Source organism: Asterias rubens, chromosome 6 (assembly GCF_902459465.1).
Source record: "Asterias rubens chromosome 6, eAstRub1.3, whole genome shotgun sequence".
Lineage (NCBI taxonomy): Eukaryota > Metazoa > Echinodermata > Asteroidea > Forcipulatida > Asteriidae > Asterias > Asterias rubens.
The window spans coordinates 17804060-17933305 of NC_047067.1; the positions used below are offsets into that span (position 1 = coordinate 17804060).

Below are 129246 nucleotides of genomic sequence, written 5' to 3' on the forward strand. Positions count from 1 at the left end.
TAAAACTTGATATTCTCACTTTACCATGATTATTTTAAAGATTTGTGAGTAATTGTTTGCCAATAATCACATTATACATGGAATGTTAAAGATCAATGGTTTATGGCAGTAAGTTGCTATTTCTTTTGAATTTTGTTTAAGATTGTTTTTTAAGTGAATTGTGAACATTCGGAGTGAATTTTTTGCAACAGTAAAGCTGTGTGTGATATTCTATTTTTTAGTTTGTGCCGCAATTTGTTAAAGACACTGGACTTGGTGTGTCTCAACATATGCATAAAATAACACATATGTGGAAATTGGAGCTCGATTGGTTATCAAAGTTTCGAGATAACTATGAAAGAAGTTGTCACACGAACTTCAGAGTGAGCCGTTTCTCACAATGTTTTGTACTATCAACCTCTCCCCATTACTCATTACCAAGTAAGGTTTTATGTTAATAATTATTTTGAGTAATTACCAATAGTGTCCACTGCCTTTAAGATACCAATTTTTTCTTTGATTAAAATATAATTATGTGCATTGAATTGAATTGATTTGATTTGAATCGAATTTAACTGTATAACACAATGGTTTAACAAAGCACGATTTTTTTGGTCAGGTACACTGGAATTAAATTTGAAATAATTTATTTAAAATATAAATTTTGGTGAATTCAGTGTTTATTTACTCTTTTGATTTATTGAACATGTTGAATGCAAATCATATTGATAAAGCACATGTTTTTGTCCTGTATTGCATGTATATGCATAGTGAATTTCCTCCATGGTAGGACCAATAAAGTGGAATTGAATTGAATTTAATTGCTTTTGAATGTATTCATTGTGATTTGTTGTTGCCTTTTTAACCTCATGAGTAGTTTGTACAAAAGGGGGAGAATGGTTTGGGAACTTTTTGGGGGATCCCTCTTCCACATTAGACGCGCCCATCTTCATTGAGCTGGTTTAAGCACAGCATATGAAAAGCCAAGGGTTTATGAAGTGGAGGGGATACATGGAGTAGGCTTATTAATAATATAATGGGTAAATCGCCCCTACACGCCACACAAACCGGGACCTTTTGAGCACTGGTGAGTATCTCGAGGTTTGCAGTTGCTTTTTTAGGTTACCAATAATAATAATGATAAGAATAAGAATTGTAATGCGCACGTATCCACCCTGCTGGGTGTTCAAGGCGCAGATAGATACATACTTTTCGATAGTATATTTATTTTTATTTTATTTTAATGGCAGCATTAATACTGGCTCATGTGTTGCTGAATCGATTGTTCTCCTTTCTTTGGATGAGCGATCGCGATCAAGCCGCCGAGTACACTGATATTATTTTGACGCAAGAGGTCGCCCTTCTAAAGTTACGTGCGTGTTTTTAGAGATGCAGACCTCGTCGTCCATCGGCGTCCGTCCCGTCTGTCAAAAAATTAGATAGGGCATTATTATCAATCATTTAGAAGACAATGACTGAGTAATGGTGGCTGCCGTGGAACTGCAGTAGTGTACAGGTTCGTAATTGTAATCCTCGTTTAACGCCATACTTAATTTCAGTTTATGTTATGTTAGGATGGCATGGCCAGGGCTTTTATAGAATAAAAAGGTAGGGGGGTTGTTTCGCACACGGTAGACTTTGCATGCATGGCGGCGATGGACGTGTCGTGTTGTTGACAATCTTTAATGGATACAAAATGTAAATGAAGTATCATTTGCAGGTAAGGGGTAAGTTACCATAGAATAAGTGAAATGACAAGAGCTAAAATACTTAACAAACCATGAATCAAAGGCTAGACCAGAGTTTCATAAAGCTGTTTTTAAAACTAAAAGTAGAAAATATTCCTTTAATTTAAAGCGATCTCCCACAAACTGTGAGTTAGCAGGATACCAGTCACAAATAAAATGGAGCATGTGCTGGCATAATAATATTTTGGCTGGGACCTTTTTCTGGTAATTTTTTGTGCTTAAAGTGTCTGGGTACTCTTTGTAGGACACACAACACAAAGTTCACAGCTTTACATTGAACGGTTTGAAGATAATGATGAGAGAAAGCTTAAATTACTTACTGCAAGATGCTGTAGTTTTTGAGAAACAAGTCACACAGCAATCTCGATGAGGTAAAAATTATTTTAGGATGACATGTTAAATGTATTTTCGATACATTGTTTTACTCATTTCTCAAAAACTAGGCCTACAGCTCCTAAGCAAGGAATATTTTAAGAGAAGCCATCTAATAACTTAACTTCAAACTGTGTAAGTTTAATGTAAATCTGTGGACATTGTGTTTTGTGTTTCAAAAAGTACCCAAATCCTATAAACACGGATCTATAAATTGGGCCGAGGGCATTATTCGTTTGGTTAATCACCTTGAAGCTGTCATGGAAACATCTCGATCAGAATGCAAAGAAATTGCTTTTAAATAGTCTAATAAAACTCGTGAAATTCTCATTCCATTTTGTGTAGGCCTACAGCTCTATCTCTCGCCCGCTTCTAAAATGACATTGTCTTGTTTTGTCTTATCTTTTTCCCAGCTTGTTTCCTGATACTTGTTGAACGGCATTGATGACGCAATGAAGTCTAAAGATGGAGTCTACACTGATGTATAGAGAATAACTAGTAGGTACATGTTATTGTAATTAACAAACAGTCTATAGGATTTAACCATTGCTTTCATTTGTTGGATTTTTTTCAAAACTGCTTTCTTTTTAAAGGCAGTGGACACTATTGGTATTTACTAAAAATAATTAATACCATAAAACCTTACTTGGTAACAAGTAATGAGGAGAGGTTGGTAGTATAAAACATTGCGAGAAACAGCTCTGTCTGAAGTGACGTAGTTTTCGAGAAAGAAGTAATTTTCCACGAATTTGATTTTGAGACCTCAGATTTAGAATTTGAGGTCTCGAAATCACGCGTCTGAAAGCACACAACTTTGTGTGACCATGGTGCGACAAGTTTTTTTTTTCTTTCATCAATATCTCGCAACTTCGACGACTGACTGAGCCTAAATTTTCACAGGTTTGTTATTTTATGCACATGTTGAGATACACCTACTCGAGTCTTTGACAATTACCAATAGTGTCCAGTGTTTTTAAACATAAATGGGCAAGTAAGAAATGAATAAATCTTCTTGAAACTTTAAGATTCTTGTACATAATGAGTTTTATAAGATTTTTGCATTTATAAAGAAATTACACAATGAGGTAGCTTATTGAAAAAAAAACACAAATTGAGCACTGGGCTTGGTAGGTCATGAGTTTATGGGTCCAACATAAAATCATTGACCTTGTTGGGTCTGTGGTCGGGTGTTGGAGCTCTGATCTTAATAAAGTATTTTGTCTGAACTGCCATCATTGTTTAGAAGTAAAACATTTCCATGTTGTCCCTTTAAATGCTGCCCTCAATTCTGCCATCAATGCGGTTGATACCTGGATGGATTTGATCTTCTTGATGAAGATACTGTTCAAGTCCCCCCCCCCCACCATTATTTTCCATAAGTAAACACTGTGTTTTCTACTAATATTAGGCTAGTATGGTATCTTTCTTGAAAATTTTATTTTGATAAATTAGCATTATTGTTGACTAAAATTTAGGGCCCACCTGATGTTAAGGTGAGTTAAAGGTATTGTGTATTTAATAATAATATTTGTTTTTTATAAAGCGCTTTATACACCATGTCTCAAGGCGCTTCCAACAGTACCCTGATCACTGGGCCATTTCATTCCTTAAACCATCTCAGCTCCCTGGGGAGTAAACAGCCTGTGCCGCCGAAAATGTAGCGCACTAAGCTAAACCAACCACAAGAACCATCTCTGCCCTCACAGAGGTACCCATTTACCCCGGAGAGAAGCAATTAAAGTAAAGTGTCTTGCTCCAGGACACGAAGTGTCATAACCGGGATTCGGACCCACACTTTGCTGAACAGAAACACCAGAGCTTTGAGTTCAGTGCTCTTATCTGCTCAGCCATGACACCCAACGATTTGATAGTTCACATTTGGATGTTTTCAGACCTGGAGCTTCTCAGTTTGAGAAGGGGGCCACCCATTTGCACCTTCAGCTAAAAAAGGTCTCTTCAACTTATGACGATCATCGCGATATATCGCAATATCGATTAAGTAACGCAATATCGCGATGTATTTCCTAGCTGAGACATCTTGCACCCCATAGGTTTTGAGTAAAACCAGAAGAATAGGTCATTAGAACACCTCTCTTATGCTATGACTGTCTCTTCTACAACTTTCACTGGGAGTTTGAAGACTGATGATGTCAAACTTAATTAATCGCGATTATATCGATATAAATAAATCGATATCGCCCAAGCCTAGACAGCATTTAGGCCTATGAGTCTTAATTTCTGTGCCTGATTTAAGTTTGATACCAACTAATGAAGCTGTCCCCATACTCTGGAACGCTCTTCCGGAAAACTGAAACTCTCTGAAGTTACTGTAGGGCCCGTCTTGGGTTGTTGTGGAAACGTTAATCCTCCGTCTGGCACAGTGGAGGCTCACCACTTTCCTGTTTTGGGGGATCAAGTGATCTAGAGGACGACACTAGTCATTCCTTGTTGGTAACGATGTGGAAGGAATGGAGAGATTTAGTTGGACGCTACGGGTCACTGCCTTCAGTCAATGACCTGCAGCCCAAATGAGAAGTAAACCCAATGTTTGGAATTTTTCGAAGGAAGGAAGATTTTTGTTCTTAACCCTGTGATGCCCCCCCCCCCCACCCCTCATCAGATGTATATACTACATGTGTGTTAATGTACACGTACACGAGTGCCTAGGCGTACTGCAGCGTGCAGTTCATTTGGGGAAAAATACCTAATTGCATTGTTGATTTCATATTTTTTTAATACTTTCATACTTTTACTTATTTTTTGTTCATACTTTTTTTTCCAGGCGTTGTAGTGATAATTTGGAAAAAATGAAGTTCCCCCAAAATCATGTTTTTAAAGGCACAGTACACGTTTGGTCATTACTCAAAATTATTGTTAGCATAAAAACTTATGTTCACAAGCAATGGAGAGCTCTTATTGATGGTATGAAACATTGTGAGGAACAGCTCCCTCTGAAGTAACACAGTCTTTTAGAAAGCAGTAATTTCTCACTAAAACATTTGAATTTGATTTGAAGAGGTCTCAAAATCGAGCATCTCCCAACTTCGACAACCAAATGAGTTAAAATTTTCACAGGTTTGTTATTTTGTGCAAATGTTAAGATACACCATGTACACCAAGCAAGAAAAACTGGTCTTTGACAATTACCAATAGTGTCCAGCACCTTTCATATCACTGTTGTTTTTCAAGCTGGCAGGTGTGGGCCACGAGTAGCCTGTTAATGAGAAGGTGTTTAATATCGACTTGGTAAAACGATCCAAGTGGAAAGTGCAGTTTGTGTATCTTTAGAGAGTTGTCATACAGTGTGACCATGGTTTTCTTTTCTCCATGGGGGATTAACGTATAGTGTGACTAGAAAACTTCATACTGTACAAACATTGAGAGCTGCAAGATACCATACCATACATTGTACAGTATGTGTTAGACATAGAAAACGTTAATCCGAGGTCGCACGTCCAAGTCCAGCTTTTTTCATTGTTCCACCCCAAATTACAGATTTACCCAGCCAGTTTCCCATGTTGTTTATAGGCCTCGAGGTGTATAGAAAACTTAAGGAAAGTTTGAAGAAAGTTGTACAAACATGACAAACTTAGAGTTGGTTTTTTTCGGGGGGGGGGGGGGGATCCACAAGGCCACAGGGCTTGGATAGCCAAAAATGTTTACTAGACCAAATATGATGACTAGAGCAAGCTAGTCGAAACGTTGAGACCAATTCAGAACTGACTCTGCGGCAGTACATACAGTTAATTACGATCCCATAAGCTAAAGTAGTAGTCCAGTCTATTTTCTATACCATCCGCCCTGGTAATAGTTAAAAAGCAGGACTGTTCTTTTCAGAACTGAGAAGTCTCCCGAACCTCCGATTATCTACTCCGCGGCAGTAGAATAAAGCAAGACAGTTCTCTAAGAACAAACTCTACCTGGCAAGTAGATACACACATGGTGTTACCGCAAACCAAATATACATTGATACCTCACCATGCAATGCCTCAAATCCTATAGACCAGACTTGTTTAAAATTACAAGACCAGAGTTGAAATGAGAAAATACCATAGAGTTATATGTAAGAACTAGAGGGTGCACTGGCCTATATACGCGCTCCGGCATGCGCAGGCGGCCATTTTCTAAGTTGACAAAACTGGCATCTCACAGCGTGTGTTTGTGTGGCCATTTTGTAAGTTGAGCAAACAGCATCGGGTGAGCATTCAATAAAAAAAAACTCAAACGTGTATGGACGTGTATTTCATATTCAACGCGCATGCAGAATGACGCTCTTGTCATCTTGCGGTCCCGTGGCGTTTGTGCACGAAGCATCACTCGTGCGCCCTCTAGTTCTTATATATAACTCAATGGAAAATACCTACATGTACATGTACATGTACATGTACACTACATGCATTTGAACTGTTTAAATGTGAACTATTTACATTATCTCTCGGAGAAGCAGACTTATCTCATAGTTATGATAAGTAACAATGTACTTTGAACAAACCTCAACCAATGTCAGAAAAATTGAAAAAGATTTATCACTACATCAACATTTGAGCAAAAAACACTGCCCTTAAGTTTACTTGCCTAAAATCACTGGCCTCGGGCATCCTGTCCAGTGTAAATTTTAATCCCTGAAACATTTCTTTCCCATTATGATGTGAGGCATTGCATGGTGAGGTATCATTTGCGGTAACACCATGTGTGTGTCTACTTGCCAGATAGAGTTTGTTCTTTGGAGAACTGTCTTGCCATACATTTTACTACCGCTGAGTAGAATGTTCACGTTTTTCGGGAGACTTCTCAGTTCTGAAAAGAACTGTCCTGCTTATTAACTACTACCTGGGCGGAAGGTAGAAAATCGGCTGGGACTACTTCACTTTAGCTGCACTATTGCAGAGTGAGTTCTTAAAATTTCGTTTTGACTAGCTTGCTTTAGTCATCGTCACTTGCCAAGAATTTTTGAAGGAGAAACTTTGTAAAAACTATTAATATCTCAGCTTCTAAGAATCTTTCATTGAGGCTGAATACGAAATAATTTTCTTAGTTTGTAGCGTGGTTTTACTGCCCATAAACTGACTGTGCAACACAAACAACTTGTCCTGATGAATCACCCTAGTCTTGTCTCCAGTAATGTCAATGGTGCCGACTGTCTACGTTAAAATTGAATTTATATGGGCCATGTAAGCACCAAACAAGCGACAGGGTTCTTAGCGAAAGGGGGAAGGTGGGGGGTGGAAATGTGACTGAATGAGAGATCAACTTGCACAGCTGTTACGTACGCCAATGTTGGCCTGCCGTGCCCAATTAGGATTCCGAGCTAAAAAGAATATCCATTCCTATGGTTTGTGGATGTTATAATTAGTACTGTCTTCCTAATTACATTTGATCTGCATCCATCTTAGGAATTAATTGGTTAGTGCACTGTATGATGTAAATGATTGTTACACCTGTCATCATCAGATGTCATCAATAGCTGGAGAAGATAACATTTTGATGCGTGCTGCAAGCGAACAAAAATTAAAATGTTTTCAGAAGCAGACTGTTATGCGCTAAATTGTCTATCACAGACAAGAGGGATGCATGCATACATTACTCATAATATATGTGTAGAGAGATCAACAACATCTTAGGCAACACATAAAGAACGACATGCCTGGTAATCTGGCTGATCCTCAGAATACTTTTTCTGAGCCACCTCTCATCGCGAAAGCCTTAACAAATTTTCTATCGTCGGCTCTTCTCTAGCCAGCCAAATTCCACTTCTAATACTTGTTTTTCTGACTATTAACACAACATTGAAAATCCTTCTTTCTACTTGCAGCCAACCAACGTCTTCACTGTGTACCTTATTATCTAAAAGTTGCTGAGGTAGTTGTTGTTTGTAAAAAGCGGTGAACACTTCAACGTTCACAACTAAAGGACTATCACTATTCTCCCTTGTTGCTCCAATACTTAAACGTCTTGTTCGCCAAACATCTGTCTAACTTCATCTCTAAATTTAATCTTCTCTTTGAGCGCCAGTTCGGACTTTGCAGTGAATATTCTACTGACATGACTGTTATCCAACTTATTGACAAAATTACCACTTCTGTCTTATAGAGGTTATACCGTGGGTATCTTCTTGGATACTATTGACCACTCTATTCTTATTTGTAAACTTGAATTTTATGGTATCAGAGGTGTCTGACGCCTTTTCAGTGCTTCACTTACTACATACAACATGCAAATAACAGGTTCCAGTACACAAACAGTAAAAAACTGGGACTCAAGTTGGAGAAGAATTAACTGTGGTGTTCTCCAAGGTTCCATCCTGGGACCATTCATTTTCTTTTATTTATCAATAACTTGCACCTTTCTTTTTCTTTACTCTTTTTTTGTTCTTATTGTCACTAAGACAATAATCAGGGCCCGAATTCATGGCTCTGCTTACCGTAAGCACAGAATCGGCGCTTACAGAAGCAGGGAATTCTGTGCTTACAGCAAGCGTATTTCACGGGATAGCGGCGAATTTTGGCTTCTGCGTGTGCGTACTCTACGTTACTAGGCATTCTACGCTTACAAGGCTAGCGCAGAAATTTGGCGCTTGCACGTAAGCGGGGAATCGTGATCGTAAGCGCAGAATTCGGTGGTAAGCAGAGCCATGAAACTGGGCCCTGGAGTCGGGGCATGCAATTTCTGCCATTTCTTGCATGAAGTTCAAGGCTTTGTAATACGTACTCTTGCGGATTGTAGACAATGCGTCACAGGATTGCTCTTAATGCAAACTCTCTGTTCTCTGGTGTGTCTCGGTTGATGAAGTACAAGGAAACCGTTGCAATCTGTCACTCCTTTTACAAAGTGACTTGGTCTCTATCACAGCCCTTAATTACACAAACCAACTTTCAATTTCTGGAAGCCATTCAAGGGATTAGAGAAACTTTGATTTGGAGATTTCCTGTCTTAACTCGCTTTAGAATTAAATTAGCTTTAATCCCAGACAGAGTTGTTCCTTGTTCATGCATCAAATGATTCATTTGTACTTTGGAGAAAGAAAAAAAAAATACTTTCACCTCTCTGTGTTGTTTCAGCCGTTCATCTTTAAGTCCCAGGACAAACCCTGTGTTTGTGACTCACCGCTTTTCTTGAAAAAACAATTCTGAAGGCAAAAGAGAGGTTTTCGCCTTAAATTGGTGTCGACAGACATCGGTGATGAGAGAATTACAATGTATTAATAGTGATTAATGGCTAGTGTACCATGATTCATTGGTGTTACTTGAATGAAATATATCGTCCTGGGAGATCACCCATTTGGATTTTCAGGAAGCTGAAGCGAGTGTTCGAAGCTGGTTCATCACCTCTCATGGGGGCGGACCATGGACGGATTATGTTTCAGTGGACGCAAGTCACTCACAGTTGATGGATGAAGCCATTCTGTGATCATTGTAGAGAAGACAACAATCTGTAGGATTTTGAACTTAAATATTGTCGGAAAAAACAATCTGTTGGGAGATTTGGTACAGATGTTGGGACAGTTAGTTTAGTATGATGTCCTTTGAAACAAATAATGACATACATGTGTAATACACTTCACATACATTATTGTCACTGCTTTCACACAGCAAATTAATTCAAATATTGTCAGATTGTACGGGGAAAAACAATCTGTTGGGTGGACTGGGAGATTTGGTACAGATGTTGTTACAGTTAGTTTAGTACATGTATGATGTCCTTTGAAACAAATAGTGACAGAATATGTGTAGGGATGCATTTTATACATGTATTATCAGTGCTTTCACATGTGTTTTTACAGTTAACGTCTTTCAAACCCACTCTCTTTTGTTAAAAAGCGTAATAATGTAGGAACATCTGCAAACATTTATAAATTATTAATTCATGCCATGCCCTTTGTCATAATCCACACATCAGTCACTATACTGGTGGTGCATTTAACTTTTATTTTATAAAAGCAATATATAAAAAGGTTTAAAAGTAAGTTAATTTTGGTTATTTACCCATACACCGATGTGTGTAAGCACTGTATACTCAAACAATTTCACAGGCATATTACTTGGGTGGGATTTGAACCTACGACCCTTGCATTTCTAGAGCAGTGTCTTACCAACTAGACTACCGAGGTTGCCCAGTAGCTAGAGGCAGTTCGAATCCTATTTTGGCAGCGGGTACCGCAACGATATAAGAGATGTTAAACACTAAATCAGTGGTTATATGCCTGCGAAATGTTTTCACAAGACTCTGGAAAGTACTGAGTATACAGTGCTAACACACATTGGTGTTGTTGGGTGTATGGGTAAAAACAAAAATTAGTTTTCTTTATCCCTGATGCAAATTTTAACCCTGTTAAAAAATACTTCTTCATCTGAGGTCAAAAGCGTCTGGTTGGACTCAAAAGAGATCATTATTGAAGTTAAGAAGAAATTTAATGTTAGTCTCCCTTGGGGAATCATTTGATCAAATTAAGATGTGTCGAGAACGTGGATTGACCCTTTGGGTTTACCCCCAGGGAATTTGGGGTTGAACTTCTGACAGTGTGAACCCAGGGGTAAAGCGGATGCCAGGTTTGGAGTTGGCAGGGTTGTGTGTAGGAAATTGGTTGAATTCAACAAGCGGGATTAGTCATAATAAGTTCTGTTCTCACTGTCGAATGCTAAATAGTTTGCAAACATAGATTACGATTGACCTTTGATTTAATTATTGACCTCGGCCACAACTGCAACGTGTGACAACGTTTATGTCAGGTAGAAAATTAATTTTTGACGGTGGTTGTATACATTGTGTACATTTGTGTCAAGTACAGTTCAGCCCTTGGGCCAATTTCATAGAGTTGCTAAGCAGAAAACATTGCTCATGATTTGGCAAAATTTGTAAAAAAAAAACACACCTTAAGTACAAACTACCGTTTATTATTCTATCATGTGGATAGATGTTGAGACCAACAAATTCAACCTGTTGTTTGTGATGAGTGCAAAATTGACTCTCAGTATGACTTCCTAAGACGAGGCACAAGTGAGTTGTTTTGTGAAACATTTACAGAAAACTTTCCTCAGTACTTTGAATGGGACGTAAAGCTGTTGGTCCCGTGTGTTCGCCCGATGTGCCTGGTTTGATTTGCTGCATATTGCACCACAGCACCTAGATCTCATAATTCAAACGTACATGTAGTCCCACTTGCAGGAAATAGTGTAAGAGCCTTGAACATTACTGAGTAATGAATATGTGCGCTATATAAGAAGCCACTATTATTATTATATTATTATTATTACAACTTACAGATCTACCATGTATTATTATTTTATCCAGAAGTGAGGCCAGAGTTGATCCCAAAAAAATCAATTGGTTGTTTGTGAGTGCAACTTATTTTGAGTCCCTGCTAACTAGCCATACATGTAACTCAGTGAGTGAGTCATACTTCTAAACTTGCCCTTCAAGTTGTTCGAAATATAAATGTTGTCCCGAGTTCTGTACAATGTCTGCCCTGCCTCTTTCATCATTCTGTCAAGAAGTTTTAAGGAAATTGCTGGGCAGCTTAGGAGTTCAACCAAACCCCTTCTAATATGTCTCCTGGGTGTATTCAACATTATGTCAATGTGCATTTGTTAGATAAGGGCATACTTGAGCCGTACACCTTGATGCATAAAGTCACCTCTGTGATCAAATTCTACCTGAGCACAATACCTTAGAGATGCTTATTAGCAGCGAAATGAGCTAAGCACAAAACAATTTTGCTTTAGCAGAAAAGAGGGCCTGAATTCATAAAGCATGTAAGCATAAAACATTCTAAGCATAATAACATCTTTTCTAGCAGAAGCAGGTAACCAGCTCAAATTATATGATGATACGACTTGACTTGTGCTCCGCACATTTTTTTTGCTCAGCACTTTATGAAATGTCCCCAAGACATGTTCCCCTGCCATGCTATTTTCTTTTCTTGGTTTTCCTGAGCACTGTCACAAATTAATATACCCCTGATTAGCCTGACCATCTGACGTCACACTGTGAGGCTCATACGCCAGATATCTGCCGTTGAGCTCTCCTCCATAATCACCTTTGACCTTGTGTCATTTGACATGGCGTTCATGGTTCTGGAGATTCGCAGTTAAATCTGATGTACATGTGTGTACATGAACCAAAACCTGTCCTTGAGTCCTTTACAGATAAGGACAGGAGACCAGTCTATCTCCCTACCTGAGCCCAATTTCATAGAGCTACACAAAAAGTAGCTGGGCACAACAAAATTATGCTTACCAGAATAAGGTTACCAGCTAAATAACCATGTCGTATAAATACTGACTGGTACCCTGCTCATTTCTGCTTAACAGACAATTGTTAAGCAATATTTTACTGCTTAAAGCAGCTCTATGATATTGGGCCCAGTCATTGTTTCTGGAAGAGTCAAAGGCTTTTACATCCTCTAATTTTCAAGACACATATTTTCAAGCAATATTTGAAAATGTCATCAATTTTTGGGAAGACTTGTATCAGTTTATGTTTTCCTGAATTTTTTGGAAGTTCATATTGGGATCGTTCATATTTGGCTTGTTTCGATTTCGGCAATAAAATTTTCAATTTTCAATTGGTGCAATGGATCCTTTACTAAGGATGTGATGTTTTTTTATACTCGCAAACTAAAGTGATTTCCACTGTATATGTATAGATATGTGTGACAATAAAACAGAATGAATGAATGAATGTACTTGCATGTTAAAGATGCTATGTCAGATTTTTGGCCCATTTGACCAAAACATTTTGATTTAAAATTCAATAGGTATTTTGATGGGGGTCGAGAAAGTTACAAGCTTTCATTTTAGCCATTGCTCGTAAAAGTCTGCCAATTATTAGTAGCAGTGATATAAAGTGCTCAAAATTAGTTTTTGTTGGGATCCCGACAATATATCACGTGACCAATTCTTATGTGTTTTATAAGAAACGTTTTAAATTTTTGTCATGGTTCCTGACCATTAAAAGTAAAAGTTGAACTTTTTTTCGTTAGAGCGGTTGATACTCTTTGAAATACTAATCACTCAAAAACATTTTTTTTTTTTATCTTTGGGGCCAAAAATCTGACATAGCATCTTTAATCTCTACCATCCTACCTGTAACTTGTAGCTTGCTGTGCTTCTTGAACATGATGGATTTAGGTGTACAAGTACTGTAAGTAAAAATGCCCAGGGATTGGCCACAGTATCCTGTACATTATGTAGCTTGCTGTGCTTCTGGAATATGATGGATTTAGGTGCACTGTGCCCGGGGCCTTTCTCAAACCACGGCTTGGGCTCCGGCTAAGGCTTAGGCTCCGCGCGCTGTGTACGCAGCTCGGCCTTTAACCTGCATTTTCAGCGCGTAATTGCGCAGACATCAGCACGCGGAGCCTGAGCCGGAGCCTAAGCCAAGGTTTGAGAAAAGCCCCAGGGGTTGGCCACAGTATCCTGTACATAGTGGAGCTGCTGGGCCTGAGGATGTTCATTAGCTCAGGACTAAGAATTAATGGGCTGGGTATGAACGTATACAGTGTCATTGATACAAGGGAAGGTGACAGTCGTTGAAAATCAAAGTAGTTAAAACTCATTGTACATATTTGTTAATTTTGTGTATATAAATTTGAAATTTCATAAAAGCCCCAAGATCAAGTTTTTGCACAATTTTACAAGTGAATGGCAAGGTATCGAAAGAGCACACTTATCATTATAGTTCTTAAACCACTGGAAGAGAGTGCACATTTGTAGCACAAGAAATGTTTTTTTTGTCCAGTTGTACAAACTTATTCAAACTTATTATTGAAATAGGCGGCAGCTTTTTGACATGGCTATAGTAGCACACTTTGATTTGTAGTTGTTGGTTTCTTGTAAACCACCGAAAGAATAGTGGCTTTTTAGAAACTTACTATTCTATTTTTTTTTTACACTTACACTCTTGTAAGATACACAACTACATGAACAAAGTTGGGTTAATTAGATTGTGTCTTTGAGATGTTAGGGGTGTGTTGAGAGCAGTTAGTGTACCAATGAGCGTCTTGTTGCGCTAAACCATTAAGGAAAGGACACGCATCCATCATGATATTGTGCTCCCCAATGAATCTTCATCACCATGATCTGTTTTGTCACCGTCCTCCCGACACCAATGGTCCGCTTCACAGCTGTAATAAAGAGAGAGGTGGGGGGGGGGTGGGGAGAGAGACGTACGTCGAGACTAAACCAGCGAGGCCCCACTGTACCCAAGGGAGCATTCCCTACGACGCCTTCCCCACTGATCTTTATCTCCTCATCCCATGCATCATTGCTGACTGACTTTTATGATTGGCGGGGATTAAGACTAATTCGTTTCTCAGTGTTGTTTCAGGAAACAACCTTAATGGCAATGAGGGGGAAATGACTTGAGGTATATAACATGACCTCCTGAGTGAACCTCCCCGACGACGTCGTTGAAGTTGGTCATTTAGAAAGAGAAAAGAAACGAGAGACCCTGGAACCCTCGGCAGGTTGGGACTGGAATCGGTGTGTGTATATATAAAATACTTTATGTATTCGTGATTTCATTTGAGGGTTAAGGAGCGTAGTGCATCCACACTCCTGCTGTTGGATATGTATGGTGACTGCTGAAGACAGATTGTTCAGTCGAGGTGTTTTTCTCTTGGTTTCAGCCCAACTTATTATTTACTCAACCGGAGGAATTCTTCCCTTCTCTCAGGCTACGAGTAGCTGTTGATATTTCTTCTTATCCATCTATGGATTTTGTTCCAGCTGGACTAAGATTGTGTCTTTCTCTCAAGTTATCTCTACAAGTTGTTCTCGGAGTGTTTCAGCATTAAGGACTTGCTATTTTGGGATTAAGGATTCTGACCTTTTTTTTGTAAGTACTTGAAGGGTGGACCTTTGTTTTCATTTTTCTAATCCTTAAGTTGATTGGTAACTTTAAGTTTTTTATTTGGTTATTTTTTTTTGTTTTAATGATTTGCTGAATGGATGGGTGTGTTTTTTTTCTGCTGATTTTTTAAATATTTATATTCTGGTATAAATTGACGCAGGCAATGATTGCATTTATCATGTTGAACTTATTTCTGATGGTACTGCATAAAAAAAAACCAGAACAAACAAAGTTTAGATTTATATTTAGCTGTCTTCCGTGGAGTAACCTAGTTCTGTTTGGTCATGTACAAAAGTAAATAATGTGACGGTTTTAAATCATACATTGATAGCAGAAAAAAAAGGTTTTCAGGAGATAAGACCGAAAAATAAACGTTCCTGAGTTTTGACTTGACAGTTTACAAATGTACTAAATGAAGTTGCCTCTCTGTTGATATTTTTCTTGAGAATTTTTTCCAACAAGCATGTGTTGGAAAAAAAGGTGTGTGCCTGACATTGGTTCATGCAGAATTTCAAAGTGTTTTGTATCATCCATCAGCACTATACAAAGTTATACTCTAGGAATGTCTTTTGTTAAAAACAACCATCTTGTTTTTTCAAATAACAAAGTTTGCTGAATGGCTCTCACAATTTAACATTTTTTTGGTCAAGTGTGTGGACAAAACTGTTCAAGATTGTGTACTGTGTAGTGCTGCACGTAATTCAGCTTTGGGAAAACAACAGCTCAGTTCTTTGACCAATTCTGTTGTTTCATTTATTTATTTGTTCTGTGCCAGGGAAAGCTGACAAACCCTGGTCAACTCTATAAAGTTTTGTGGGCTAGGTAGTTTCTTCTTTTTCTAAAATGTTTTTGAAGTGACAAGGTTGCATTCTTTTCAGGTGGGTCCACACTTGCATTGAGAATCGTGACCGCACTCCGTTGTCAAATTATGTATGAAGGGTAGGTGGTGGTAAGGCCATGTAATAAGTCATTTTATTTATTAGAAGTGGTGTCTAGGAGATGAGCTGGTTTGTACTGGACATTTTATTTTTGTTTGCGATCTTCTTGAGATTGCTAATTTCTGTCTGTGTGTGAGACTTTGTACTTGTAATCTACATCTATGAAAATTCTCGTCAAAGCCTTTTCAGCATCTACACAAGGTGAGAAGACAATGAAGACATTTCAGTTTTAAAATTGGGAGGAAAACCCTAGGAATTGTTCTACGGAAAACCCACAAAGTCGAGTAGGGTCTGAAAAACCCAATCCACATAGTGCCCCCATGTAGGATTCGAACCGGGGTCCCAGCGGTGGTAGGTGAGGCAAGACACCATTGCGCCATCCTGACTTCCCTGCAGGAGAAAAGTGTCCCTATACTACAAGTGTGCAGGGACCATGGTTGAATGTTTAGGCAAAATGTGACCCGCTACGTTTTTTTCTTCTTCACTTTTTAAGATCTATATTTGCATGGTTAACCTTAAGAACACTTACTTTTAGGCAATAAAGCTATGATTAAACAATTTTGTGATCATACTTTTGTCTAATTTGTATCCTTTTGTGCGAAATGGTAGTTTAAAACATCACTTTACTTGTAATTCGTTTTTCAGAAAAAATGATGTATTGGCTAATTTCAAACCGAAGTAACTCAGCAACGCGATACACCCCAAAGCTTAGACATATACCAAATTACTGCTGTTGGTGTGTTCTTTCCAGCCATGCATAAAACTCAATCCTTGAAATTGTCAACATCTGACAACATTTCACGTAGCGGGTCACAAATATTATTGTCCTTGTTATTTGATCTTTCTTTTTGTTGGCAAATGTTTATGATTTGTTTCTTTGTCTCTGCTTTAATCTGTCCAGCCTGTTGAGTTACCAGCGGTCTGATGAGAAACGACAACATGCCTGTACCAGCAGACAACATGAACGCAAATGAACCAGGTAAAAGTCATTCCTCAACTTTAGTTTAATTTTTAGGTTTTGTTTTGATTTTTCATCGCTAATGTTCCAGACAGTTTGTTTAGTGGTAGAGCTATGTATAAAACAACTGCCAAGCGCCATTGACTGTGGTCAGTTATTGGGTGGGAGACCATTTCATAGTCTTGGTTGATGGCTAGTCTGAAAATACGATAGGGCGCCTTAACATAATTTTTTAAAGATCTTCTTTAATTGTTGACTTTGAGCGTGGTAAATATCATTCAATCATGTTTGGATCAAAGTATGTATTACTCAAAAAAGAGCTGAAATCGTGCTAAAATCAAAAACTACAGCACCTCATCAGCAAGTAATATTTTAAGGGAAGCTTTCTACTATCATTATCGTCAAACTGTGTAAGTTTAGTGTAAATATGTGGACATTGTATTTGTGTTCTACAAAAAGTACCCAGACCCTTAAAATCAGCCCTTGGTCACCAAGGGAAATTTGTTTTCAAAGAATTAAACCATTAATTCTGGAAGTGTCGTGACCGAGCGGTTAAGAGCACCACCTTTTCGGTGCTTCTGATCAGCAGAGTGTGGGTTCGTATCCCCAGCCGTGATGCTTGTGTCCTTTTAAAGCAAGACACTTAACCATTGCTTGATCCCTTGGATGGGACGTAAAGCCGCTGGTCCCATGTTTTGTGTAGCGCATGTAAAAGAACCCAGTTCTCTTATCAAAAAGGGTAGGGTTCGCCCCAGTGTTCCTGTTTTGATTGGCAGCAGCATATTACGCCACATCACCTTGTAAACCATTACATGGTGCTTAGGATTACAAAATATAGGTTGCATATTTCAAACTTTGTCCTGCTCACTTTGCAGTAAATACTTGGCGCTTTGTATCCTTTGGAAAATGGCGCGTTATAAATACAGTTAATATTATTAATTATTATTAAATTCTCTTCAATTTCTCATCCTAGGTCTACTGAGATTACTGGGTTCCTTAACGGAGCTCGGAGATGGATTCCACGGAAGGCAAGATGACTTTATGTTCTTACAGAACGTCCTGGCAAGTCCGGAGTTCCACGCTCTGTTTAATGTAAGTCTAGTCTCTCATACTTCATCATGACAGTCACAACACATAATTTAGTGTGCTTTTCACAAGGAAATTACATGTAACCTATATAGGATTTGAGGCATTGCATGGTGAGGTATCAATATATATTTGGTTTGCGGTAACACCATGTGTGTATCTACATGCCAGGTAGAGTTGTTCTTAGAGAACTGTCTTGCTTAATTCTACTAGAGTAGATTGTTCGGGGTGTTCGGGAGACTTCTCAGTTCTGAAAAGAACTGTCTTGCTTATTAACTAATACCTGGGCGGATGGTATAGAAATAGGCTGGGACTACTTCTTAAGCTTATAGGATCGTAATTACTGTACTACCGCGGAGTCAGTTCTGAATTGGTCTCAACGTTTCGACTAGCTTGCTCTAGTCATCGTCAGGAGACATGTAACCTGTTCCTTATAATACTGGGTCAAAGCAAGGGTAGACTGTAGAGAGTGTGGGCAAAAAAAATCTTGATTGTTCATCCTTGTTAGTGCAACATTTTTAAAGACACTGGGCACCTTTGGTAATTGTCAAAGACCAGTCTTCTCACTTGGTGTATCTCAACATATGCATAAAATAACAATGTGAAAATTTGAGCTGGATCGGTCATCGAAGTTGCGAGAGAATAATGGACGAAAAACACCCTTGTCGCACCAGTTGTGTGCTTTCAGATGCCTTGAATTTGAGACCTCAGCTGGGGTCTCATCTCAATTTCAATTCAAATAATTTAGTGAGAAATTCTACATTATCTCAAAGGAAGCCGTTTCTCACAATGTTTTATACTATCAACAGCTCTCTATTGCTTGTAAAGTAATTACCAATAGTGTCCAGTGCCTTTAAAGGCAGTGGACACTATTGAAGTAATTACCAATAGTGTCCAGTGCCTTTAAAGGCAGTGGACACTATTGAAGTAATTACCAATAGTGTCCAGTGCCTTTAAAGGCAGTGGACACTATTGGTAATTACTCAAAATATTTATTAGCATAAAAACTTACTTGGTAACGAGTAATGGGGAGAGGTTGGTAGTATGAAATATTGTGAGAAATGGCTCCCCTCTGGAAGTGGAGTAGTTTTCGAGAAAGAAGTAATTTTCCACGAATTTGATTTCAAGACCTCAGATTTAGAACTTGAGGTCTCGAAATGAAGCATCTGATGCACACAACTTCGTGTGACAAGGGTGTTTTTTTTTCTTTCATTATTATCTCGCAACTTTGACGACCGATTGAGCTCAAATTTTCACAGGTTTGTTATTTTATTCATACGTTGAGATACATCAAGTGTGAAGACTGGTCTTTGACAATTACCAATAGTGTCCGCTGCCTTTAAGGTTGTGTTTATTACAATGAGGACTTTTGATAAAAGATTTGTCATATGACTCAAACAAGTCGGTCATTGACAAATCTTAAAATAAGGGAAGTTTTGTAACAACTCTTATTACAGGTATATGTGACTATTTGCTAATCTACTGATTCCTCATGTTTTTGTTGTTTTTATTTCTTTTGTTTTTTATTGAAAATTAAAGAAAATATTTTATTTACACATTTGCTTGCCCAAACACTACTAAATTAGCTGAAATTTATTAAGCTGTACGTGTTTTCACAGACAATTATGAGCTTAGTATGACTGGCTGAGTTTTTGCCTTTGACCGAAGAGTTTTACATATTATGAGAAGATGCTGACACATTTGAGGCTAACTTGGACAGTGTGCATGGTGTGTTTTGAGTTTTTAAAAATACCATTATTCCCATGATAGAAAGTTTGTAAAATCCAATCAAAGTGTTAAATCACCCAATATGGAATTAATCTTCTTGATCGATGTTTTCCCCATTTTCAAATTTTGCTGTCATGTTTGTAAGGAAATAAGTTATCTATCATAATTTACTTCTTGTCATATTTTGTCTTGCTCTTGAAAACAAAAAGACAAAGTTGGACGTCTCCCGGATATTAATGTCTTTGTTTTAAGTGGGGATGTGTTCGCCAGAAGCGCATTAGGCCATTGCGTAGGAAGTGGTAGTCTAGGGATTGGGGTGAACTTTATATTGACTGATAAAAGGATGAGGGATAATTTTTTGTCTTATATGAAAGGAATAATTTGTTACGTACAGTATGTAAAAAGCTGCATCCTCCCAGGGTTGTTTCCAGACTTCAATTTCCAAGGTTTGTTGCATCATTGCTTGAGGCGTTGCCATGGGGGTTAATCGCATGAGGAGCAGATGTTTTCTGGACTCCGTCCAGGGACTTAAAAGCAGTGTATACCATGACTGATATGTGCCAGAGGGTGTCTCCCCCCCCCCCCCTCCCCATCCCCCCCCCCAACCAAAAAAATAAAAAAGCCTAACTAATGTTACCAGCCAAAATACCTCATCATACGTACCCTCTCGAGCCGGTTTCCGGCTTATTTTTTGTCCATTAGAAAAAAAAGTAAGACAGTTCTCTAAGAAAAAAATCTACCTGGCAAGTAGATACACACAAGGTGTTACCGCAAACCAAATATATATTGATACCTCACCATGCAATGCCCAAAAAATGTTCAGCAAAAAATGTGTGCGAAAGCGCAGCTCTATGAACTTGGCCCCAGGTATTGATCTCATAAACATGATGAGAAGGTGCTTATCACTTTTACAAGCACTTTACAAGCACACGTACTCAAAACATGGTTGAAGGAACACGTTGCCCTGGATCGGTCGAGTTGGTCTCGTTTGTTATGAAATGCATACATGTTTGGATAGAAAGATGTTTTAATAGGAGAATACAATGATCCACACAAATTTGCCTCGAAATTGCGTGGTTTTCCTTTTACTTTGTGAACTAACACGGTCGGCCATTTATGGAAGTTAAAAATTTGACTCATAAATGGCCGACCGTGTTAGTCGACGAGGTAAAAGGAAAACCGTGCAAATTCGAGGCATGTTTGTGTGGATCATTGTATTCTACTTTTACAACATCTTTCTAACCATGCATTTTACAACAGACAGTTACAAACGCTTTTCAAAGACCAACTCGACCGATCCAAGGCAACGACGTGTTCCTTTAAGAAAGATGTAATGAAGTTACAGCCAGTCTTTTGTGAAATATACAATGAGAACAGGAAGTAGAGGGGTAACGGGGAGGGGGGGGGGGCTAAGTGGTAGATGGGGGTAGACAAGGGTGGTTATTTACCAGGCTGCGGAAAGTGCTAGGTCATAATTTACCTTGACGATCCTCAGCTAATTTCCCTGCTAATCCCCAGTGGATGCCGAGATGTGTTAATAGATGGTCTGCAGGCCCCCCTCTACCCTCCTGCCACCCTCTCCAGGTAAACCTTAAAGGAACACGGTCCCTTGGATCGTGTGAGTTGGTCTATGAAAAGTGTTTGAAACTGTTTGTTATAAAATGCATATGGTTAAAAAAGATGTTTTAAAAGAGGGAAAAATGTTTTTAAAGTAGAATATAAAGGTCCACACAGCATGCCATTCAGTTGAGTCAAATATTTTACTCCATAAAATGGCTGACAGTGTTGGTTTGCAAAGTAAAAGAAAAACCGTGCAATTTGGAGGCAAATTTGTGTGGATCTTCATATTCTACTTTTAAAACATCTTTCTAACCGTGCATTTGATACAAACGGTTTCAAACACTTTTTGAGGCAACATGTCCCTTTAACTACAACATCAGTGTATACACAGCTGAGATGTACCAAAAACACTGACTCACGGGATCATTGTATTGTGCAGTCGTGTCAAATGAAACTCTAAGCTTACGCCAATAATTTTACAGTTTACATCAGCGCCATTAAGATGACATTGCAATTATACTTAATTGCTCTTTACAATTTAATCTTAATTCATAATTCAGAATTTTTTGGTTAACCTTCAATAATGTTTATTATGCCATGTTACCACCTTTGTCTAGTTTCCGTCACAGAACAGCCAGAATGAACACAAATTGCTATTTTACCTAAGGGCCAGACCGTTTTCCCCATTGGCCTTTGTCAGTTTGTTGGGCTTCATTTGTCACTTTGCACAACTCTGCACTTTTGTGAAAAAAGAAAAGAAAAGAAAAAGTTTGCAAATGTTTGTGACTTCATGTTTGTCATACCAATTAGTTGTTTTGGGAAACTATGTTTTAACTGATTCCACCACAGTGATAGGATCCCAGACTACAAGGGGATACCATCAAGTGTTTATCTTGATCTGTTATCGTTGCCTCTAGTCTGATTAATGTGACCTTTGGAAAAGCCCCCATGAAAAATGGCTCTAAATATATCACAGATACTCTCTGTACATGCTGTATATGTTGTTGTTGTTGTGTGGTTTTTTTTTGTGTTTTTTGAGAAGAATTGTTGTTTTTTCCATCAAAACATTTCCCCTGTAGGCCTGTAGAAATTATTGGTTAGTAACTAGGGCCAAATTTCTTGACGGTGCTTACCAAAGAACTCTGCGTTTTTGCTTTAAAGCGCTTGATTCTTTGTGCCCTTGCAGGTCGTAAGCACAGAACTGCACGATAAGCAGTATACCATGAAACTGGTCCCAGGCACAATACTTTAAATGGCAGTGACAGAAGCAATTGCCCCTGAAATGCCCCTGATCTTTGCCTTGCCTTGCCTTGCCTTGAAAAGTCTTTCTTTAAAGGCAGTGGACACTATTGGTAATTACTCAAAGTAATTCTAAGCATAAAACCTTACTTAGTAACGAGTAATGGAGAGCTGTTGATAACATAGTGAGAAACGGCTCCCTCTTAAGTAACATATTTTTCGAGAAAGGGAGAGGTTGGTAGTATGAAATATTGTGAGAAATGGCTCCCCTCTGGAAGTGGAGTAGTTTTCGAGAAAGAAGTAATTTTCCACGAATTTGATTTCAAGACCTCAGATTTAGAACTTGAGGTCTCGAAATCAAGCATCTGATGCACACAACTTCGTGTGACAAGGGTGTTTTTTCTTCCATTATTATCTCGCAACTTCGATGACTAATTGAGCTCAAACTTCCACAGGTTTGTTATTTTATGCATGTTGAGATACACCAAGTGAAAAGACTGGTCTTTGACAATTACCAAAAGTGTCCAGTGTCTTTAATCACTTTAGTGTCAAATTCTCAGCTTTGCCTCTTTGCGCTGACACTTTTTTGTGGTGGACTTTTCTCCACCCACTCTGCTTTCTTCAGTTATCTAAACTTCTTCAACTCTCCTTTTAAACATCATTGGGTTTTGAAAGACCAAGTCCACATATTGCAATGCTCTAGTTTTCAACAGCACACCACAAAACCATGATCAAACTGGTGCAAACACTGTTCAAAAAATTATTATGGATTATATAATACTTTTTAACATACATTTTTTATTTTGATTTTTGACTATCAAAACAAGCAACAATAAATTGTGGCGTTCATAAATGTGATTTCCTCCTTGACTTTGACAGTGTTTCAGATCAAATGTTTCCTCTGTAGAATTGGCGCTGCTATGAACTTCAACTTCACAGTCAGTCAGCAAAATTGTATTTGTAAAATATATCTGCTTCTATGCATACATACAGGCTTGAATTCTTGAGCAGGTTTTGTGTGGAGGAAATGTGTGCATCCCGATCATCGTTTCACGATTGACGTAAATGACACAGTATCTTAGTTCAACAGGTTCACCCCACAGGAACAACCTATGGGTACGTGTGCTTCTTGTTTCAATCAATGGTTTTATTTTAATTTTATTGCAGGCACACAATGCGGTGAAAGCATATGGACAGAATCAGTGGGACCCGGTAACTCTGGACTCCTCTACTATGATGACTGATGTAAGTATACAGTCTGTCTGCTAACAATTGTCATGATCATGATGGCGGCTCGGGTAGTAACTTTATAAAAGTGGTTGTGGGGTTTAGGATTTAGAGCTTTGCTTTGGAGGTATATACATGTAAGAAGTATAGGTTGCTGCTGACAACCATGTGAAATTAGTTTCTTCTGGGAAAAAATGACTGCCTTGTTCACTCGTTGCCGGCTTTTCTGAAATTATTCTTGTTTCAATTTTGAGTGAAATGTTTTCTGCAGGTAGTAGGTATTTAAAGGCAGTGGACACTATTTGTAATCACTGTTAGCATAAAAACTTACTTGTTAATGAGCAATGGAGAGCTGTTGATAGTGGGTGCGTTCGTTTAGCTTCCCTGGGTCAACCCCGGTGTGTGGCGTTTTTTTTTCCCAGGCTGCACGTGGGTAACTATCTGCACACGTTTGTCCTGGAAAAAAAACACGCCACACACGGGGGTCGACCCAGGGGAGCTAAACTAACGCACCCAGTATAAAACGTTGTGAGAAATGACTCCCTCTGAAGTACCGTAGTTTTCGAGAAAGAAGTAATTTTCCACTAAAATATTTGAATTTGATTTCGAGACCTCAGATTTTGAGGTCTCAAAATCAAGCATCTGAAAATTAGCTCACATCTCATGTGAAAAGGGTGTTTTTCTTTCCATTATTATCTCACAACTTCGACGACCAAATGAGTTCAAATTTTCACAGATTTTGTTATTTTGTGCATATTATGTTGAGATACACTAAGTGCGAAGACTGGTCTTTGACAATTATCAAAGGTGTCCATTTTTTAACTATGGAACTGTTATTTTCACTATGTGAATTTTTAAATACTTTGATTGTACATTCTCATGTGGGTTTGAACACCATGTTGACTGGAATTGGTGCATTATAAATAAGTTCTTCATCACTATAATTATTAATATTGTATTAAAACATCTTATGTATTTCAAACTAATTTTATGTGCAACTTTGCATGACCTTTCAAAGCAAGAAAACAACCTGAGGTGTTGTTGTTTTTCTACGACATGTACATTTTAGACGTACATGTAATATCAATCTTCCAAGGGTTCTGTTTTGTGGGATCATTACCAACTTGACTCATGTTCTTTTCCTCATGTTCAGCTTTGTAATGACATGCTGAACTTTGCCATGATCCCCGAGGTCCGCGAGCTGTGCTACTTGCTGACTCGTCCCCACATGAGGGCGCTGTTTGACTCGCATGACCAGCTAGCCAACGGGGAGTACATTCCACAACTTCCGGACGTTACACTGGGCACCAATGCTGATGACGATGACACTGTGAAGATTGTACGATTGGTAAAAGGGAATGAACCTCTGGTAAGTGACATACTAGTTTGAATGCTGGGGTGGAAGGGGTGGGGATGGACCCCAGGTGACTGAAAGATGGAATCACAGAAGACTATAACAAATTTGGGCCCAATCTCATTGCTCTGCTTACCGTAAGCAAAGAATCGACGCTTACGGAAGCAGGGAATTCTGTGCTTATCTTTTTTTTATGCAAGTCGCCAGACACCAAATGCCTGTAGACCACTTCAAGGTGTGGGCCAAACTATTTTTCAAGGGAATTGCCACATTCTCATGGGGCTGAAACAGGGTTACCCCCTTTATGGTTCATTTGGATGTAGGCCTGATGAGTGTTTTTCCCTTGCGCTCACTCTCCATAAACAGTTCATAAAGTTGATTTGCTTGTAAGTACTGCAAAAAGGACTCACAGAAGATCGTAGTCGCCTCCAGGGTTGGGCTTTGTGTTTTCCCCATCGGTTGGATAAGAGTCACACAGTACTTACATGTGTTATTTTAAAGAAGTGGTCCTCCTGTGATCTAGGTCTTTACACAAGATTAGAAGTTGTCATCATTAAACACAGCATCATATTTTTCTTTAATTCAGTTAGCGTAGATAGACCGTATGAAACATCTCGGGGGGGGGGGGGGGGGGGCATTTCCTGACGGTGTTTGGAGAGAGTGACCCATGCCCCATTTCTGTCAAGCCTCTCAATTATCAGTTCATCGTAGGATGTTGATGGGGAGAAGTGGGGGGGGTTGTGGAGAGAGAATCTGTCGAGGTTGAAACATGGTGACTGACAGTGTGCTTTGTGGATTGTGTGGTCCGTAAGATTTAGTTCACACTTCAGGTGACAGTGAGATGCGTTCAGATGTCATGGACAATTCTCATTCTGTTATCCATCCTGACAGAAAGATTGGACCTGGAGTTGCCATCAATGTTTGTACTTAACCAAAGATGTTGACCACCTTACACAAGGTGCTCGCTGAAGCATTTTTCAGAATAGTGTCTGGAAGTTGTTACAACACAAACCTACACTCATACATTTACAATGTATCTGAATGGGTAAAGTTGCAACTTTTTTAAAATTCTGCTTACAAATATTGAAAGCCACATTATAGGTGATATTGGAATTTGGACTCAATTATGGCTGTGTGAAGAACATTGCCCGCAGTGTGCTAAAACAGCCCCCAAAACATGTTCCTCGTAACACTCTGCTATTAGAGAAGTTGTTCAATGGAGTTGAGTTATATGTGAAATGTGATGAAGAGCTGGTTTATGGTGGGATGAGGTGACACTGGCATGGGTTGATAATGGAAGGGGGTTGGCCTGGTGTCCATGTACATCATTGCAGTTATGCAACACTGTGTGACCCCCCCCCCCCCCCCCCCCCACATTGCTAGAAGATAACCATTCTTTCATAATTTCAAACTTTTCTATGCAATTTGCAAATTTACTTATTTTCCATATTCCATCTGCAAAGTTGTTAATCTATAAATTTGTTGCTCCAATGGTTGGCAAATCTGTTTCTCTCTTTGAAGCTTGAAGTTCCCCTAAATGTTTGTTTAGTCATGTTCGTTACAGGCCTGTGATTTGTCAGGATCTTTCCTGGATTTAGGATTTTCTTCAAAGAGTTTCCACTTTTTCTTGAAGTTGTAAACTCTTGTGTTCAAAGCTCTAGTTGTGAGTAGAGTCTCCATTACTGTAACAACTGCAAAGTTGAGGCGAATTATCTCTTAACCCAAAAAGGGGACTACTACTCCGTTGATATTTGATATTTGTCTACAATAACATCCGTGACGCTACCCAACCAGCGGCAAACTTTCTCCCCTCTTTCTCCCCTCTTTTCTGTCATAATTTTTGGAAGTTTTGTCCAAGCCTTTGAGGCTATTTAAAACATGGCTAACATGCCTCCTGGTTGTTCCTGTCAGTTAGTGATTATAAAGCTTGGTTCATACTTCCTGCGAATGCGAATGCGATGCGAATTTGACGTGGATTTGACGTCACAACTCTGTCTTCGGAGCGATATTCCGAAGAGAGTTGAGCACAACTCAACCCCTGTGAAATATTCTTTGCGAATATGTGACGTCAACATTTGTATCGCTTTCGCATTTGCAGGAAGTATGAACCAGGCTTAATTTGTCTATTTTGGTTCTTGCTTCAGGACATCCACATCAACATGCATAACTACATGTTGAAGCCTCATTGGAGTTTTGCCGCGCAGGAATATTTGGTAGGCTAATCAACGAGGGTCTCTCGTTAAATAGAGGATATTTGTATTTCTTTTACCAATTTGCAAGGCCCTGTTCAATATCAAATTGTAACAAGTTTAGGATTACGGGAGCCATTGTGGGAAATTTCAATTATGTCGTGTGCGGTATGTTGGTTTAAGGCCATTAAGAAAAGACCCCGGGAACTAAAACCAAAGTAAATTACTTCCAATATAAGTGAATTATGAAATGAAACCAAAGTAAATTACATAGAATAAGTTAATTATGAAAACATTTAACTTTTTTTTATAAGAGTTAACTCATTCGAAACAACCGATCCTTCATGTAAACTTATTAAAACAAAGTGTGTTTAAATGGTTCTGACAAGGTTCCAAACACTTTATTGATTGTTTCTGACAAGTTGTAATTTTGAACAAAGCATGTGGAAAGAAAAAATCTTACATTGATACAGTATGTTCGGCAGCCATATTCCCCCAGTCTGCAGTTGTCATATTCAAGTTGTCGTTTTGGTTTTGTGTACGTGTATGAATTCATTTTCATGTTTCCGATCATGCTGCGGTTGAACAAGTAGCTTAAAAAAGCCCTGTTTCTTCGTACATTGTGTAATCTTAGACCTCATTATCTTTTGGCTTTCGGGGCACGCGACTACAACTTTCTTCCAACTACAACGATCTTGGGCAAGTGTTGAGATTTGGCTTGGTGGCAGCATGCCATCATCATCTCCAAGCAGGCTTTGAACATTAGTCTCAGACCTAATAGATGTTAAATTTGCATCGGGGATAAAGAATATTCTGAGTAATTTGAATTTATTTTCTGTCTCTGATCATGCTGAAATTGAACCAGTAACTCGAGACATCCATGTTTCTTATTAATCTCAGAGCTTTCTGAGGTGTTTGAACATTTTTTGAAGAAGTGCTTTAGATTAGATGCCATCGTGGTGGTGTTAAGCAGACTTGCAACAATGTTTGAGAACTCTCGTAAACATGGTGAAATCCTGTCAATGTTTAGGTTTAGTGATCACTTAGTGTTTCTGTGCTTGTGTGATGTTTTCCCCACTGCTCTACTCGGACTTGTTTACAAACCACAAACGATTCTAAATATGGCTCAAATCAGAGTCTTGGACTTGTGCCATCAACGTGGTTGAAACCGTGGTCTATTTTTAACGATGTCACTGTTTTGTTTTTTTTCCTGTTTTTTTTTCTGTTTTTTTTTTTATGGGGGGGGGGGGGGGTTAACAGTTTGAAGAACACCAATAGTAAGGCCGTATCCAAATTGGCAGCTACAGTTACGGCTACGACTGTTGCTAAGGGTGTTGCTAAGGATGTCCTATACCTCAATGCTTGACAACGGCTGAGTTTTATGCATTATGGAGTTAAGCCATGTCTGAATTACGGCTATGGCTTGATCGTCATGTTAAAGCATATAGGATGCCCATAGCGACACTCTTACAAATGAAGTAAGCTGTAGCCACAGCCTTATATCAAGGTACAGCCATCTTGTTTTTCTCCCGTTCTTATCAATGTAACCAAACTGAGGCTGGGAGGTAAAAATAGTCTGGCCCTATTTTAGTGTCTTGAGAATCAGTATTCATTATTGTTACTACACACGGGGAACAAATTTAGACAGTTGGAAGAATACTAAAGGTCTATGAGCTGTGTCAATCTGTTACCACTCATCTGTAGTGAAGACACCACTCTTGACAAGCGGAGATGAATGGGAGGGGGAAATAGGTAACTCGTTTCAGTTTCTTTGATGGGCAGTAATTGCATAAGGAAAACACCTAATGACCACAAGCTGGCCATTCCATAGCCCCCATGGAAACAGGATCCGCAGGCTTATGTTTCACTGCCTGTACTTGATACACAAACAGACAAATGTGAGACGGACTGATGGACAAGAGGATGTTTCTCGGGGGAGGGTTTGGGGCTGGGGGGGGGGTTGCTGTTCAATAAGGAAGTACCGATGGGGCAGGTAGAGGTCTGGTTGTCGTACCAGGAGGGGATTAATCAAACTTGAAACTTACACTGGACAAAAAACGTTGGAACAACAACTTGGAAGCTGCATATCTGGGATAGGGGGTTAGATGGGTGGAGGCTAATTTTATAAGCTTCGTTGGTGATATTTTGTCTTCTTTACTAACATGTACATAGACACTGGCAGCTTCCATAGAAGAGTGTACTTTGCTGGAGTTATAGACTGTAACACACAATAAGGGTTGGTTGAATAGAGAATTCGGTTTTTCCAACACTATTTACTTTTAGTTGAAGTAATTGTTTTGTTGAATGTTGATTCTATTTCAACAGATACAATTGATCCTTTGCGATAGTGGAATTACCTTTTCTCAAAACTTTGTTATCAGAGGGAGTCGTTTCTCACTGCTTTATACTATTAACAGCTGATGTAAGTTTATATGCTAATGTATATTTTGAGTAATTACCAACTGTGTCCAATGCCTTTAATGGTGTAGCTGGCTAGTGAAGGAAACCAAAGCAACGGAGACAAAGACAGCACACTTGCGTTGATGGACTCTGTGATAGACAGATAATGACATTGTTGAAGTCCATGTTGAATGTACAGCCATGTTCACGAGTGGCCCCCAATGGCGAAAACAAAGGAAGCGTTGAATTACTCTATTTAATGTAATCCATGCAATCAGTCACCTTGACCCCATCTGATTGTCTCTGGGAATTTATTCGGCTGCTTCAAGAGAAAATTGACGACTTGATTGTCGGGATGATGTCTGCTTGTAGGAGATATGATCAATTCAGGTATAAATTACAATTACTGTCTTATCGCTAGAGTGCATTGTGCCAATCGGCAGCTGGTTTGTGCATTAGATTCTCTGGCTTTCTCCAGAAGACGATCCCCTTTCCTCCATGATCAGAGCATACTGATCGAAAACGTTGAGTGGAAACCAACCCCAGTTATCTCGCAACTTCAAGACCAATTGAGCCCCTATTTAAACAGGTTTGTTATTTTATGCATTTGTGAGGTACACAAAGTGAGAAGACTGGTCTTTGACAATTACCAATAGTGTCCAGTGTCATTAATAACCCAGTCATTGGTTATTTTGATATCTGAAAAACTTAATAGGTTTGTACACAAATCTCCAATGTCTGTCCTATATAAGTGTTGTTTCAAGCCTGTATGCTTCGTCTTAAAAGGGCAAGGGCACCAAGGCATTATCTCCTTGGTAAAGGGAACCCTATGAGGAAATGCTAAATTTCTACTGTAGCTATTCAAGGGCACCACGGCAATGACCACGGGGCACGGAGGCAATTGCCTTCGTCGCCTCCATGTCAGGCCTGCTGTATAATCTGTCCTCTGTGTTCACCATGTGTTGGTTTCTATATTTTTGTCTGTTCCCCTGTTAAGTACTCCGTTGACATTTAGCAGCTTTACACCGTCAGTTTGGAGTCTTGAACCGATTGCAAACATCTGCAAGAGTGAACGCAGGTGCCTCTCCAACGTTAGAAGTAATCAAGAAAACCAGTCGCTTACTGTGTCTCCGACTCGTGGAATCCGTTGAACATTTAGGAGGGATTATCACGTAGAATGAGGAGCTGGAAGTGGAGTGTTGAAGGGGGAAATAAAGATCAGATGTGTGTTCGGTTTACAGACAGTCACTACAGATGGTCCGTGTTAGTTTATCCCATAAAGTGCAAACTCGGTGCATTTGCACAGTATTTATAGATTGTCGTAGGATCATGGCTGCCATCCTGCATCGAATCTGGATCCTCCCACCAACCCAACCCTCCTGTCCGACTTTCATGCTCAATTTGTTTTCTGACAACTTTAGGAGGCTGTCGTTGATTTCACCAAACTCTTCCTAACTTGGGATTAATCGTATGACTTCAGATGAGTTCAATTCCGTATCCATAGACAGTAGGATGCATTAAACCCATCTTTAGTTAGGACGAGTTACTCGTCAGTTAGCATGAGTTACTCGTCCTAACACAAGATAGGATATCCTAGCGTTTTGTGAAATCAGCTGCTGGTTACCAAGAGAAATGAGTCTGAAGGCAATGTCTCACAAGGCAATATACAGGCAATCCAGTTTCAGGCAATCTCAAAGAAGATAATGTCTTCATAACCAGGCTTGCATGCTTCATTTCTGAAAGGTACGGGGCACCAAGGCAGTTTCCCCTTGGTAAAGGGCACCCTATGAGGAAATTGTTACTCAGCATTTCACTGAGCACCAAGTAAATGACCAGGGGGCATGGAGGCAGTCGTCGTCGTTGCCTCTTTGAAGTATCAGGCCTGCACAACTGAATGTTTGCATATTTTTCTTTGGAATGGTACTTAGACATTGTCTGAAAAAAAATGCATCAGCTACCAAAGTGGTCTTGCATGCACTGCAGTTAGTTGTCTCCAAGTTGCCTGTAAAAATTGCCCCGTGTGACAAGGGCCTAAGAGTCCAGAGACAAAAATAAAAGGTTTTGTCAAGACTTGTTTTCCGATTCTCAGCATAACAGACAGCTGGATCAAAGGAACACAGATTTGAAGAATTGTAAACTCAGACAAATTATCTCTCAATTTTTAGAGAGAACAACGTATGATGCAGCATGATTTAGTTAAGAAATACAAGTTAGTTTAACAGTTGTTTCCAATGCATATTTCAGGAAAGTCGAGCTTAGCAATTACAGAAAGGAAAGGCACACCCACGGCAACACACTTTTTATACAAAAACTACCCTTTTTAGCACTCTTTTTAAAATTGATTTATGATGTGAAATTAGCGGTGAGATATATTTGTCACAATGTGCTTGTGAAGTACAGGAATTACGGTCATCAGGAAACTGCTTAATTACCTTTAAGCTGCAAGCTCATTAATTATAAAGTTAATACATGTGTACCACAACTACGTGTTGTCCTCCAGAGAAATATTTCCATCTGATTTTCTGTACAAATCGAGGGGCATAACATTTAAAGGCAGTGGACACTATTGGTAATTACTCAAAATAATTATAAGCATAAAACCTTTCTTGGTGACGAGTAAGGGGGAGAGGTTGATGGTATAAAACATTGTGAGAAACGGCTACCTCTGAAGTGCCATAGTTTTTGAGAAAGAAGTAATTTTCCACGAATTTGATTTCAAGACCTCAGATTTAGAACTTGAGGTCTCGAAATCAACCATCTAAACGCACACAACTTTTTGTGACAGGGGTGGTTTATTCTTTCATTTTTATCTCGCAAGTTCGATGACCGATTAAGCTCAAATTTTCACAGGTTTGTTATTTTATGCATATGTTGAGATACACCAACTGTGAAGGCTAGTCTTTGACAATTACCAATAGTGTCCACTGCCTTTAAGGACCCCAAACTTATTTTGATTGCAGCAATCGTAATGCCCGGTGTGAATGTACCCCAAATCCCCCAAAGAGTATGCCTCTAAAAAAATAATTTGTCAGAGAAGTGGCCTCTTTGCCATTAGGTCTCACCCATAGGTTTTGTATCGCACTAGGCTTGTTATCGCCCCCCAGTCCTAACTGCTAAAAAAACCTTGTGGGACCATGGTCCTCAGGCTCAGTTTGTGTCATAGTAGGGAACATTTTAATTCAAACAATGAAAACAGACACAGACATCTTTCCTCCCCTTAGCGTCTCCATATTTTTCTTGTAGCCCTCAGTTTGAAATGCACTGGCCTCTTGTTGCATGATTTTCTAGAGTATGTAATTTAAATTACTAAATCCAAAAGGGGTGTTACATCATTTGAAATCAGTACACATGTAATAACATTTTGTTACAAACACGATGACCTCTCTGACCCCGCCATTTTGCCAGAGTCATTTTTAGTATGCCTAATCATCAAGTCCTTCCTTTCTCTCAGTTTATAAGAGCGTAGCTATCAAAAGGTTTCTCTGAAGATGGCTCTGAAGATCATCAAAGTCTAAACAAACACGAGGAGAAACCTTCAATTTACTGGGTTGGTGTGTGGTTGTGTTTGTTCATGTAGAGAGCTTTAAAGGCAGTGGACACTATTGGTAATCTCCCAAAATAATTATTAGCATGAGACCTTACTTGGTAACGAGTAATGGGGAGAGGTTGATACATGTAGTATAAAACGGCTCTTTCTAGAGTGACAGAGTTTTTGAGAAAGAAGTAATTTTCTGCGAATTTGATATCGAGACCTCAGATTTAAAATTTGAGGTCTTGAAATCAAGCATCTGAAAGCACACAACTTAGTGTGACGAGGGTGTTTTTTCTTTCATTATTATCTAGCAACTTGAACGACCGATTGAGCGGAAATTTTCACAGGTTTGTTAGGGCCTATTGTATGCATGTTGAGATACTCCCAAGTGAGAAGACTGGTCTTTGACATTACCAAAAGTGTTCAGGGTCTAATTTAATCACTTTAGTGTCAAATTCTCAGCTTTGCCTCTTTGCGCTGACACTTGTTCGTGGTGGAGTTTTCTCCACCCACTCTGCTTTCTTCAGTTATCTAAACTTCTTCAACTCTGCCTTTTTGTACAGGCTAGGGGGTCTATCTTTTTCAGATCTTTGTCCCGAGGAAGGCTGTCCCAACCATCTGTTCACGTCCTTTTTAGTAATTCTGATACTCTGTCAAAAATCTGAAAGTAGAATAAAGAAAGTCTTGCAAAATGATTTTACCACAGGATAAGAACCGATGCGGTCGTGTCTGCGTGTGATAACGGAGTTTGCTCTTTAGCTACGTACGTTATCACCCCGATGCGTAGCCATGAACCCGCACTTTTAAGGAGTGCGTCAAAACTTGTGCTCTGCTGTCTTCGATTGGGTTTGATTTAAATTAGACGCGACTAGTTGGTTACTCTTTAGCTCATGATAAAAAGTGTGAAATACATATCTTTAATACTTGAGACTACAGTCACATCTGCTGTTCGTTTTGAGGTTCATGTATACATTGTACATGTAGTACATAATGTAAACAGAGCTTCTCGTTTTGAGGTACATTTTCGTGCAGTACATACATGTAAATGCAGGATTTCAGAGCACTCAAAAAAGTACGACAAAGTTCATCTAGGAATTTTTTCAATTTTGTGTACATTTTCATTTGATTCTACTTGGCTGCCCCTTCCCCCGATGTGCACTCGTCAGATTATCTCCGTCCCTTTTTAAGTTTGTAACTTGTTTGTAACTTAACAAATTTATGTTCAGAAGCTTGGTGAGAAATTTTACATGTTGAGGAAACAGTTTAGTTGTTTTTTTGTACTTGACCATAGACGCTGTAGAATGTATTTTGGGTAATAAACGTTGATTTTTATTAACTTTGACGGTGACTGGAGAATCAGATAATTAACAATGATTAATCATGCAGTCTTGACTTTCGTCAGTTTCCTCTCCCCCTTCAAACTTATAAAAACCCACTTCTGGTTCACACTTAAACCACAGTCGGGGGATGGTGGTGGTAGTGAGGTAAGGAATGGCGGGAGATTTCAGGAATTTGTCATTAGTGTTTGAGAGAACCCAGGGGTGAAATTGTCAGAGGCAGTCAGTGTCAGGCAGAGAGTGTTGCCCAACAAGTCTATTTGTTGAAAGAAAATTGAAGCGGTCACAAGCAATAAACATCACTGTTCAATGGTAACCTGTCTCCACAGAGTAAACTTGTCATCAATGGGTGCGTTCGATTAGCTTCCCCATGCCGACCCCGCGGTGCTCACTCGGGGTGAGCCCCTGACAAGAGCTAATCGAACGATCACTCACCCTCTCGTGGTGACGGCATGCACCTGGGGCCCACGAGCCCCAAGTGACCCACTCCACAAGCAGGGCACTTGGGGCTGACCAGGGTGAGCACCTAGAAGGATGTCAAAGCTATTTGAATGTACCAGGGGCAGACTGGGGTCGACCCAGGGAAGCTAATCGAACGCACCCGCTGTGAAGCAAATAGTCGTGGGTAAATGTACTGGTTGTACCTGTACACGACATCTATATGTACTTAGAAAGTAACTATTACCTAAAGGAAACTTGCAGGTACAACCAAACAAATCTCCTTTGGACATGTTGGAAGCAGTAGTGCATGTTTTACTAGACATCTGTACCCATATGTATGTTGTCGTCGTCTAGCCTGTTTCACTCCACTGCAGGAGGAAAGCGTCTTCAACAATTCTCCATCTCACTCTATCCTGCGCTGTCTGTTGCCAAGTAATGCCCCTGTGTGTACTTAGTTCATCTCTACAATTTTCTGTTTTGTCGCCCTCTACTTCTTGTCCAGTTTCTTAAAGTCCAGTTGGTTGTTTTCATGCCCACCTGTTGTCATGCCTCCTTGCTAGGGCTGCCCATCTCCACCTCTTTAATTTGATCGTCTTAATAATAACATGTTTTACATGTATGTAAAACATAGACCAATAAATGCAGTATTGACTAAGCCTGGGTGACTTACTGCGGCACTCGCATGCAGTGCATACACAAATGTACATTACCATTCCCCGGCCTGGTTCGCGGCACACGCATGCAGTGCATACACGAATATACATTACCATACATTGTACAGCGAGAACAGTATAGCGTAGTCATGAGTACGGTCGTATCTCAACCTCGTACGTGTGTCTCGTACGTGTGGCTACTTAGAAACATGGAAGAAAAAGTACTCATGTACCGAACGTGTACCATAAAGATGGTAATGTACATATGTACAGTAGGTATGTTTGTGTACATCCGCTGTACACGTATTATATGCACTGTGTTATGTATGGGGGGTGCGCTGGCGGAATTCAGTGATGGGGTCTGGGATTTTGCAGGTCGCGGCTGGCTGTAGCGCCTTGATCAACGCTATCCAGTCCTTTACTCCCTAATTGACAATCAAAATATCACAAACTTTGAAAATATTTTTTTTCTGTAGAGGAACTCTGCCTGCTTCCATTCCAATACTAACACTACATCACAAATCACTTTCGGTTTGGATAAGATATGCAGTTGATTCCAGTGCATCAGAATAAACTTTAAAAGTCGCTACAGTCTCTGCCACCCCTCCCACCCAGTCATACGCTTTCTACAACCTTGATGAAAACTTTAGACACGCCTCTCAGTGACTTTTACATTATATCACAAGATTTGTTAACAGTACTTCACTTTGTTATCCATCACTTTTCATCCCGGCCCTATCATACCAGACATCTGTAGAACAAGCAAAGGCGTTGGCTGACAAACTGCTGTGAGACTCCACTGGTTCGGTCAGACATTTAGAATCCTAATCAAAGTTCATATATACCTCCCCCCTCCCCCTACCCCTCCCCCTACCCCTCCCCTACCCCTACCCCTCCCCCTACCCCTCCCCCTCCCATCAAAACAGACCAGGCTCATACCATGTAATAACATAGTACATTGTACTTTGTTACAAATCTGCAATGACAACTGCAAAATCCTTTCCTAATAAAAGTTCATCTCCCCCCCCCTCCCCTGCCCCCCATTCCAACAAACGGACGAGGATCATCATATGTAATAACATTGTACATTGTTACAAATCAGCAACGACAACTGCAAAATCCTTTCCTGGAACTCCAACTACAAGATAATACACCATTAATGCAGTTGTGAAATAAAGCAGTCGCCTTGTGGGAAAGCTGTTTTTTCCCTTGGTGTATCTCTAGTAAAAAAATTGTTTCCTTTTGCGGGTCAGTCTGTTCTGAATTAAAGAGTGAGGTGGCGATTTTTGTTCTTTAAGTTTTGTTTCATTGTGGCTCAATCTGTTCTGAATTTAAGTTTGAGATTTTTGTCCTCGCTGTCAGAAGTTTTGAAGTGTCTGTTGATAATGCACAAGATTGATTGTGAGATCCTGAATGGTCGGATTGAGGGGAAATTACTCTACACGGGGGAGCATGCAACAATATTTGAATTATTTTTGCTATTTTTCTGTTTTTTGTTAACAGACTTTTTAAGGTAAAAATCAAGCAGTAGGATGTGGTCTTAACAGAAGACAGTGTTTATGTTCCCGCAATACTTAAATGAACATACAGAATTGGTTTTGCTAACCAAACAGTTGCTGACAGTGTAAGCTCTTCATGTAATCAACACCATACATAAACTGACAAACCTGTAGAAGTTTGAGATCGATTGGCCATCTGGGTCACGAGAAAATAATGAAAAACTGATTACACATTTTGCATGACATTGATAAAAAAAAAATCCAAATGGGAAATTAGTTTTATTTATTTCTCATCAAATCAGAAAAAAAAAATTCAAGGGATGTTTTCTACTACATGTATCATCATTAGACCATGCCAGTTTTATGTAAATCTGTGATCTTATGGGGCCATTCATATCAGTCAATAAAACATTTTTTTTTTCGTAATTGTGGGTGGTTGGGTCAAAAGAAATAACTGAAAATCGAAATTCATCAGAATTTCTTTTTTTTACATGATAAAATAAAGAAGGCTGCTTGATCTGCTTGATGTTGGAGTCCTGTGACCTGATAAATCTGCATCATTTGAGGCATTACTTTGTTCTTTAGTTTATAGATTATATTGTGAAGTAAATCAATATTTAAAAATCGAACTTTTGGGGTGGGTGGAGGGGTCAATTTGTTTAACATTGACTATTATGAATGGCCCCTTTGACAAGTTTTGTTCTTACCAATTCTGTAATGTTCCTTTAAACTTGGTGCAGTACGTGTAATCATTCTTGAACTTTGTTCATCAGTACATGTTTATTAATCGTAATCAAATTGGACAGCCGGGGTTTCTGTCCCCTTCCAATGAAGACAAGTTGATTATCCTAGATTGTGGATTATATGGATCCATACAGATCATTCATTCTTATCAAATTATCTCTTAGGTGTTGACTAAGGAAGGAAATTGAAATCCCTTTAAGCTTGTGATACTTCATATATCTTCTTGGATATCATAATAGGTCTTTCTCACTACAAGGACGACGGAGGGAGAAATTACAAACACTCTGTCTGTATTAAGCATTTTATTTTATGTCATATTTTTTTGCATCTTAAAACACACTCTGTCTGTTTTAAAGGCACTGGACACTATTGGTGATTACTCAAAATAATTATTAGCATAAAACCTTACTATAGGTAACTAGTAATGGTGTTTGTTCTTTCATTATTCTCTCCCAACTTCGACGACCAATTGACTTCAAATTTTCACAAGTTTGGTATATTGTGCATATGTTGAGAAACACCAAGTGAGAAGACTAGTCTTTGACAATTACCAAAGGTGTTCAGATTTATCATAAATGCATTTTGACAATATTGCGCGACAGCCAGTCCAGTTTATCAGTACCGTCAGTTTCGGTGTATACTTAACCATTGATGTGTAAACTCATCACAAGCCACACCCACATTGGCATTTTACTCTGGCAGCGGCCATCTTCAACTTTAGTAGCCACGGTGATCTAGCCGTAGCTGTAGCCGAAGTTGCCGTTTCAGACACGGCCTGTTAGATAGAAGTAAATACAGATGGCTGCACCACAATTTAAGGTCAGTTAAGGTCAGGGGTCAAGTCATTCAAAACACCTTGGAACTCCCCCCCCCCCCCCACCCATAGTGAATAGCTTTAGCCGCCAATTCGAACACAGCCTAAGTACCTCAAATTGTTCAATTTTGTTTGCATTTTGCTTTAGTAGTTGTGATTTGTTTGAATTCGTAATGTGAAAAGTTGTGATTGGTCGGTTCATATTGGGGTAATTATGATACACAATATCATTTGGGAGGCAGTTGTGATTGGTCAGTTGCGACCTGTCCTACTCCTACAAACACCTGACAAAAATGATTTGCTCCCCTCCACCAAAAAAAACCCAACTTATTTTCCCAGACCTCATTGATGAGACCTGGATCTTGCGCCGCAATGAGACATACTCCCTAATTGGATCAATTTGTCCGCAGGAAATCTCACAAAAACCCTCTCAATATTTACCAGATCCCCTTCCCCACCACCCCATCATTTTTCTCTCTTCTGAGACCGTTGCACAAGCTATTTTTGAACTTTGAAAGACTAAGCCCTTAATCTGGGAGTGCTTGGCCTCTGTGTGTTCATCCATATGGGGGACATTCACCCTTCTTGAAGTGTGTCAGATCAGAATGAAATACAATCATAATAACTCACTCATGTACTCTTAACATGCTTAAGGAAGCTTATCTGGAGCTGTGTGATAAATTATGTGGACACGGCGCTATCTAGTTTACGTATCTTGGTCTGATTTCATACAAGTTACAAGTATCTGGTAAGCTGAAACTGCTGAGCAAGTTTCTTTGCTCAATTTAAAGAAATCGGCATAACAACTGCTGCCATTGTATATGAACTTTATTAATTTTTGGAATGGTAGCCTATCCTGCTTACAGGGCAAGTTTTTACAGGACAACCGTACAACAAAACCAATGCACATGCAAGGCCCTGGGCCAAACAGGCCAAGGTGGGATTAAAGGCAGGTCAAATGTTTCCTAAGCCAATTTAATGTTTCAATTCATAGAAAATGGAGGTTGGGTTGTATCGTAGGAAAAAGGCATTTTTTTTTTTTAAATGGCTGTAACAAAAATCATTCACCCAGATCAAAAATCTGTCATGGTGACTTGTCTTTTACCTCTACATCTGCTAACATCCTCGTCCTTTGTTTTGAAGTATGGATTAGATTATTTACTTGTAAAGTGAACACAGTCTTAAATATTCCAATTAATTTGAAACGTCTGCTAACCCAGCCACTAATTGTATCGTAAAAGGTAACTTCCACAAAATATTTCCCCCAGAACCTTATTTTCAGAAAAGCTTACTCATACCGCTCCATTGGGAATTGCCACTCTCACCTTTGTGCGCACGCAATAGTCCCGCACCCCCCCCCCCCTCTCCCGCGTCCCTCCGTCTCCAAAAAGAAGAGAAAAATGTTTCTGCAGTTCCTCAGGGCTAGTTCCCTGACCTCACCATTACCCACAAACCACTATCTGCCACATCACTCCTCAACCAATTACCTTGGTCAATCGTGCACTCTCTCCCAAGGGTACTGACTAAGACTTGCTCACATTTTGGTGTAGGTATGGCGATGAGCGATATAGGGTTTAGAAATCGTGTTCGCTTGATTAGGTACCTGTGCGTTCAAAATTTGTAATCCTGGGGTAATTTGAGACGTGCCATGATGGTTGTCATTGATAAGGAGGAATGGGACAGGGGTACCAACTCAATACTCTGATTTCAAAACGTTAAGATTTATTAAAGTACCAGCCGTCGATTTCACCAAACTCTTCCTAACTTAAGATTGATCTTAGGACTTGGGATGAGTCCCAACCCAGTGCGCTGTAGCATGCAGACCTTAAGATTAATCCTAAGTTAGGATGAGTTACTCGTCCTAACTCGAGATAGGATTAATCCTAGCGTTTCGTGAAATCGGCTGCAGGTTACACTGGTGCTACTTCTGCTAATAATCGGTGACGTTTTCATCTGATAATACCAAGTATATTTGCTTTTCAAACTGATGAAATTAAACTAAATATTGTCTATTTATTTATTTATTTAACATGTTTGACAGGCATGATATTCTTCCTACATTACTCTGATTTCCAATTTTCGTTTGCTCCTGAAAATACATTCAATACCATAGGTGCATAACAATAACATTTCCGAACCGGTTTGGTGTGGTTCGAGATAATAACAAAATATATAAGTTGTTAGGAGCAGCTTTCTCCGTGAAAGTTAGCTGTTGGCTAAATGCCAGTTAAAACACCTGAGGACCAGTTCAAATTCTCTCCAAATGGTGCCTGGCCGGCTAGTTCAGTGTTAAAAAAAAGCTTCCCTATATTATGAAGATAGACTAGTGAAATGACAAGCTACATGTAACTGGTTCTGCTGGCCAGTCACTGAAAAGGTTTAGGGCAAACCCTGAGAAGATGTGAGTTGTTTTTCCACAAGTCAGGCCTGATAGTGATACTTCACGGAGGCAATGAAGGCGATTGCCTCTGTGCCCCTTGGTCATTGCCTTGGTGCCCTTGAAATGCTCCAGTAGAAATTTTTAATTTCCTCGTACATGTAGGGTGCCTTTTACCAAGAAGAAAAATAGCTTGGTGCCCTTGCCCTTTTTAAAAACGAAGCCTACAGGCCTGACAAGTTGACATAAAACAGTTCCAAAGTTTAGTTTGATGCGTTTAAAGGCAGTGGACACCATTGGTAATTACTTAAAATAATTTTCAGCATAAAACCTTACTTGGTAACGAGTAATAGGGAGAGAGGTTGATAGTATAAAACATTGTGAGAAGCGGCTCCCTCTGAAGTGACGTATTTTTCAAGAAAAAAGTAATTTTCTACAAATTTGATTTTGAGACCTCAGATTTAGAATTTGAGGTCTCGAAATCAAGCATCTGAAAACACACAACTGCGTGTGACAAGGGTGTTTTTTTCTCTCATTATTATCTCGCAACTTCGATGACCGATTGAGCTCAAATTTTCACAGGATTGTTATTTTATGCATTTGAGATACAAAAAGTGAGAAGACTGGTCTTTGACACTTACCAATAGTGTCCATTGTCTATAAAAAACAATGTTCTTTGAAACATCAGTTCTACAGAATTGCACAATTGGGTAGCGTTTGACTAAAGGTGTGCCGTTTCGTCTGATTTAAAAAAAGATATAAAGACAATGAGTTCAACCTGACCTAGGGTGGGGTAGACTCGTGCCCACCCTTCAATGTTCTTGTGACCGAAATCTCCCAGACATCAATTGCCATTAAGCCCCCAGCTCAATGTTAATCCCATCTGGATTAAAGCTAGTCCATTTCAATTTGACTTAATTTGTGTGTATAACCCACACGCAGGAAATCGCAGCTTGAGTCACAAGTCTGAACTGCTAGACTAGCGCCGGCCTCGCGTAATGCGGAGTGACTACCCAGCAGATCTTAAGGGGAAATTTTGGGTTATGTTTTGGGGGACTTCAGGGTTCACAACAGGTGTAGGTGGGTCCTCCAAAAAAGAGGTGTATGATTTATGGGTGCTTGTTACATACCCCCCTCCCCAAACACTCTGTGATGAAATTCAGAGAAGCAACCTTGCCAGTCAACCTTGCCTATTTAAATGAAGTGATCGTTTACAGATACTTGGGGTCATGTTGGGCTATCTTTTTGGGGGAGTAAGGGTTCACAATAGGTGTGGGGGGGGGGGGGAGTCCTCCATGGGTAAAAGTTGTGTATGATTTATGATCCCATAACCCTCTGCATACAATTAAGTTGAGAACCAACCTTGCGTTGAGCAAAGTGATCATTTACAGATACTTGGGAAATTTCCTTGTTATTTTTCTTAATATAACTATGTTTTTGTTGTTGTTTTTTTGGGGGAAGGGTCCATAACAGGTTTATGGTTGCCTTCTACGATAAAAAGAGGTGTATGATTTATGGGAACATTAATTGGACCCCCTCACCTTATCCTCTATGCTTAAAAGCAAACCAGAGTCTGTTTTGCAAATCAACATCGCAGTAAGCGAAGTGATCATTTGTAGACACTTTGAGAATAACTTATAAGGATTTTAGGAAGCTGTAAGAATTTGTGAAAAGCCAGAGGGAATTTCATCTATCTGAAAGCAAATTATACTCTCAACCCCTACCCCATCCAGCCCCACCCCCATGTGGAGAAGCACTCACTTTGGCCTTGTCTCTATTTATTGCATTGTGCAGAGTGATTCCACTTGGGTTTGTGTTTAAAGATACTGGACACCTTTGGTAATTGTCAAAGACCAGTCATTCTCACTTGGTGTATCTCAACATATGCTCAAAATAACAAACCTGTGAAAAATTTGACCTCAATTGGTCCTCGAAGTTGCGAGATAATAAATAATGAAAGAAAAATACACCCTTGTCACATGAAGTTGTGTGCTTTCAGATGCTTGATTTTGGGACTTCAAAATCTAAATCTGAGGTCTCGAAATCAAATTCAAATATTTTAGTGGAAAATACTTCTTTCTCAAAAACTACGTTACTTCAGAGGGAGCCATTTCTCACAATGTTTTATACTATCAACAGCTCTCCATTGCTTGTTACCAAGTAAGTTTTTATGCTAACAATTATTTTGAATAATTAACAATAGTGTCCGGTGCCTATGAACCGATGCAAGGTTCCGTTAAAGCTGGAAGTAAAGTATTAGTAGAGACACCTTGATTGATCCCCTCCAGTCCCAACTCTCTAAATTGCATGTCTGAATCCATGGGGCTTTTTGTTCACTGCCTAGACTTGCATTTACCTATTGACTTCGGAGACAGTGTCCACTGGTGTCTGCCAGGTAAAATTTGTTAAGACCCAACTTATTGTCCCAACCCGGTTCTTCTCAGAACCAGATTTTTATGTTTCTGAGAAAAGTGTAATCTGAGGTGGATTTTCTTATTACATGCTATGTCTCTGTCTTTATACTTGCAGGGAGCTACTATCAAATGGGATGATGTGCTGGGATCGGTGGTCATTGCTCGGGTAATGCATGGTGGAGCCGCTGATAGAAGTGGTAAGTCACAGGGAGTTTTTTTTCTTCATACTTTTAAAAGGGAGACAGCCTACATAGCGCAAGATAGCTTAGTTGGTAGAGCGCTGGCACGTTAATCCATCTTTTTTTAAATCCCACTCTAGTCAATTTTCTTTGTTCACCCCCAAATCATTTAAAGTTTACCTAGTCAGTTTTCCTGGTGTTTTTTTTTTTTATATCTAAAATAAAAGCGCATCCCCTTAAGGTGATCCCCTGGCTGCCGTTGCCCAGGTTGTATCATAATATGGGTGTTTCCCTGGCTACACGGCAGTTTACTGTTTGCCTTCTGACTGGCACCCCCGAACAAAGATATTGTCAAAATAGGGAGACCGCCAACACAGGGCTAGATAGCTCAGTTGGTAGAGCGCCCGGCAAAATAATTTGGAGGTCATTGGTTCAAATTGGTTGTCAATTTAAAAAAAAAAACAGAGCAAATGAAAGAGTGAACCTACATGATTATGACAACCAGACCTTCAACAAAGGCACAATCATAATGCACAATCCATTTTGTATTTGTAGATGCATTTATAGGTGTATCATTGATTATCTCTTGTATAAGATGACAGTTTGACCTTATTGACGGTGGAAATTGTTTTTACAATAATTGCAATCTAATCATATCTATGTCATGCATGTGTATGATGGGCTTTAAATTGCACTTTTTGTAACAGTGTATTTGTAAATGTTGTATGATAAACTACATTTGTGTGAATTATTGTTTTGATTTCCTATCTTTGTAAAGTTTGATGCAGAATTACTGTTGACACAAAGAGTCATTTGACACTGTTTGCTCTTTTTGATGTGAGGAAATTCACCTCACCTTCTCTTTTCCTTTGAACCAGGCTTTATATTTACTTTAAAGGTTCAACAGGTAAACTCTGTATATAGGATTTGAGGCATTGCATGGTGAGGTATCAATATATATTTGGTTTGCGGTAACACCATGTGTGTATCAACTTGCCAAGTAGAGTTTGTTCTTAGAGAACTGTCTTGCTTTATTCTACTGCTGCGGAGTAGATAATCGGAGGTTCGGGAGACTTCTCAGTTCTGAAATGAACTGTCATGCTTTTAACTATTACCAGGGCGGATGGTATAGAAAATAGACTTGGACTACTACTTTAGCTTATAGGATCGTAATTAACTGCACTGCAAACTGTACTGTAAACTCTGTAGTCGTGTTAATTACCTGTACTGAAAACTGTACTGTAAACTCTGACGTCGTGTTATTTTGTGTGATAAGCACTGTTTACTCAGTGCTTCTGAGTGTGAAACTGTAAAATCTACATATTATTAAACATCCTTCTTAATATCTATATTTCTAAATGTTTGTTTTTGAAGGTTTGATCCATGTTGGTGATGTAGTGCATGAAGTCAATGGAGTGGACGTCAGAGGGAGAGACCCTGATGAAGTGGTGGGCTTGCTGGTAAGAATAAAAAAGTGTTTCTTTGTATTTAAAGCCAAAGGACACTTTCGGTAATCAGTACTGTCCAAGGCCCACACTTCGTGTATCACAACTTATATATAAAATAACAAACCTGTGAAAATTTAGGCTCAATCGGTCATCGGAGTCGGGAGAAAATAACGGGAAGACCCACCCTTGTATCCGCACATTTCGCCATGTCATGACATGTGTTTAAAATAAATCCGTAATTCTCGATATCGAGAATTGATATTGTTTTAATGTTTTCTCAAAAAGTAAAGCATTTCATGGAATAATATTTCAAGAGAAGTCTTTCACCATTACCTTCTGTAAACCCTGTAAGTTATTTGTAAATCTGTGAACTTTTTTTTTTTTTCTTTTCCGAAATTGTCCAATGGCTTTAAGGGAAGGTATACGTACGTTTGTTAAAATCACTCTTAGAATTAATGGCAATAAAAACTTACTTGGCTAGAAGCACAGCAGCTTTCAAAAAATTATATCCCCCCAAATTTGAATCTGACGAAGTTTTCTGTTTGATATGTTTCTCAGAGTACACAGTCAGCATGGTTTGAGGCACCAATGCTTACACTACCTTTCTTGGGATGTTTTAACAAAGTTACCCTAGTTGCCATTTGGGGTTTAAAACAAAAACGAATGGCAACTGGGGTAGCTTTGTAATGTATCCTTAACGGCTCAAAATGTTCATGTCATTCTGTTTTCTTAATCAACCCTTAATTCAGTCCTCATCTGACGGAACGATTACTTTCAAGCTGGTGCCAGCTGAGGTAGAGACCAGAAATGCCTTGGAGAGTCAGGTAAGAATACGACAACTATAAAGTCGTCTTGGTCGGGTTCCCAATCTTCAATTGACCTTTATGGTGCCACTGGGCTGGTGACCTCTCCTCGTTGAAGGTCAAAAGGCTGCTCAGTAGCCCTGATGAACATCTGACTCTTGGGCCGTGTCCGAAACAGTGCCTTTGGCTAAAGCTACGGCTAGATCAGCGCATCTGCCATTGGTGAAGAATAGGCAGACGTGCTGATCTAGCCAGAGCTGTAGCCGAAGTTGCCGTTTCGGACTTGGCCTATCACTTTAATGCTTATATGAAGGATGCCAGGGGCCTTTCTCAAACCCTTGCTTGGGCTCAAGCCTGTATTTTGCAAGCGGTGGTTCAAACATCAGCAGACCAAGCGTGGAGCCAAAGCAAAGATTCGAAAAAGGCCCCATGCACCGACCTGCCAATCCATTACTTAACTGGTACCTTACATCTGCTGGTGTCCTCATTGTCATACATGGGAAAATTCAATTCAAGTGAGATTCGATTCCCCCCCCCCCCCTCTCAAACCCTCACCTGATGAAACTAGAATGAACTTTTCTCTGTTGAAACAATTTGTTGTATTTTTGCATTTCGGGACACTTTATAGAAGTATACACATTTTAATTGAATATTTGCTTCAGATGTGATTTTCTAGTTTTAACAATGAACTTTACATAATGCATGTTTTGAATCATTCCTTTCATAATCACCAGAGCACTCTGCACCAGCTTAATAAGACACAGTATTTTTAATTGTCATTAACTACTAATGAGTAATAACCAGCCTGGCTTTTTTTATGTAAATTTGTTCCTGTGTAGAAATGTGAGATCATTCCAAAGCAGGTAAAGAAATAATGCACACTGTTGGAACTTGATGAGACTGGCATGAATGTACATGTACAATTTATGTATGCATTGTGGAATGTCTTTGACTTATGACAATGTACACTGGCACACTGTGTTGGTCAAATAATAACTGCTTATAATTTTGTGACGGTTTTGTTTATTTGTTGGCTCAATTTTTGCAGAAAGCTAGTATGTACATGTATGTCTTGTTCAACTGTGCAAGTGATTATACATGTTATAGGAAACAGTGATTGCTTCTGTGAGAATGAGTTTAACACAGAACACATGCAGTTTGTGCTGAATGTCAAAGTTTCATTTTGTTATTGACATGAATCTGTAGTTGACATGGTTGACGGTTTCCCCCACCACCACCCACCACAGTGAGCATTCTGAAGTATCATAGTGCATGCTCAAGATGAGCCATAAGCCTGACAGCAGACTTTCTTGGTAAATGTGGCGTGTCATGGACAAGCGGTTAAGAGCACCGGATTCAAGCTCTGGTGTTTGATCAGCAGAGTGTGGGTTCGAATCCCGGTCATGACACTTGCTATGTAAAATTGGGGAGGTAGTGCTTTCTGCTCTACCAGCCGGGCTTTGGATTGATGATACCCAAGCCTACATCCGTATGGACTGTGAAAGGGGGTAACCCTGTTTCAGCCCTAGGAGTAGATGGTAAGGGCCTCTGGAAAAAAAAAATTAGCCCAAACCTTTAAGTGGCCTTCAGGCCTTGTGTGTCTGGTGACTTGCATAAAAAAAAAAACTTAAAAAAACGCATACTACAAAACATTGGAAATTTACCTGGAGGTCTGCTGCCACCTAGCGTTCCAAAGTCTTGCATTGTCCATCTTTTTAAAATGTCTCATATTTGCATGCTTCATTAAAGGCACTTGACACCTTTGGTAATTGTCAAAGACCAGTCTTCTCACTTGGTGTATCTCAACAAATGCATAAAATAACAAACCTCTGAAAAGTTGAACTCAATTGGTCATCAAAGTTGTGAGATAATAATGGAAGAAAAAACACCCTGTTCGCACAAGGTGTATGCTTTCAGATTCCTTGAATTCAAGACTTAAGCTGAGGTCTTGATTTCAATTCAAATATTTTTCAGTGAGAAATTCGTTCTTTCTGAAAACTACGTTACTTCAGAGGGGGCCGTTTCTCACAATGTTTTATTCTATCAACCGCTCCCCATTGCTTGTTACCAAGAAGGTTTTTATGCTAGCAATTATTTTGAGTAATTACCAATAGTGTCCAGTACTTTAAGATTTATTAAATCTCCTCATTTGTTTATTTTTTTTTGTTTTTATTTTTTCCATCGCATGCATTCCTGCTCTTTGCCTTGGCATTTCAGCAAGTGAGTTATTATTTCATTTTTTCTAAATGCTTAATGTTAAAGGAACACGTTACCTTGGATCGGTCGAGTTGGATTGGTCTTTGAAAAGCATTTGTAACCGATGTTATAAAATGCATATGGGTAGAAAGATGTTGTAAAAGTAGAAAACAATGATCCACACAAACATGCCTCGAAATTGCACGGTTTTCCTTTTACTTCGTCGACTAACACAGTCGTCCATTTATGGGAGTCAAATTTTTGACTCCCATAAATGGCCGACCGTGTTAGTTCAAACGCATTTTATAGACCAACTCGTCCGATCCAAGACAACGTGTGTTTCTTTAAACTGAAGTCTCTCTGCAAAGTATTGTTCTTGTATTACATGTATAAACAGACCCCTTGTATATACACAGGGGCCGATTTCTCAAAGAGCTAAGATTTATCTTAAGCCTGATGTCACAATGCAAATCGGGAGACCTGCAGACGCCATTCAAGGGGCAGGGGTCAAATTTTACACTGGCCGAACCACAGGCACGATGCCAGTATTTTTAAGTGTCGGCCTGTAGACTCATGACTGGACAAACTGTGCTTGTTCAAATAAAAACAGCATGCATGTTAAACTGTTCAGGGGTGGAGTTCACAAAGAGTTAACACTCATATTACCTCTTAGTACTAGACTTGAGTTTTGAATATCTCCTAGGACTAGTCCTAAGTGAGAACTCTTTGTGAAATCGACCCCTGGTCTTGTTAGAATAACCTGGGTCAGTAAACGCCTCAAGATTTGAATATCTCCTAGGACTAGTCCTAAGTTAGGGCTAGTCCTAACTCTTTGTGAAATCAACCCATGGTCTTGTTGGAACAATCTTGGCCAGTAAACATTTTGAGCAATGAACCCTTTAGTCCTGTGGACATTCATTTAAAAAAGTTTGTTTCAACCTTTGCATTTATATAAGGTTCGTGTGAAGACATACTTTGACTACAACCCATACAACGATAACTCCATCCCGTGTCCGGAGGCGGGGCTTTCCTTTAAGAAGGGGGACGTTCTACACATTGTGAATCAAGACGATCCCATGTGGTGGCAGGCAAGACGGGAAGGAGAGAGGGGCCCCCGAGCGGGCCTCATCCCAAGCCGTCTCCTCCAAGAAAGGTAAGGGTCATCTCATTTTAAGTAGAGTGTCATACCCGAGTGGTTTAGAGCATCGACTTCTAGATCTGGGCCCAATTTCATGGCTCTGCTTACCGCAGAATTCTGCCCAAACACGATCACGATTTCCCGCTTACGTGCAAGCGCCGATTTTCTGCAGTTTCCTTGTCAGCGTATAATGCCTAGAAATGTGGAGTACGCATGCGCAGAAGCCAAAATTCCCCGCTAACCCGTGAAATACGCTTGCCGTAAGCACAGAATTCCCTGCTTCCGTAAGCGCTGATTCCTTGCTTACGGTAAGCAGAGCCATGAAATTGGGCCCAGGTGGTTAAGTCATTGGAGTGTGGGTCCGAATCCCACTTATGACACTTGTGTCCTTGAGCAAGATACTTTACTATAATTTTTTTTATTCTCCCAGGGGTATAAATAGGTACCAGCGAGGGTAGAGGTTGATATTGTGTATGAAAAGGCCTTTGAAGTGCCATAGCAGCCCTGGGCTGTATAGTCCCCGTAATGCTGAGAAAGATTAAAGGGATATTAGTTGCCCAATGATCAGGGCACTAATGTAAAGCGCATTGATACGATTATTGTTAAAATTATATACATGGTATAAGAACTACATGTAGTTATTATTAAGCATTATAGCTATTAAATTATTTTAAAACAAAAATTTGAAAGATTGTTTGAATCAGGCCATGATGTATCCCATTGTGTGTTTTGAATAATCCCATTGTGTGTTTTATTCCCCAGGCGTATGGCGCTTAACAAGTGTCCTACTACATTAATCAGCACCCACTCCACAGAGCAAGCGTTACAGAGAACTTGTAAGTAAAGGACTCGCTGTTTTCAATGGGTACAGTAGAAAGCACAGGGCAAGCCCAAGAAAAAGGCCCCTTGTTTTCACCACATGTAATGACCATGTCCTCTTTAAAGGGTCTGCAGCCGATTTCACGAAACTCTAGGATGAATCATAACTCGAGTTAGGACGAGTAACCCGTCCTAACTTAGGATGGGTTCAATGCGTCCTACGTATTTGGATACGGAGCTGAACCCGTCCTAAGTCCTAAGATTAGCTCCTAAGTTATGAAGAGTTTGGTGAAATCGACGGCTGGGTACTTTTTGTAGGACATAAACCACAATTTCCACAGATTTACATAAAACCCACACAGTTTGAAGATAATGATAGTAGAAAGCTTCCCTTAAAACATTACTTACTGAAGTGCTGTAGTTTTGAGAAATGAGTAAAACAAGTCACAAAAATAATGTTTGTCTCAGTGAGACTGGTTTCAAACATACATAACCAGTCAAGTCCATATAGAACGTAGAACTTTCAAATAAGAATGTTTTTTTTTTTGCGTACAGCCCTGAGAATTTCAACTCGGAGCGGAGGTCTGCGAGGAAGTAAGAGGAAGATGAAGAAGATTATGTATCAAGCAAAGAAGTGTGAAGGTAAGACCTAAGTTTTGCAATTCTGGGGGACAAAAATATTCTTGAACAGGATGTGAACCTGTGACCTCCGGATTTACGTGCCGGTGCTTCACCAAGTGAGCTACACATGTACGTGTGTATCTTGTAATATACAAATATAACATGGTTTATTTTGGGTGACTAGTCGATATGAGCTCCCCTAGGTATTGGAAGTTGACAAACTAGTTCCTGAGAAGAAGCCGAGGGATCTAGTTTGTCAACTTCCAATATCGACTAGTCACCCGAAATAAACCATGTCTATACGCCAATTCAGGCGCGCACCGGGCACGCAAGTGTTGAGCACCGCGGCCATTGCCGGGGTAACGTTGTGCCTAGTTAATGTGCACAGAGACATGAGGAAATCGTGTTTCTTTTCACCCTTTATGGAAATTAAATGTTTTCCTCAACGACTATCACAATTTCCTTGCCAGGACATCATGATATACTAATGTAGATCACTGACTGAATTTTGCAACTAAATAAAAACCGAATCACCTTGAAAACGGTGCTTGTCTTAGGTGAATAGGGGGAAAAAGACACGGAAACTGTATAAAATAGTGACTAAAATTAGATTTTGTCAGAATTTCAGTATTTTCCTCTGTGCTTAATTTTAAAAAAAGATATCAAGAATGTAGTACATCATTATATCATGCAGCCATGTCAGAGAAATCGCATAGATTGTCGAGGAAGACATTAAATTTCCATAAAAAGTGAAAAGGGAAACGATTTTCTCGTGTCTTTGTGCACAAAATTAGGCACAAGTTTACCGCAGCAGTGGCGCGCGGCGCCCAGCACTTGCGCGCCTGAATTGGTGTATATATTTCATACATTCATTTTTTTGTGGAGCAAAGGAAAATGACGACTTGGTAATTAGCAAAACAGCCCCATACACTATTTATTGCATTTATGTTTACTGTTACTTAATGATATTTTGCGTTACTCCATAATACATTTAATTGTTGATATTTTCCTGGAAGTATGGAAATAAATGTGTAATTGATTTGAATAAATATAAATTCAGTATGATCACTATGTTTATTCTTTTATTTCCTTGATGATTAGATTTTGCCCAGCATGAAATCTTGACATACGAAGAAGTCATTCCTTATCTTGCCAGAGAGAATCCTAGACCGATAGTTCTTGTAGGTGAGTGTCAAATGGGTTCGTCTCGGTGTCCCTCGATCTTTCCTCCTCCCTCATTTTTTGTAAGCATGTCCGTCTGGGTCGTCCGCGTTCAGTGGAAATGTCAGCGTTTTTTGTTTTAAGTTTCAGTCTTTGAGTTGAGTTGTTTGGGCTCGTACAAGCCCAAGTGAGATTGTAATATATAATTGCCAGTCATGTTTTTGTAATTTTGAATCTGAATGGCCATCACTTCATACTTGTCAATGTCCCCATCCCTTTGACCATCAGTTGATCAAATGATTGTTTTTTTCTGTCAGTCATTGGCTCTATCTGGCAATCGGCAGCTCGTCGTGGCAGCTTCGCTGTTCTCATTGTCATATGTGTTTTTCTCTTCCAGTTGTCCTGCTTTACTGTGTGTGGGACAGCATGCTTCTGAGCAACAGTGATTTAAGTGCTATTCACACGACAGCAATTTAACTGGGGTCCCTTGCTTAATTTTAGCATGGTTGTAAAATGTAGCAATATTGACACCATTTTTGCAAGAGAACTTGGACAGTAGAACAAATTGTTGTCCTTTCTCACGAGGTACATTTTGTTAAATGTTACAACCATGCTACAATTTAGCGAGGGACCCTTGCTAAATTTCTCTCATGTGAAAGGGGCTTTAGTTTACTTAAGTTGTCCCTTACCCACATAATTCACATGTGTTGTATTATTTTATCCTTTTGTTTTGTGTTTTTCTTGAGTTCCTCCCCAGATTAAATTCTTGTACTTGATTGCTCCCCTCATACACTCATTGTTCATTGTTCTAGCTGCCCTCGTGTCATCATATTTCTTGTATTTTGCTGTTCAGCCTGTTTAAGGGCTGGGCCTGTAATTCATTTTGCTTTGTTGTATCTCTCTTGGTTTTAAAGCTCTTCATTTTGCCTTGTAACGTGATATATATTTCTTTACTTTTTTTGTTGAGGTCAAATAATAATTTTTATTACAATAATACTGCCATTTTTAAACGCAGTCCTTTGAGGACTGTCATGTGTTTGTGGGTCAACCAAACTTAAATTTATATGAACTGATTTGAAAATATTTGTATTGATTTGAATTGTATATGCATCTGATTGTCATAATTTAAAATGTTCATTATTTTATTGTCTGCCTTTTGAAATGAATGTTTGCTGTTTTTGTTTTGATAATTTTAGATTCATGCTAAGGTTGTCTCAAAATTTTACTTGTTGATATTTGATTTGATTTAAGTGGTGTACTTTAATTCTGATTTGACATACATGTACCCAGTAAATGTATTTTTTATTTATTTGTGCATTTATATGTTTGTGTGCTAAGCGGCTTGAGTAGATACGCTATATAAGACTTCGATATTATTATATTAATGTTAGATGATCAGTTATTTTAAATCATGAGAATTTGGACAGACTTAACATAGATTCATGTTAAATAATAAATGATTACCAACAGTAATAGCAGGCCTAGAACAGTAAATTTCAGTAAATGCCTCTCCTGAATTTCTCTGCTAAAAGAAAATTGTTGATAGATAGAGTAACAATTTTTTCTTGATTGGTTAAGGTATGTTAAATAATAAATTTTCATTTAAAAGTAGTATCAGGCCTATCACAGTAAGTTTCTTCAGTAAATGCCTCTCCTGAATTTCCCTGCCAAAAGAAAATTGTTGATAGGTAGAGTAACAGTTTTTTCTTGATTGGTTAAAGTACCCTGTTAAATAACAAATGTTCACTTACAGTAATATCAGGCCTAACAGTAAATATCTCTCCTGAACTTCTCAGGTTAAAAAAAAATCATTTAAAGGTAGAGTAGGAAGTTATTATTGATTGGCTTTTCTGTGATTAATAGTAATATTTGATTATACTTGATGTTTTCAGGAGCACCAGGAGTAGGTAGAAATGAACTCAAGAGAAGAGTAATCGCAACCAACCCTGAACATTATCAACCAGCCATTCCTCGTAAGTAAAACATGTAGGCTTTATTCACAAGATTGTAGACTTAAAGACACTGGACACTATTGGTAATTGTCCAAATTGGTAATATGCACAAAATAACAAACCTGTGAAAATTTGAACTCAATCGGTCGTTGAAGTTGCCAGATAATATTGGAAGAAAAAACACCCTTGTCACACAGTTGTGTGCTTCCAGATGCTTGATTTCGGGACCTAAAAATCTAATTCTGAGGTCTCAAATTCAAATTCAAATATTTCAGTGGAAAATTACTTCTTTTTCAAAGACTATGTTACTTCAGAGTAAGCCGTTTCTCAAAATGTTTTATACTATCAACATGATCAACAGATCTCCATTGGTAGTTAAAAGTAAGTTTTAATGCTTTATTTTGAGTAATTACCAATAGTGTCCAGTTCCTTTTAGTGAAACCATGTTTTAGGGGTCTATAGTAGAAAATGTTTACTGATCCTTTCTCGATGGTGATGTTTCTTTATTGACAGATACCTCAAGACCTAAGAAATGGGCAGAGGAAGATGGTAAAGAGTATTACTACATTGAGAGGTCGCTGATGGAGGAGGCTATTACAGGAAACCAATTCCTGGAGTATGGAGAATACAAAGGCAATCTGTACGGCACCAGCATTGAGACCATTAAGAGGGTATCTAAAGCTGGTAAACTCTGTATAGTCAACGTACACCCACAGGTAAACTATAATAATAATATTTGGTTTTGATATACCGCTTTATACACCATGTCTCAAAGCGCTTCCAACATTATTACCCTGATCACTGGGGCATTTCATTCCTTAAACCATCTCAGCTCCCTGGAGAGTATACAGCCTGTGCCGCCAAATAATATGTACATTTGTTGTAGCGCACTAAGCTAAACCAACCACAAGTACTATCTCTGCCCTCACAGGTACCCATTTACCCCCGGGTGGAGAGAAGCAATTATAGTGAAGTGTCTTGCTCAGGGACACAAGTGTCACGACGGGGATTCGAACCCACACTCTGCTGAACACAAACACCAGAGTTTGCATCGGTGTTCTTATCCGCTCGGTCACGCTACCCCATAATCAGGGATGGTCAGGGGCAATCTCATGGCTCTGCTTACTGCCGACTTATGCACTGACCATCACCATTCCCCGGTTACGTGTAAGCGTGTAATTTCCACGCTAGCTGTGTAACGTAGAATGCCTAGTAATGTGGTGCACGCACACACACAAGCCAACCTGTAAAATATGCTTGATGTGGTGCGGAATTCCCTGCTTCCGTAAGCGCTGATTCTTTGCTTACGGTTAGTAGAGCCATGAAATTGGGCCCAGGTCTTTTTGAAACAATGTCTTCAGTTCTGGCTCAGGGTTGGGCTCGGCTAAGGCTTAGGCTTAGGATTAGTCTGAAATCATGCACTGTTGTTCAGAGGGCTTCAAACAGAGGGGTGTCGTGGCCAAGCGGATACGAGCACCGAACTCAAGCTCTGGTGCTTCTGTTCAGCAGAGTGTGGGTTCGAATCCCAGGCCATGACACTAGTGTCCCTGAGCAAGACACTTAAGTATAATTGCTTCTCACCACCCAGGGGTAAATTAAATGGGTACCTGTGATGAGGGCAGAGGTGGTTCGTGTGATTGGTTTAGCGGAGTAGTGCATATTAATGTTGCACAGGCTGTCTCAAATTCAATTCAAATATTTTAGTGAGAAATAACTTCTTTCTCAAAAACTATGTTACTGCAGAGGGAGCCGTTTCTCAAACTGTTTTATACTATCAACAGCGCTTCATTGCTCGTTATTATTTTAACCATTATTTGGAGTAATAGTAACCAATAGTGTCCAGTGCCTATAAAACCAAACCTTATCTTTATAACCCATCCTCTAGGCCCTGAAGGTTCTTCGTGAGAGCGGTTTGAAGCCATTTGTGATCTACGTCAAACCACCACCCCTCGATGTCTTGAGAGAGACGAGAAAGGTGCAGAAACCCAAGCTAGGCATGGACAAGAATGCCAACAGACTGTTCAGCGTGAGTATTTGGACTGAAATAATATACTGCTTTCACAAACTTCTTCCAGGAGTTGAAAATGACCCTCATACTGTGAAGTCAGATGTTCAGGCTAGCTCTGGGCATACATCTTTAACTTAAAGACAGTGGACACTATTGGTAATTGTCAAAGACCAGTCTTGTCACTTGGTGTATCTCAACATATGCATGAAATAACAAACCTGTGAAAATTTGAGCTTGATGGTCGTCGGGAGTTGCGAGATAACTATGAAAGAAAAAACATCCTTGTCTTGTCACACGAAGTTGTGTGCTTTCAGATGCTTGATTTCGCGACCTCAAATTCTAGGATTTTAGTGGATTTGGCGCTATATAAATGTTTTTTGTTTTTATTTATTATCTGAGAACAATGGATTTACCTGCTAAGTCTGCTGCCACCTAGTGTTCTCGAAAGTCTTGCAGAATCATTCAAATTTCTGTATTTTGTCTCTTTCAGGAAGAGGAAATGGTTGACATGATTCAAATAGGCATGCGCATCGAGTCCAACTACAAGAACTACTTTGACGCGGTCATCGTCAACGACCAACTTCCAAGATCATATAATGAGCTGATTAGTATCGCTAGAAAGCTAGAAGTGGAGCCTCAATGGGTACCCAGTTCGTGGATGAGGTAGAATACGCCCAGTACCCAGAGGGTTTGTACCCAAGAAATAACCAGTTGGTTGCCAACAGTAAAGTAGCAAAACTTTTCCATTGCTACAATCGCCTTCCAAGATAGCTCTACGACAGATGGAGAGATAGAGGTTGCGTCTTAATGGGCACTGAGCTTAATGTACAACAAGTACAATGAGGTACGGTACGCCCAGTAAACACCCAGTAAACACCCAGTAAACACCCAGTAAACAACCAGTGAACACTCAGTGAACGCCCAGTAAACGCCCAGTAAACACCCAGTAAACACCCAGTAAACACCCAGTAAACAACCAGTGAACACCCAGTGAACACCCAGTAAACGGCCAGTAAACACCCAGTACACCCTGTACCCAGGATGGGTGCAGGAAACATTCCAATTTGTTTCCATTGGGGTTTTGATGTTGCATTTAGGAAGCACATTTTATGGGTATTTGCTGATGATAGGGTATGTTCAGACAGCGTTCTAAGTTAGACCTGAACCGGTTTATCTTTTACGAGCAGCAGGGGGTGATCGTAAAAATAAAACCCCTTTGCGTTCAGACAGCACTGAGTTAAACCCGATCCGGTTTATCTTTGGTTTTAAGAGGTCAAAGAAAACGTGACCCCGTTACTCTAACATCCTGTTTATTGTCCTGTTCATTGGTCACCGTGTGTTTACGTAATGATTACGGAGGTCAATGGGTCGCCTGTTGTGAGTTAAACCGGATGTGGTCTTTTTTATTCTGTCCACACACAGTGTTAAAAGATAAACCCGAAGCGGTCTAAAGATAAACTCTCTCCCTGGACGGTTTATCTTTTGTGGGTTGAACTCAACTCGGACTAACTTTTGAACCGTTCAGACACACAGAGTGGAACTCGATCGAGTTGAACCATGAGTTAAACCAACTTTAGTACCGTGTCTGAACGCACCCATAGTCTTGCCAGAAAGATACATGTAGCACAAAGCATCTACCCATTGCATGGATCAAGTAGAAAAATCCTTAACTCAACAGTTTTCAAATGCCAAAGGGTGCTATTTTTTCCATGTGTTGCTTCCATTACCGTACATTTTGTTTAACAAAAAATAATACAACAAATTCAGATAAGCATAAGAAACACAGTTTGCACACAAAATAACCTTGATGAATTTGACACACAAAAAATAGCAATAGTGGCTGCACCAAGTTAAGAGTTCTTTATAAAAAATAAATGAGGCTGTCCATCTAGTAATTTTGTTTGGAAGTACAGCGCCCTCTGTCGTCCAAATTGTGCTATTCACATTCCACTCCATTGCTCACTTGCACCTCTGAAAACTCTGAAAAAATATATTTTAAATTGTTGACCAATATTTTTAAGGTAGATGGTTGCAAACCTTTCACACAGAAACTTCCATAGAGGCGAACCTTATTATTATAATTTGTTTCCTAACATGTTTCTGTTTTTAATATGTTGTTAGTGTTTCTGTAAGTGCTAAGCAGTTTTCGCTACCTTGATCCATAGCTCGATGGAACTTAAAATTGGGGACTTTTAGAAACTAGCTGTGGTGGCAGTTGCCAGGAATGCTCTTTATTAAAGATGAGGGTGCTCTCAAGATTATTTTTATAACTTCAGGGGGTATTCGCGACTCGTCCTGCACAGATTTAATATGTATTCTGTCACTTTTGTTGCGCCGTAGTTTTAAGTTGCTTCAGAGCTAGATTATAACGGCTCCTTATTGTCTTAGTCTTATTGTCTGTGATGGATTTGAATGTCTGTGATGGCAATGTGTTCCAGTCTTAAAAAACTGTTTTGGGTATGAATGAATATACCCCGTAAGTGATACAGATGTGTTTGAGAGCGCCCTCACACAGTAAAATACGGCACATTGAAATTAAAGATGGACAGCTTGTTTGTTTGTTTGGCTTCCTACTGCAAGTGCGTCTGCTGCCACCTAGTGTCTGTAGGTCTCCCATTGTGTTAAGTTAAGGGATAAGTTCTTCCCTAAGAAAGTTTTAAGTCTATTTAACGAGAATTTATTGTAATTAATAACAGAGTGTAAATATTGTTTCAAATATATAATGTGCATTAGTTTTTGGGGTAATTTTGGTTTCCTTCAGATCGGCTATTGCAATCTTGGCTGATTGTCACGACTCTGCTAGCCCTGTTACTCTGCACTTATGGTGGCAGAAAAACTCACGTTTAGCGAAGGTGGATTTCACATATTAGCAAGGAATTTTGGTGTTTTATTAAGCCCCTTTCACATGAGAGAAATTTAGCAAGGGTCCCTTGCTAAATTGTAGCACGGTTGTAACATTTAACAAAATGTACCTCGGTGAAAGGACAACAATTTGTTCTACTGTCCAAGTTCTCTTGCAAAATCTTGTCAAACATTGGTACATTTTACAACCATGCTAAAATTAAGCAAGGGAGCCTAGTTAAATTGCCGTCGTGTGAATAGCACTTTACATACCATTCTAAGCTTACACAGCTTGTGAGATATTGATACTAACCCTGGGCCCAATTTCATAGAGCTGCTTAAGCACAAATCTTTGCTTAAGCAAAAAAGATCATTGCTTAGTAAAATCAGATTACCGGCCAAGACTCCACTCAATTGTTATGCTAAGTAAACAACAGCTAAATACTGGTCACAAGCAATGTATATGACATGACACTTTGGCCAGTGAACATGTGTAAAATAAGAAAGCTATTTTCGTGCTTGAGCAAATTTTTTGCTTAAGCAGCTCTATGAAATTGGCCCCTAGTGGAGACAGTAAGCGCAGAAATCAGCGGTAAGCGGATTCGTGACATTAGTTCAAGTGTATTTCAGTCATTTGCCTTCTTTAAGAAGTGTTTATGATTCGTGGGTCTTCAAAAAGACAATCTGAGTTTGTATAAAGTGTTACGAAATTATTATGGAATAATACTTTCAGAGTAGTGTTTTATGGCTGGTAGATGTTGGGAAATGGGGCGTTTCTAAATTTAAAACCATTTGTTTCTTTTAAAGATGTAAATATTGTTAACCAAGACATATGAGTTTTAATGTTGGATTAATATATAAAGTAAAGAGGGGCAGATTTATAAGTGTATCTTTATATTGAAAAGTAAACCAGGCAATTTCAGTCACCTTTGACCTTTGGTGTTCATTATACACGGTCAGTAAAATATATAATTTTTTGGTCAATTATTAAATTGCTTGTCTTTGATTTTGCTTTGTTGTATGTTCAAACTTGCCAACATTTTAATTTAATTTCACAGCGTGATTTGGTTCAATTTCTGTGACATCTTGTTTATTTTTCATAAAAGTTATCAAATTTTAAAACTGTTGCTTTTGACTCTCCGTTTGATTATTTAAGTTAATCTTTACGTTTCTTCAAATTTTATTTTAATTTATCTAGAATTTGTGCTTTTATATTTCTAGTGGTAAAGACATTGTTACCAACTGCCATTCTTTGTGTCATGTTAAATGAATAAAGTATAGGCTATGCCATACCATGACCATTTTTTTAATCAGTAACTTTTTGAATCAGTAACTCTCGCCCCCATAAATAGAGAGACCGGCTTTTACGGGACTTTCTTTCTTTGGCTCAATGCTGCAGGCTTTGCCTGGTCGTGGTTTTCCTCTTGGTTTTTGTATTCATTCCCATTGTTGTTGTCGTTTCTTGTCAATCTCTGAACGCTTTGCAACCTTGGGAAAAGGTGCTATATAAATGGTGTTATTATTATTTGTCCTCCTTGCCTCGGTTTGGTTGCATTGATGTGAATGGGAAAAACAAAATGGCTGCTCTGTGATTGAGGTGTACTGCTTTTAACCCAAATCACCCCAACCCTTCAAAACCCATGTTTCATTTGATGATGTTAGGCTGAAGACAGCACTGGTAAACTGATAAATGCCAGTTTACAAATGGTGTTGGATTTTGTTTGTTATAGCGAAACGATCCTAGCAAATCGCTTAAAGTGATTGTGGTTGTTAGCTCTCGGTTTTTAATAGAAATGAAAGGATATTTGGACTGGAAACAACATTAGTAAACTGATAATGCCAGTTTAGAAATGTTTTTTTTTTTTTTCTTTTTTTTCTTTTGTAGAGTGGAAGGGTCCCAGCAAATCACTTAAGGGAATTGTGATTGGTAGCCCTCAGTATTGGGAAATGAAACTGGACTGCAGCACAGAGCATCTAGAATGCAAAATTTTCCCGGGCCCTTCTACGGGCCCGAACCCATGCCGTAAAGGTTTGGCACTCGTGAGCTCACTCTTCGACAGATTTTCCCCCTTGAACTTGGTTCATAGATCCGCACTTGAAGATGCTGTCAACCCCAAAGGTTCTACTGCTGCTCACATTAATTTTACAGATGTTCTGTTCCATTCTGACAGATTTGCCCCATAAAACTTGTGTCTTAGGTCTGGTGATGATAGGGATGAAACGCCGTCTGAGCATTAGAATGCAGAAACAATATGGATATAACGAAGCTATAATTGAGTTGCTTTTTAGGTACAATAACCATGATAGCGAGAATAGATGCATCATAGCTTGAAATAGGCATTAAATTCCGACATCTGAGAGGGGGGGGGGACATCACCCCACAGATTCACTAGATTGCACCAGAGAGCATCTACGGGCTAAAAAAATTCCCGTGGCCCTAAAGCGGGCCCCGGAACCCACGCCGTAAATGTTATGTCCCCCCCCCCCCCACCTTTCAAGACGCATTGACGCCCCTGCATACTTGGATCGAGGATGAGTGTACCGTCCCCGTAGCTACACCGCGCTTAACAATTACCGACTTGATTTCAAGACTATGTGCAGAGTGGCCCGGTTTTGTTTTCACCGTTAATAATAATCATGTCTGGCTAGAAAATATTTTCGTTCACACTATTTCTATCTTTTTCTGTACATTTATTGACTAGTTTATTTAGTTCTCTGCTTTAGATACCTGCAAGGAAAAGACGAAAGGAAAATGATGAAGGACAACACTTCATAAAATAATGTTTGATTTAGAGATAGGCATTGTAAAGAGTAAAGCTTACTTCAATGCCGTGTTTTAGAAAGCGAAAATGATTGGGCTTAAACGACACCGAAAAGAAGTATACAAATTAATTGCAATTAATCGAAAGAAGCAATGTGTTCGTGTACTAGTCCCTTTGCTGCTTCTTTAAACTAAAACAAGATAACGAATAGCGTACACATCTCTATAATAAAAAAAAGTCAGAAAACTGAAACTTTAACAACCAAATAAAGTGACTGGCAGACATTTGCGGCCAACAATAATTGACAAAACTCCAAAGACCAGACGTTATCTGGGTCATATGCTTCCCGCCAATATTCCTCCCGCCGTTTTCCAATCGACGGCAAACGCTAAACAGACTATGGGCTTCCGAATTCGCACACTGTAACCGCCAATCAGATACATTAGCCACCCCATGAGAAGTGTCGCGGCGGACCACACAACAACAGGAACAAACTCCTCCATGGCGGTGTGTTTCATCCTCAGCGAAAAACATCGCAACAGTTTCAAAGTTCCCAATCACCGCGGGAAACCCCCCAATGATCACGCAGCCAACTTCCAGCCAATCAGAATGGCAGATACACCGTCACATGGTGGGGAAGTTGGATTCAGAAGAGGGACCACACACGACTGCCCAGACATTGGGAAATTGTATTGTTCGTTCGTAAACTCGTTATTAAGTGGTTGACGTTAGAAGAAAATTGGTGGAGTAACGAGCATTAAGGAGAAGCAAAACCACTGCGTACGAAAACGGTCTATACTGCATGGAAAGCAATTTCATCGAAGGGGCGATTATTTCATGATTTTCTCGAGGGAGATGTAGTGATGATTTTATAGGACTGATACCGTCGGAATACCGCCAGCAGAGACAGGGATTGATGAAACAAACCCCGAGCCTTGAAGCATCATTTTGACATTCACTGTTTTTCACAATTAGATTTTTGTTTTGTCTTTAAACTCCAACTCAATTTTGAAGTCAATTTAGGCGAATTTTTATTAGTACCAATCGAATATCTCCTATTTAAAATTTCATCAAAAAAGGAAAGATTAATTGATGATTGTGACATTTCAGACAAACCAAAACACCAGCAGGTAATTTAGTTTGGCTTGCGGTATGCTGTTAATTACTGCAAATCCACATGTTACTATAATCCACCCCACAAAGGTACATATCTTAATCCCTCGGGGTAGCTATTTTCATTGTGCTCTCCAACGGACTTTCTTGCTCTTTGTTTTCCTTCATGCGAAGTTCCAATAGTTGTTTTTTTGCAAACATTTAATACTAAAATAAACTGGACACTATTGCTAATCTCGCTTTCAATGTTGAGGGCGCTCTTGTGTATAAAGGTACTGGATGGAGGAACCCGTTTTAGGAGATAAGTCGAGGCACAGGAAGACCCAAGACAATGTGGGTTAAGTTATACCCCGGGCCTTTCTTGATGAGAGATTTTATAATCCTCAGGCAACATCCCTTGTCCCTATCACTTCCTTGCTTTAGTCATCATCTAGCCATAGATCTTACGTCTCATCTGCATTGACTTACGCAAGTTCAAGTATTTTAAAATATGCACGTCTGTATACAAACCCTTTTGAGGTCTGTTGGACGATAATATAAAAGTGACGTTTGGTTTGAGAGTAGGCTACACAAACACATTACCCGAATTTGAGCTGGGGAGAGCTTCATCTATAATGGACGAAGCTTCATAGTGTCCACCATATCTCAAAAATGGTTTAAAGATTGTATGCCCCCTGTAGTTTAGTGATTAACTTATACTAGAAATGACATAATTTGTTATACTCGACGTGTATACCGTTGTAATTTAGTTCAATGACTCTACAGTCATGATGATCAGTAAGTACTCGCGAACAAGAAACTGGTACCCGTAGTTTTCGATGTTCTGAAAGACAGCAAGACATTTTTTATTTCCAGGTGAATCGTTTGGTCCATGCAGTCATCTTCCCGATGGTGTCTCTCAAACATTATACAAAATACGATGGTGACGAGTCAATTTCACTGAGGGCATTTTACGCGTACGGAGTGTCACAATTACTTGTTCATAAACCCTGCTCACCGTAATAGCAAAACGTAATCCCTGCTCACCGTAATAGAAAAACGTAAACCCTGCTCACCGTAATAGCAAAACGTAAACCATTCTCACCGTAATAGCAAAACGTAAACCATGCTCACCGTAATAGCAAAACGTAAACCCTGTTCACCGTAATAGCAAAACGTAAACCCTGTTCACCGTAATGGCAAAACGTAAACCCTACTCACCGTAATAGCATATCGTAAACCCTGCTCACCGTAATAGCAAAACATAAACCCTACTCACCGTAATAGCAAATCGTAAACCCTGCTCACCGTAACAGCAAAACGTAAACCCTGCTCATTACGGTGAGCAGGGTTTAGCAAAACGTAAACCAATCGTGCTCTGCTGTTTTCAGCAGCAGAGTGTGGGTTCGAATCCTGGTCATGACTCCTGTGCCCTCGAGCAAGGCACTCAAATGCATTCTGCTCTACAAGCCAGGCTCCTAGTTAATGAGGACACCCATGCCTACAACCATATTTGTACGGACTGTGAAGGGACCTGTTCCAGCCCTATAAATTCTGCGTTATCCAGAGGCATGACATTGGACCCAGGTTACTGAGCAATAAACTGTGACGTCAGGCACACGTCACTCGCTTTCAAATCTTGTTGAACGTTTATGAAAAACACTTTCCCTGCCATAAAATAAGCTTCAAAAATTTCATTTTGGTAAACAGTATTATAACAATTGGCACAGATCGCAGTTTCACACCCACATAGAAATGAGTTCATTCACACGCAAACGATACATCTGATATAAAAACAAAACCTTAAACTTTATTTATTTTCAAAATGGTATTCACAAAATCAAGAAAGACATAACATTCTACAGTTTAACTTTAATATTTATAAACAATAACAGAAAACAGAAACACGACACACTTAATGTGGGGCTTTTGTACACTGTAATTGTATTGAATAATAACAAACTCCCCAATAAGAAATTGTCATTTTCTTATTAATAAGAAGAATGATCTGTGACCACGTAATGACAAGCTGAGTTCATCTCCAGACTGCAAAATGCTATACAGAGCTTATAGAGAGTATGGTCTTTCCATTCGAATGTATCTCGTAAAGGCTACTTTACAATATAAGGGCAATGTAGTTCCGGTCACATTTAAAGACACTGGACAATGTCAAAGACTATTCTTCACAGCTGGTGTATCTCAACATTTCATAAAATAACAACCCTGTGAAAATTTGAGCTCAATCGGTCGTCGAAGTTGCGAGATATTAATAAAAGAAAAAACACCCTTGTCGCACCATGGTCACACGAAGTTGTGTGCTTTCAGATACTTGATTTCGAGACCTTAAATTCTAAATCCGAGGTCTCGAAATCAAATTCGTGGAAAATTACTTCTTTCTCGAAAACTACGTCACTTTAGAGGGAGCTTTTTCTCACAATGTGTTATACTATCAACCTCTCCCTATTACTCATAATCAAGAAAGCTTTAATGATAATAATTATTTTGGAAAATTACCTAGAGTGTGTCCACTGCCTTTAACAAGATAGGGTATTAATCAAATACATTTATCGCTCTTACCAGGGTGGTGTAATGGTCAAGTTCCCTATTATGCAATGATGATGAAACTGCTTGTTTGCTATTTTGTTTTAGAGTGCCTAGACTATTTTGTCATACCAGCCTCGGTTACGATAATACACTGAGTTGAGTTGAAAAGCAAGATAGCTGTTAAATGATGACAAGGGTTTGAGAACCGTTCTGGGTTTTAGGCGGGTGCTTAATCCCGCTACTCTGTGGTACAATAGACAGTGTGGATCCCAGACGTCTTGGTGAAGTTTGTTTGTTTTATTATTCATTGGTATTTCCGTGCCAGTATATAGAAATTGTTGTCACCTGAAACTAATTAAATTCGTTGTCAGTTGTCTACATGAGTACCAGGGGTGATGTTTGATTCCCTGTTTCCTTTGGTGATTCTTATCATGACAATGTAATTTCCCAATGAGAATACAAACCACATGGACAGTGGGAATTTTCGTAAAATACTGTAACGTCAACGGTTGTAGAACAATTTAAAGTGGGTAGAAAGAGTATGCGGGGCATTTTATGGCAAATTCTAACCTTAAAGGTAGTGGACACTATCGGGTAATCACTCAAAATAATTATTAGCATAACACCTTATTTGGTAACGAGTAATGGGGAGCTGTTGATAGTATAAAACACTGTGAGAAATGGCTCCCTCTGACGTAATAAAGTTTTCGAGAAAGAAGTAATTTTCCACGAATTTGATTTCGAGACCTCAGATTTAGAATTTGGGGACTCGAAATCAAGCATCTGAAAGCACACATTTTTGTGTGACAAGGCTGTTTTTTCTTTCATTATTATCTCGCAACTTCGACGATCGATTGAGCTCAAATTTTCAAAGACCTGTTTGTTATTTTATGTATTATGTTGAGATACACCAAGTGAGAAGACTGGTCTTTATCAATTACCAGTAGTGTCCACTGTCTTTAACTGTTTTAACTCACTTAGTCAAGGTAGCATTGATGTAAATATACAAAGATATTGACAACTCATCTTAAGATGAATTTTACTGGTTTACTGTGAAATCGACTTCAGCTAGTCTACTTTTGCCTCTATTCGTGTCCTTGCTCGAAGCCAGTTTCATAATTCAACACAGTCATTTTAAAATAAGTCACTGGTAAAATAAAAAAAACAGACACTTACTACAGGTTTGGTAAGTATTGAAGAAAAAACACACCGATTATGAAGTCACACCAGCACATTATTTTAAGAGAAATTTTCCCATCCGAAATACTACCCAAATCATTTTAGAAACCCGGAAAATCACCAGGGCCCAATTTCACAAAGCCTGTAAGCACAAACATTTGCTTAGCATACAATTTCTTCCTAAATTAAAACAGGACTATCAATCAAAAATCCATCTGTTGAATATTGCTTGTTACTGGTATTCAGCTGTTGTTTGCTTATCCTGAAAATCACGAGGAAATTTGGTTGGTAATCCCGCTTTTATCAAGGAAGACATTTCATACTAAGCAAATTTTTGTGCTTTCAGCCTTTATGAAATTTGTCACAGTTATTTATTTAATTGCTGCAATTGAGAGAAGCCGTGTATGAACATGCAAATAACCCCAAACGAAACATTATCTGTTTGCTGTAGTTTTCTCTTAAAAAGTGAACGCAGATTTTGATGAAATTTTCACGGGTTTGTTTTGTTGTCTGGTGTTTAATTCATGAAAAACTAGACAAATGGTTTTACTCTTCCAAAACCCCATGATACTTCACTTAAAGTTGTGAAAACTCCCCAAATCGTATGGGTTTTTTAAGTAAAAATTGAAAGCATTTAAGTATAAACGTCAGAACAATTAAACTATGGACATTACAAAATTATATTCAATGATATAAAAATATTTTTACATCTTAAAACGTTCGTGCTAAAAGGTGGACGCATACAGATTTATTTCTAATCGTTTTATAAACATCATATTTACAGCCTTCAAACATAAACACAAATCATTATTCATAGGTTTTCGTTTCTTTTTGTGACGCAATGTCAAATCGGATATATTTAGCTCAATTCATTTGCTAAAAACCTAAATAAGAACACACAAGAACAGCATCAACAACAATTTTCGCGTTTCTTCAAATGTTCGTAAATTTTGTACAAGTCTAAGTACGAAACGATAATAATAATAATTTTGAAAAAAAGAACCAGACTATGTTGTTCTTCCAGCCTCGGTTTGGTAACACTGATATCAATGAGAGAAATTGAAGATGGCTGCACCATGATAACGGTCTACAGAATGGGTTGCCAATGCCCACTCAAGAGACCTTTATCATGGAGCAGCCATCTTGACTTTCTCCCATTGACATCAATGTTACCAAACCGAGGCTGGAAGAACAAAATAGTATGGTTCCTATTTGCAAAATGATTATTATAAGCATTTACTATTTTTATTGGATACGAGGAACATGACCAAGATGGAGGCAGCAAGATAAAGGTGGCACCTTTTCCTTCTTCCCACATCTCGTACCGATCCAGTTGAGGACGGTTCTTTCTATGGGGAACAAACACAGGAATCAACGGGGACCACTTGTCATTTGAAAAACCCTTTCCAGTAACAGAGTATGGGCAGCAGTAGCCTTTAGACAAGTCGCACGTGGCACTGATGTCAAGCACGACCCCCCAATATCACGCACGAAAAAAAGTAACGCCGGTCTTTTTTCTTGCGTGTCGTTTGGGGTGCCGCCGCCGCGTGCGTCTTGATTTAAGGCTAGGTAGGGCAGCAGCAACATCAAAACCGTTGCAGTGGAATCAAGCTTCAATGAACAAATCGAGTGTAATAGGAAGAAACTATCCGGGTACACAACCATGTGTAAATCTTGTTTTGGTTTTTTTGTGGGAGTGTTGGCTCTGAAAAGTGCCGGTGTGGTATCGACGTTTCGAGCAGTATACTCTGTTCGTCTTCAGTTCCAGAACTCCCACACCAGAGATGTACCATTGTTGCACCAGCAAGTTTACCAATTATTAACAGTTTCTTCCTATTTATCCACTAACAACATGCAAAGTTTCAAACAAGACTTAAATAGAGCAAAGTTCTTGAAATTGTATGCATGCAAAGTTTGTGCATCTACTCTCTTATTATGTAAGAGTGAAAATTTCACCCTCTTGCCCGAGTGGTGTCACTTTCACTCCTTTGAGGGTGAAAGTCAATCTGTGTCACTCTTTTTGAGTGAAATTGGAACCCCAAATTGAATACCTGTCTTTCACTCTAAAAAGAGTTGTCCACCATATTGCTCTTTGCGAGAGTGGTGTGGCGGACAAAACGAGTGGTTTTTCACTCCTTTACATTAAGAGATTACCACACCCATCATATCGACACTTGCGTCTCCTTCACAACCGAAAACCATCATCACAATGTTTCCAAATCGTTTAAAGATATTTTTGTGGAAACTTCCAGCCTCTAAGCGACACTCGGCACTTTATAGTTTGTCTTGAATGACCATCATCGTTCCACAAGAGGCAGGTTTACATAAAAAATCCAAGAAGAGACTCTATTCACATTTTGAATGTTTTCATATTATTCTTTGGGATCGTAAAAGTTAATTACATGTAAACAGTTTCTCATGTGCAACAAAAGTGGTCGTGTTTTCACTGCATCCGGTTGCCCCCAAGTTGCCTGTAAAAAACAAGACCCAATGGATGGTGACGTCATTCCACCTTCCTTATAATCAGTTTATAGAAACGGTCCGCCTTTTTTTTGGGGGGGGGAGGGGCTTTGGAAGTCGTAGGACACAACAACGAGAAATCGTTTTTGTTGTACTTGTAGCAACATTATTCTAAGGTATCTCAAAATCTGTCGTAGCCATTGCATCTGTTTATGGTTGCAACCACAGTGCAGTTATCACAATTCACTTCACAGCACCAATGAAATCGGCACCGGCAGTTCACTTGAAAGATCACCGTCTCCTCCACGTAGCCTCTACCACAACACAAAATATCACATCCTCCAACATCCATGGAGGTGCTGTTGCACCGACGCCCCTCCGTGCCGAGTGAACCCGTCCTCGGGTTTGGCTCGCAGAAGTCTGGCGAGTCCATGGAATATACCAAGTCCAATTCAGAAGGGGGTTTCACTGTAGAGTCTTCCGGGATGAGGGTGCCGCCATCGTTACCGCCGGTAACCTTTGCCGAGCCTTTATATTGCTCCATCAGGCGGGAACCAATCTCACGAAATGACGGCATTTTTTCCCAGCATGTTTCCAGCGTACACGAACCCGACAATCCATGACACTTACACTCTCGCCGCATAAATCGTTTAATGGCCTGAAACAAAAGACACCACAGGAAATTAGATTGAAATCAAACCACAACTGAATCAAAATTTCTGTTCAATATAAGAGATGACCCCTTACAAACAACAGTCAACACTAGTTTTCTTCTTAGCTCAACCCATGCAACTCAAATTGTTTACCTATTTATATATTTGTTTAAGTTTGTATCCCTCTCCCCATGTGTACATGTATATTGCGTGTCTGTAGGCGTACCTTTTTACATATTTTTATCGGTAGACTGAACCTTTAGGTTAGGGGGAAAATTTAAATTTCCCCCTCAGTCTTGCCATCTCCGAATTGTTGATTTTAATATCTTACCACGACTGTCATTCGAGTTGAGGATATAAGAAAAGAGGTGTGGAAACGTGATGAAGCGAGTAACGCGAGTAACTTTCTTTTTAACTCTAGTCGAGAGCGCTCTACTCAAATGACGTCATATGCAAAATAAGGTCTACGGTTTTTTCCAATGTATTCGGAAAACTTATGCAGTCTATTGATTACTGATCTTTGTTTATATTTGTTGTGTACAGCATTACATTCAAAGTTTGAGGAACACTTTCTTTAAAACAACCTAAAAAGGCTCGAAATTCTTAAATTGCATTTTATCAGGGATTCAAACCAACGCCAAATAGATTGGATACAAAAAGTACAATCTGTTATTATTGGCCGGCTTTTTGTTGGGCATTCAATCATGTTTATGTCCAGCCTATGGCATTTTAACATCACTCTTTAAAACAGTTGAGTTGGGTAAACCACTTTCACTTGTCCAAAGCGAAGACAGCTTTATTGGGCCTTTGCGTGATAGCCTTCGATGACTCAAAAACAAGTAAACACTTTCGCTATGGTGGTTAAAGGTATGCGTAGATTCCCTTCTTTATCTCTCTTCAAAATGGCATTTTTGGTTACAGAAGCCCTATCAATTTCAAACTAGGAAAAGTACTTTTCGAAAGTTCATTTTCTCCTAACAGTGTTCCAAGCTTTGCTTCTTGCGAAATGGCATCGCTTTACTACAGTGCGCAATAAGGTGGACCCCAGCTTTTTGCCAAATCACTTTACAACTTTGCAGTAAGACATTTCTATGATATGTTTAATTTACATGATGTATAATTTCTCTATAAAATCCTTTGAGGCAAACCCATAGGGCCTACACTTTGTGTTTAAAGATATTATTTTGTGCGCTTTCCACCATCTCTTGTCTAGCTCCCCGTACGCACTAATGAGGATTTGTTGTTAAATCCACAAGTTCAGACTATTATATAATTTGAATGGAGTTAGTAGAAACCAAGATGGCTACAACATAATAAAAGATTAATTCATATAAAATGCAAATTCAAACTTCCTGTGTCCATCACTATCCAACCATTAGTTGATATGAGAAAATAGCAACAGCTAAAAAAAACTAGAACAAAAATTCACAAATTTTATTTTAACTCGCAGAACAATTTCAGCACACTAATCACTTTGCATGTCAGATAAGTTGTATATGTTGTTGAAGTATTCGTAACTATTCTTTATACCAAGCAAAACAACAAAATACACCGCTCTTTAGTCGTAATTTTTTTATTTTATTTTTTTGTGATGGGGATTAGTTTTATTGTATTTATTGATAAGTGTTAACACTGAATTAATTTATGAACTATTGTCATCAATCGACTGATTGATTTAGCTGCTCCTTATCTTCGAAAATCCACCGATGTTTCGCCGGGAAGCCAACTTTCAAATGTTAGTCTTTGCAAATTGTTAACCTCCCCTTTAACGCCATGTCCCAAGGCTATATTGTTTTTGAAGTTTTCAGAAATTCTTGGATAATTATTTAGAATTGAAGACGAATTCCCCCCGGAGATTGAGGTCGAAGCGAAGTAGGCGCCAGACATATCTAACAAAAGCCAAAACAAATCATAAATATCTAAATGACCTGTCGCTGCTTCATTTTCAGCCGGTCGTAATTCTCTCCTCAATCAGGCAGATTTGGACCCCGTCCATTTTTTTTTCTTTTGTGGGAGTCACCACATTCGTGGCTCAAAGACCATCGCATACAACGTGTTGTTAACGTCTTGTTCGAAGACTACCATACAACACATTCTTTAAAGGCAGTGGACACTATTGATAATCGTCAAAGACTAGCCTTCACAGTTGGTGTGTTTCAACATATGCATAAAATAACAAACCTGTGAAAATTTGAGCTCAATCGGTCATCGAACTTGCGAGATAATAATGAAAGAAAAAAACACCATTCACACAAATTTGTGTGCGTTTAGATGGTTGATTTCGAGACCTCAAGTTCTAAATCTGAGGTCCCGAAATCAAATTCATGGAAACTATGACACTTCGGAGGAAGCCGTTTCTCACAATGTTTTATACGATCAACCTCTCCCCATTACTTGTCACCAAGAAAGGTTTTATGCTAATAACTATTTTGAGTAATTACCAATAGTGTCCACTGCCTTTAAAGGCCCTGCAACCGATTTCACGAAACTCTAGGATTAATCCTATCTCGAGTTAGGACGAGTAATCCATCCTAACTCAGGATGGGTTCGATTCGTCCAAACGTCTTCGGATACGGAACTGAACTCGTCCTAAGTCCTAAGATTAATCCCAAGTTAGAAAGAGTTTGATGAAATCGACGGCTGCTCACGTTTGTGCAGAATGAAGAACATTACAGAAGTAGAAATTTACAATTAATTTACATTCGTTTAGAATTCTTTCTCAGTCAGAATCCTGCACGGGACCATACTCGTTCAAATAGCAGCAACCGACTCGAACTCAAGTCTAGTCAAGAAGTACACACGCCCCCTGTGGGCCTTGGATTAATTTCCTTGAGGTAAACATGTTTCAAACTGCCTAACAGTCTCGCGTGAATTTGATTGATTTAATGTGCGGAGGTTTGAGCTCGTATTATTGTAGCAATAAATAATTAGATTTGTTTTCGGGAATGGGTTGAACTGTTAAACATTCTTGACAAACACAAATCGCTCACGGAGCACAGTAAAATGAAATCAATCCACACATCAAAGGTGTAGCAAATAGTGCAAACAACCAAACCAAGAAGTTATTCAAATAGTCTGCGCAAGTCTCGCACACATTCACGTGGTGTGCTCGAACAGATTTATCTTAAAGACACTGGACACCTTTGATAATTGTCAAAGACCAGTCGTCTCACTTGGTGTATCTCAACATAATATGCACAAAATAACAAACCTGTAAAAATTTGAACTCAATTGGTTGTCGAAGTTGCGAGATAGTAATGGAAGAAAAAACACACGAAGTGCTTTCAGGTGCATCATTTCGAGACTTCAGCTGAGGTCTCTAAATCAATTAAAATATTTTACTGAGAAATTACTTCTTTCTCAAATACACGTTACCTACTTCAGAGGGAGCTGTTTCCCACATTGTTTTATACTATCAACAGCTCTCTATTGGTTGTTACCAAGTATAAGTGATTATGCTTGTCCAGTGCCTTTTTGAAAGGAAAGTGATGTCGTTGTGTTTGATTTATTTCATCTTTGCTTCTGTTAGTCTTGTGGAATTTCCTGCATGTGTGTTCAAAGTTTAAAGTAAACAAAAAACCATATGAATATCTACATTTTTATGTGCCAATATATAGCATAGGAAGACGCCTTTTATAGCAAAACGATGTTATTCAAGTCCATTACGTAGGCCTACATAAATACTATAGAAGTGACATAGAACCAAACATGACTGTCAATTTTGTTAAGTTATTGTTGCACCTCCGGGTGTACAATGTCTCTTCAAGTAAGAAAGGCAGTGGGCAGGGAATTGTCAATCTCTCAGCACGTGTTTCGATCCACTGATCATCCCGTCTTACAATGCAACATAAAGTGGGATTGAAACTTCAAGGGTGGAATTAAATCTTGTTGTATAAAAGGCGGCCACAGATACAGTCTTTAAGACATTTGTTTGCTGTTTACAACAATAGGATTCGTGTTGTTTACAACATTAAAAAATCGTGTCGTTAAAACCAGAATATAGAGTGTCAAACAAACACTTCTTCTGTCTCCTTTTGTAGTGTCGTATAAATTGCTTCGCAACCAATCGTTTATTTGGGGATACGGCAAATCTCAACAACTCTTCAAAAAGACCCGCCAAAAAAAGAGCATCCGTTGCTTTTATGGTGGCCCAATCTTCAACAACAGCGACCGGTGGAGATTAGCATACCAAACTACTTGATTTATCAGATTAGAAATGTGGAGAGATTTGAGTTGTTAGGTGATCTCTCAAAATAACATTTTCCAAGACAAGGGCTGAAAAGCCGCGACAAAACATTCACATGTTGATCAAACCTCAGGCATTTTAGGAAACAAGCGGCTTAAGTGAACACAAAGGGTGTCTTATAAAGGTAGAGTTTTAATCTTGTAATGAATAAAACGTTTCAGTACCAAAGTGTCTAGTATTTACAGGTGTTTTACATTCAAACTTATTTCTTGCTTTGACTTCAGTTACCAAGACAAACATTGGGCAACAATTAATTTAAATGGGATTAGTTGGTTTTGAGATGCTGTTCATCCATGGGATTAGAACCTGATGTTTTTCCCAAACTGTCGGGTATGTTATCAAAGTCCTTCTTGTGTGTTTTATTTTTGTATAGATAGTTTCATCTTTTAAAGTTTTGGGATTGTGAAGAGAAAACAACAACAACAACAACAACAAACATCCAACCCCCCAAAACAACCACCGACCATCAACCAACCCACCAACCAACCAGCCCACCGACCAACCAATTAACCAACCAACCAATTATTAAAAAAAACGCTTTTCTCCCCACATAACTCGTTAGTCAAAAAAAATATCAACGGAAAATATAATTCGTTCAAAATAACGTTAGATTTGTGTTTTCTACAATTATTAATAAAATACTTCACTTCTATAGTGAATAGGCGCCATACCAAATCTTATAATGTTTTGCCTATTCGCGCATCCATGCAACATCGATAGAAAAATGTGGTTCTTAGGGAAAACCTGAGGGGGTGCTGAATTAGGGACATAGTCATGATCTACACGTATTCTTAAGGACACGATCTACTCGTTACTCACCAGTCGACCAGCCTCATTATTATGCAACGTAATGAGCGTCTTGACGTCACTTCTTCTCCGTATTTGTGTGTCCATGAACTCTTTAGACTTGGTATAGCCAAACTCAATGTTGTCACCACAACCACCCCATTCCCAAGACCCATCAGGCCCGGGGCTGTCGCTGGATTTAGTGCTCTCTGCACACCCACATTGGAGTAGATCACCCAGGCTACATGCCTGGGTGACGGTGAACGCGACGCCCGACGTCGTGATAGCGTTGGCAAGCGCCGTCTCTGGCGTATCTACAGTCCAACATGAAATCAAAACATAATAATACAATTATTTTGAATACATTGCATCATGTGGTCCTTACCACCTGAATGGTAGAAAGAGATATCAAACATCAAGAATGTGTTTATACATTGTAAAATTGTTCATATTTGTCGGTACATTCCAGTAAAAGGCATTAATTAATGAGCTAACAACTCTTTGAGATAATTCATGAAATTACAAATTGCTGAAAATACGAACATCAATATCATCACTGTTACAGCGCCCTCTGTCTCTACACTATCTCAGGTTATACTTGTTACTACCTATAGATACAGTGACTTTAGTTTCGAAACAGAAAGACAAATACATACTGGGGTATTTCTTATAGATACTATGCAAGTTGTACAGTTTGAAACGAAACGTCCATAAATTATATTTGGCAGTCCTCATTTACCAAACATGGTACTTTTAGAGGAAGCGTCTTCTATAAGATGAAGCATCTTCTGGCTTATATAATGATGAGCATCATTATTGTTTCATTTCATGAAGTCACTTAGGACCAAATGTGTACCCCCCCCCCCACTTCAAGCCAAATACCCCTGCCCACCACCACCACCTCGTTCCCATTCCATCCCCATCGCTCCACCCCGTCGAAATCTTCTTCACCTTATTGGACAATGTGAAACTAGGACATTATGACGTACATTCTAACAGGAAGCAATCTCTAAACACGTCAAATACCAGACACATCCAACAAACCATAATGGTTTGACACTCATTTCTGACGCTGAAAAAAGGTTAAGTAGTAATAGCGGTTATGTTTAAAACAAACTGAAAAATGAAGGTTACGAGTTTACACCGAAGACGGGTAGTGACCCATGTCAGGACAAACATTGAGGGGGGAGGAAGGCATATTTCCCCGAGCGACAAGGCTGTGTGTCACCCGGAAAACTGGGCGTCGAAAGACGAGGAACACCACCGCATTACCCGATATGAAATTGCTACGGTTCATAAGAGAATGTTCACTCCGGGAATTTTGTTCTTATTAAGCATGTCATTGCTGGGTTGGTGGTCCGGCTGTAATGTATGATTTACGGCAGGGTTATTGGTGTCGCTCCGCTGCTGTCTAGCCGGTCATTGTCATTTGGGTTATTAGGGAAACAACTCAATCGTGAAAGTGGTGTATGAACACTAAGGGAGGGGGTATCGGTAATGACGCACAGGAATGCTTTAGTCTACCAACGACGCTTAAAAACACATGACGTCATGTCGTTCCTCCTACAGCGCCCTCTGCCAAAAAAAGTGAATCAAATTAGTTTTCAAGAAAATGCGCCAACGACTAAAACGATTAAATTTAAGTCGCAAAAGCTTGCAGTCATGTATGTGCAATTAATTTTACCAAGTGGTTTTGTGTGTGTCTGTGCTGCGTAAAAACGTTGGGGGAAACTCAGCGCCTTTCACCGAGCCTCCCTGCCGTTCTTCAGCCACAAACTGACGGCGCGTGCCACGTCAGATTCCCATCCTTCATCGTGATATTATACACACCATAAATTATACACACATATTACAGTCTAAGACATATCGCAACCCAATTCGCAAAATGTCCGAATTTATATTATGTGCATTATCAGTCGGTCGTGAAATAAATAAACAAATAACTGCTAGGGACGGACGCCAGTAGACCCGGACCCGGGGTTTGGATGCTCGAGCGAGCTCCAGTCGATGACACACCGCCCAGGTTTCTAGGTCACGACTCGGTGAGTGCCGTGGTGTTATAATGCTGGTTGGGATCACCGCGGGAGGACATGTAGTTGGATAGTGTAGCATAAAATCGCCCGAGGATGTAGATTTAAGATTTGAACTTGGGACGACCTACATGTACTTTTTGTTTCCTTCTTGTAAAATCTAATGCTATCATAAGAAAGGTCGTTTACTGTTGAAACATAGTAAGGAACTGTGTGGAAACTGGTTATATGCCTACTTTAATGCCCAGCCGCCGAATTCACCAAACTCTTCCTAACTTGGGATTAATCTTAGAACTTAGGACGAGTTAAATTTTGTATCCATAGACGTTTAGGACGCATTGAACCCATCCTAAGTTTAGGACGAGTTAGATAGGAATCCTATAGCGTTTTGTGAAATCGGCTGCTGATTTCACAAAGAGTTAAGATTGATCGTAACTGTGAATCACTCTTAATTTCTGATTTCTAAGTGTGATGTCACAATGATGTCACAATATAAACCACTATGGTGATACTGACAGCCCATCCTCAGACGAACCTTAGTGCTTTGTGAAATCGAGCCCTGGTAGTATTACTGCAGCTGTGCAAAGCCTTGTGAAATCCACACGAACAGTTTTCACGACGATTACTTGTTTCATAAATTTAACAATAAATTGTGACAGGCAGACAAATTGTATAGTCAAAGCATGAACGTCAATTGCTGCGTTTAATCCCAATCTTACGCAATTACCACAGTGCAGTCGTCTAGTTCCCCATCCAATCAAAAGCCATAACCAGTAAGAGACCGGAAAGAAACCAGTCTGCAACCCTTTCGATTAAATTATACTTTAACGGCACTGGACACTATTGGAAAATACTTCAAATAATTGTGAGCATACAAACTTACTTGGTAACGAGCAATGGAAAGTTGTTGATAGTTGTTGATATTGTGAGAAACAGCTCCCTCTGAAGTAACGTATAGTTGTTGAGAAAGAGGTAATTTCTCACTCAACTGATAAAGTACAGCTGAAGTCTTTTTATTCATCTGAAAGCACATACTGTAATGCAACACGGGTGATTTTTTTCTTGCATGAGTTTTCTCATCCAAATTGAATGAGCCCAGTTGAGCCCAAATTTTCACAGGGTTATTATTTCATTCATATGTTGGGATACACCAAGTGAGAACACTGGTCTTTGACAATTACCAAACGTGTCCAGTGCCCTTAAAGACACTGGAAATTATTGGTAATTGTCAAAGGCTAGTCTGCACAGTTGGTGTATCTCAACAAATGCATAACATAACAAACCTGTGAAAATTTGAGCTCAATCGGTCGCAGTTGCGAGATATTAATGAAAGAAAAAACACCCTTGTCGCACCATGGTCACACGAAGTTGTGTGCTTTCAGATGCTTGATTTCGAGACCTCAAATTCTAAATCTGAGGTCTCGAAATCAAATTCGTGGAAAATTACTTCTTTCTCGAAAACTACGTCACTTCAGAGGGAGCCGTTTCTCACAATGTTTTATACCATCAACCTCTCCCCATTACTCAAGAAAGATTTTATGCTAATAATTATTTTGAGTAACTACCAATAGTGTCCTGTGCCCTTAATGACTACAACGCAATGTCCACTTGTATACACAGGATACCACACATAATATGGCAGCAGTGTGAATGGTTTAGTTTGCAATTTTTGTTTTCAAGAAATCAGGAGGTCCGTAGCGGGTTCCCCTCTCAAAAGTAAAAGTTGCCACACGGAAAATCGCAAACGGCAACCGATCTGTAATTGCCAACAGATGATCTGGCTTGCGAATACACAACAGTCCCCGTGCAATAATCATTTCGGCGGGTCGTTATGGAGGTGGTGATATTCATGGTATGCTAGCAAGGGTCACTCACCTCATTCGTCATATCATTGTTGGGAATAAATCACTAAAACTTGCCGTTTTGATTTTGTTTTCTTCTTCTTTTACGGAGATAAGAAAAACACCAAATATTTCTGGAGCGTTTAGAGGCACTGGACACCTTTGGTAATTGTCAAAGACCAGTCTTCTCACTTGGTGTATTTTAACACAAAATAACAAACCTGTGAAAATTTGAACTCAATTGGTCGTCGAAGTTGTGAGAGAATAATGGAAGAAAAAACACCCTTATCGCACAAGTTGTGTGCTTTCAGATGCTTGATTTCGAGACCTCAGCTGAGGTCTTGAAAACAATTCAAAAAAAATGGTGAGAAATTACTTGTTCCTCAAAAAACTACGTTTCTTCAGATGGAGCTGTTTCTAGCAATGTTTTCAGTATCAACAGCTCTCCATTGCTCGTTACCAAGTAAGTTTTTATACTAACAACTGTTTTGAGTAATTACCAATAGTGTCCAGTGCCTTTTAATAATAATACACGGAGTTTCGTTCAGGCCAGCTTCAAATACTGTTATTTGTTGTTTGTTCGGTTGGTTTGCTTTGTACACGGCCTTGCCTTTTCCATATTATTACCTCAATAAATATTACCATTAAAAGACAAAGTGTACAGTATAGTGCGAGCAGCGAATGAGTCTCTCATCGTACGAAGACAAGATACCTAGCTGATTAAGAAGGAACTATTCCCTTAAAGACACTGGACACTATTGGTAATTGTAAAAGACTAGCCTTCACAGTTGGTGTATATCAACATATGCATACAATAACTAACCTGTGAAAATTTGAGCTCAATCGGTCATCGAACTTGCGAGATAATAATGAATTGCAACACGAAGTTGTGTGTGTTTAGATGGTTGATTTCGAGACCTCAAGTTCTAAACTTGAGGTCTCGAAATCAAATTCGTGGAAAATTACTTCTTTCTCGAAAACTACGTCACTTCAGAGGGAGCTGTTTCTCAGACTGTTTTATACTATCAACCTCTCCCCATTACTCGTAAGTGAGGTTTTATGCTGATAATTATTTTGAGTAATTACCAATAGTGTCCACTGCCCTTAAACCATAAACAAGCCCAATAGCCATAACATCCACAATGCCAAGCGACACTGGAAGGGAAATCCGGTCATCACGTGATCACGACCTTGACAGATGTAAGGTATCGAGGACAGGATACTCTCCGGAGTATTCTGAGGGGACTTTTAGGGTAGGCCCAACCCCTCCGGAGTGGGTAGAGGGCTAAAAGGGCCACGCGAACTGCTCTGCCCCGTAGGTGCCCCAATAAAACAATATAATAAGCTTAAAGGTGTACACTATTGGTAACTACTCAAAATAATTATTATTTAAAAAAAACCTTACTTGGTGGCGAGTAATGAAAAGGTTGATGGTATAAAACATTGCGAGAAACGGCTCCCTCTAAACTGACATAGTTTTCGAGAAAAAAGTAATTTTCCACGAATTTGATTTCGAGACCTCAGATTTAGAATTTGAGGTCTCGAAACCAACCATCTAAACGCACACAACTCTGTGTGACAAGTGTGATTTTTCTTTCACTATTATCTCGCAACTTCGACGACCAATTGAGCTCAATTTTTCACAGTTTAATCATTTTATGCATATGTTGAGATACACCAAGTGAGAAGACTGGTCTTTGACAATTACCATGGAGGTAGAAATGCAATTACCAATAGTGTTAAGTGTCTTTACAGGCTCTGACAACGAACGGGCGTGCCCTTTGCAACATGAACCTTATGGGTTCTGTGCCAATGGGTTAATCAAGCGTAATCCTGTGATACGACCCTGAATTGCTATTATAGCCTACGATGTCGCTAGCGCACTGGGTTTCCTTTGGCGAGAAAGTTGCGTAGATCCACTACTAATATGCCGCTAGTAGGGTCTCCACCTTCTTGCAACTATGCTTTGCTCTATTGCTAAAGTTAAAGTACTTCGAGTTGTCCTACGAACTATGATAATGCGTTTTGAGATTTGTGTAAGGTTTCAACATTGCTTTTTTTTATAAAAAGGGTTTAAAAAAATGCGCTCTGAGTGTCTGTACGGTTTTTTGAAGCAACCTTTCACCAACTGAGCTAAACAACCCAACGTATCAATAAAAATGACAAATTTCAACATGTAAACAAGATTGACATGGTTGGACTATATACTCAAGACCTTGTGTATTCTTTGAACTCGTAAACCACATACTTTGACAACACAATTACATCGTACTGGCTAGAATGTCAAGGTTTTACAGGGTTAAATTCCCAAAAGATTCCAAATTCCATCATTGTGTTGTAAAAAATCACACCTCAGCGGACTAGACAAATATTGTGATTTTTTTTTTTTTTTTTTTTTTAACGGGTTTTATGATTTTAGACCAGCAACGTCGGGTTGCGTTGTTTTGTTAAAGTGACTGATGCGCCATTGGTAGATTGTCAAAATATACGGTCAATTTTGTATTCTTTTCTTTTTCTTCGAAATCAATGTAATCAGAATTGGGCTGGAATGACAAAAAGTCACGGTCTGTTTGGTGTACAATGGGGATTATTGCTAATATTTGAAACTTTGTAGAAACTATTAACAAGTTTAGATGTTGGCAAACAAGATTTGTGTATCTGTCAATTCTGTAAATCTATCTGACGGACGCGTTTTTATTTTATAAACACTTAGGTTAAAAACAAAAATGCAGAGAGTGAGAGGGAGTGAGAGGGAGTGAAGCCGTTGGTCCCGTGTGTTGTGTAAACGCATGTAAAAGAACCCAGTGCACTTATCGAAAAGAGAAGGGGTTCGTCCCGGTGTTCCTGGCTGGATTGGCAACATATTGCACCATAGCACCTTGTAAACCATCACATGGTGATTAAGGATTAGGTCTTATATCTCAAAAATTCGCCCCACTCCTTGCAGTACTAATACCTGGCGCTTTGTATCCTTTGGCAAAAGGCGCGTTATAAATACGGTTATTATTATTATTATTATTATTATTATTATTATTATTATTATTATTATTATTATTATTATTATTATTATTATTATTATTATTATTATTATTATTATTATTATTATTATTATTATTATTATTATTATTATTATTATTATTATTATTATTATTATTATTATTATTATTATTATTATTATTATTATTATTATTATATTATTATTATTATTATTATATTATTATTATTATTATTATTATTATTATTATTATTATTATTATTATTATTATTATTATTATTATTATTATTATTATTATTATTATTATTATTATTATTATTATTATTATTATTATTATTATTATTATTATTATTATTATTATTATTATTATTATTATTATTATTATTATTATTATTATTATTATTATTATTATTATTATTATTATTATTATTATTATTATTATTATTATTATTATTTTATTATTATTATTATTATTATTATGAAATAAACGGGTTCAATTTGCCAAAATCTGGTTTCTTTCCGTTCGCAGTTATTTTTGTTTACCGATGATGGTAACAGCTCCTTTAAGCCAGTCTAAAGGGTTATGGTTTTGAGTACACTCCCTCCCTCTCACTCTCTGTCTGCCTTGAACTTATAAGGACCCCAAGGTCTCCGGGAAAATGACGAAAATTCCTGAGTAATTTTCCCGAAATTAGGAAACAGTGGGTCGTAGCGGCACGATGTGGTACTTTAAGCACGCTTTGCTCCCGGGCAAATTTGCAACTGTTACAGGGTTGAAGGACATTGTAGACAGAAAAATATGCAATACAAATAAAGGTTTGTTTGGTTATTTCGACAAGTGTCCGTTTGGTGTGGGTTTTGTTGTAGTAATAACTTTGTTTAGATGTGTGGATTTTTTCTTCTTTTTATTTCATCGTGGACAAGCAACTTATCAATAGAAATGTGTTACTTTTTTAAACAACAAATCAAAGTGAAAGTTTGTCAATGTAGTACACAATACATGTACATCTTTAATAATAATAGGGAAGACTTCGTGTATTTATTTTTTCAGACCAAATTAATCAAATCATCGGAACATTTTCTGGTTTCTATATGTGAAAAAGCGAACGTACATAATTTCATTTTAAGTCGTCCGATCTATCCACTTATTCAAACAAAAAACCAACAGCAATTTATAATAATATAAACGTTATTTATTTATTTATTGCTCAGCTAATTTTTCGTTTTCGTTCGTTTTTTTTCCCTACTTTGTTTTCTTTTGTCATTTTCTCAGTAAGTATCTTTGCTCTGTAGACTTTGGAATTGTTAAGGCATATCATTGATACTATGGATGCAATATCGGCGTGTAGCTTTAATAGTTTTTGTTCGACAGTTTTGCGTCTTTCTTTCTTTTGAAAACAGACGTTGATATTTATTTGAACAGTACTGACACTGATATTGTGGAAATAAACATCAATTTTTTCAAAAGGGTAAACCACACAATCTATTTTGTGTCGGCTCTAAAACCATTAGACGCTCTCGTCGCTTTGAAAGTTGTGTGTGTTATGGTCTCCATCTATGGTTTAAGAATATTCAGGATATGAAGAACAAAATAATTTTATGTATACGAAGACAGTCGACAAAAGAGAGCTATCTTGATGTTTGGTCGTATGTCAGATGTTTGTCGGTGTGTTTGTATATCGGGCAAGAAGGAATTCCTTATGGTTTTGTGTATTGTTTTATATTAGGGCGTCTGTATTATGCTCACTTAAATGAAATACTTCAGGAAAAATAAACAAGTATTTATATATCAATTTAAGTAATAAACCACGAGGAAAAAACTGACTGGGTAATTTTACTTAATTTGGGGTTGAACAAAGGACAAATTATTACAGAGGGAAATTGAACATACAAGACAGTTTCAGGTCGAATGGCTTCTGACTGGCACCCGAACAAAGATATTGACAAATAGGGAGACCGCAAACATAGGGCGCCGGCATATTAATCCAGAGGTCGGAGGTTCAAGTTCCACTTTGGTTAATTCAACCCCAATTTACATAAAAATGCAATTTACAAGAACGAACAAAAACGTAAAAACTCCCGCTCTTCCTCAGAGATCCTCTTGGCTGAACATCGCACCGTCTCTAAAGCTGGTTGACAAGCATTTTTTGCTGCTGCTTCCAATCTATGGAACTCATTGCCATCACATCTTCGCCGTGCAACTTCACTTCGACAATTAAAAAAAACTACTAAAGACTCACATAAATACTTTTTAAAATAATTACAATTTCACTCTACATTGGAACATCTTTGTAGCATCTTCTGTGGGCGCTTTGTAACCTTGGGGAAAAGGCGCCTCATAATAACAATTGCTGATGTGTAATGTAGTAATTATAATATGTGAGATCCAAATGGAGTGACATTATCGGATAATTTAGGATTAATATGCCTACCTTGTTTGAGAATCTTGACAAATGAGTTGCCGACCATGGTGCAGTTCCATCGATGGTATCTTAGCTGGAACTGGCACTCCTTCATCGCCAACTTGGTACCTTTCACAACCTCATCCACGATCTCAGGCTCCCTCCGACAGATGTCATGCTGTTTGTTGCCGCTACCCCGGAGCTTGCGCGATCGCCGGCAGATGCTGTTGGGGTCGAGGTTGAGGGGACTTCCCACAGCCCTAAATAAAGAATATAATAAGACATTGACTGCGATAGCTGTTCTATAAATGAACAAAGTATGTTGGTCTTTGTCCTATGACAAAACTGAAAAACACATATTTTAGGATAGGTCATCTTTAAAGGAACACGTTGCCTTGGATCGGACGAGTTGGTCTATAAAAAAGCGTTTGAAACCGTTTGTTATGAAATGTATATGATTGGAAAGATGTTTTAAAAGTTGAATATAATAATCCACACAAGTATCACTCAAAATTGCACGGTTTTCATTTTACGTCGTGAATTAACACGGTCGGCCATTTATGGGAGTCAACTTTTTGACTCCCATAAATGGCCGACCGTGTTAGTCGACGAGGTAAAACGAAAACCACGCAATTTTGAGGCATATTTGTGCAGATCATTGTATTCTACTTTTACAACATCTTTCTAACCATATCAATTTTATAACAAACAGTTACAAACGCTTTTCAAAGACCAACTCGACCGATCCAGGGCAAACTGATCTTTTAAGGATTGTCTCTGTCCTTAATCATTGTACAGTTAAAGACAGTGGACACTATTGGTAATTGTCAAAGACCAGTCTTCTCACTCCGTGTATATCAACATATGCATACAATAACAAACTTTTGAAAATTTGAGCTCATGGTCGAAGTTACGAGATAATAATGAAAGAAAAAACATCCTTGTCACACGAAGTTGTGTGCTTTCAGATGCTTGAATTCGAGACCTCAATTTCTAAATATGAGGTCTCGAAATCAAATTCGTGGAAAAAATTACTTCTTTCTCGCAAACTACGTTACTTCAGAGGGAGCCATTTCTCACAATGTTTTATACTACCAACCTCTCCCCATTACTCGTCACCAAGTAAGGTTTTATGCTAATAATTATTTTGAGTAATTACCAATAGTGTCCACTGCCTTTAAGTATCATTGCAAAAGGAGTACGACACACTGAATTCAACATTAATTGTGTGCATTGCATTGGAGATAAAATGTACTTGATGATTTTTTATTCTCATATACACATAGCTCTGGAAAAGTCAGGCTGGTCACAAAGAACACCCAACAACAACTTGCCCGTATAAACTAATACATTTCTGTCCTATAATGTGTATCTTTTTGCCAAACTCTCTCCTTTTTCTTTCCTTCGAAAAGTACAACACCATTCACATACTCTTGAATCCATTCCTCAGCCAAACAAACATCGAGAGTGCTGAGGGGAATTCAGTAGTGGACTTTTCTGAGTCATGTGCTCTTTTTATTTTAATTTCGTTTCCTTTTTTGGTCTTAATCTCACGAGCCCCCTCTCGATAGACATGAAACGTCTCACCTCGTTGGTGAGCCATTTACCACAAGGGTTTGTAAAATAAGCGGATTGCGTAACTTATAAAAAAATGGAAAAAAACATGGTATTCCTATCAAGTATTAAAATTGGACATTACCGCTGGCTCTGGAGGGAGTATGGTTTTCATGTAAAAGTCTTCATAAATCATCATCGGGGATGTAGTATCATAAAATATAAACCAATTTCGGCAGTAGATGTGAAAGAACGTCCTTCACAAAAGGCATGCCGTCTGGGTTTTACTTGTTGCCAAAATGTTGTCAGCCACAAAACAGTGGACACTATTGGTAATTACTCAAACTAATTATTAGCATTAAACCTTATTTGGGAACGAGTTATGGGGAGCTGTTGGTAGTATAAAACATCGTGAGAAACGGCTCCCTCTGAAGTAATGTAGTTTTCGAAAAAAGAAGTAATTTTTCACGAATTTGATTTCGAGACCCCAGAATTAGATTTTGAAGAAATCAAGCATCTGAAAGCACACAACTTCCTGTGACAAGGGTGTTTTATCTCGCAACTTCGACGACCAATTGAGTTCAAACTTTCACATTTTTTTTTTATGCATACGTTGAGATACACCAAGTGAGAAGACTGGTATTTGACAATTACCAATACTGTCCAGTGTCTTTAACCTTGATATGGCCCCTCTTTCCGATAGGAGTATATCAGTGTTCTGTCCTCGTGTCAAGCATAATCAGTGCCGGACAACTATTCTTAGTTCAGATATCAAGAAACGCCTAGGTTACCAAACAGTTCATCTCGTATTGGCATAAATACTTATACCGTGATTTGAACCATCTCCTTTTAGCGTGGCGGATCAAAACAGCTCGACCCATTGTTGTTTATTCGATATCTCACCATTAAATCAAAATGATTTTTGAAGAATCCCTAACTTGTGAAGTACCCAAAGTGCTAAAGCGCAGCGTAGCCCGTGGCGTAAGAAAACTTCCTATAATAGCCATTACTCTAATGCATGGATAAAGCCAAGTCAACTTGTAGATCAGACGAAACCCTGAAACCCCCCTCGACTATAAACCATTGTCTGATCAATACTTCCTGGAACTTCAACAATTCACATGGGCCTAAAAAAATAATTTGTCTTGAAAACACCCACAAGGTATGGAAATGACGAAGATATGGTCTGATTTACCTGTCAAACGCATAAAGAGAATAGCCAGGTCTGCATGCTTCGTTCTAGAAAGAGCAAGGACAAAAAGGCATTTTATCCTTGGTCAAGGGCACCCTATTATGAGAAAATTAAATTTATACTGGGGCATTTCAGGGGCACCAAGGCAACGACCAGTGGGCATGGAGGCAATCGCCTTTGTTGCATCCGTGAAGTATCAGGTCTGGGCAGGTGTGGTCACGTGTAGTTTTTTTCCAATTCAAAAGAAAACAATTATTTACTTTTAAAACGAACCCTAAACCTTGGTCAAAAGGGCCTATTGAATGCCCCCAGGACGCGTAAACCTAGAATGTAATTTTTATCATTATTACAATATTTGCTATTTTAAAACTCAGATTTCGCGTAAGTTCCGCATAGCTTGTGGGTCATATATATACTAACCAATAAATTGGTAATGGGGAGAGGTTGATAGCATAAAACATTGTGAGAAACGGCTCCCTCTGAAGTGACGTAGTTTTCGAGAAAGAAGTAATTTTTCCATGAATTTGATTTGAGTCCTCAGAATTAGCCTTTGAGGTCTCGAAATCAAGCATCTGAAAGCACATAACTTCGTGTGACAAGGGTGTTTTTTCTTTCATTAATATCTCGCAACTTCGAAGACCAATCAAGCTAAAATTTTCACAGGTTTGTTATTTTATGCATATGTTGAAATGCACCAAGTGAGAGGACTGGTCTTTGACAATTACCAAAAGTGTCCAGGGTCTTTAAACCTAAATAAGTTTGGCACTTGTACATACATAATTAATTTGCCATTGTTCATTTGCAAACTGTTGGTTTGACTACCACTCAAACAATTACAGATAATTGTTACAACCTGTTCGGAAATAACTTTACCAATAGTTCCAGCCGGCGTGTCATGCCGGTGTGACTTTTATGTTGGCCCGCTGTGTATTCGATTGACCAAAAGCAACTACATCCGCAATAAAACTAATCTAATATGATTACAATGTTTTTCCTTTTTGTATGTGCCTGATGTCATAAAGTTGTTATGGTAATTGTTAAGTGTATTGCCCACAGTCCACGGTACGCGATAAGGGGTTTTAATGCGGTGTTCCAAGGTTGTGGGTGGGGTAGTTAATCTGCTACCAGTATGTGCGTGGCTTCATGGACCATACCGCAAAAAAAAAGACAAATATGTACAAAACGCAAGAAGCGAAGTATTAGGAATCTTTCAAACTTTCCTAATGACACGAGTAACATGAACTTTTTGTATAATCAACTTCGTTATGTTGATTTTATTTCCATATGGTTACGAGGTTTGTTTGAAGGCCGAATATTACTCTAAGTTACATGTTTTGGGCTGTATGGAATTTCAACAATGTGATAAAAAAAATTGAAATACGATTTGGGGGAAGGGATCACAAGGGAGTTTGGAAAGAACGCACCAAACAAATATGAAAATTAATTCTTAAATTATTTTGGGGTAAAACAAATACAACTAGTCATCGTTTCCTTTTCACAGTAGAAGCATGATTTGATGTCGATGAAATGATTAATGCACTTTAAAGGCAGTGGACACTATTGGTAATTACTCATAATAATTACTAGCATAAAACCTTACTTGGTGTTGAGTAATGGGGAGAGGTTGATAGTATAAAACATTGTGAGAAACGGCTCACTCTGAAGTAACATAGCTGTCGAAAAAAAAGAAGTAATTTTCCACTAATTTGATTTCGAGACCTCAGAATTAGATTTTGAGGTCTCAAAATCAAGCATCGGAAAGCACACAAATTTGTGGTGTGACAGGGGTGTTTTTTCTTTCAAAGTTATCTCGAAACTTCAACGACCAATTGAGCTCAAATTTTCACAGGTTTGTTATTTTATACATATGTTGAGATACACCAAGTGAGAAGACTGGTCTTTGACAATTACCAATAGTATCCAGTGTCTTTAAATTACAAAACAAAGTAATTTGTGTTTTGTCAGAAAACCAAATTGATAATAATCTCCGCTGACACGGTTTTTTTTATTTAAGAAAAGTGAAATGAAAGTACTAAGAGTTCTTGCTAATTTATGTTGCGTTTAGTAAATCAACTTTTGAATATTGAGCTACCAACATTGTGACAACAGGCAGTTTCATTTTCGCGTTTTGTTTTTTTGTAAATTAAATTTCGTTGAAGTATGTAGCTCTAAACGGCAACTAAAAATGGGGGGGGGGGGGGGCACCATAAATTAATTCCACTGACATTTTGAATATTTCCCATTCCACCAATCAGTGACAGACTTTTGGTATGTCTGGCACCGCAATGTTTGACTTTTTGAGCAGACATCAGTTGGAATGTCGATAAAAAAACACGTTATTTTTAATGAACTGGATGATACGTTTTATCCAGTGTGTGTGTTGAGTTCTGTGTATAGGCCCTAATTGGTTGGAACTGTGCAACCTTGGAACTGCCTGCATTGACAGTTTACTCGGTACCATAAGATGGTATATATCCTTTGCAGCCTTTCAGCTGTTCGGGTCCCTGGTTCGAATCCCTATTATTTCGTGGGTTAGGGTGTTCTTTCTACCTACACAACTGACATCACCGTCTGTATATTTACAGTCTGGGTTACTCACTTTTGCAAATCCCATATAGATAATTTTTATTAGATTGATAACCACAAATATTTAAATATTTTTAATAATAATAATAATATGCATTCATCGAACACTGCCCATAAACAGAAGAGTTCATTTATTCCTACCCCTAAACACACCATACACCCATCTTGGCAAAATATCACCAAATTGGGTGATCATGCTTTTGAGATACCATTTGCGCGGTCGTGTATAGTTTAAATCTATTTGACAATCGAAATAAAAATTGAGAGCTGAAGGACAGCTCTCCAAAGTTCAATCAGACAGAGATGTTGTCATGATTGTAAAATTGACTGTTCTGTTATCAAATTAAAAGTTATTTTGCGGTTGGGGGATGACCAACTAGAGTGACAAAGCAGCAATTGTAAGGATCCATGATTTTATGCTCTGGTAACTATTACATAAATGCACGGGTACCAGTGTGGTTTCTTAATGGCTTCACTAAAGATACCACTCGTCGGTGAAACAAAACAAACAAACAAACAAACAAAACAAACAAACAAAACAAACAAACAAACATGAGTGTCAGATGTCTAAGAGACAATTTTGTGAAAAGCCAAAACTTAACAGGATACCAGATGAAGATGGTGCATGTGAAAATGTAATTCGGTTGGTGAAGGCAGTGTCCACTTTTGGTAATTTACTACTCTACCTGTGTCCAAAATAACTTACTTTGTAAAGAGCAGTGTAGATCTGCTCATATCTTTGTTAGAAATGACCTTATTTGAAGTTATATAAATAGTAGGTTCACCCGAATGTTTGAATCCAAGATGGCGGGCATCTGACGCAGTTCTATGTAACATTTTGTTCCTTATCTGTTTTTCTTTCACCTTCGATGACATTGATTTAACATGTTCACATGTTTGTTATTGAGTGCATAGGTTAGGATCCACCAAGTAAGGATACTGGTCTTTGACAATTATTAAAAGTCTCGTCTTGCCTTTAAGAGGACTTGTGCTTTGTAAGTGAACAAAAGTTCAGATGTGCAAACCGACATCGTACACACTTAGAAGTCCATGATCCAAACAGCATATTGTGTGTATCATTGCGTCCCTTTGGGAAGTAACCTAATATACACGACACTTGTATAGTTTGTTAACACGGCCAGGTACATGGTTTACACACTTGACAAGTTTGGTCAATCCTGAGAAGAATAATCACCACACAAACATTTGCCGTTTATTAAAAACACAACCGTTTATCCCCCTTCCGCAAAATATGCCCACGTTTCAAAGTTGAGGCGACCACTTTATAAGAGCACCCCCCCCCTTACCCGAGCCACAGTTACTTAGTATAAACGTCCTATGTACAATCCAACCTTCGTTTAGTCACTGCTGGTTTTAAAAACATTAATTTCCTTCCCCTCCTTTCCACTTCGTTGGACCTACTCTCGGCGGGCCTTTAGAGAGAAAGTGTGGATAACTATATATAGGAAAAGGCGGGAAAGCTGGGACAACAAAATATAAAATTGTAGGAAGTTCCTTACGATAAGATGTTGTGTAAGTATACTCACCACCACAGTCCAATGATGTTCGTCGGTAAGATGAGAAAGAACAGAAGTCCAACAACAAAGTTACTCGAACTCCGTACCATTGTTATAGTACTTGCAAACTCTCCCCAGTCGCACAAAACTCAATCAGCAAACACAGCAAGATGACTCAAATACTGGGAGGGGGTAAACTGGTAAGGGATGGGACACAGTTATCGATGTGGAGTGTTTTAAGCAGTTACTGGCATACGGATTTGATCACTTTGCTGAGCTATGTGGGATCCACCGCGGCTATGCTATACACGGTGATTAATCTATCCACAGGAGTAAGCGGAGAACTTGGCAATCGGGCGGCGGGGCAATGAGGGAATTCCTCCCCGGCGCAGTCTGGATCAAGTGCTGACAAGTCTTCACGAACTTCGATGTAGGCCCCCACACGCTTCAATTTCTAGCCGCAGCTTCAAACACATTAAACTCAAGTATTTTCCCACACTGTCTTAATGTTTTTTGCACACAAAAAAGGGAAAAGTAAAGCTGATACAAAAAATGCTATTAAAATGAGAACAGAAGATGCTGAAAAATACTCCGTAGTCAGCGTTGGTTCCCGTGACGTCGAAAGGGTGAAATCGTTGCGTTGTTTTCCGGTTGCTATTTTTCAATGTGTAGGCCAACGTACTAATTGACTTTTTCTAGCGGTTAGGCTTCTTCAGAAGTTACGTTTATTCTGCACATGGTTCCTAAACTACCTCGTGGTTTTATGTGAAAAGAGGGAGAGGAAAAAACTAGAAGATGTACACGTGTTACGTATAATCCACAAGTGTAGTACTTGAGGCTTTAATCTGAGGGGCTGGTATCTACCGCGAGAAGTCATGAAGGTTTCGATCTCCGTTAATCCCTCCTTGAGTTGAGTATGATTTACGCGAAGGGGGCTGTCTGAACGTCTTGGCAACAAACCACACACAAACTATGTTGTCTCCTCATCGTGTGCACTGCTGCTCACAAGTGGCTCACCGCTTTAAAATGAAGTATCCTTTTGGCATTGTGGTCGTCCAATTGCTGCGAATGTTCCGGTGTAAAAAACATGCTATCTTTTTTCCCCCTTCTTGGTTTTGGAAGTCCGTTTTTATTTCATAACGTGGACGTCAGGATCAAAGCTTGGCATTATGTCAATCAGTGTGTGTCAATGACGAGGCGAGGTGGCCCGTTTTGACCTTAACCAAACTCCACTCTCCTACTTCTGAGTGAGACAGTCCCCTAATTTCACTCTCTCACTATTTCTCTCCAATTCTCCTAAGACTGATGGCCCTTCGTCTTAGCTGTTGAATTTCCGAAGTGATTCACAAACAAATTCTTTTGTGTGCGCTGGAGGAAGTCAACATTTCAATCAGAAAAACAAAATCAGTGTTTACTACAGCTACATGTGAATCCACAAAGTAAGACAAGTACCAATTTAATAAAATATTGCTTGCTACTCATCATAAGAAATAGCCACAATTGTGTCAGGAGAGTGTTCAATAAAACTGTGATTTTTGCTCAGTATGACTACAACTGTGATATTTCCCTCAGTAAAGTTCCTCGTGAAGTGACCGTTTACCTGACGACGCTGGGGTACAGCCACGCGGCAAAGTGCACGGTAGATCTCGCTGTCCATCCACGCCACTGAGGTTTCGACAAAACCGTGACCCGGGACTGTGAACATTCCATTGCCAGATATCGCTCAAATCAGAGGCACACCGCACCCGCCGGATTAGGCCCAAGTGCCATAAAACAAATTGATAAAAATGGTTTATGACCCGATAGGACAAACTCTATGTTTAGTCATTGTAAGCAGCTGACATTGTTATTATTATTAGACAATCATTGTATACGTAGCAGTCCATTGTTCCTCATTCACAATAACTAGCTTATATTTAGAGTCTTTGGTCACAAGGTAGGACCCCAAGAATCTCAAAGTGTTCCAATTACGCGCGATGTTTGCATGAGCCATGAATTGATGACCCTCATTTTAACAACAACAGCACAACGAAATGTGTGTACCATTTGTTTTAGGGGAAGCGCTACTTTTCAGACGAGAGTGCTGACTTACTAATCGATTTCTTTGTCAATTTATTCTGAAAATTAACATGCAAAAAGGTGGCAAATTAACGAAAAATGTTAGGCGTGCTCCTTGCTGCTTTGACTTCAGTTCAGTTTCTCATTATTGGCAATAAAACCTTTCTTGGTGACGAGTAATGGGGAGAGGTTGATGGTATAAAACATTGTGAGAAACGGCTCCCTCTGTAGTGCCATAGTTTTAGAGAAAGAAGTAATTTTCCACGAATTTGATTTCGATACCTCAGATTTAGAACTTGAGGTCTCGAAATCAACCATCTAAACGCACACAACTTCGTGTGACAAGGGTTATTTTCTTTCATTATTATCTCGCAACTTCGATGACCGATTGAGCTCAAATTTTCACAGGTTTGTTATTTTATGCATATGTTGAGATACACCAACTGCGAAGGCTAGTCTTTGACAATTACCAATAGTGTCCACTGCCTTTAACTGACTTTTGGAAATGTCCTTGGTGTCCGTTTTAATGCTGCCCTCAATACGGCCAGAGATGCGATTGGTACCCGTTCTTGATGAAATTACAGTGACAGTTGTTTTCCGTTTTCTCAATTACTATAGGCCTAGACACTGTATTTAACTGAAACGTTCACAAGTGACTTTTGTTGTATTCTTGATAATTAGATAATAAACCACAACGGAAACCGACTGGGTACAATTTTAACGAATTTGGGATTGACGAAGAACAATTTTTAAAAAGTGGGATTTGAACCAACGACCTCCGGATTAACGTGCCGGCGCTCATACCAACTGAGCTATCTATCCCTATGTTGGCAGTCTCCATTTTGTCAATATTCTTGTTCAGGGGGACCAGTCAGCTTAGGTCTCGAATTCAATTCAAATAATTATTTGAATGCGAAATGAATTCTTTCTCCAAAAATACGTTACTTCAGAAGGAGCCGTTGCTCACACTGGTTTTACTATCAACAGCTCTCCATTGCTCGTTACCAAGTAAGCTATTTTGTTATGCAAACAATTAGTCTATTGTGAGTAACTACCAATAGTCCAGTGCATGCCTTTAAGGTTTTCACCAGTCTTCTTTTAATTTGAAGACACCCTTTATAGTTGTCTTTTAAAAAAGTTGGAAAAGTCGCAACTACACTTTAGAACAATCAATAATTTAAGATTGATGCGAAAAGTCGGGGCATGATTCGACAATTCTGGCATGACTAAGCCAACACATGGATGCTATTTGAGTAATTACAAACGAAATCAAAGTGCACAAAATACAAGATTTAGTAATGTGTCGATGAAAAACCTGATTTAAGCAGGAGTAAATAATTTCAAACATCCTGGTGTTCAGCCGAACAACATATCCTAACACTTGCCCATTTCAATTAAAATCTAATGAGGGAGTCACGTTTTTGAAAAACCGGGGAACGATGTTGTTGTTCATACTATAACCTCCTGGAAACGGGGGAAAACAACACAGAATCACACAGTCTTTTCCCGAACACCTTGAAATATTGACATAATATCTTCTTGGTTGTGGATTCGTAATGAGTCCAATATGCTAGCAATATTTTTTATTTTCTCTCTCATATTAAATTCAATAATGGTCAAACCGAGGCTAGGAGAGCAAAATAATCTGACCACATTTTGTGTTGTTGGAATCAGATCCTTTATCGCTATATCACACAGGGAACAAGACAGAAGAAAAGTGGCAGCACCCCTTTCCCCTCACATAATGGGTGCGTTCGTTTAGCTTCCCTGGGTCGACCCCGTCGTGTGGCGTTTTTTTTTCTTTCCAGGACGAACGTGTGCAGATAATTACCACGTTTGTTCTGGAAAAAAACCCGTCACACACCGGGGTAGACCCAGGGCAGCTAAACGAACGCATACATAGTTTGTTCATGTTAGGGACTTGTCATATTATGAGGAAACGTCCGGTCGAGTCCATGGGAAGGAGGCAACCTGGCCTCACTGTTGCATCAAAAAGAGCACTTCGTTTAGCACGAGAGACATTTTTTTCCAGCAGCGTCTTTCACTGCAGAAACTGGGGTGTTCAAATTAACACCATGGGTGTTAGCAAAAGGAAATAAAATTAACAACATTTGGTGTTAAAATATCACTAACTACATAATTACATATTATGTGTTTTGTGAACAGCGTGTGTTGTGTTAAAGGCAGTGTGGACACTATTTGAAATTACTCAAAATAATTATTAGCAAAACCTTACCGAGAAACGGCTCCCTCTGAAGTATTCCGATAAAAAGTAATTTTCCACGGATTTGATTTTGAGACCTCAGATTTAGAATTTGAGGTCTCGAAATCAAGCATCTGAAAGCACAAAACTTCGTGTGACAAGGGTGTTTTTTCTTTCATTTGTATCTCGCAACTTCGACGACCGATTGAGCTAAAATCTTCACAAGTTTGTTAATTTATGCATATGTTGAGATACACCGAGTGAGAAGACTGGTCTTTGACAATTACCGAAGGTGTCCATTGTCTTTAACTTCGAGTTTGATTCCTTCTTGGGAATCTACGTGACAAAACCCATAGTGTCAATTTTAACACTCACGTTTTTTGCAGTGTAGTTTTTCTGAGAAATGTAGGTATAACAATGAAGCTTAGTTTTCATTTAACTGGCATGCACGAGCAAACAATAATTTGTCAATGTTAAGAGGTATATTGATTGAGAAATATCAAATAATTATTGTTGTCGTCCCGACATTAGCAGACGTCCATCACCCATGTACAATTATTTGAATGTGATTTGACATGTAGCCTCGTTTTGTATTGCCCATCCAAATGGTCTCGTGATTTTCGTTTTCAAACAGCATCTGCAAAACTCGTTCTAAACCTGCGAAAATCTGGCCGAGTAACTTTAACTTTCCTTCGATCAACACTAACTTTGAATTCCCTTCGAAAACAACTCGTTTGTTTGTTCAATACCATAAAATACATAATCCGCCAGTAATTATCCCACAATTAGATTTAAACCCATAATATAGATTCACCTAATTGGCTGTGAATTCCCTCGAACCCCCCACCGGTAAATGAACAGACAAGTTCCTGAAAATGCAAAATGTGAGGAAAGATGTAGATTGATGGGAGAGGGGGGAAGTCAAGCCCCCTGTGCTCTAGACGCTTAGCCCCGTCAAACACCCATTGCCATTTATCTGAAACTCTATCCCCCAACAACCATCCAACATCACCCATAATAATAATCACAGTATAACATTTTGTGGCTGGTATTCTGTTAGCAGTTTATGGGGCTTGCAACCGCTCGGCAACCCCATGGAAAGAACAGGGAGCACTTTGGTGGATGTGGGTCCGCGGTTGGGGCCTTGTTTCTTTTTCTTTTTTAAGTGGAAAAACAGACATTGGGGAATGGGCATTTTATTTTTGTAAATATTGATTGTAACAAGTTCATTACTTTATTCCTGATTAGAGCCAGTGGGAGGTCCATATGGTTTTATAGGTTTGGGGTTTGGGACGACGTTACCATTAGCTCTGGGCTAAATGACATTAGGAACGAACTTAAACAGTGTACGGTGGCAGGACGGTAGTTCAGTTTCAAGTTTAGTCTTGCCTCAAGACGTTACTTGTGACGTTAGCTAGTGGAACGTGCACTCGCTTCATGCTCACTGTGTTTACTTTTCCCTTGTGGTAAAGACACAGACTGAACTTCTTTTTTTTACAACAAAGAAAGGGCAAAATAATTAACATGTCCTGTTTAGTTTCTTGGTCCACTAAAATAAAACTGTATTTTGACTTTCTGTTTTGATCTTCTATGAGATACCGACAGATGCTACAACATGTCATACACTTCTTGGCAATTTCGTGCCGGTCTGCACCAGTGCTCAGAGCAAACCTATAAATCCACATTGTTTACAAGAAATGCAGAACCCCAATCGAAATGCAGTACACTTTAACCAGAAGAGTATTATGGTTGCAATGCTCATGGATTTACTTATCACTTCCCCTTGCGATGCTGTTTTGACCACCCCCCCCCCACCCCACCTTGAAATAGATTTTTCTGGAAGGACCAAACTCGATTTGTTTTTCCTCTTGTCGAATCAAAGACGAAAGAAGATATTAATCACAGCTTTGTTATACTGCTTGCCGAAACAAAGTCCACAACCACCCCCCCCCCTCCAAAGGATTAGTTTTGTGTGATCACCGACCAATCATTTTATCGGCTACTAAACATTAGCATCCTCGTTTGAACCCAAACTATTCTCTCTCTGGACACGACACTGGTTTGATTTACCCAAAACTTATAGAGTTATAGTATTGAGTCCATGGTCCTGTCTCTATGATCTATCTCAAAATGCTTCGTAAGGGCAGAATGGAGATTGTTTTTTTGATGTTACTCTCACCCTCCCCTCCCCACAATGACCGAGTCCTCACCCCCACACAGTGGACCCCACTGACCCCAATGACTGCCCGCCCCTCGTGGTTGGTCACCATCTAACCATAAACCGGCGTGAGGGCGCTATTTCATGAGGATCGTTAAATATTAACCCACAGTTTAAAGGTCTTGAAAATATTGCGCAACCGCAATCATTTATTGCCGAATGTGTTGTATAATAAACTCAAAACAAAACGATTACCAAAAGGGCCAATCGATATAACTTAGAGGCATTGGACACCTTTGGTTATTGTCAAAGACCAGTCTTCTCACTTGATGTATCTTAACTGTTGCAAGAAAAAACAAACCTGTGAAAATTTGTGCTCAATTGGTCATCGAAGTTGCAAATGAAAGAAAAAACACCATTGTTGCACACATTTGTGAGCTTTCATATGCATATTAAACAGATGCTTTCAGAGGGAGCTGTTTCTCACGATGTTTAATACTATCAACAGCTCTCCATCGCTAGTTATCAAGTAATTTTGTTATGCTAATGTTTTGAGTAATCACCAATTGTGTCCAGTGAACAGTTCAAGTACTCTACTGATTTTTATTTCTAACAAATAACGAACGTCTAGCTTCCTCGTCTCTGTGCGTCACTGACTCTCTGACACTACACAATCCTCCACATAGTCTCGGTGCAAGACGTCCCTATCCTGTGTTTCCACGACCAATAAAAGTCCGCTATCCACCCGATCACGAATTGTCCCAATACAGAACAGAAACGTGTTGCATCGAGACTATCCTCCACACCGGTATAGCACACTCACACGGCTTCATAAATCCTGCTTCAATCGCCTGCAACATGTTACGTTCCGTCGTTCCGGGTGATGTACAATGCACACGCGAGCAAAGATCAGCCGCGCTCTTTCGTTCCGGCAATAAATCGCTGTATCCAGCAAGTAGATACGAGCCTAAATTGGGGGGGGGGGGGGGGGGGGGGGGGGGGGTGACGGGTCGATTGTCAAGTGCAGGAAGAGTCGGTCGTGATGATCTGCCAAACTTAAAGGCACAGTGTATATGAAACATTATGTATTGGTCTAGAAAGCACTCAGTCAGGCTGTCTTGTCGATTGGACGATTGGAGATAGTTCAAATAGTATAACAAACGGTCTTTCTAAGAATGAATAGTCCTCATAAAAGAGATTCGTACAGGGTTGTACCCGCATACAATCATTACTTCCTAAACCCATGGAAAAAGGACCCACTAATGGTCAATCTAATTCCCTGAATAATTATTGAAAACATACGCACAGTCTGTTATTATAAAGTACACAGTCATTAATTGTTCGAATGCTAACAAAAGTAGCAAATTTATTTATTTTCCTTTACAAAGGAACATAAATATAGGATGATTCAATCACACAACTGTCTTAAAGACAGGGGACACTATTGGTGATTGTCAAAGACCAGTTTTCTCACTTGCTGTATCTCAACATAATATGCATAAAATAACAAACCTGTGAAAATTTGAGCTCAATCGGTCGTCGAAGTTGCGAGATAAAAATGCAAGAAAAAAAAACACCCTTGTCACACGAAGTTATGTGCTTTCAGATGCTTGATTTCGAGACCTCAAATTCTAAATCTGAGGTCTTGAAATCAAATTCGTGTAAAATGACTTTTTCTCGGACTACTTCAGAGGGAGCCGTTTCTCACAATGTTTTATACTATCAACCTCTCCCCCTTACTCGTTACCAAGTAAGTTTTTATGCTAATAATTATTTTGAGTAACTACCAATAGTGTCCACTGCCTTTAAATGTGTATATTTGTTTCCATTCCCGTTGATAACCAGAGCAAAATTACGTTTTTAAAGTATAGTTAAAACATTTTTTTAGAATGATGCATTTTATGCCTATGTGTTCTACGGCTGTTAATTAGCACATGCAGTATACAACCATGTATGGTTAGCCTATGTAGTTTCGATTGAAAGTGCATGCCTTGCCCATCTGTGCTTAATATTTCTTCACTATTTTTATTTTTTAGTGCAAGCACTTTTTGTTTTATTTCATACTCACAACAAACCACGATTATACAAAACAAAATAGAGGACAAAATGTAGAAACCTCATCAAGAAACAATTTCAATTTGGTATACAGATATAAGATTCTCTGATTTTAGAAAATAATTTTCTCGCACATGGCAGTACTTCAAATCAGGAAAACTTGTTGTACTCAAGAAACTTTATTAAATGTGTTCCTGTTTTTACAAAATGATGTACAACCCCTTTAAGATTAATAAGTAGGCCTATATCAAGTTATAGATTAATCTTCCTTGTTATCCTTCTTAGTAAGTTGTGTAGCGGAAGTTATGCAGTTGTTTGGGCGTGTTGTGTCTGGTTCTATGCTCGTGTGTCAGTGACAAACGCGAGCGATGAACTAGTTTGACGTATGGGATGCGCTGACATTGCGTCTGAAATAATGGCTCTGTAAGTAGGTTAAAGCCAGTGGACACTATTGGTAATTGTCAAAGACTACCCTTCACAGTTGGTGTATCTCAACATATGCATAACATAACAAACCTGTGAAAATTTGAGCTCAATTGGTCGTCAAAGTTGCAAGATAATAATGAAAGAAAAAATACCCTTGTCACACGAATTTATGTGCTTTCAGATGCTTGATTTCGAGACCTCAAATTCTAAATCTGAGGTCTCGAAATCAAACTCGTGGAAAACTACTTCTTTCTAGAAAACTAAGTTACTTCAGAGGGAGCCGTTTCTCACAATGTTTTATACCATCACCCTCTCCCCATTACTCGTTATCCAGTGAGGTTTTATGCTAATAATTATTTTGAGTAATTACCCAATAGTGTCCACTGCCTTTAAGTCTTTACCTACATGTTAGTTTGAGAGGGAAAAAATGTTATGATGTGTTACAGATCATGGTGGAGATGGATTTGGAACTAGACCATGTCTGGACTGTACTCTTACATTGGGTTCCAGCGAACATTTGCTTCAATTTTCGAAGGGAAGTTTACGCTCATAACTTGTACAGTCTATAAACGGTCGTTTTTTCGTGAATCCTGGGGCCGATTTCACAAAGAGCTAAGATTGATCTTAAAGTCACTTGGAAATATAATTTGTTCTTCTTCAAACATTGGTGTATATGTGAATGAACAATAAAATAAAAACAAAAATCGAGTAATTGTTTGTAACGATTTATATGTTTAAACAATAGATAAAGTTGTTTTTGGGGTGACTCCGCCTACCCCTTTTGTAACGTGGCTCGAGGCAGACTTTGCCTCGATCGAACATCGAACACACGTACGTGAATAAAAAGGTGATAAAATCAAATTCGTGGAAAATTACTTCTTTCTCGAAAACTATGGCACTTCAAAGGGAGCCGTTTCTCATAATGTTTTATACCATCAACCTCTCCCCATTACTCGTCACCAAGAAAGGTTTTATGCTAATAATTATTTTGAGTAATTACCAATAGTGTCCACTGCCTTTAACAGAGGAAAGAATCCCATGTCAGCTCAAACTTCCTCTGATCATTTTCATGTTTTAGTTGGTACATATTGATGTTTAGACAAGCACGCGTGAGTTTGCATTAAACAGAATGATGTAACGTTTTTCCTCGACTGAAGAGATTTGTAAGAAACATAAGTGTAGGCCGTTTTCATAGAGGGCGCTCTCCCGATAAGGTGATCGACACCGAGTACACGAACTTGCTGCCGAGTAGGTCTACATTTGCATAAACACTATCGTTAATTCCTCCCGAGTGATAACTTTAATTACTCTATGCTAAGAATGGATAAATACTTGAGGAGGTTTTGTGAAATTGATAAAAAGACAAATCCATACAACACACCTTAGACCATACTTAGAAATATGTTTTTCAACCCCCCCCCCAAGAAATTCAACAACAGAGGGCGTACTTCTTGAAAACCAATGCAGGCACCCATTTATGGGGAGATCACTATACATGTTCTTTTTATAAATAAGTAGCGAACTCCGTTTTGTTGTTGACAAACGTCCATTTGATAAACCGCTACAAGCATTGTTGCGGTACAGACATACTGTTTGCACTGGACACCTTTGGTAATTGTCAAAGACCAGTCTTCTCACTTGGTGTATCTCAACATATTATGCACAAAATAACAAATACCTATGAAAATTTGAACTCAATTGGTCGTCGAAGTTGCGAGATAATAATGGAAGAAAAAATACCCTTGTCACACGAAGTTGTGTGCTTTCAGATGCTTGATTTCGGGACCTCAAAATTAATTCTCGTTCAACCAATCTTGTGTGTGATTAGAAAAGTTTGCAAAAGTTTCTCCATCACATAACCAAAACGCCATCTTGACTTCGTTAGTTGTCCATACATGTACATGTAGATAAACTGCTCCGGAGCCAGGTTAATCGAGTTAGACTGGGTAGGGGAACAATGCAGCGTTCAATTTTGACATCTTGATCGGTTAAGTCTATTGTTGGCTCTATATAGTTAGCCACCCAAACTTGTTTACATCTTCTCTCAATTTGATATTGTCATCCCATGATAAATCTGTCTGTCGCCATCTTGTGAGTCTGATTCCCCGTGTGAATGCGCAGTGCACATTTTCGGCAACGCGCATTCAACATTTAGACGCGCGCCATATCTTTACAATGCACTCTTGTTGTCACCCTAAATGGCACGCCTTAGGGCAGAGGACAGACTCATTGCGTATAAGTCCCCTGAATGAGGTCAATGAAGAGCTACCACTGACTGAGGAGTCGTGCGCAGCGGGTACGCACATTGTTTGACATCAAAGATGGCGGCCACTGCATGAGACATCAAATCAAAGAGTCATACCCTTTGTAATAGTTCAATATACTATAATTGGTATACGTTTGTTAAATGATTACACTTGAAAAAACGTTGTTGTAGTTTCATGGTTTATTGTTCATGGTACATTGTTCATGTTGACTAGCAATATCACTAATCTACAGTTAGCCAGCCATTTATCGGTGTTAAACGATAATCCTACATCAATGGTTTTGGAAATGTTATGCCATCTTGTTTTTTTTACCCCATACACGACGAAATAGTCTGGTGCCTTTCCTGTAATTTTCAAATAGCACTTGGATCATAATCGCCGTTTAGTGGAATAGGACAAAATGGCAACAGCATGACAAAGTAGTACCAATCGCTTCGCTATTTAGACCAATTATATACAGATGTTGACTTTTACAAAGAGTAATGTTTTACTCATCACAATATTCGGGTTGGGATCTTCATATACAAAGTTTTCAATTTCAAGTGAATTTTAGAACATTTTAGTTTAAAAAAAAATGTATCAGTCGTGGATAGATTTACATGTACTTCAATACGGGTTTATCTGAGAAAATACCATTGTGCAGGTATACCGTTCAAACTCCACACAGCATTATGCTTTTATGGGAGACTTTTGAACGCTCGGATGGCAAAAGACTTAACAGGTACGTTTCCATAGACCTTTTCGCAAATACCCATTGCGCAGGCGCTAGCTGTTGAATGAGATGCATGCTGGTCTAGCTAGGGATCAAACTTAATCGCTAGCTACACCAACATGCACCTCATTCCATACATAACGCATTTGTTTCGAGTATTTCGATTAGGTCTATTGTGTACGTAGTTCTGAGCATGTACACACTACCGAGAAGTATGGATTCACCTGGTAAGTCTGCTGCCACCAAGTGTCCTGAAAGTCTTCCATTATAATTACATGTAATTGAGGAAAACAAGTACTAGGTCAGTATTCATATACATTATTGCGAGAAAAGGTTTTGCTTTGATTTTTCCACGCAATTCAAAATCACGCAATTTTGTTTAGCTTCCACTGATATGCCGGATGTATGGCGTTGGTTAGGGGCAGCTGGTTTAAACTGGCAAACTAAAATAATCCACTTAAGCTATTGAAGGCACATTCGTATCTAAAACGTTATCAATACTATCGGCAAAATTCCAAGTTTTAGCATAACAAAACGAACATATTTACAATTTATATTACGAGCTTTAAAAAAATCAGTATTTTGTCTCACAATTGTACAAGAACTGTTTATATGCACTGGACACGATTGGTCATTACTCAACATTTTTGTTAGCATAACTTACTTGGTGAACGAGCAATGGAGAGCTGTTGGTGTAGTATAAAACATTGTGGGAAACAGCTCCCTCTGAACTAACAGAGTTTTTGAGAAGAAAAAAAGTAATTTCTCACTAAAATATTTGAATTGAATTCGAGACCTCAGCTGAGGGCATCTGAAAGCACCCAACTTGTGGGGGAAGGGTGTTTTTTCTTCCATTATTCTCTCGCAATTTCGACGACCAATTGAGCTCAAATTTTCACAGGTTTGTTATTTTATGCATATGTTGAGATACACCAAGTGAGAAGACTGGTCTTTGACAAATACCAAAGGTGTCCAGTGCCTTTTATGACAGCGAACATGTTTTATAAGCATCACGAGCCACGTGTAACTTTTTAAAAGCTTTTTCTTTAAACATGCCAAGCTAATAAAAAACAAAACAGCTTAGTTAAAACGAAACGGCAGGAAAACACATTATAATAAGTTTCCACAGCTTTTATATGTTGATCATATTAATTTTTTATACAGAGTTGCACATTACGACTCTGGCGAGTTACCATAATAATTCCTTGCACAAAAATAAATCTTTGATCCTGCAATTGTTGCTAAACATCGTATTAGTTTTTAGCTTTTACTAATTATTTAACTTGTGAAACAGGGTTTGTTGATCGAAACTGGTTTGTTGATCTCACTAGGTGAAGAGATGTTTCACCCGTCTGCGCTTGCGCAAGTGTGTTTGCGAAAAGGTCTATGGCAAAGGGTTATTGCGCCCTCTGTTGATGAGGTGTGACAGTGTGGTTATAATCATTTGACTTGCAGTGGCGTTTTTTTTTGTATGAACTTTAGTGTTTTTTTGACGGCAAGTCTAATTCCTAATACAGCACCGTCATAAGAATCGTCAATACAGCACAAAATGTTAACTAGAAATCAACAAATGGGGGCGCTGTTGCCAGACATCTAGACATGTACATAGATGTGTTTTTTTAATGGCAAGTCGTTTGATCCCAGTCTGAGGCAAAGACAGGCGATTACCATAGTTACAACCACGTTCAAACCTAAACGACAGATTGTTGATAACCTCTGAACAATAAAGTAAAATAGATATTGCCAATATTCGTATGGTTTGTATTGATACCAATGTTTTTAAACTTTCCATAAAATGTCGTGGATGGCCTTTTTATCGAAGCCACCAAAATGATATCACCTCTAAGATTAACCGGGCAAACATCTTTGTGGTGAACACACAATTCACTCGCACACATCAACACAATTCACTTAAATATTGATAAAGGTATCATATAATATCATATTTACATATAGAAACATAAAGTTCATAGACCATGTGTCACGGTTAAAATAGTATGTATCAATTCGAAGCCATCAGACCCTTTTTAAAAAAATAGTTTCCTTTTTAAAAAGTATTTTGCCCAACGTCTCCTGATGTCCAGTTTTCTCTACCAATATTTTAACACGTGACACATGATTTTAAACAAAATATTTGATTACCGAAATACTATTATAAATTATGACTTTCTACTGGCATCGGTAGACGGTCCTTATTGATGTACACTCCTGGCATTTGACTTTGCAACACCAATGAAAAGTACAGCTACATCTCTCCTTAATCCGAACTTGCGAGCCGTCGTAGTCTCTCCCGCAGCACATCAGATCACACCCGTCCACCCCTAACGATGTGTTGTTGCACTCCCGCCCCACCGTGCCGAGAGTTCCCGCCCTCTCGTTCCTCACACAGAAGTCCGGAGAGTCGTCGAAGTAGACCAGGTCTCGTGGGCCCGGCGGTTTGTGGTTGGAGTTGTACGGTTGGAAGTTGGCTTCGGTGCCGCCGTTATCTGAGCGGTCGCCTCGGTCCCTCCGATCGCCCCGATCTCCCCGGTTGCTATTGCCTCTGACTCCCTCGTTCCGTAGCGCGACTCTGGACGCACCGTCGAAGCGATCCTTGAGGAATTCGCCTACGGAGCGGAATGTGGGAAGTCGCATCCAGCACGTTCTGATTGTGCAGCTGCCGGACATTCCGTGGCATTTACACTCCCGACGCATGTCTGACGAAACCGTCTATTCAGGAAAAGAAGAAAAATATATATCAACCATCAATCGCAACTAAAATCAAATTTGAACATCAAAACTGTAGCTATATAGGAATCTGTTGATTGTATTGTTCCCATTCTTTTAGCAGACTCTCCCTTACTTTAAACAACTTCATGAGCTTTCGTAGCACATACAAAAAACTATTTCATCGGTAGTTGTTGCTACGAAAGATCGCATGGTGTGTACCTTCCTTGTTAAACTCAAGTATTACACTCATTTTGGGAACGGCGCTTTATCAAAATCCACGGAGGTGCATGCACACCAATCCCAACCCTTCAACAAGACCAGATCCGCATAATTATAGACAAAAAAACAGTCAACTCAAAGAGAGAGCAAGCTTAAGCAATTAGGTCCAATGTATTCTTCAAATAGGAGACACTTCCAATCAAAAATCAGTATTCCGCTTGCAAATTTGGTGAAGCATGGGTTACAGATTTATGAAAAGCGAGCAGCAGCCCACCAAAAAGAGAGGGTCGTGATTAGCACCTCAGATAGCAAATCCTGCCCTCAATCACGGCTCTTGCCCCCGCAGCTATTGCCCCACACACAGCCCTCGCCCCACGCAGCCCAGATTCCCTTGAAGTGACTCACAATAAGCTTGTCCTCAATAGCATTTTATGGGGGGTCCTTTGACATTCTGTAACGCCGACATAATAAATGACAGAATAGAGCCGCTTCCTTTTATAAAAAAAGGCCCCTCATCTTGTTGTATTAAACCGTTTTTATTCGCTTTGCTTCAGAACTTTTAATGACCCAACTAAATTGTTGGAGGCAAAACTGCCAACATTGTCTCAGACAATGGTCCACTTTTGTTTCGGTTTAAGGTCCTACTAAGCACTCGTTTACGATCTGTACCGACGGGGCGATTGAAGACACGATTGGGGTCTGTAATTTGGACGTGGATGCGAACAAGAGCGGCCGATGCACCGGACAATTACCCAACACAGCCCTTCAAAATGCTTCTTCTTTCTGTTACAATTTGAAGAAACACAAACAAAAATGCTGCCCTTTTTATAATAAGAGGTTAGCGGGTCTCTTTTGATTAGGGGGGAAGTTTGGTTTAATCGGTGAACCGCCCCACAGCAAGCGGTTTACGACTTGGGTGTCGCCGAGTTGACGGAATGAAGTCGATGGCGCGTGGTGGTCCAAGCTGAGACAACTTGCTTCGCAATTACCTGTTTTTTGTATTTAACCGAAAACTCCAACCCGTATTCAGAGAGTTGGGTGTTTTCATAGAAGAAAAAAAAGGTGTTTTGCCCGGCATGGCAGAGTCATAAACGTCATGAATAACATCATTTGTATCGAGTATTCATTTTAAGATTGGTTCCTTTTTGCTTTTTTTTATTCGTGGGAATTGTGCAGATACCGATGGGGCCAATTAAACTGAATAAAGGAAACCGTTCCAGATATCAAAGGGGTGGACAGTCGTACGTTGTGATTCACCAGGTGTAACACAATAGGATTTTAGGAGCTCAATCCATCTGATGTTATAGAGAGAGAGTTACAATAACGAACCAGTAATTGCAATAAGAAGATAACCTATACATAAAGGTTGTTTAAATATACCGCTTGACGGTGACAGCGATAATAAACGATTCCCTTCCCAAGAAAACGATGGTGGTTTTAGAAGAAGAAAAACCTGCATCATGACACAATCCGGTCCCGACAAAGACACGGAAAAGTACACACACAAAAAGAGACAACAAGACTGATGATGGCTCTTCCGGTGCAGCAAATGAAAATAGTCTAATAGATGTTAAATTTGCATCGGGGATAAAGAATATGCATTTTGGTTTTTACCCATACACCGATGTGTGTTAGCACTGTATACTCAGTACTTTCCCGGGTTCTGTGAACAAAATATCACAGGCATATTACTCGGGTGGGATTCGAACCCAAAACCTTTGCAATTCTAGAGCAGTGTCTTACCAACTAAACTAACGAGGTTGCCCGGTAGCTAGAGGCAGTTCGAATCCTATGTTTTAGCAGCGGGCTGCAACAATTTAATAGATGTTAAATTTGCATTGGGGACAAAGAACAGAAGTGTGTGAATACTTTGGTTTTTCGCACCCATGCGCCTACATGTTTGAATTTTTTAACATAAATGTTACATTTCTTAATTTGTTAACTTATTAAGTTCTTTCAGGGTGCAAGAAATTGTCATCTGCTCTATCAATGCAAATATCGTGGGTTCGAATCCCACCCGAATGATTTGCCTGTGAGTTTGTTTTACAGAACTCGTGAAAAAGTAAAAAAAAAAGCGTCTGAATAATTCGCCTTTTCACACCCATGCGCCTATGCGTGTTTGTATTTTTTAATACAAATGTTACGTTTCTTGATTGGTTGGCTAATGAAGTGCTTTCGGGTTGCAAAAACTTGTCATCTGAAGTAGCAATGCAAAGGATGGTTGTTGGTTCGATTCCCACCCGAGTAATTTGCCTGTGGATTTTTTTTGCACAGAACTCGTGAAAGTAGGCCTACTGAGTGTATTCACATCAGTTTCAGGGTAATAAAAAAAAACTATATTTTGAACTTGGCATTGTGGTGGATTTTGTTATGTATACTTTTGTAAAACAAAAGTCTAACAAAATCAATTTTTATGAAAAGAAAAGTTTACCCACCAGTCTTCCAACTTCGTTATTGTGTATATTCATCATGAACCTCAAGTCCCGCCCTTTCTCGTCAGCGTCGACGAACTTCTGCGAGAATCTATGACCGAAGGCTATGTTGTCACTGCACCCGCCCCACTCCCAGTCTTCGTCACTGGGTCGCTGGTACTTGTAATCGCAGGTGCACGTCTCAAGGCTCCCTTCACTGCACGATCTAGCTACAGAGTGGGCTACTGCAGCGCTGGTGATGGCGTATATAAAAGATGTTTCTCTGCATGCTGTATGGAACGACAAATTCAAAAGAAACAACAACTTTAATGTGGGATGTTGTTTACTGACAAAAAACAACAACAATCATTGAGATGTTTTGCCCCCCTCCCTTCATACTGAGCCCCACCCCCTTTAAATTGCAATGAGATAGTCCTCATGCTTGCAGTCAGTACATTGTTGAAACATAGGACCACAGCCATTATGCAGATACAGCAACAACTTAAAATGCAAAGGGTGTTTTATTTTCACCAAAAGCTGCCACGTTTAAGACGTTTATCTGTCCCTTAAGACACCAGAGTATCAAGGAAACATTGGTGTCAACGGCTGTGTAGTGAACGTATGCATCAGGTGAGTGTAACGAAATGAGTAACAGCTTATATGGAGTTTTCATTTCATACACAAAATAAATTAACACACATTCTCAAGATGCATCCCTGTGGAGACATTTTGTGTTCTTTCTATATTGTCCCTGTACTTAAGATTTTCTTATCACAACATTCCTTGTGGAGCACCCCGGTCTTCCCTATAAAGTCCCTTTACTTTCCCTTTTCGTTATGTGCTTGTCTCCAGAAGGTACCGAATGTGAGAGCAACTTGAAACAGAAAAGCCAAGTTGTCTTTCCACTTGTCTCATCTCATTTTCAAAGACCTGCTTTTTTCCCTTGTGCAACTTGATAACAAGCAAAATGTTTACAAACTTAACCGCTTAAAGGTTCAAATTAAAGGCAGCAAAATAAACATTCACATTGATAGTGAGCTTGTCACCACCGTATTTTATTGGTGAAACATACTCTTTCTGTGGGCAATGAGCGATAAAGACCACAAACACTGGCAACCATCATTTTGGGTTCTCTTTAACATGTAGCCAAATCAGGCCTGCATGCTTCTTCTTTTGTTTTTTTTTGTTTTTTTTTTGGGGGGAGCAAGGGGCATCAAGGCATTTTCTCCTGCGTAAAGGGCACCTTATGACGAACGAAAGCATTTCAAAGGCACCAAGGCAATAATCATGGGGCATGGGGGGCAATTGCATTCATTACCTTCAAGTATCAGGTCTACATGCCAAATTATTTGAAAATGAATGTGAACTCTTGGGTGTCTGCCATCTTCCTACCCCGTCCCAGAAACTACGCAAAACAAACACCAGTTGAGTGGACATTCCGTAAAGCAAAGCACCCAAAACAGTTCTGATTGGATTTTATCTGTTATCCCATTACACTATTGTCTAAATCCCTGCCACCGTTTTATAAAAACTGCTCAAGTGGGTTAATCAATTGAGTCTAATCCATTGGTATTCCAACCCAACAAAAGGTAATGGAGAATTTATATTGTGACTGTATAGCCGAGCGTGGAGAGAAGACACACTAGATCGCTCGCTCAGGGTAGGTACAAATAAACGCATTTATTCTACACGACCAACTCCGGGAAAAGTCAATGTAGGAAACATTATTATTTTGGTAAACTGTTTGTTGTCGCTTGGAAAACAGCACTTGACAAGACAATCGTGTGAAGTGCTTAGACACATTCGTGGGGACACAAGGACGTACGGGGTCCTATGGTGGGTCACTGCCGGTCAGCCGTCCGAATGATTTGGTGTCCTAAAGTTACGACGTTGATGGAACTGTACATGCGAAAATGCTCTTAAGATGTGTGGATTTGTGAAGTCTGTCATGTTGTGTTTTGAGTTGTCACTCAGTAAATGCCAGAGGTTTTTTATAATGTAATTTTACATTTTATATAGATTGTTTTAATTTAGTGTTTTTACACGGCAATTGGAAATTATTTGGGATAATATGACCAGAAAAAGCCAAAATGTGCAGTGAACACAGGTACACATAAGTCAAGGACCGATGCAATAAATACAGATGAAAAAATAACAAAAAGAAATTCAGCAAATAATATATACATTTGCCTAACTAAATAATTACATTAACTTAACCACAAGCTAGAAATGAAACTGAAAAGTCATTACAAAATCAAAATGTTAAAACATCATGGAAATGTGTTTTTATGACGTTGAAGAAGTTGAAGACCTCCCATATAAACGTGTACTAAAACGTACATGGCAATGCCTAGAAGGAAAAATTGATAATTTAGAGAATTTAGTCAAACAAACCGCGTAAGTAACGACAAATCTGTACAAAAACTACCTACCATGCCCCAAAATGTCTGTATTCAATTTCAAAGTCATCATTATGGGGAAACAATACGCCTCTCTCAATATTTTTGCATCCGTACGTCACAATTCTTACCCAAAACGAGACTATAGGCGCAGCCACTGCAATTGGTGGCTGACGTGCGCCTATAGCCTCATTTTGGGTAAGAATTATGACGTCATGCATGAATATTAAAGGCAGTGGACACTATTGGTTATTGTCAAAGACTAGCCTTCACAGTTGGTGTATCTCAACATATGCATAAAATAACTAACCTGTGAAAATTTGAGCTCAATCGGTCGTCAAGTTGCGAGATAATAATGAAAGAAGAAAACACCCTTGTCACAAGAAGTTGTGTGCATTTAATTTCGAGACCTCAAGTTCTAAATCTGAGGTCTCGAAATCAAATTCGTGGAAAATTACTTCTTTCTCGAAAACTATGGCACTTCAGAGGGTGCTGTTTCTCACCATGTTTTATACCATCAACCTCTCCCAATTACTCGTCACCAAGAAAGGTTTTATGCTAATAATTATTTTGAGTAGTAACCAATAGTGTCCACTGCCTTTAAGAGAAGCATATGGTCCATGGTTTAAAGTAAATCCATAATATGGCACGGGTTGTTTGTTGTTGTTGTGTTGTTGTGTTTTTTAAGACCGAAACTAAGATTCTGCGAGACAGCCCGGAATATCGAAAGGTATCGCCACAAAACAAAATATTGCGAAGTTGTCCGTTCGGTTTATTTTGACGAGACCTTTTCCCCCTTGACTACTTTATCCCCATTGGGACGCTTAAAAAGTGTCAACTGGTGTTTCCTTGTTGCATTTTTGATGATGATTCGAGGATTCCGGTTCCATTTGAGCCGTTTTTGTTTCGGTTTTTGGGAAGAGGGACCGGTTGTGCTAGAGCGATTATTGGTCACTGAAGATTGAAGGATACACCAATCCGGGGGATCGCGTTGGAGAAGTGTCTCTTTTCGTCGGATACGCAAGACATCAATATGTCCTTCGGATGCCAAATAATGAAGAATGAAATGATGCTTAAAGGAAGTGCATTTTAAACAGTTACGCTACGTAATAAAAACAAGGACAGTTGAGTCGTTGACCTATATTATATCGTCAGAGAACACCAATGTGGTGTTGTGGCTTATGGGTTTTTTCTTTCGTGTAATTGCATTTGGAAACATTTATTTGTGCAATGGTGTAATTTTGTTTATATTCTTGAGTTGTCAATGTTGTAAAAATGTATGCCGTATGTATGGTTTTACAGACCCTGGAAACTATTGGTAATTGTCAAAGACCAGTCTTTTCACTTGATGTATCTCAACTTATGCAAAAAATAACAAACCTGTGCAAATTTGAGCTCAATTGGTCGTCACAGTTGCGCGATAATAATGAAAGAAAAAACACGCTTACCTTGTCACACGAAGTTGTTACTCATTCTAACTTAGGACTAGCCTTAATTTTTTAGTAGGACTAGTCCTAAGTTATGATAAGTCTTCACACTTCCATCCAAGCAGCAAATACGCTTTCCAGACTAGGGCTTTTAGCCAAAACCGCCATCACAAATACAATTTATGACTGGTATATGCTCATTTCTGCTAAACAGAGTTTTTAAAGCAATATTTTCTGCTTAAAAACTCTTTGAAATTGGGTCAATGAGTTTAATATTGATGAGTAATTCATTTATTATTAAGGAATTCAAATCCAGTTTTAGTATAGTGAGTTCCCAGCTACATTTACAGTAATTGTGAAATTTTAGCAAGCAAGATTTTCTCCACGAAGAGAGGTGCATGTATTTATAGAAACTTGGTTATAAAACTTGTGTGGCATCCAAATAGCTTCCCATGTTTCTCCAGGGATCCGTACCGGGTGAAAAAAACACCGGCCCGAGATTGATCGGTTCTCATCACAAAAATGTCGCGTCCGGTACTCTCGCCATATTGGGAATCCATTTTCCAAGTAAGGGTGACGAATTAGGGTCCGTTTTAGGTTAATGGTTGAGGTAAAAAGTACCGAAAAGAGAATAAATAAGCCTTTGAAAAAAATAACTACAAATATATCCCCTTTTTGACATGTTCATGTCAATTTGTTACTCGTTTAGGGCTAAAATGTATTAACACGGGAATGCAATCGAAAAGAACAGTGGATATTTGTTCTTTCTTGTCAATTCTTTTCGTCAAATGCAGCATCAGCAAAGTATCATGACCCATTACTATATTTTATACCCCTTTGCCATAGAATATTGACTTCATGTTTGATTTGTAAAGGCCACAAATTAGCAAATTAGTGATTTCAAAAACCTGTGATTGTATTTCTTTAAGAAATTTGTTTTCTTACTTTTTTTTTGTTTTTACCCATACACCGGTGTGTGTTAGTACTGTATACTCAGTACTTTCCCGAGTCCTGTGAAAAAAATATCACAGGCATGTTACTCAGGTGTTTTTTTTCTTCTTTTTCTTAATTTGATTTTCAAAAGCATTGTTTTTAGGACAAGGATCCAAGTACAGATCATAGCCACAAGCTCCCTGTACACGAATTCGAATCACATAGCTTAGCGTAAACGTAAAACAGAGAAATAACGAGGGCTTAACAATAGTGTAAACCCCTTTTAATATATTGGATAATCGCTATAACAGACGAACGAAATACATCGGGGACTAATCTATCAATCAGTTCGTACGGAACCTAACGATTTGGGAGTCAACGTTATTTGGCATCGGCCAACAAAAGGACTTCGCCATCGATAACTGTCACTGCTGGAAATTATTTTGTTATAATCGTCATGAGGCCAATGCACTCGGGATTGATACCTCTTTTTAAAAGGCTTGTGGCTACGCGATTACTTTTTAAATAGTGTGCTTACTTTGGGAAGTGGCTATAGAATGGCTGACAAGATAGAAGACGGAGCCGTAGCCGCTGTGATGAAATGGAACAGTTGTGTCTTACTAGTTGCACAAGCTATTTTGTGTGTGAGAAGGCCATTCTGAAGCTGTGACGTGTTTCACGTATGTTTTACGAAGTCTCGTCACACCCGGGCCCAATTTCATAGAGCTGCTTAAGCACAACATTTTGCTTAAGCAAAAAAAATCCTTGCTTAGTAAAATCAGATTACCGGCCAAAAATCCACTCAAATGTTATGCTCAATGTATATGACATAAAAAAATTGCCAGTAACATGTGTAAAATAAGCGAGCTGTTTTCGTGCTTAAGCAATTTTGTTTGCTTAAGCAGCTCTCTGAAATTGGCCCCTTGGCCCTATTTCAAAGAGCTGCTTAAGCAAAAAATATTGCTTAACAACTCTCTGCTAAGCAGCGATGCGCAGGATACCAGTCACAAAATAATGGTACATGTGAGATTTTTAGCTGGTAAACTTATCCTGGGCTAGTATAGCTTTGATAGGCTTAGCATCTTCTTGTGTTTAAGACGCTCTATGAAATCGGGCCCACGTGCTTGCTGATTAAACCGTTTATCTTGTGTATGGTGTGCAAGTCTGACGTCTAGTTATCACTCACTGACTACACTCGTACTTATGTACAGCAAGTCAAAAACTTAAAAGTTTTAAATTAAACATCTACAAAAAGATGTATTGTAGCCATAAACAGTGCATAACAAGGCAATTTGCATTAACCTCAAAGTAGTCGCACTGATAACCATTCCATTACGCACTTATTGTACATCCCAATGGAGTTTTAAGGGCACTGGTTACCTATTCAATTTGACATCGCAATCAAGTCGTACGAACTGAACCGAACTCGGATGGTGAGCGATGGTTTGGATGTGACCTTAAAAATGCATTTTTCTGTACTTCTATAATAAGTGCACTTTCGGGGGCGGGTGAGAGGGTGGGCACCCTGCACTGAATGCCATTGGGCCACAATGTGCCGCTACCGAATGTGGTATTAACCTATTGGTGCTTCAAAACGACGTCTATTGTTTGCTGTGGTTTAAGTTATGCCTATAGTATGCCAATACAGACAGTTCTATAAATATCATGCATTTTAAATTCCAGTGCATTGGTCACTCACCATAACTATACTTTCACAATAGGTTTTATATCAATTCTTCAAATTGAACTGTGTCCTTATTATTTTGTTACGCACTTTCTTTTTTTTCAATTTCATTTTCACGAAACAATTAACTCCATATTCCATGTAAAGCAAGAATTAAAACAACAAATATTGACAGGAATCTACAACATTGGTGGCTATACACAAAAAGTAGACCGAAATCAGATACTTTTGACAAGTTTACTCAATAACAATATTGATATTTGTTTCGTTTAGGAGACGTCACGTCTTGTATTATTGGTTTTTATTTTTTATGTTGATATTAAATTTCATGTTTATTCAAAAACAAGTTCACGATTGGTTTTCCTTTTCATCTCCAAACTTTAACCGCTGACTTTGTTTGACTTTACCGACCGGCTGCGCTTGTCGGCCCCGGTTCCATGTTAAACGCCAGCGTGTTGCCCCGTCGGCTCACCCTTTGTTCTTGGATTAGATTTCCCGCCCCAACCCTTTCCCATCAGAGTAGCCACCTCAGATTTCTCTGTGGTTTTTGTGTTTTTTATTTCATGGTGGAAAATTTGTAACCAATTTCCCCCTGTTTCCTAGCTGGAGGTTGTCAGATCGGAGGAGTGGAGTCTAAAAGAATACATGGAAACTCTAGAAGAATGTCTGTTGTGTCAAACAATAATTAATATACAGATGACGCGCAGATAGCCGGAAGATATTTGAACAGCAATTAGCTATGAATGATGTTTGGGGAGGTGTTGGTACACCACACTTAGGCTACAGGTGCATCTTAAAGGCACTGTAAAGATAGTATAAAACATTGCGAGAAACGGCTCACTCTGAAGTAACGTAGTTTTTGAGAGAAGTAAAGTAGTAATTTCTCACTCAAATTATTTGAATTGAATTCGAGACCTCAGCTGAGGTCTCGAATTCAAGCATCCGAAAGCACAAGTTGTGCGACAAGGGTGTCCAGTGCCTTTAAGTATATTATTTCATTAAAAACTATGTTGTTTTACTTTAAATATGAAACTGATATAATCTATAGGTTTGTTTGTTTGTCTTCATTATTTTGCGGTTTTTGATATCATTGTTGTTACCACTTTTGATTAACTTTCGTGTAGGTCCAAGCCGACTCTCTTGTTTGTTTTCCGAAATATAAAAAAAAAAATTGTATTTGTTATACAATATAGTCTGCCTTTGAATTGAAATAAAGTGGCTCTAATTCAATTTGACCATGCGCTCAAAAATCACAGGATGGCGTTTCCTTGTATTCACTCCGTACATCAATAATAACTAACTTCATAAATGAAACCCATAACAGAACACCGGGGAAGAATTTGCAAGGACAAAGGAGAACCGATTTCTGAAAATCAAAAAAGCCCTGCACGTCATTCAAATAAAATATCCACAAACTATCATTGAATTAGCATCCGGCTGTCGTTGTACCGGGTAGTGTAGCGGGCCAAACATCCTCCCCGAGCCCCGGAGCTGCGCGGCGGCCTTAAAACGCAAGCAAAGGCGGCCCCAAGCCGTGAGTTGATTTTCGGCCAGCCTGCCGCCCGCTGTAAGGCGGATCGAGTCACATCACCTCACGCCGAGTTGATAGTTTTTCTCATCAAACTCGCCACACCGCCAAAAATGTTACTGTAACATTCTCCTGTTGATCGGGGGGATGTTTACAAGGCCTACAATTGGTTTTTCCCTTGTGTTTAGGACCACCGCGAGAGTTACGTTTTCTGCCGAGTGTTAGACGAGCGGCAAGTCGAGGTGCATGAAGAATTCCATGAGGTTGATTTGATTACCATTGCAAGCCGTCTCGTGCGGCGCTTCGGGTACCGTGTTTGCACATTATTTTCCCCTGTCAGCCATGAACCGAAATTCGCTCTGACAGAATTCAGGGCGTTCGGTTCAATGTACATTTTGTAACCGTAAACTACTTTATTTCTTGAGTCCCCAGAGAAGAAAGTTTGTAGCACTTTCTGTTAAGACTATTGGTCATGCTTACCGTGTTCTTACCGTGTTTTGCCCTTCAATTAGCGTACAAATTGTGCTGCGGATTCTTAAAAAAAGTGGGCTAACTGGGATATTAAACGGCGTGGTATCCTTCATTTGTTCAAAGAATTAAACGTACTGTTTTTAACTGTTTTGCAGTTTGAACAGTTTGATCTGCTTTAAGCTTGTAATGAAATTCTGAATCAATGAGAGTATCTTGAAGTTTCAATTCACAACTCTGATTTCAGTGAGGGATGCTTTAAAGTGTGATTAATTCTCTTGTTCACTCTTAAAAAGCCGTATTAACAACCTTTAATTTCACTCTGAATAAAAGAAAACCAGAGGACAACTCGCCCGTCTAATATGACGTCATTTTAGGCCACACTATGACGTCACTACACAACAACATTCAGACATCTGTCTTTTTTACGTCATAAGACAAGGCTAACTTTCCCAAAGCTTCTTAAGTCCAAAGAGTAGCAAAGCATGATTTATTCGCTGGTTAATTTATATCAGAATACGATTACCAACCAAAACACCATGGAACCGCCGCATGTACCATCGGTTACACACCTATGTTCCGAAATCCCTATGTTCCGACACTTCTATGTTCCGACACTTCTATGTTCCGACAAACCTAAGTCACAAAGTAAACTACGAGGACTTTTCGTAATAAGGGTCGGAATAGGGGTAGGGGTGTCGGAATACAGAGCAGTCACCGTACTCCTATGTTCTGACACTCACACCCATATGCTCCGATACCACTGCATGTTCCGAGGCCCATATGTTCTGACACACCTATAAGTGTATTTTCCTAACCCCAACCCTAGCATAATATAAATTACGAGTTTTTTCCGTAATATAGGGCCGTCAGAACAGGGGTGTCGGAATATAGGGCAGTCATCGTACTATCTAGGTGCTCATCGCTGACTGATCTATGTTCCGACACCCCTATGTTCCGACATCCATATGTTCCGACGACTGCCTATTGATTTACATGCATAGGGTTAGGGTTGGGAGTATGAAAAGCGCACTAAGGGTGTTGAAACATAGGTGTGTCGGAAGAAAACATAGTTGTGCAGGCCTGATACTTCACGGAGGCATTGCCTCCATGCCCCCTGGCCATTGCCTTGGTGCCCGTGAAATGCTCCACAGTAGAAAGTTACAACTTCCTCACAGGGTGGGTGCCATTTACCAAAGAGGAAATGTATTGGTGTCCTTGCCCTTTCAAAGACGAAGCTTACAGGCTTAGTTGTGTAACCGTGTTGTTTTGGACCTAGACCATTTGTGACGTCATTGACATTGATAACATTGATACACCGGAATTTGTCGTGTATTATGTCGTGCGCAACGACTAAAATGCTCCTCTGATTGAAAAAAAAATTCTAAACATTGTCAGAAACAATCTTCTTCATTTAGAAGAAGCTGCAAATGTTTTAGATTAAATGATTTAGTATCCTGTTGGAATCTCCTGTGTACGGACCACTGATTTAATTTCCTTCTTTAATTTAAACTGAACATACTTCATAATGAAAAACACTTGAAACTACAGCTCATGTGCAACTGGTTGTTAAAACTTGGTGAAGAAATTTCGAAAACTTGAAGATGAAAATTGCGGAAGTTTGTTCCTCATCGGTGGCTTCGGCCCCTTTAAACAAAACCATAAGCCACCTCAGGCCTCCATGCTCCCTGGTCAATGCCTTGGTGCCCTTCAATAGCTGAAGTTGAATTTTACAATTTCCTCATAGGGTGCCCTTAACCAAGGAGAAGATGCGTTGATGCCCTTGCCCTTTAAAAATCGAAACATACAGGCCGGATATCTTTTATTTTAAGGGGACCGCAAAACTCCTTCATCATCCACCACATAAAGGCCGTCTTACCTGTGTTGAGAAGTTTCCCGAATAGACTATTTGGACCCTGGACATTCTTCATGGTCGGACAATTCCACCGTCTGTCTTTGAACTGGTACCTGCACTCCGTAACGGCCGTTTTCACGGCCTGTGAAATTGCCAGTAGGATACCAGGGTTGTCACGTACCATCTTCCGTTGACGTTTGTTGAGGGGCCGAAGCTGAGGCTCCAGATAGATTTCCGTGCCTTGTGTGTCGCTCACTATGTTGGATTTCTGTGGGTAGGTTGCGATACTCCTGGGAAAAAAAGAGACAAGACTTTATTTAAAAAGTGAAAGAGCTAAATAAATGTAGAATCTGGAAAGGTTTGTGGTAACACCATGTAATGGCTGTCTCTAATGAGATGGGTTGGTTCTGAAAAGAACCGTTGGTTTCCTATCGAATTTCCACCATGCAAAGTTTCAAATCCTACTTTAATGTAGAATCTGTACTCATTAACATGTAAGCCTACTATAAGTTTAATTTTATTTAAAAACTGCGGAAGGGACAGTGTCATAATCATAAAGTTATAAGTAACAATATTATAATTACTTAACATTAAGTCATATAATTATGAGTTATTAGTCATACCTATGACTTGTACTAGGTCGTAATTATGAGGTTTAAGTCACAATTCTGACTTACGCAAAATCATAATTAAGAGATAGGTAATAACTCTGAGTTATGCACAATCATATTATTAGTCATAATTGCGACTTGAGCTATAAGTCTGACTTTAATTGTATGCTTCCATAAGATACTCCAGGGTCTTACTCAGATGTAATCAAGATCTTGAAGAATGCAGCCCATACGTTATTATTTACTACAGAAAAGTGTCATTATTTTGATAAGAAGTTACACCAAAACCACGAAGAAAGATACCATACCTTCACAAGGCTGATTTCTTTGAAGAATGATTTACGAATCTTAAATAAATAACCTAAAGCTATTAATAAACTGGTTCAGACCTTCACTATGTCACACTTTGATTTGTCTTCCAATAAAATCAGTATAAACATGTCCTAGCTTAGATAGCAACATCCCAGTCTGGTACCCTTTTGGGGGGGGGGGGGTGGAGGCGAAGAAAACCAATGTTCAATGAACATGACCAAGATGGCGGCAACATTGTAATGGCAATGAAGGCAAATACACACAGCATTACCTATGTCCAATTAAGGTCAAGGGATTTCCAAGACACAGCCTTCATGTTCCTGACCATACAAGGGGATCAAACAAAAATAAGAAACCAGACTAGTCTGGCCCTATTTTGGAGATAATACAAGAATCAGTATTCTATGTTGATTTTAACTCGACTCGACATGACAACGATGATGGTATACCATAACAAATCATTCTAACCAAACAGAGATTGACAAAACATGACATACTGGAAGGCTAATTAGTATTCAATGCTACTTTATGTACACAGGCAACATGACAAAGATGGCTGTCGAACCACGGAGGTCTACGAGCCAACAAAACTAAGATGGCTGCCAAACCACGAAGGACTACAAGCCAACATAATAAAGATGGCTGCCAAACCACGAAGAACTGCAAGACAAATAACAAAGATGGCTGCCGAACCACGAAGGACTACAAGTCAACATAACATATATGGCTTCCGAACCACGAAGGACTACAAGCCAACATAACATATATGGCTTCTGAACCACGAAGGACTACAAGTCAACATAACAAAGATGGCTGCCGAACCACGAAGGTCTACAAGCCACATTAACATACATCCATGATGTATACCAGACACATCAACAGTCATCTCGCCATCACAGTGACCCGAAGGTGAGGATACCCTTCATACTAACTCTTAAATCACCGCTGTAGGTCCAACATAAAAAACTCCAGATTTGTCATTGATGACTTAACGTGTAATGAAACGATAACAGAAAAGCCGTCATTAAAGAAGTTTTTATGCTTCCACTTGCGATGTTATTCCAGCGCGAAGTATTTTGATGTTGCATCGCCAGTGAATATAGGTGCACCTTTTGTTCGCCCAGTGAAAAGATTTTTGTAAAAGTTTTGTAAAAGTCTTCAGTTAGGAGTAAACGTTGTTTACAGAGCATGTAATACAATTTCTTGCCCGGGCAAACCCAGTTCGCCGTATTCACATCGTAAGATAAATGAGGGTTCGAATCCTGGCGGAATCGATAGCTATTCAAACGGTGTATATTTTAGTTGTACACTTACCGAAACCCGTAACACAATTATTTCGTACAAGAGAAGCTGGTCAATCGACAAGACCGAGGAATCATATTCAACATAATCATATTTATACCTAAACTGACAAATATCCTCAAAAATTATTTTGTATATTTTCAAACAAAAAAAGTCAAAAGAAAATTAACCCTATCTGATATGCAAGGTTTGCCAAAATATCGTTTTTCCACCATGCAAAGTTTCAAATCCTACTTAACCCTATCTGGTATATAAAACCTAAGTGTAATGCATACCAAACTAAACCAATCAGGACTATAATTTGTCGATACCAGCTTTCTAATTCGCTGATCAAGTTGTTCCTATAAAGTTGTCCGTCCCCTGTGCTTCCCCAACACCTTATTTGTTGCATTCGAATTTGAAATTCGCAAAAACGAAAGTATAAACACGAAAATAACTTTAAAACTTTACGAGTGAGGCTACTCATTTGTATGCGCCAATCCTAACAGCCTGACAATGTGGCTTTGAAGTTCGGTTACCAACATATGAGATCGCTCCAAAGTCATTTTATGCAGCTAATAAATTTGGAGCCAGTGAGACTGTTTTTGAGGCAGTCCTATCAAATGAGCTTCAAAATGGAACGACTTGGTGGTAGTGTTGGAAGGGTGAAGGTCTAATGACGGCAATAAAAAGTTTGTTTACTAAACGAAACATAAAAAGAACTTTTCAATCCATCATGAATGAAAACATTTGTCAGAAATTTTATCGAGAAGACCAATATAAAGATATACTCTTTAAAAAAAAGGAAAACTAGACCAGTCACGTTTGTTTTTGTCGTATAATCTTTTTGCCTTTCAAAATCCTAAACAACCAGAACAATTGTAAGTAATTGACCACAGTAAAACCAAGTGTTTGTGGATATGATGTAATTTTTGCGATATTTTGGCGACGACCTAAACGTGCTAAAACATAACTACCGTTATATCGACATTTTAAACATGAAAAACTCCAGCCATCCTAAATTGGAAGACACAAAAGGTCATAATTGTCCATCACGATATACTGTTCTCATATAATATAGATCAATGGTCTTAACTAACTACTGCCTTTACTGTTAAGCATTGCCCAAGTTTCGAAGCCAAGGTTCCGGCTTCAGTTAAGGTCGTGTTTGTTCTGTTGAAAACGTACACGGGCTTTCATTCGGTACGGACAAAGCCTACACGACAAAGTAAGGTATTCGAAAAGGGTGATTCATCAGACAACGATATCGCCATTTTGAATTCCCTTTAAAAAGCTTTTATCCTTTAACATAACGGAGTAGATGTAGTGTATTTAAACATGCTTGGGGTCCATTTCACATCATTATATTGATACCTAATAAGTGAAATGGATAGGGACCTTACTCTGAAAGGAGACCTAAAACCACAATGTTAAACCGCCACAGAAAAGGTTCCCGCAGGTATGACAATGGATAGGGGGGACAGCCCTGGGCTAACAACAATTAACTCTTAATGCACAGTCGTCCAGGATTATCACGTTTATATGGGGAATCCCTGCTGATGTATGTGTACACAACATGTGGGGGTTGGAATTCTTTGTGTACAATCCCAGTGATCCTTTATAATTTGTAAGGATATGGAATGTATCTCTTTTCACCCCTGTGATGTTGTTTGGAGAACAGGGGCCAACAAGTTCATGGAAAAATCAACTACATTGTCGTTCCACCCACATGTGAGTGTTAATGAGCCCTACACAGCGCCGTAAATTAAACCATCGTCTTTGATTTGAGTGATCTTGTCCTACATTTTGTTTCGTTTATTAGTCATGACCTACCGTAAATGGAAATTAATCAACTTTATTTAGGTACAGATTTGTAATGACTGTGGTATGGCTGGATTGTGACTACTAAAATTGCTCTTATTTTGGTTTTTTTGTGAAGTTTTTTTTTAGCTGAACCAAAGGCGTGTGTTGCAATAACGGCTACGGGCAATGTAATTGGGGAGCTAGACCAAAGCCAGTCTGAGCGGCGCAACACCATGCAGCGCTTTGCACACAGAACATAGATCCCTGCCGGTCGTTCGCCCAAGGGGGACAGAAATGGAAAGTGTTGAAAATCAATTAATATCTAGTTTGTCTTGTGTCAGAGGCCGGAACACCTTGGGGGCAGGTCCTTGTCAAAGTATAATGTCCTCATAAGTACACACGTTCTCTGATGACTTGTTGTGTACGTTAAATAAGCGGACAAGCCCCTCAACCAGTGAGCGAGGTTGTGTAGTTTTCGTGGAGTGTTACATTGCGTACCTATTTAGGCACCAGTGAAGAGTGTGGAGCAAACCTCCTACAAGTAAAACTTGTTTTATGAAATTAGTTTACATAAATTAGTATACATGACAATACAAGAAATACTTCCAGATGGGCTAGGAGAAACAAAAGCAAAATAATTACTGTGGTCCATAGACCTGCCTCCCCACATCTGGGTGTAATACAAGTAATAAAACAAGTAATAAAATATGTATAAAGCAATTTATGTACAACCTTCTTGTTGTCATTTCATTGTTCTAAACATAAACAAAAATCTGTAATGATCCCAAACCGATTGTCAAAACTGTTCATGCTTGTGTGTGGTTTTGTTTTGAAGGGTATTTAAATTTTGTGTGGTTTTCGTGGAGGGTTAGATTATGTGCCTCGTACGAGGCACCAATGGCGCTATGGGGCATACCTATTAAAAATTGTGTTACGAAACTTTTCTACACCTTTGAGTTCGTCATTTTTGTTTTCAATTCATTGTGCTCAAAACAGGATTGTCAAAACTGTTTATGCTCGTGTGTGGTTTTGTTTTGAAAGGTATTTTAACGTTTTTTAATATCCGTTTATATGGCAGTTCTAAAAACACAATCCGGCAGCATTATGAGTCACTGTCCTAAAGAACTTTCACAGAAGGTTTTGAAGCATTGGTGTCAAAGGCAAACGCGTATAGGCGCCAAGAAAGAATGCACCGGCCGTAAAAATTGCATCAAAATTTATCCCGCCATAAATTTGTTGCGATTTGTAATGTAAACACAATATAACAAGCGCAAACTATAGCCGTCCCTTAGTCTTGACAGTTATTCTGAAACACATTTCAACTTCTGCGTGTACTCCAAACTTGGTGTTACCTTAACTGTTGTTTTATGTTCCACTAGTTGAACAGCTGACTTGGTTGTTGAGTGGACTTCCAAGGGGAAACGTTGGAGAAATTTATGGCAAATTTATCCAAGACTGAGACATTTGTACCGTACTGGTATACCCAAATCGTAAATTAAAGTCACCTATTTTTTTTATTTACAACAGGTCTCGGATGAAAATGAATGTAAACAAATTGAACCGTCACGGGAAAAAATGTCAACCGCGAACCTTTAGTTTACTGCAATAGGTTCATTTACAGCATGCAATTGACTTATTCTGAATTCGCCAAATGTTATTGACCTTGTACCGAAGGTAACACTGAAATATTAAAGTCAGTGGTCACTATTAGTAGTTACTCAAAATAATTATTAGCGTGAAACCTTACTGGGTAATGAGTAATGGGGAGAGGTTGATAGTATAAAACATTGTGAGAAACGGCTCCCTCTGAAGCAATGTAGTTTTTGAGAAAGAAATAATTTTCCACGGATTTGATTTTGAGACCTCATATTTACAATTTGAGGTCTCGAAATCAAGCATCTAAGCACAAATCTCCGTGGGACAAGAGTGTTTTTTCTTGCATTATTATCTTGCAACTTCGACGACCGATTGAGCTCAATTGTTTTCACATGTTTGTTACTTTTTTGAAACCTGGAGGATGTAGTTTTACTCTTCCCCGAAACCAGTTATTAAATATTATATTAAAACACACAGCTTATGAGTTGAACTTATAGCATGTGAACTGATTGTGTGCAATATTATTGGGGTTCGGATGCTGAACTGATGGGCGCAAACCAGTTGGACATGCGCGCCAAACTGGTTCGGTTTTTAAAACATGACCGAGTTTGTCAAACCATGCGGTTTTCGGAAGCAAAACACGTACCCAGTCAACTATTCAAATGTGTCGATTGTTTCTATCTTATGACAAGACCACCAAATGAGATTATGTCAATCCTTTTTGAAATCAAAACATTGGGGCACATTTTGTTGTTTGTCTTTTGGATCCTGCCCTCACACTAAACAGTTGACATAACTCTACACAAAGTTTTTCAACGAAACTGCTATAACAACCATAGTGTTACCACGAAAGCGAGATACCAATAGAGCTAAAGTGGTATTGCGGTAACACCGTGTAATGACTATCTCTTATGAGTTGGGGTGGTTCTGAAAAGAACCGTTGGTTTCAACTCGACATTTCGATCAGTATGCTCTGATCGTCTTAAGTCTCCAGAAGACGATCAGAGCATACTGATCGAAACGTCGAGGTGAAACCAACGGTCCTTATCAGAACCACCCCAACTCATTAGAGATAGTCATTACATGGTGTTACCGCAAACCTTTCTATATCGTATTTCCACCATGCAAAATTTCAAATCCTACTTAAAGTGGTCGTTCCCGAGAAAACAAGCGACAATAATGATCAGCTTTTCCAAACAACAATGCGTCTCCGTGTCGACAGACATCCTCAACCAAACAACAACGGCAATATTTTCATTGTAATGACATTTTAAAATGTCTTGATATTTCGATTGTGTTCAGCAAACCATCCCCAAATTGAAACCTTCGTCTTAGACAGCCAACCACAAAGTCAAACACACACGACAACGAAGGGATAAATTATGACTTAAAACAACGACTTGATTTACGTCCAGATTGGAATTGCTTTAGGTAGCCTAATGCTGGAGGTCAAAGGTGACTTGTAGCTCAGATCGATGGCTGCTGTAGCTGATGTTGTACTCGGCCAATTATTGTGTCTAAAGTGTACTTTACACTACTGGTGTTTTACACGCGTAAAGACTGCTACGCGTAAATCATTTGAGCAATGCACTGGGGTGGTATTACAGAAATAGCTGGGAGTCCTTCACTCTTATTGGAATATCTACATCAATTGAACTATGACAAAATTTATAAGTCTGGTAGGGTACTCGAACAACGTAAACCTCCTGGAGCCGAATGTTTAAGAAAACCACCAAATGGTTGATGACCATAATTGATATTAGTTTGAAGACAAATAGTGTGTGAACACTCATCTCAGTCGGTCCTGAAAGTGGCCAATGACCTGTTGTTGATTATTCAAAAACAAAAGGGAAAGTTGGTATAAGATATTGTATGTGCGGCTATAGTTTTAAGGTAGACATGACCACAATTTCTAAAACGCTGATTAAGACACCACACCGCTCATGCCCCGCCCACCCTTTTTCCACAACTGCTTATGCCAACGAATGTTCATACATAGTTTAATGATCCCATGACATTCTTACAAACACAGTGAAACCATTTATGCCAATTCTCAATAAGAACAACATCGGAACTGTACTCGCAGCAACACCATCGGCCTGGTTTGATGGTTTCCTAAACGGGCCCTCGGTACCACAGTGTCATCAGTGCTAAACACTATCACCTGTGGGCAACATTGGGGAAAAGGTTGTCTGAGGAAACCGCTGCCCACTACGGCATGCCAGTCATTGCCCGGGGTATCTAACTGCGGTCAACTTTAACATTCTGACAAGTTGCACTGATTCCAAAATGCATCCACAAAAACATCCGAAAGTTTTTTGAGATAACATGTTGTTTGAAATAAGATGCATTTACTCTTGTTTGTTAATCTTAACAAAATCTCTTGTTTGTATAAAAGGGTTTTTATACGGCGGGCATCGACCCTGTGTATTCGTTTCTAATGTCTCAATTGAATAAACCAACAATGACTGGTGGAAACAACCCGTCTTGTAGTGTATAGGCATCATTCACCATGATTGAACTTGTTATTTTCGGTCAAAGTGACTAGAATGAGAACGGGGTAGCCCCCACTCAGACGAGCCCCCGTAGAGAGTTAGGACGAAGGTATCTCCGTCGGTGTATATTGCATGCCCCAACGGCCGGTGCTAACTGGTCCGGAGAGGGACAGAAAACTAACTCTCTCTCGTCTCTGTTCTATTCAGTTGAGTGATCTGATTGGACGGATCCTTTCTTGTGATGAGTTTAAAGTTTTGATGTGGTGAAGGGGAGTGTGATTGCATTGGTATAATCCGCTGGTGGTGTTATTCTTTAGTAAATCTGTGCAACGCAGTGGAAATGAGTGGCACTTTGGGGTTTGGATACCACTTTTTATTGAAAGGAAACTTTCAACAAACAGTCTGGTAATACGTATAAGTTTTAATGAAATAACATTCCGTTTTTCTGTATGTATCAATGTTGATCATTATGAACGATGAGATACACACATTTCGGAATTCAGCTGTCGGTAAACATTTCTTTGTATAATTGACGGTGTTCACACATAATTAACATGTGAACATTTATAATAACCAAGTAGACATAAATAAATGGAAGTGATGTATCGTATATTTGTTTTTTTAATTTTACTTAATTTCCCCTGGACACTATTGGTTATTACTCAAAATAATTAGCATAAAAACTTTCTTAGTGACGAGCAATGGAGAGCTGTTGACTATATAAAACATTGTGAGAAACGGCTCCCTCTGAATTAACAGTTTTTTAAAGTTTTTTTTAGAAAGAATATATATATGTGAGTCTCACTCAAACAATAAAAGACTTCAGCTGAAGCGTTTTATTATGCATCTGAAAGCACACTAATTGTGCAATAATGTTTTTTTTTTCATTATTCTTTTGCAACTTCGATGACCAATTCAGCCCAAATTTTCCCTGATTTGTTTATTATACCAAGTGAGAATACTGGTCTTTCTGGACAACTTAAGGTGTCAAGTTCCTTTAAGTTTGTTTTTTGAAAACTTCGGTACCCACCACTCATGAGTACACTGTGTGTGTGTGCCCCCTATTTGGGGTTTTGAGTGACTGTTATAGATTACAACGTTACAACCCAACTGGTTCGACACACACTATTATTGGCAAACATTTCACCAAGGGACAATACAGCCAATAAAACCTCCCAAAATACAAGCTTTCGTCTTTCTAAATCCCCCGTGAAATGCGGTAACTGCTCATCCGTGCCAGCCACCCAAATCTGCCGGGAAAATAAGGGATTAATCCTGACTTGTGTGGTGGGGGAAAAAACACACTGAAGAAGGGATCTCGATCGCACGGCACACATCTTCGTAAATACGGGAGCCCTGTCAAAATTGCAGCGTGCACGTGGAACGTTAAGTGGCCGTGAAAGGCCCGTTGAAGTACCCCCTTCTATTCTGTTGTAGGTCGCTGACAGGTGAAGAAAGATCGACAGTCGGATCATGGTGGGCCCTCTGACTTTGTATGTCAGCTTTACATGCAATGTTTGTATAAGTATGAACCACATGGTTTGGTGTACACGGTAGCCCCATGTTTTGTGTACCTAAGAATTTAGCCCATCAATATCGTGTCGGATTATCGTTTAGAAGGTATCTACCGCCACACATTGGTTGCAATTGATACAGGAGGTAACCTCTTCCTCAAAACCACGGTTATTGGATCCAAAATATTTCACAGCAAAGTTTCCTTTATGGTCAGTAAATATGAGCTGGGTCTGGGAGGGCACAACTTTTTTGATGACAGTTATTTATTTACTTTTGCCTTTCCCTGGACGGCCTGTGCTTGTTTTATTGTTAAGTCCGAAGAATTACAATAAAATAAATAAAATAAGGTGGAAGGGTTGGGCTGACATCTACGATCTTAAAACCTGGATGTGTACTTCTGTTAATTCTTTTGAGATTTACCGGTATCCGATAATTGTATTGCCTCAGAAATTGCCTCAAAATACCAATACGTACAAAATACATACCAGATTGTGAGAGGGTTTAAAGGCAGTGGACACTATTGGTAATTGTCAAAGTCTAGCCTTCACAGTTGGTGTATCTCAACATATGCATAAAATAAAAATCCTGTGAAAATTTGAGCCCAATCGGTCATCAAAGTTGGGAGATAATAATGAAAGAAAAAAACACCCTTGTCACACGAAGTTGTGTGCGTTTAGATGGTTGATTTCGAGACCTCAAGTTCTAAATCTGAAATCAAATTCATGGAAAATTACTTCTTTCTCGAAAACTATGTCACTTCAGAGGGAGCTGTTTTGCACAGTGTTTTATACTGTCAATCCCCATTACTCGTCACCAAGAAAGGTTTTATGCTAATAGTTATTTTGAGTAATTACCAATAGTGTCCACTGCCTTTAAATATAATCAATGAATGTGAACAATTTACTCAGTAAAATGTTACTCAGTAAAATACCTAAATTCAAGCAAATAAGTTGCATCAGTAGAACTGAAAAATAAAATAAAAGTTATGCCCATTCCCGCGGAACAGAAATAGGCTCTGTGTTTCACTGCTAATTGGGAACCTAATTATTGATCAGGTTGGTGTAAATTAATTGGTCTTAGTTTTACTTCAAAGTATGAACCAAACAGCTTAAACATTCTTTTGAGATAATTTGCTCATGAAATACTTGCTATTTTAGCGAAATGTCTATTAGACTTTGAACATTCATTTGGGGTTCCGTTGATTTATTGACATTTAATTGAACAGATTCTCCAAATAAGTGTAAAGGCGCAAATGGTTCACTGCTGAAATTCAAAAGCGCTACAGACATTCTGATTTAACGCTCAACGCTTTGGGAAAAACATCTCGCCTGTTTTTTTGTGGGTTGATTGAGCACGGTAGTTTGTGTTGAATTTGGTCTGGAGAGGAGCAGACACAAACCAGATGCATTTACAGTCCATGAAGAATGTCTGAACTGCAACACTGAGTTCACAAGACATGAGCATCATTATGTACCCAGGAAAAATGTATTGTCTTGTGATTCTAACCTCAAAATTGCTAAGCATAAACCTTGTGTAGGTCCCCGTTAACAAGCTTCCAAGCTAGTCAACTAAAATAAAACACAACCTAAGGTCTTCTAATGCAACAGATTTTCAAAAGAAAAAATGAACATTTGTCTAAGCGTTCATTGATTAACTGTATTTATCTTTTTTCAATTGA

The 129246-nt window shown here is 39.0% G+C and overlaps 3 protein-coding genes across 8 annotated transcripts; 1 reads left to right on the forward strand and 2 right to left on the reverse strand.

The window, feature by feature from the left end:
• Nucleotides 1-1385: 1385 nt before the first annotated feature.
• Nucleotides 1386-56744, forward strand: LOC117291635 (MAGUK p55 subfamily member 7-like). Of its 6 annotated transcripts, none has more exons than XM_033773475.1 (19): nucleotides 1386-1495; nucleotides 2513-2601; nucleotides 16788-16865; nucleotides 17818-17936; nucleotides 23625-23702; nucleotides 24838-25053; nucleotides 43554-43635; nucleotides 44992-45077; nucleotides 45815-45889; nucleotides 46708-46731; nucleotides 48086-48088; nucleotides 49021-49217; nucleotides 49965-50038; nucleotides 50577-50663; nucleotides 51744-51827; nucleotides 53696-53776; nucleotides 54269-54471; nucleotides 55641-55781; nucleotides 56254-56744. In XM_033773475.1, exons 3-19 carry the CDS (start codon nucleotides 16811-16813, stop codon nucleotides 56428-56430), a joined length of 1782 nt encoding a protein of 593 aa, XP_033629366.1. In that variant the 5' UTR covers nucleotides 1386-1495; nucleotides 2513-2601; nucleotides 16788-16810; the 3' UTR covers nucleotides 56431-56744. The 6 variants fall into 6 exon arrangements, with proteins under 6 accessions (XP_033629366.1, XP_033629365.1, XP_033629368.1 ...); XM_033773474.1 differs by having other exon boundaries at nucleotides 2513-2597; XM_033773477.1 differs by lacking the exon at nucleotides 48086-48088 and having other exon boundaries at nucleotides 2513-2597.
• Nucleotides 56745-68755: 12011 nt separating this feature from the next.
• On the reverse strand, nucleotides 68756-90553 carry LOC117291831 (protein Wnt-6-like). Its single transcript, XM_033773762.1, has 4 exons — nucleotides 90474-90553; nucleotides 83625-83854; nucleotides 74360-74640; nucleotides 68756-69299 (listed from the first exon to the last, which is right to left on the reverse strand). The coding sequence occupies exons 1-4, from the start codon at nucleotides 90551-90553 to the stop codon at nucleotides 68823-68825; spliced, it is 1068 nt and encodes a 355-aa protein (XP_033629653.1). The 3' UTR covers nucleotides 68756-68822.
• Nucleotides 90554-104446: 13893 nt separating this feature from the next.
• LOC117291877 (protein Wnt-1-like) lies at nucleotides 104447-118213 on the reverse strand. Its single transcript, XM_033773820.1, has 3 exons — nucleotides 117980-118213; nucleotides 107686-107951; nucleotides 104447-105031 (listed from the first exon to the last, which is right to left on the reverse strand). The coding sequence occupies exons 1-3, from the start codon at nucleotides 118137-118139 to the stop codon at nucleotides 104492-104494; spliced, it is 966 nt and encodes a 321-aa protein (XP_033629711.1). The 5' UTR covers nucleotides 118140-118213; the 3' UTR covers nucleotides 104447-104491.
• Nucleotides 118214-129246: the final 11033 nt, after the last annotated feature.

Excerpts from the sequence above, each read along its gene's own strand:
- LOC117291877 (XM_033773820.1), bottom strand. The coding sequence starts at position 118,139 with ATGGTACGTGACAACCCTGGTATCCTACTGGCAATTTCACAGGCCGTG. Across the intron at positions 107,952-117,979 it reads CGGGAAACTTCTCAACACAG|CATGCAGAGAAACATCTTTT; the intron begins GTAAGACGGCCT and ends CGTTCCATACAG. Across the intron at positions 105,032-107,685 it reads ATAACGAAGTTGGAAGACTG|ACGGTTTCGTCAGACATGCG; the intron begins GTGGGTAAACTT and ends TTTCCTGAATAG.
- LOC117291831 (XM_033773762.1), bottom strand. The coding sequence starts at position 90,553 with ATGGTACGGAGTTCGAGTAACTTTGTTGTTGGACTTCTGTTCTTTCTC. Across the intron at positions 83,855-90,473 it reads AACATCATTGGACTGTGGTG|GGCTGTGGGAAGTCCCCTCA; the intron begins GTGAGTATACTT and ends TTCTTTATTTAG. Across the intron at positions 74,641-83,624 it reads TGTCAAGATTCTCAAACAAG|ATACGCCAGAGACGGCGCTT; the intron begins GTAGGCATATTA and ends GTTGGACTGTAG.
- LOC117291635 (XM_033773475.1), top strand. The coding sequence starts at position 16,811 with ATGAGAAACGACAACATGCCTGTACCAGCAGACAACATGAACGCAAAT. Across the intron at positions 45,078-45,814 it reads ATGAAGTGGTGGGCTTGCTG|TCCTCATCTGACGGAACGAT; the intron begins GTAAGAATAAAA and ends CCCTTAATTCAG. Across the intron at positions 45,890-46,707 it reads GAAATGCCTTGGAGAGTCAG|AAATGTGAGATCATTCCAAA; the intron begins GTAAGAATACGA and ends GTTCCTGTGTAG.